A 143,254-nucleotide genomic window follows, 5' to 3' on the forward strand; every position below is an offset into this window, starting at 1 on the left:
GTGTATCAGCAGCCTGATGGCAACGTCAGACTTTCAGATACCCCAAAATTGCTGCTGTGCCTTTGGCCAGACCCCAAAAACTTGGGGCAAAGTTTACCAAGAAAGTAAACGGCCAAAAGTTAGGTATGTGGGAAACACACCCACAAATCACCTCCGGCTCAGCTATATAATTGGAGGCATGGCCTCTCTGGTTCCTGATAGAACTGCTTAATGGCCATGATCCCAGAGTCTCAGAAACAAATCTCGGAACCCAAAGGCTTTTGGCAGAAATGCGTCCCGTTCCTGCAGTAGGTTACTGGCGCTGGGCCACTCCAGGTGGGAATAGGTTTCGTGCCTTGGCCTGTTCCCCCTGGCAGCCTGGTGACCACCATTCTCCAGAAGCCACTGGACAGTCAGGTTTGGGCCTGCAGTGACAAGACACACGGGGCCTCACCACATGGGGGTGGAGGCGACTCTTTCTCCCCATCCCAACGAGACCCCGAGTCACCGCCTACAAATGGCCTCTCTGGCTCCTGATCAAGCTGATTAATAGCCATGATGCCGGAGACTCAGAAACAAATCTTGAAACCCAGCGGCTTTTGGCAGAAATGCATCTGGACTGCATACAAGGTGGCTGCCGGCTCAGAGCTTATTGGAAAGCCAGGTATGAGCCGGCGGTGATGGGGCAACTACAGTCTCATGGGAAGGGCGGCGGTACCGGCTCATCCTTAACGACCTACTGAGGCCACGAGTTGCTCCCCACAAGCAGCTCTCTGGCACGGCCATGGCTCCAAAGGCAAAGGACTTAATCCAGAGCCCGGAAGCTTGCGGCAGAAAAATGAATGTACCATGCATTTAACTACGGCGCCATGCCTCCCCAGGAGGGAAGGGGTATTGCTCCCTTCCGCCTTTTCCCCCCTGGCAGCAAGGTGGCCGCCACCTCAGAGCGTATTGGAAAGCCAGGTATGAACTGGCGGTGAAGGGGCAACAGTCTCATGCGAAGGAGGACGATACTGGCACGTCCTTCACGCCCTACCGAGGTCATGAGTTGCCCCCAACAAGCGGCTCTCTGGCACGGCCATGGCTCCAGAGGCAAAAGGACTTAGTCCAGAGCCCAGCAGCTTGCAGAAGAAAAGTGAATGGACCATGTGTTAAACTACGGCTCCATGCCTCCCCAGGAGGGAAAGGGTGTTGCTCCTTTCCGCCTTTTTCCCCCCTGGCATCAAGATGGCCGCCGCCTCAGAGCTTATAGGAAAGCCAGGTATGAGCCGGCGGTGACAGGGAAACTGCAGTCTCATGGGAAGGGGGACGGTACTGGCACGTCCTTCATGCCCTACCCAGGTCACGAGTTACCCTCCCCCGAGCGGCTCTCCAGCACGGCCATATCACCAGACACACAGAAACCAATCTCATGTAGAGAAGAGTTAAGTAGAAATCATCTGCCTCACAGGCATTTGGAGGGGTGGGAGGGGGGGTATACTGGGGTTCTTGGTGGTGAAAAATGAGTACTGGTGAAGGGAAAGGTGTTTGATCATTGTATGAACGAGACTTAAACCTGAAAGCTTAGTAACGTTTCCCACAGTTATTCAATAAATAAATATATAAAGAAAAAATAAATTAAAAAAATTAAGGTGGAGTTCATGCCCAATTCAATCAGCTAATCAGTGGCTGAATAAATAGCAGTACTCCTACTGTTGGGATTGGGAGTTCCCTAGCCCTGGGAGGCGCGGAGAGACCAGATAGACACAATTCCTGCAGGAGTAAAAATGGGGTTTATTTAGACCAGCATGTTGGGGCTCCGCAGCATACCCCAAAAATGGGCAGTGGCTGAGAGCCCCGAACTTCTTCAAAGGGGATCTTATATAGGCCTTCACTGGCCGTTACAGCAAAGTCCGTGCATTTCATAGCCAATAGATTTGTAACAACATATACTTTCTTAACCAATCCATTTAAAAGTACCTCACTCCTTAGCCTATAGATTCAAAGATCAGCATTTACGTACATCGTACATCGATTGTCAGCACAAGCAAGGTTATAGCCGGAATCATTAAGCCTTAGGTAATCTCCCTTGACCATCCTCGTTTTGAGTTACCCAAGTCTGCAGGGTGCTTTAGTGAGACAATACACTCCAGGAAAGGGCAATTTCCCCCAACCACCCGCATCCTGAGTTATCCTTTACCCAAATCTGCAGGGTGCTTTACTGAGATAATACATTTCAGGAACACCTGAATCCTGTCACACTTGGTTTAGAAAGAAGTTATGCCCTGTTCACTTTCCAAGTCCCCTCTCCCCCAGGAGCAAAGCAGCCAAGCAGTTTTACAGAAAGCAATGTTTCAAGTTAGCTGAAGTACACAAAAATTTGATGCCCTAATATGGATTCTTTCACTACAAGGAAAAAAAAACCCATATACCCCACACTGTAAAGATCCACTCTCCTCTCTTGTTATGAATCTATAGAACAAAATGTCTAGCTTCAAAACATCCACTTAAACAATTAAGTCTTCAATCAGGTACCCCAGACTTAACCACACTGGATAAAGAGGGCCTGTGTCACACTTTTCGGGGCAGTCTTGATTTTTTTTAACTTTTTTATTGAATCACTATGAGATAGACCATTACAAAGCTGTTCATGATTGGGTTTCAGTCATACAGTGTCCCAACACCCATCCCTCCACAGTGCACATTTCCCAGCACCAGTGTCCCCAGTTCCCTCCCATCACCCCCATCCCTCACCCCCTGCCTGCCTTTCTTCTCTCCCTCCCTCTCTCTCTCTCTCTCTCTCTCTCTCTCTCTCTCTCTCTCTCTCTCTCTCTCCCTTTTTGGGCATTGTGGTTTGCAATACAGATACTGAAAAGCTATCCAAAATATCCCTTACCTACTTTTAACCCTCAGATCTTGTCCAGCATGATCATTCCCAGCTATTATTGTCCTTCTAATCTCTTCTCTGTCTTACCCACCCTTCGCTCAGCAATCTTGATTTTTAACTGAAGTTTGTTTATGCTCCACCCTGCTTCACAAAGAGTATCACATCATTCACACAAGCACATACACAAGAATCCCACTTAGATTCAGATGCAGAACCAGGGCTGGGAAAAACAAAGATCAGATAAAAGAAAACATTAATATGCAAAACCCCAGGGCCTGTGCCAGCGATTGTCTTCTATTTGTCTTAGGGCATCCGGAGTGCCCAGGTCCCAGGGAAGGGACATAAATCACATCACAAGACAAAGGAAGCAGACAACTTCCTCAGGACATGCAGACTTTGTCAAGGCACTGAAGTCTCAAAGAAATGTGTCATTTGAGGACTTAGAAGTTCACCCCAAGATGCACTGTGGACAACCATATTCACAAGGAGACACACTGTGGCTCACTTTCACTTTAACTCCAAAGCTGAGTAAATAAATATTAAGACTTGGGGCCCAGAGCTCAGTGAGTTGAGCACATGCTTTGTATGCAGGAGACTTGGGTTCAATCTCTCTGCACCACACGGTCCCCTAAGCATATCTGAGAAGCTCCCAAGCACCATGGGGTGTGGCCTCAACCCAGAAAGAAATTTTTGGGGACCAGAGCATCCACTCTAAGGATTCAGGCACAGTCTTTGTATGCAGGCAGCCTGGACTTAATCCCTGACTCTATGATTCCTGAGCACTGAGTCAGGACTGACTACCTCTCGGGCCTTCCATCAGGTCATTTTCTATCTTTCCACTTCTCACTCACTCCTGCTCCTCTTCCCTTTCCTTCTCCTCCTTAAAGCCCTGTTCCTCCCACCTCAGCTGATCTTGGGTCTTTGTCTGGCATCTCAGGTCACTTTGAGCCCCAGAGAAGTGCCCGGAGCAGAGTCACGTGCTTTCGGGCAGGGGACTTTGTTGCTTCCTGCACCAGACCCCGCCTTCCTTCACTGAGTTCATCTCAGGACATCCGGTGAGCAAACACAGGCCAGGTTCCAGCTAAGGAGAAAAGAATTGCACTGCAGCAGGCTAGGGGAGCATCTCCTATTGGTGACCTTTTGTCCAGTAAGGAGCTAAAATTGGGTCCAAGAGATAGTAGAGATGTAACGGCATTATCATTGTTTGCCTTGACCCCAGTTCAAACCCCAACGCCTCCTATGGTCCCTCAAGCCCCACCAGGAGGAATCCCTGGGCACAGAGTCAGGAGAAAGTCCTGATCACAGCAGGGTGTGGCCCACAAACCAACGCAAAAAAAAAAAAAAAAAAAAAAAAAGAAGTAAAGGAAAAGTCCAGAATGCTTCGAGTAGGTGTGATTGTGAATGGCGGTTCTGGAGCTGGGAAAGCAGCCCTCGTTGGTGTCAGAGGCCCGAGGCTTGGCCTCCTCCTGCCTTCCTCTTTGCCCATCAGCACCAGCCTGCCTCAATTAGTTGTTCCGTTCTCTAGGGGTTTAGCTCAGGCTTATAAAAATGGTCAAATGTAGAAATATCACCAGACAACACAAGTATTTATGACATTTAGTCTGAGCTGGTTTCATGTGTCAGGCAACTGTCAGTGACCTCATTTACTCTCTAGTCTAAGTCCAGCAAATGCTGCCTCCTTTTTCTCATGACAAAAGAGAGAATCTTAGGCTTAAAACCATATGGAGAAATAGTATCAGTGTTAAGGAGTTTGCCTTGCATGCCACCAGCCTGAATCTTCAATATCCCATGTGCTCCCCCACGCACTGCCAGGCAGTACCCCCCAAGCACAGAGCCAGACACAGTTCCTCAGTACTGCCAGGTGTGGTCTGCCATACTACCCACACTCTGACTTCATTAATTCATTCCAAATCACTCAGGCGGTAAGAGAGTCAAGGTTCAAGCTGAGCTTCCTACCTCCAAGCCCGTGTCCTTTCCTCTCCAGCAGTGATGCACAGCCCCGGTCTTAAGCCAACATCACAGGGAGGTGAAGGGGGATTTAAAAAAAAATGCTCAACCGCTTAGGCCCACTCCAACACAAGTCTGAAACTGTGATTCCACCTGGCATAAGCTTTAAGGATACCTTCAAGCTGCCTACATTATTCTAATATGCAGTGAAGGCTGAGAATCTCCTTATGCTTAATGTTGAATGTCACAGCTAGGAAAAGGAGCCAACTATTGCAGAGCCTAACTCATGTCTGACCAAGTTGCTACAACCACGGTCACGAACACGCACCGTTCTTTGGACACTTCTCTCCACCACACTGTACTTCCCGCTCCACTTGCCACTGAGAATCAGCAGATCCATCCTCTCCAGCTCTGCCGGGAAGCTGAGCACAAAGGCCCATGCTCCCAGGTGGCCGCGCTGTCGTCAAGGGAGCACTTGGACAGAGATGAAGAGAATTTGCAGCCTTTTGTGCAGTTCTGGGAGCCTCACGGCTTCTGCTGACCCTGGCCGGGGTGGTCCAGCAGCTCAGTTCCCAGGCATCTCGGGCAAACGTGTCTTAAAACTGGAGCAAAGGATTGAGAGCGCTTGAAGGGCTGGAGCGGGCACTTTTGCCTGAGCCAGAGAGCTGGGTCCTAAGCAGCAACACTGAATGTAGGTGGGTGTCCTCACTGGTAAGGTTGAGGTAAAAAATAAAATAGTAATATCCCATAAGACCATACATGCATTGTATACATGCATAATATATGTACATATATATGTGGGGGGGCTGGAGAGATAGTACAGTGTCTAAGGCACTTGCCTTGCACACAGCCAACCTAGGTTCAATCACTAGCACCCTATATGGTCCTCCAAACCCTTCCAGGACCAGGAATACTTCCTGTGCACAGCTGAGCACTGCCCCAAACATTGTACATCATATCACTGTATCACTGTCATCCCGTTGATTGTTGAATTACTTGAACCGGCACCAGTAATGTCTCTATTCCTCCCAGCCCTGAGATTTTAGAAGTCTCTTCTTCTTACTCATCTTTTCCCAATGATTGGAGACTCTTTCAGGGTCGGGGGAATGAGACCTGCTGTTGTTACTGTATTTGGCATATCAAATACACCACGGGGAGCTTGCCAGGCTCTGCCAATGCGGGCGGGATACTCTCGGTAGCTTGCCGGGCTCTCCGAGAAGCATATATTTATATATTTCTCTTTATGATTTGTTGCCTACTGTCTGAACCCCATCAGATATGGTGTAGTAATGTGGAAAATGGGTAGGAAGTGTCTTATAATGTGTCGCGTGGCCACTTTGCAGCTGCACAGTCCAGAAAGCAGCCCGGAGCATGGCGGTGGTTGGGTAGTGGAGGTCAGCTGCCGGGACTGGGTCCCTTGGGGTGGGGAAGGCTCTCACCCACCCCACAGCTTGGCACAGAGTCATATATATATATATATATATATATATATAGTGCTTGGCACTTAGTAAACATTTGACACATGACCATTCCTTGCTCCCTTTACTATGTTTCTGGAGCTGGGTTCATGTCTCTAAACAGCGGTATTTTACAAAATCTCAAACAAAACTTTTCTTTGGCAGGGGGTACACACCTCGCTGTACTCAAGGCTTACTCCTGACTCTGTTCAGCGATTACTCCTGACAGGCTCAGGGAACCATATGGCAGTGCCAGGGATTGAACCCAGGTCAACTGTGTACAAGGCAAGCACTCTATCTGCTATACTATTTCTCCAGCCCCTCACATAGAGCTTTTTTGTTGTTTTGTTTTGAGGCCACACCCAGTGATGCTCAGGGCTTACTCCTGAATCTGCACTCAGGAATCACTTCTGACAGTCCTTAGGGGACCATATGAAGTGCCAGGGATGGAATTCAGGTCAGCCACATGCAAGGCAAGAGCCCTACCTGCTGTGCTATATCTCTGACCCCTCAGATAGAACTTTTTAGGGCAGTAATTTCATCATAGTCACAAATAATGAAGTATTGTACAAAATGTACAAACATTTATCCGCTCCTTTCCATATTGTTTATCAACAAGCTATTTTCCGTGGTTATGGTAGGTCATCATTCAGACTTGGAAATGTGTTCTAAAATTCTCTCTCTAACTTTGTGAGCACTTAGTAAATTGCATGATTAAGGACAAACAAATGAATAGCCTCCTAATTAAGCATTTAGGCCCTTAATGCAACAACCCCATGACTGTTTTCCATGCATTAAGCACGCTGAGCAGAGCCCGTGATCCACTGTGTTCCAAGGGACGAAGGTTTGCTTCCAGGAGTAAAGTACTCTCCTCTCTCTGCAGACACACTGCTGACCAGGAGGGCGGGGCTGGGAACTCCAGAGACCTGGGCATTAAGGACAGGGTGGGTGCGTTTTTTTTTAAAACATGATGAAAGGGTTTCATTGAGGATTCAGGTAGCCCTGAAATGTTCCCATGAAAGCTGGAAGCAATTCCAGCAGCTCTGGGGATGGGGGCCAGAGGCAGAAAGAGAAAGTGGGACAAGCATTGTGAGGACCACAGAGCCTGGTCCGGAACACGGGAGCTGCGGAGACACAAGGGCTTTGAAAGGCAGCGGGCTGGGAAATGTACCCTTAGAAATGAGAGCAACCGCAAATTCAGAGTGAAGAAGAGTTTCCTTTTCCCTTTCATTCTCCCCAAAGAAGCCCACTCTGACCACTTCCTCCCCCTCACCAAGCCAGAGTAGGTGCTGTCCTGGGGGTTAAGAGCCAGTCTGCAGCCGCATAGACCCCTGCCTTGGAGAACAGCTTGAGAGGGGCAGGCTCTGAGCAGAGGGGGTCCGCAGGAGTGGACACCTGGCCTGGGGCTGCTGGCTTAGTGCACACAGGACACTCGGGGCATAGACTTAACACTTGGCAAAGCCCTCAATCACCAGAAAACAAGCCAAGGAGGACCAGAGCTATAACACAAAGGGTGGGATGTTTGCCTCATGCACAGCGGACCCAGGTTCTATCCCTGGATCTCATAAGGTCCCTTGAGCCCTCCAGGAGTGATCCCTGAGCTCAGAGCAAGAAGTAAGCCCTGAGCACCATCAGGTGGGGCAAAGGAAGGAAGGAAGGAAGGAAGGAAGGAAGGAAGGAAGGAAGGAAGGAAGGAAGGAAGACCGAAAACAAGCCAAGGAGGAGAAGGAGAATTTGGAAGAATCAGAAAGTCCCAAGAACTGGCAACAAGCTTCGTCCGTTTTTTTTTTTATCATTTTTATTATTTTATTCCTTTTATTCTCATGAACAACATGTCATTAAAAAATAAAGAAAAAAGAAAAGTTATCTTGATGCCATGGCTCTCCATGTACATTACTAATTATAATATCACAAGACTGAGGTCATAAAACAACATTAATATGTATACTTTATGTGCCCTATTACTTTAAAACACAAAGCAAGAGAGAAGGCATAGATTAACACCTATAGGATGTGGTAGAAAGATGCTCTAGTACAAACTTACATAAACTTAGAATCGTATGTTATCTTCTCTCCTTTTCTCTATAAATATTAGATGTTCACTGTGATAATATGTGTACAAAATCAGACTTTGTACACAAAATCAAAAACAAGCTTCTGTTTGGTTACGGCACTTGAGGCCAGGAAAGGAGAGGATGGGACAAGCAGAGGGGTGTGAGCAGGTCACACCCGCTTCCTGAAGACCAGCCCAGGGTGGGCAGGGGGAACAGGAGCAAGAGATGGTGCGGATCCACTCCTGCACTTATTTTCTTGTTTTTGAAGGAGACCAGCTTTGTGCTTCTCAGTACTGGGGGGTTTCTGGGGACCCAAGAATGCCCAGGAAAAAAAAACTCTAGTGTTGCTGGAGAGGCGGAGGAAAGACACTTTCACATAGGGGAATGCATTTTAAAGGGACAGAGACCAAACGAGAAGGCTCCCGGTCATCCTGCCCGGGGAGCTGCTTCACCCTCTGTGCTGTCTGCTGCTGCAGGGAGAGAGAGAGACAGCTTAGCCTAGGATGATGATTCATTAAAGGCTCAGCGCTGAGGACTCCAAGTCAGGAGAGAAAGAGACTTAGAGACCCATTCACTGAGAGGGTCTCTTTTATCCCCTAAAAGTGGGCTACAGCCTACATACATTCTTACTGGTGAAACAAGGGAGACAGAGCAAAAGGCAAACAATCAGTTCATCTTTCCCACATGGTACAGCCTTCAGATGCACAAAAGGAAAACTGTGTCAGTGTTTCCTGCCCATCTGCTGTGGTGTTCAGGTGCCACCTCCCATGCAAGCCCATCAGTCTGGTGGGCTGGTGGGTCCTTAATTCGGTTGGTGGGCCCTTAACTCCTCCCCTCTCTTCTTTAAGCTAGGGGTCAGTTTCAGTTTCCCAGTCCCCATTACATTTTCTAAGTTCTCATTACAGTTTCATAATTCTCATTACACACAGCTTCTTATTTGTCATTACACCTGTACTGACCCGTTGCTGCCTTAGTGGTTCACAGGTGGTGGTGGTGTGTGTATGTGGGCAGCAGGGGCAGGGGGTGAATCCTAGGCCTTTGGTCTGAGGCTGAAAATGTGACCCAGGCACCAACAGCCATGCCAGAGTGATCAGTCTCATCCACCAGCTTCTCCCGAGGGAAAGTGTGGCATTGGTTTTGCTGAGAGCCGTGGGAAAGCTGCCCCTCTTCGTCCTCTTTCAGGGATCTCAAATAAAGTCACCTGAGAGTCACTTCTGAATTTACATTTTCCCTTTTTTTTCTGCGGTGCTGGGGATTGAACCCACGCCTCAACATACAAACAAGACAAGTGTGCCAGCCCTGAGCCACCTTCCTGGTTCTCTCTTTTGAATTTCAAAGGAGTCAACTGTCAGTGCCCCATTGAGTAGCACTGCACGATAGCGCTATCCTCCCAGTAACGTCTCCGTTGTGAGACTTGTTGTCCATTGTGAGACTTGTTGTTCTGTGTTTGGCATATCGAATGGGTAGCTTGCCAGGCTTTGCTGTGAGGGCGAGATACTCTCGGTAGCTTGCAGGGCTCTCCAAGAGGAGTGGAGGAATCGAACACCGGTTGGCCGGGCCTGCTGGGTGCAAGACAAACGCCCTACCGCTGTGCTATAATCCACACTGTAGGCATTTGAAATACAGATTCTGTGGGGTCTTTGCTGGTTTTGCCAGTCAGGGAGAAAGCTGCAATAAATCAGGTAGCCCTGAACCACAGGGATCTGACCAGGTCCTTCAAACAGGCCAGGATGGACTTCTCTTTCCCAGGAAGAGATGCACATACTGGGGCCAGGGCCTGGGAAATTATCAGTACAAAACAAAAAAAAAAAAGTGCAAAGCCCAAGTTCACGAGCACATCTCCCACCCACAGGACTCCTTACATGGTCCATTTGCTAGTTATTCAATTAAAAGAGATTGCAAATGAAAACTCCACATTTTAAAGGGACAGCTGAAAGTCTCTGGAGCCTCAAACCGACCAAGCAAGAGTTCTCTTTTTCCTTTTAAGAATAAAAGGGGGACCTCTCTGGAAAGAAAGATGGCGGCCGCATGGGAGCCTTGTGGAGAGCAGGTCTGAGCCGGGGGTGGGGGCGTGACTGAAACGTCATGGGAAGGGGGCATTCCGGCCCGTCCTTCACGCCCTACCGAGGTCACCAGTTGCCCCCCACAAGCGGCTCTCTGGCACGGCCACGGCCCCAGAAGCACAGAAACCAATCTCTTAATTATCTGACTCTCAGTAGAAATACTTCCAGGGTTAATAAATAAAATAGCAGAAATCCAAAACCGTGCGACTAGCGGCTGCGTGACATCATTTAATTCTTGAACCCAGCTGTAGAAAGCAAATCATTTCACAATGCTTTTTCAGCATGGCTGATTGGGGGGGGGGGTGAAGTCTAAATAATAATGGTGCGACTTTTATCGAAACAATGAAGCTAGTCAAAGTAGACAGAGTGTTAACTAGAATTCATCTGCCCCACAGGCATTGGGGGTGGGGGGGTTTATTGGGGTCCTTCGTGGTGAAAAATAAGTATTGGTAAAGGGAAATGTGATTGATATTTGCATGACCGAGACCTAAACCTGAAAGCTTTGTAACTTTTTCCACAGCGATTCAATAAATAAAAACAATTAAAAAAAAAAAAGAATAAAAGGGGAGTGCTTACTTCGGCAGCACATATACTAAAATTGGGACGATACAGAGAAGATTAGCGTGGCCCCTGCACAAGGATGACACGCAAATTCGTGAAGCATTCCACATTTTGGGGAACATAAAGTAACAAAATAGGAGACTAACACCCAAGAATGGCCGAGATTAGTACCAGGAATTTTGCTCCATGGCTTGGAGGCCAGCCACACATGCTAGGGGAAAAGGGAGCTCAGATAGAGAAGGGAGCACCAAATAAAGGGTGGTCCCCTGAGCAACACCAGGAGTGATTCCTGAGTGCAGAGCCAGAAATAACCCCTGAGCATTGCCAGGTGTGACCCCCCCCCCCCCAAAAAAAAGAATAAAACGGGAAATGCCTCTTTGGTTGGACTCCACCACTTCATGACTGAGCTTTGCAGGAATGCTAAGCTGCCAACAATTTCAGGTATATGTGTGTTTTTTTCTTTTTGGCTAAAACCTCCAGGTCTTCTCAGGATGGGTGACCCCCACCAACACCTTCCCGTACTTCTGGAAGCCTCAGTAGTCACACTCATGTTCCCCCACCACTGCCACCTTGTAAGCACATCCACCAGCCCAGTTCCAGAGACTCATAAATAAATCTTTAAAGAGATTAGCTAACCACAAAAAGTTCTCATCTATCTGGTCCCACTCAGACCTCTGGGGAGAGCTCCACAGGGGCTGGAGCCAAGTTCCCACCCTGCCAAAGCCCTGGCAGCCACACTCACCCCAACCGCTGCCTCCATCCTCCAGCCAGACCGCCCAGTTAAGTATTATGGATTTTCTGGACTCAGAAGCAAAGAGTTTCCAAAGCCCCCAAGTTCCTGCATATGAACCCGTATATGTCAATAGTGGGGACCACAGAAACACACACGAGTAGGCTTCCTTGTTCTGCTCAACACCAACTTTATTGACATCAATAGGTACAACAGAAGCCCGATACCTTCCCAATTGCAGGCATGTTAACATTTAGAAAAATTTAAACATAATCATGCTACATGACTTCGTAGGGAAGTACTTCTGCCTTCACGGGTTCAAAGCTATGTTAGAAAATCTTCCTAACAAAACCACATGTCTCACAGGGAGCACATGAGTCTCAGGAGAAACTTGGGACTCTCTCAGGATTCTTGAGTTCCCAAGCTTTGTATAGAGAAGCCAAGGCAGCCCTGTGGATGCTGGATGGTCTCCCTCTTGCAGGCAGTGCTCAGTTTTTGAGAAACAGTTATAAAAGACAGATTGACCAGAGAAAACACTTAAGGACACAGTGTATGGAGCTGCAAAGTCATGGACACAGAACAGAAACCAATATCTGCTTGAGCCTTCCAAGGGGTATTCTGGGGCAGGTATGGGGACCACAACGAACTGTGTGACCTGGGGAACATCAGCATGGGGGACAGGGAGGGTAACAACATCAAGGCAGTTGAGAAGTACATGTGACTGGTCGTATTTTTTTGTTTTTGTTTTTTGAGTCACACCCAGCGATGTTTGGGAGTTAGTCCTGGTTCTGTACTTGGGAACTACTTCTAGAGGTGCTGGGGGAGACCATATGGGATGCTAGGGATCAAACCTGGGTCAGCTGCTTTCAAGGCAAACATCCTCCGCTGTCCTACTGCTCCAGCCTGTCATGTGACTGCTCCTCCCGCCCCCCCACCCCGCCCCGCTGCCCAAAGGACTCATGAGGGGTGTGAGGTGGATTTGTTTATGTGAACTTGGATCAGACACTGTCTCCTACTGAACCAAGTAAATGAGAATACGAGGGAACCACCCCATGTCCAGATTTTTCTCCTACACCTGGCCTGAAAGTTGGGTGAATAGTCAAGTCTGGGTCGGGGATTTCTCAATGACAAAACAACAAGAAGAACGACCCGGCCCAAATCATGCTCCCTATTTGGCTTCAAGGGCTGAGAACTGATGTGTGAGTCCTGTACCCAAGAACTCCTCTCCTGCTTTTCCTGAACTGGCCTGTGCCTTGAGCCCTACTCCACCCAGGACACGGTGCAGGAGCTGCAAAGAGGCTACTGCGTGGACCCTCTGCAGCCTGAGACCCGAGGTGAGGGCTGTGCCCGTGCATTTGTGTGGTGCGTGGGGGGGCTGAGGCAACCCCTCAGTACAGGCCACTCTGGGCTGCCAGGGGAAGAAGACCCTCCGGCAGCAGAGTCCCCCAGCGCTTGGCAATTCCTCGATGAACTCCAGTCTGTGAGGGGCACCCGGGTCTGTCTGTGTTTCTCATCCAACACCTGCTAGTCGACACAGTTCTTGACGAGCTTGACACTCCTGTCCATTGGTCGGATGCTAGTGGATACATTAACGGTGACTTCTTCTGTGGGTGTTCGCTTAGCGTCCCTTTTAACCTGTGGAAAGGGGGCACTGAATTACTGACAGGGCACTGAAAGGAGAGATGGTCAAAGATCTCTCAATGTACATTAATCTCCTGAGGGTAAAACAAATGGGTGCACATCCGGAGGTAGGAAGAGAGGCCGACAAGAACACACACACACACACACACACACACACACACACACACACACACAGGTGACACTGTTGAACTTCCAATAACAACCAAACACAGAGGCTGCTGGGAAGGCCTCATCAAACACTGCTGAATGAATGAATAAATGAATGAATGAATGAATGAATGGGCCCACTAAGGCCACCACTAGAGAATGGCGTGAAAAGGTTCACAGTCAGTTTGGCTCCAGCGATTAAAGCTGTGAGCTTTGGACTCAGACTTTGGTTCCAATGCTCCCAGAATTTCACTCACTGTAACTAACTGAAAAATTAGTTCTTTTCTAACCTCTCTAATCCAGACCTTTATCATCTGGAAAATGGACAATAGTAGGGGCCAAAGAGGTAGTGGAGGGGATAAAGCTTTGCATGCAACCCACCTAAGTTTGAATCCGTGACACCATATATGGTCCCCTGAAAACTAGCAGGGGTCACGCCTAGATAGAGAGCCAGTAGAAGCCCCTGAGCACCACATGGTACGGCCCACCATCCTCCCACCCCCAAATAAAGAAATAAATTAGTGCTCAGGGATCACTCTTGATGGACCTCAGGGGGTGATGTGGGGTGCTGGGAATAGAACCAAAGTCAGTCACGTGCAAAGCAAGCACCCTCCCATAGTGCGATTTCTTAAGCCCTTTTTATTTTACATTTTTATCCTGGACATACCTGGAGGATCTGGGGGCATTCAGGGCTACAGTAAGCAGTACTCAGGGGTCTGCAATGCTGGGGACTAGAGTCAGGGCAGTGCTCCATTTCCTGAGCTATCTCCCTAGCTCCCAGACCATATTCCAGGGACATCACCCCAACTATAGCTGCTGATAGCAATGCTATTTGCAAAATGACAGTGTCAGTCACAAAACCCAATTTAAATGGATAACCTTCTCACTCTCCCAAGCTGATGCCTATTAGCACCCCTGCTTCCGAGGAACAAGTCCTGGACAAGATGAGCTTCTGAATAAAAGCAAGTCAAGGGGCCAGACTAATAGTATAGTGGGTAGGGTGTTTGCCTCGTATGTGGCTGACCTGGGTTCGATCCCTGGCATCTCATACAGTCCCCAGAGCAACTCTAGGAGATATTCCTGAGTACAGAGCCAGGAGTAACCCCTGAGCATTACCAGGTGTGACCCAAAAAGCCGAAAAAAAAGGAAAAAAGAAAAGACAAGCCATGAATCTATAAGCCATCAGATCCAGAAGTTTCCACTGCATAAAAAAAAATGCATTCCCAACCAGAATGATAGAACAGCAAGCATGGTGCTTGCTTTGCATGCAATCACAACCAGCACTGTGTATGGTACCCTGAGCACCACCAGGAGTGATCCCTGAGCATAGAGCCAGGAGGAAGCCCTGAGCACCACCAGGTGTGGGCCCCTCAAAACAAAACAAAACAACATCCACCCCAAATCAAAGAAAATGCATCTGCTTTCTGACACTGCACTGTATTCCACAGAGCAAATAGAACTGGAACAGGGGTACTCTTGGGAGCATTTTACAAAGGAGAAACCTTCAAAGCTGAGGTTCATGGGGAGGTGTGTCTGCCAGGACAGGGTGGAGAATCTGGGCCTCACAACTGAGTTACACCCCAACTGAGGGGGGCAGGGCAGGACAATGGCAGACGATTTCTCTAGAAACTCTCAGACATGCATTGGGTTGGCCCTTGAGGAGATAAAGCACTTCAGAGACAGGGTCCATCATCCCCTCAGGGTGGGGGGTGGGCCTTTCAGACACCTCCTCGAGATCTTGGGGTCACACAGCTCTTCCTGTTGGGTGGAACTTTGAGCCCATCAAACTGTACCCCTCCCGCCCGCTTTCCCGAGTGATGGAGAAGAAAATGTGCCCCTCTTCAAATGACTGATGGCAGAGGAAGGAATCCTTGATCCCGGTTTAGCGATGAGTGAAGGTCCCTTTGGCACTTCTGTATGGCTCTGGTGGCTGTGTATGCACTCAGTCCTCCCCCCCACACACACACACTGCTGGGAACTGGGGATTGGGGGCACTCTTAGTTCTTATTAATGGGCAAGAATATCACCCAAGTTTGCCATGTTTCACACACCTCTTTCACTCCCACGGGTCTCACCCCCCATGAATCATCTGTCTCAGCCTTCTTTCTTTTTAAATTTTTTTACAAAGCTGTTCACGATTGGATTTCAGTCATACAGTGTTCCAGCACCCATCCCTCCACCAGTGCACATTTCCCAGCACCAGTGTCCCCAGGTTCCTTCCCATCACTCCCACCCCTCACCCCCTGCCTGCCTCTATGGCTGGTGCTTTTCTTTGATTCTCTGTCTCTCTCTCTGTCTCTCTGTCTCTGTCTCCCCCCCCCCCACTTTGGGGTATTATGGTTTGTAATATTGATACTGAAAGGTTATCCAGAATATCCCTTACCTACTTTTAACCCTCAGATTTTGTCCAGTGTGATCATTTCCTGCTATTATTACCATTCTGGTCTCTTCTCTATCTTATCTACCCTAAGCCCCCCACACACTTGTGGTTAGTTACAACCATTGACAAGTCTTTCTAACTCCTGTTTTCCCTGCCATGGATATTAGTCTTCTACTCTCTCTCTTTCTCCTCTCTTTCTCTCTCTCTCTACATATATATATATATATATATATATATATATATATATATATATCATGGTCACAGTCATGGTCCTCCCATTGTTCATCAATTTGCTTGAGCGGGCCCAGTAACGTCTCCATAATGAGACTTGTCGTTACTCTGTTTGGCATATCAAATACATCACGGGTAGCTTGCCAGGTTCTGCCGTACGGGTGAAGATACTCTTGGTAGCTTGCCGGGCTCTCCGAGAGGGGCGGAGGAATCGAACTCGGGTTGCCATGTTGGCCGCTTGTAAGGAAAACGCCCTACCGCTGTACTATCGCTCCATACACCACAAATGAATGCAGTCATTCTATATCTGTTCCTCTCCTTCTGGCTCATATAACTCAGCATGATACTCTCCATTTATAGGCAAATTTCATGACTTCATTTTTCCTAATAGCTGCATAGTATTCCATTTTGTAGATGTGCCATAGTTTCTTTATCCATTTATCTGTTCTCAGATACTCAGGTTGTTTCCAGAGTACTGGCTATGGTAAATAGTGCTGCAGTGAACATAGGAGTGCAGATGGTGTTTCTGGTGTGTGTATTTGTGCCCCAGAGTATATTCTCAGAAGTGATACTGTCTCGGTCTTCTTGATGCAGATTCTGGGAGGGAAAGTCACACCTCAGCTACTGATTCTCCAGGGAAGCTGCTCGCTCGCCTGTGAACCCTCCTGAGGCCCCCAAGCATGTTTCTCTCTGAAGGCTCTGAGTGCACCCATTGCTCAGGGAGGTCTGAACTCAAGAATAAAAGCTACAGGGGCTGGAGCCATAGTACAGTGAGGAGGGTGCTCACCTTGTGCGTGGTCAACCTGGGTTCAATCCTCAATACCGCATATGGTACCCTGAGCCCTGCCAGGAGTGATTCCTGAGTGTGGAGCCAGGAGTAACCCCTGAACACCGCCAGGTGTGGCTCCCAAATAAATACAGCTCAGCAGACTCACTCCCGCGCTGTGCTCCCCAAGTAGAAAGAAATGTTCTCTGCTTTATTTTGTCACTTCTACTCTATCTCTACCTAGTGCCGGACCCTTTTCCAGTCCCTTGCACTCATTGAAGAAAAACACAGTTCCCAAGATACCTTAGAACAGCTCCGTTTTCTGTAAATCTAGTTACCTAGTTTGTTGTAAACAGTCAAGGCAGGGCAGGGCTGGGGAGAGAGCACATTGGGCCGGAGCACTGGTCTGACACACACAAGGCTCCAGGCTTAATTCCTGACACCTCGTGGCCTCCCAAGCACCAATGGGTGTAACGCTGGGCACCCCCAACACTGTTGGGGAGGTCTGTCCCTTACCAAAAAAATCAATAAATCAGTATGCAACTTGGTAAGAAATTTAAATCATAGAAAAGGGCCCTGTAGGCAGATTTGCCAGGCAAGACTTGCTCCCCAGAGGAACTACTGCTCTCTGCTCTCTGCTCTTTGCTCCTAGTTTTGGTACTTGCCGCCCATCCTAAGCAGATCGAAGAGTCTGGCCATCTGCCTCTCTCTCCTGCCGTGCATCACTGCCTCCTCCCTCAGGGACCTGGAGATCACACAATTTCCGATCGGGATTGGATATGTATTTGCTTCCTCTTTAGTTTCTTCATCCTCAACAGTAAGTCACGAAGGTGGGACCCAGTGTGTTGTGACCGGGACAACCCCAGGATCACAGCAGTGCCAGTCACACAGGAACTACCCAATGAACGGTTGGGTGAAGGGCAACAAGGGACGACAGTGCTACATATATAGATAGATAGATAGATAGATAGATAGATATAGATATATATAGATATGTCACTATTACTGTCCTCCCGTTGTTCATGTAGTGATATAGATACTGTATATATATATATATATATCACATATATCACTGATAAATATCACAGTTATATCTATATATATCAGTGATATATATGTGATATATATATATATCACTGTATCACTGTCATCCCATTGTTCATCGATTTCCTTGAGCAGGCACCAATAATGTCCTAGCCCTGAAATTTTAGCAAGTGCCACATTGGAGGATCTTTCAGGGTCAGGGGAATGAGACCCATCATTGTTACTGGGTTTTGGCATATTGAATATGCCACAGGGAGCTTGCGAGACTCTGCCATGTGGGCAGGATACTCTTGGTAGCTTGCCGAGTTCCCCGAGAGCAAGAACTAGACTCATGGTCTCATACTTCCGGGAGCTTGGTTTTATAGTCTCTGGGTCTTTGCTGTTGATGGGATTACACAGCGCCGGGTGTGTGTGGGGGGGTGGTTGGTGGGTGTAACACCTAGCTACTGGAAGATGGGGGATCTGGGTGGAGGATGCCCAGTCCCAATCTGAGCAGGCTTGGAGATCTCAGCCCCGGGTCCCGCACACCTGGGTTCCTCTGCCGGTTCCTTCATGCGTGAGGCTCATCCAAGTGTGTGGAGAGTGTTCTTAAGCATGGCTGTGGCGGTTATATATATTATCAGTGTATCACTGTATCACTATCATTCTGTTGGTCTTCGAATTACTCAAGCAGGTGCCAGTAACATCTCTATTCCTCCCAGCCCTGAGATTTTAGCAGCCTCTTCTTACTTTCTTTTCCCAATGATTGGAGGCTCTTTCAGGGTCAGGGGAATCAGACCTATTGTCGTTACTGTATTTGGCATATCAAATACACCACGGGGAGCTTGCCAGGCTCTACCCGTGCGGGCGGGATAGTCTTGGTAGCTTGCCGGGCTCTCCAAGAGGCATAAATGGGTAGTAAGTATCTTATCATATGTCACGCAGCTTCAAAGGTGGCTGATGAGGAGATTTTCTGGTGCCGGCAGGGTGTTGCTTATGGGTGTGATCCCTGAGTCACTGGAGACTGGGGGAAGCAGGCAGAGGATCTCTAATCTGGATCCCCATTGAGTCCAGAGTCCAAGGTCACAAAGTTCCGCATTATCTGGGTTCCATGGGACTTCATTCTTGCATGAGGCTTGGCTTCAGCATACGGAAAGCGGCCTGGAGCATGGCGGTGGTTGGGTAGTGGAGGTTGGCTGCCGGGGCTGGGTCCTTTGGGGTGGGAGGGGGCTCTCACCCGCCCCACAGCCTGGTGCGGAGTCCCATAACATATATGTTATATATGTTGTACATACATAACAGGAAAAGAAATGAGTTAGAAGGCTTAATTTTCATGCATCTTATTTTTCATAACTGAAAACATTTTTATATGCGTGTATTTTTTAAATAAAAAAATCTTTTTTTCGATTTTGATGGCCAAACCTAGCTGTGCTCATGGCTTACTCCTGGCTCTGTGCTCAGAGATCACTTCCCGCAGTGCTTGGGAGACCATACCTCGTGCTGGGGATCAAACTCGGGTCGGTTGTGTGCAAGGCAAGTGCACTGTTATGTGCACCCACTGTACTATCTCTCCAACCCCAAATTAAAATTGTTCTGTATTGATGAGTGCATAGTCAAGCCCACGCTCCATGTAAACTCTTTGTTGTTCTCTTTCGGCTCTGGGAAGGAAGAGTTGCAGTTGGGCATTAGTTGCAGTCAGCCCACTGGGCACAACTGCCCATGCAACCCTGTGACCACTTCCTGTGTGCCAGCTGACCAAATCCCTGCTTCCCGCTGAAGCCTGTTGACCAGGAGGGGAACGTTGCCAAGGGCTCAAGATTGTTGCATAGAGGGTGTTTTGGCTCACAGGAACTAGACTTTTTCATTCTCTCCTCCTTTCCAGAAGACTCAAGACAGTCAGGTGTGCTGCTGCCCCCAAGATACTTCCCTCCTTTCAGTTGGTAATAACCCTTTGACTGTCCACAAATGCCATGAGGAATTCATTTGCTTCCCCCTCAGGAATTTTCGTGTCATCACTGGAGATCAGTTAAGACTTGTTTAGTCTCAGTTCTACCAGAGACCCACATGCTCGCTCCCAAAGGCGAGGTTCGACCATGAGAAACTCCCAAACCCACCTCCACACAGCCCACAGCCACAATGCACAGGCAGGGGGCTCGGCCAGGGGCTTCCCTCACAGTCCTGGGTCCCTTTGACCCTGTGCCTTAGAAGGATATCAGAACTCGCTCAGGGAAATTCCCAGGCTCCATCAGATTAGTCATCAAACGTGAAGTGGGGGCACCAAAGGGCCCCCAGGAGGGAGGGAGAGCTGAAGGCATGCCAGAGCCTTAGGCTGGTCAAGAGCACAAGGCCAATGGCTGCAGCGATAGCACAGCAGGGAGGGTGTCTGCCTTGCGCGTGGCCAACCAATTGCACGTGGTTCAATTCCCAGCATCCCATACGGTCCCCTGAGCACTGCCAGGTATGACCCAAAAAGAAAAAAAACTTAAAAAAAGAACACAAGACTAGGAGCAGAGAGAGAGGACAGCTGGCAGGGCACTTGCCTTGCACACAGCAGACCCGGATTCCATCACCAGCATCCCGTATGTTGCCCCCAAGCACCCATGAGTGATTCCTGAGTGCAGAACTGGGAGTAACCCCTAACCATGGCTGCGTGTGGCAAAAAGAAAAAGAAAAAAAACCCACAAGGTCAGAACCAGAGCAACAGTACGGTGCAGTACAGTACTGCTTGCCTTGCGTGCTGCAGACCCGGGTTCCATCCCCCCTTTGGAGCCCTGAGTCTGCCAGAAGTGATCCTGAATGGAACCAGAAGTAATCCTGAGTGTTGCCAAGTGTGGTCCCCAAACCAACAAAAAAGAACTACTGGGCTCCTGGAGGAGGTGGGGTTTCTGGACACACAATGGTTGCCAATGAAGCCAGCCCCCAGCCAAGAACTCAGTCTGCTGGGCAGCACAGCTACAGACATTTCTGGGGAAGAGGGACTGCCAGCAGGGGGGCGGGGGGGGGCAAAACAAGAGAGAGAGCTTGCCCAGCAAGCCGCTGGGCTCCAATGTGTGAAAGATTGTGGCAGCCACGTTCTTTTGCCAGGTGGTACCTATGAACTCAGGGAATGAGACTGGCTTGTAGGAGCCGTGGGCAGGAAACGAGCAGGTCTGCTGCGACTCAGCACTGGATAACGTGTGGCTGCTCCAGCAACACTAGAGCCCCTTGTGGCCCTTCACAGGGCTGTGGGCCGGGGGCCGGGGTGTGTCTGATAAACAGCAGGTGCCCCTGACTCTTAATGGCCCTTCTAATGTCTTTCTAGCCTGTTCCAAGCCTACAAACACACTGTTCGTTGGTTCAGTGTTATCTGACTGTCCTCCTCTGCCCTCTTCACATTGGCAGATACTTCCAAGAGAAGGACAGGTGTGCCCTCTCCGCTGTGGGATCCTTGGCACTCCCGCGGGCACCTCACTGGGCTCAGGGGTGTTGGATGGATGGAGCCCAAGAGCGCGGCGGGGAGCAGATGAGGAGAATGTCCTGGCCTGGCCAAGGTTGCCCGTAGGACACTAGTTTGTGACCACGTGGAAAAGCTTTGGGGGCAGGGATGGGAGGGAGAATGCATGGGAGCAGTCTCTTCCAGAAAAGGAACATTTTAAAAATAGTTCACCCTGGTGGCCCGAGACCACAACTCCAGGGGAACACTGTGAGGTGAGACCAGGTCATCCTGGTGAAGCAGAAGCAAGCTGTGGAGATGGTGCAGGAGCAAAGTCTCTTGTCTTGCATGTAGATGGTTCTGGTTTGATCCCTGGCACTGCAGATGGTCTCCCAAGCCCTCCTAGGAATGATCTCTGAGCACAGAGCCAGGAGTAAGCCCAGAGCACTGTGGGACGTAGTCCCAAAACTAAAGAAGAAAAATTAAATCTCAAATAGAAAGATGGGAGTGGAGGTACCGGGATCCCCAGGAAGGTGCCCGCTACCCTTTAAGTCATTCCCTGTCCCTAGAAATGGTCTCCTTGGGGTGATTCCTGCAGCTGGGAGTAGGGTTGCCGGAGATGGCTCTGCTGCCAGACACATCTGTTAGAGGCAAACTTTCCTGGAAAGTTGCCGCTTAGTTCAGAGAACTTTTGTCATGGTCATTGAGGGGCTCAGACTCTCTGGCGGCTGGAGACAGGTGTGGAGGTTGGGGAGGGGGTTCTCAGGATGCAGAGACCAAGAAAACACCAATGTTAACTGTGTGCGGCTTGAGAATGCGCTGGGCAGCTTCCAGATCCGGCTTTGAAAAGTTACCGCACAGCCATGGTTCTCCCAACAGTACAGCAAGCGTCGCAGGGAAGCTCATCAGGCATCATGGCGCTGCACGGGGCAGGGGTGCGAGGGGCTTACTCAGGTGTGTTGTTCCTCAATCAGGCGTGGATGATGGCGGTCATGTCTCTCTGGTCACTGGTGGGCGTGACATCACTGGCCAGGTGTGTGGAGTTATTGAGTAGGGGTGTGTGGGTACTTGGCCAGGTCTGAGGGGTTATTGAGTAGGTGTATGTGAGTCACTGGTCAGGTCCGAGAGTCAGTGGGGCAGGGTGTGTGGGTCATCGGCCAGCTGTGTGGGGTCATTGAGAAGGAGTGTGTGGGTCATCAGCCAGGTGTGCAGGTTCATCAGCCAGGTGTGCGGGTCATTGAGCAGGGGTGTGTGGGTCATCAGCCAGGTGTGCGGGGTCATTGGGCAGGGATGTGTGCTCACTGTCAGGCTCTAGACTCACTGACCAGGTGCGTGTGCTCATTGTCACATCCTGAGGGATCCCGGAGTACAGAACCAGGAACAGCCCCTGGGCATAGCCAGGTGTGGCCCCAAACCACCGCCCTCTCCGAAAAGAGCAAGAACCAGTAATATGGGTCATGGAGGTCTGGAGGGCATAAAGTCCCACCTGGCAGTGCTTAGGCTGACCCACGGCTCTGCACTCAGAGATCACTTCTGGCAGTGCTCAGGGGACGCTGCGGGGCTCCAGGATGTGAATCAAGTCAGCCTTGCCCTCCCCACTGACTATCACTCCAGCCCCTCTGATCACACCACTCTGCTTTCTCCCTGCCTGGCAGTCCTCAAAGGATGGCCGAAGGAACCCCAGCCCTGGGCTGCTTTCTATAATCTGCCCAGGCCCCATGGCCCAGAAGGCGAGCACAGTACCAGAAAGGCCGGTCTTGGAGCAAGATGGGATTCAGGGTGATACCCAGGACCACACTGCAGACCAACCAGCCAGGGCTTGCAGTGGGGCTGGGGGCAGGAGGTGGGGGGTAGGAACCTGCTGTTTTGTCTGCAGTGATTGTCCCTTGGAGCTGGCATCCCCCACGTCCGCCCTCCCTCCCTGGTGGGTTCTGTGGCTCTGCCCTACCTCTGCGGAGTGGAGGCCGGGGCCGAGGCCCTGTGGGTGCGGGCACTGCGTTCCACAGCTCATCCTCTTCTCTGAGCTGGAGATTGCCCCAGGGGCTGCAGAGCGGGGTGCGCCGGTGGAGGCCAGTCCATCTTCCAGCGCACCTGGGGGAGGGAGAGAGCGGAGGGGTGTTGCTGCAGCCTCACCCAAGAACCCCCAGAGCACGGGGGTGGGGCAAGACGGAATATAAGTCACAAAAGCTCACCAGTGGCAAAAGACCCAATTAGGAAAACTCCAAAACGCATTATACTCAAAATGACAAAATCCAAAGACAGAGACAGAGTATGGAATGCAATGGGTCAAAAAAAGAAAGTTATATGTAAAGGAAAGTCCATAATATGGACAGATAGCTACTATTTCCTCTAAGAACAGCTGTAGGGATTTAAAAAAATTAATAAAAAAAATAACGTTATGGAGTCAGAGCAATAGTCCAGCACATAGGGTGGTTGCTCTGCACACAGTCAACCCAGGTTCAGTAGATTCGAAACCCAGCACCCCAGATAGTCCCCAAGAACTGCTGGGAGCGATTATTACGTGCAGAGCCTGGAGTTAACCCTGAGTGTCACTGGGTGCTGGCCCCCCAAAAACCAAACAAAAGACAATGTTTGGGGGTCAGAGAGACAGGATGTGTAAGGTATGTGCCTTGCACCCCGCCAACCCAGGTTCTATCCCCAATACCACCTACAGCCCTCCGAGTATTGCCAGCAATGATCTCTGAGCAGAGCTTGATGTGCCCCAAAAACAAAAAAAAAATTGTTTAAGTGACCCCAAAACTTTTTTTGTAACCTGCGACTTTCACTGAATGATCCATCACTGGCACGTTCCCAGACGATGTCCTGTTTGTGCATCACTCAGGACCTGGCGCTGCACGGACACTGGAGGATGTCACCATCTATTCACCTGATCCCCTGGAACTGGATATTTGTTTTCACCTTTTTTCATAGTAAGTGTCATTGTCATGCAACTCCTTGGGATTCGGGTCTTGTTCTTAATTGCTTCCTTAGGAAAACATCCTTGAAGTGAGACTACTTCTCACATCTAAATATCGAGAAGTGGGTTTAAGGGTTCTACAGAGTTTTCCTTACATAATTCCACTGCCAAGACATTCCACCAAGCCTATGTCCCTCTCATAACAAATACCAAGACACAATAGAATTAATGTGCTTGAATAGTCTCACTTGAGGAGCATGTTAAGTCAGAGGGACGAGGACAAATACCAGCTGTTCTCACAAGCCTGTGAGATACAGAAAGACTAAGCAAGGAAAAGGAAGACATTACATGGTGGCAAACACTTGGACCTGGGTTACAGAAATGAGAAATTCATGGAAGGAGGAAATGCGGGGACAGGTGAGAGTATAAGGACATTGATCAAGAGCCGTGGTCATTTAGATGGAATAGAGGTTAGGTAACTCTATGTACATCAAAACTATCAGAGTCAGGGGCTGGAGCAATAGCACAGCTGGTAGGGCGTTTGCCTTGCATGCGGAAGACCCAAGTTCGATTCCCAGCACCCGATATGGTCCCCCGAGCACTGCCAGGAGTAATTACTGAGTACATAGCCAGGAGTGCATTTCCAGGTGTGACACAAAAAGGAAAAAAAAACTATCAGAGTCAAACCTGCTTGTTGCTCCAGCATCCCAGGTCAGTCTTGTTTCTGGCTGATACCACTGGGCCTATTCTGAAACTAAAGGCAGAGCCACCCTTCCCCACCCCCCCAAACTGGGTGGATTCCAATAGCTTCCACACCCAATCCACGCCATATTAAGGGCCCACGCCACAGGTCCTGCCTCCACAGCAACCAGCTTCTGCTTGCTGCTCTGGCATCCCAGGATGAGCAGAAAAGACAAAGAAATCTTCAGTTTACTCCCTCAGCATCTTCTGGGGGTGAATTACAAAGACTCACCTGCCAGTACATCAAGAACACTAGAAAACTGATTGGGAGGAGCATGTAGAAACCCACCAAGTGCAATGAGTGAAAACAATATCACCGAAGACATCAGCAACACCAGAAAAACCTCGCCGTCTTTAGTGACACTGTGATGAGGGTGTTTAATGAGCCCACAGAAACAATAGCACAGGCCGTCAGCAAAGCACAAGACAGTATGAGAGCAAAAATGGGGGGAAAGCCCCCATTACAGTCAGAAATAAATAACAAAGCAGGTAATATTTTTTTAAGCCAATAGAAGCTCTGAACAGCAGAATAACAGAAGCTGAGCCAAAGACTGAGAAGTTCCAGGATGAGAAGGAGAAAACTGCTAACAAACAGCAGAAGGTGGGAAGTAGTCTGAAGAGAAATAAATAGCACACCAGAGGACTATGGGATGAGTTCAAGAGGAGCATTATAAGAATCATCAGGGTCCCTGACTAACAGGAAGGCAAATGTGATGATAAAACAATAGTTACAGAAATCATCTATAAGAACTTCCCAGAGTGGAGGATTACAGGCACCAAGATTCAAGGACATCAAAGGGAAAATGGACCCAATTAGGAAAACTCCAAAATACACTATACTCAAAGTGACAAAATTCGAGGAGAAAGAATATTGAATGCAGCAGATCAAAAAGAGAAAGTTATAAGCAAAGAAAAGCCGATAAGATGTACAGGGCATCTATCAAATGAAACTTTACAAGTCAGAAGAATATGGAAGGATATAGCACAAAAACTCAACAACATTAACACCTCACCAAGAATACTCTGTCCAATCAAATTATCATTCAGACTTTAAGGAATTATACAGAGCTTCATGGGCAGGAAACTGCTTAAGGAATTAATCGCCTTGAAACTATTTTTGCAAGAGTTAAAAGAGCTCCTTTGAAGGACAGGAGAAACTTCCCAACATGTGGCACCGAGTATGGCATTCACTAATGGTGCATGTGGTTGTCCTCTACTAGGTTAAAAAGGTTAAAAACATATAGCAGTTAATCATCACAAATTGATTTTTATTTTATTTTCTGATAATTCTATTTGCCATTTGTTTTAGCTGACCAAGTAATATGAAATATATTTGTTATATTCCTGCCAAGGGGCAGGCTGGAGGGGAGGAAGGGAACCTGGGGATATTGGAGGGAAAGGGACATTGGTGGTGGAATATTATATGACTGAAACAACTATTACAAACAATTTTGTAAATCACAGTTTCTCAAGAAACATTCTGGAAAAAAAAAGAGAAAATAAAAGCGACAAAAAAGGAAGAAAGAAACCCTTAAGAGTCAACAGTAGCGCAAGCATGTGATCCAAACTATAATAGATGAATTTTTTTAATGTGTTTGCTAGAAGAGGGAGCCAACTTTGGGTCATTGGTAGAGGGATGCTGACCCTGGTGGTGTATTTGGAGCTGAAATCTGACTGACACCATACAACAAATATAACAATAAAACTAATCAGGATTGCCTGACACCCTGCCAGCAAGAGTTTTATAAACTAAAAATATGAATAAAGACACAAATAAAATAGTCAGTAGCAACTGGAGGTCATGGTGAAGAGGTGATAGATACAGTGTATCTGATTTGAAAATGAAAAGGTGCTGGTGAGGTGGGGACAGGAAGTGGCAGGGGCTTGATGGGAAGAGCCACGGGAAGTGGGGGCGGCCAGGCAGGCAGAATTCCTGGGCTTCTCCATCAATCCAGGCCAGTGAGTGATGATGGAGCAGTCTCTGAGGAGGGGATATTGTGATATAAGAAAAAAAATAACGTATTTACCTCTATCCCTAGTTCTAACCACAGAGCTCCTCCACATTTGCCTGTCCATGAGAAATGGGGTAATATTTTATCTATGAATTTATTTATGTATGGCTCTGCACTCAGGGATCACTCCTGGCAAGCTCTGGGACCATACATGGAGCCAGGGATCCATCCTGAGAGGGGGTATATGCAAGGCAAAGCGCCCCAACACACTGCACCATCTCTTTGGCCTAGGAGTGATCTTTTGTTCTAAGGAGGCAGCTGGTGATGGGCCATAGGGAACATCAGGATGGGATCAGTCAACAGAGAAACCCACCTCTGATGGGGACGTGGAAGGAGGAAGGGGTGGAGGTTGAACTGATGCTTAAGTATGCCTACAAGATGCCTCCATAAAGACCCTGTCTTGTCCTGTCCCAACCATTCTTTTTTATTTGTTTATTTAGTAGGGTTTTTTGTTTAATTTTTATGGTGCCAGGAATCAAATGTAGGATCTCACAAACGTGTGACATGTGCTCTGCCACTGAGTCACATTCCCAGTCCTAGTTATCATTACTCTGAATCATTTATTCTCAAATTGCTGTGATATCAACCTACAGTATAAAAAGCAATTAATATCATAATCCAGTGCACATAAATGGAACAATTTAATTGATTACAATAATGCTCATATAATTTTTTTCACTTTTTGTTTAATTTTTGGTCACACTGCCTTAAAATGAGTTCACAACCTCTAATCATTAGAATCCAAAGTTTGAAAAAACACTTGTCTAAGCTACTTCTATATTTTTAACTAAAACCCCTCCATTCTTACAAGTTACCGAGCCTGCAAAGTGAGGGACAGGAACCCCTATTAATAGCTGCTTGGTCAGAAGTTCAGGGAGGCAAAATGGAACTTGCAACAGGACTCTGAAGGGGTAGGGGGTGGGGATGGGGGCCAGGGAGAGTCTGTGCTAAGTTTGGGTGGTTAGGGTTCAAATGGAACTTAACTGTAGGACGACACCTAAGTGGTGTCTGGAGACAAGGAGAACACTTTGCCTGTGGTATCAGAAGAGTTGGAGCGATAGCACAGCGGGTAGGGCGTTCGCCTTACACGCGGCCAACATGGCCGACCCAAGTTCGATTCCTCCGCCCCTCTCGGAGAGCCCGGCAAGCTACCGAGAGTATTCGATATGCCAGACACAGTAACAACAAAGTCTCCAATGGAGACGTTACTGGGCCCGCTCGAGCAAATCGACGATCAACGAGAGGGCCTTTACCTTTACCTTTTATCAGAAGAGTTGTGAGTAGAAATGGCAAAAGGAAGGGCTTGGCTCAGAGAGAAGGGCAATGATCGTGGGGTTCCTGACGCCTGAGAGGAGAAAATTCCCACTGGGCTTCTGAAAACAATGCCAAGAGTTAGGCCAGTTTTAGTTTCCTGTCTTCCAAGTATGAATCCAAAAAGGAGGAGGAGGAGGAGGAGGAGGAGGAGGAGGAGGAGGAGAAGGAGGAGGAGGAGGAGGAGGAGGAAGGGAGGAGGAGGAGAAGGAGGAGGAGGAAGGGGAGGAGGAGGAGAAGGAGGAGGAGGAGGAGAAGGAGGAGGAGTAAGAGTAGTTGTTGTTCTAACAGGAAACATCAGGTATAAGAAATTTTGCAAAAACAAATATAAACAAATATTGGGGGAAAGTCAGCACCCTCCACAAGCAAGTACTCTGTAAGAGAGCTGGACATAGAGAGCTAGACACAGAGTTTATGTGGGGGTGCAGTGAAGGATTTTAAATATGATTTATCTGCTCAGAGACATGGGGGAAGAGTACAAGAACAAAAAGGGACCAAGAGTTAAATTAGAGACATTTGAAGTAATAACTGCAAGGTATTGAAATGAATTGTAAAAGGTCAAGTGGAGGAACTGAAAAGCAGGAGACTAGAGACATTTAGATACAGATGAAAAGAAATTTAGTGAACTGAAAAGCCAGCAGAGGAATTCTGGAAGGAAGCACCAGGGGCAAAGGGAACCGTGACAAACATTAGGGAATAGGGAATAGAAATGACAACAGTGATCCATCAGGACCTCCATGAAGGAGGAGTCAAGAAAAATGAGGGCAAGTCACAATCATAGATATTAAAAGTATTTCTCAGAACTGAAGAAAGATGTCAAGCCTCAGATTGAAATTGTACTCCCAAACATGTGTTTAAGTCAAAGGAAAAAACCCTAACCTAGGGAGATCTTAGAGAAATGTCAGCACATGCCTGATGACCAGAGTAGCTCCAAAAGCAGAAAAATCTCAAGGATGAGATCAATAGTCAGACCTTTCACCAGCAGCTGATGGATTGCTGACAAGACCTTCAAGTTCTTGAAGAATACAAGATCTTCCAGTTCTCAAAGAATATGCACATTTTTAAGTAAATTACAACAGATGGTCTTGTTTACCTCTATAAATCTTTCTTCTGTTACCCTAATTTCTTTTTTGTTATCTGTGCCAATTAAAATGTCAAAATAAAGTATGCTGAGATTTCACTGATATTTCTTGATTTACCAGTTTTTCTTCAACCAGATTTATCACCTCTTGATTTATAGTCTTGGTTAAGTGTGTGTGTGTGTGTGTGTCTGTGTGTGTCTGTGTGTGTGTTCATTTGCTGATCTTTCCTTTGTCAGGTTTGCCTGGGTTTGCTTTTAATCAAACTTGAGGAAAACAAACAAAATCCTTTCCTGGAGTGCTAAGACAGGCGTTGCCACAAGCAGTTATCAGAAGCTTGGAGCATGTGCTAAGAGAGGCGCTGGGTGGCTGAGAAGCAGAGCTGATGAGGCTACAATCGCAAGACAGCTCAGTGGGTAGTGCTGGGAAGCTGAGGCCAGATCCCAGATGTACTGAGGAATGCACTTCTTCAGCTGGGCAGCTTCCAACTCCTTGTACCCCCTCTTCCGTTCCCCCTCCCTTACTGAGCTGTAATCTGCCCCATTTCGCTTCCTCTCTCCCTCCTAGCACAGAAAGACCACCCAGGTCCCACTACCCTCCACCAAAAGGCAGTCGACACACCGTCTCCTACACATGTCTGAGCATGCTGGTAAACACTGACAAGCACAAAGGAGAAATGATTTCAGCTCATCACCCAGAGACCTCTCCTGGAGGTGCGCGTCCTTCTGGAAGTGTCCAGGCCAGCCCAGGTCCACGTCCCAAGCCCCACCCGGCCCCCAGCTGCAAGGCACTGTGGTCACTCTAGGCTATTGGCCCCTACCTGCTTCTCCTGAGGCTTGCCCTGGTCTGAAAGGCTCAGCTTTATGGATTAAGGGCAGTCCATAGTTAATGATGAATGAGAGAGAGAGAGAGAGAGAGAGAGAGAGAGAGAAGAAAATCACCGCTGAGAGGAATAAACTCTTCCTTCGTAAGCCTGAAGCTATACCAAGCTGAAACCACACCTCTGCCCAGCTCTTGCCCTCCTCTCTCTTTCTGCATCCCCCTCTCCCTCCCGCATCTGATCCTCCTGCAGGTATGCATCTAGGAATCACTGGCACCAAACACCACCTCTGGCTCTGCTTCTAGAAAACTGAGCGCCAAACAATGTATAGACACACCTCTCAAGCTCTGATCCTCTCATGGCACATCCGTGCTACTCTCACCCAGCCCCAGTCCGACACTGACCCAAATGACCATTCTGGTGGGTTACATTTCTTGCCCACTGGATTCTAGTTGGGCTTGCCAATGGGTGCTACTGGCTACAGCAGGCTGATGAGCTGGCTGAGCACCAGGATCCATTCCCCTAGTTCCCTCCGTTCAAGGGTGCCAGGGGTACCCCCCAATATGCTCCCCACCCTCTCAGAAAAAGAAAACCAGGCAAAGCCTGAGAGGGCTTTACTCAGGGGGCTCCTGGTGGCTACGGGGCGGTCGTTCAGCAGATGCCAGTGACTGGGAAGGGGCATATTGCATGAGAGCAGCTGCCAGCAGGAGAAACAGACGCCAGAGGCTTAAAAAGGAGAGAGAAGATACATAAATGAATTTGGAGTGCCCATGAGTCCTTCTGGGGTAGCATGAGGGTTGAATAATAAAGGCTCTCTGTCAAAGAACCCCGATTCCCTCCATGTTGCTTGTCTGACCAACCCCTGGGCCCCAGAGACAGCTCACAGCCCTGCCCACGCTCTAGGAGATATAAGACTCAGAACTCATGGTCGTTCTTCGGAAACTCACGTTTCATGGGCACCATTAATTTTATCTCCTGACCTCACTGGACACCAACGATTCTGGATAGGGGGAGTGGGGCTGCAATGAAGGCACTGGAGGAGGGAAGTGGACACTGGTGCAAGGATTGGTGCACTGGAACTGAAACTCAATTATGAACAACTTTGTAATTCATGAAATTATTTTTTTTAAAAATGAAGTTCACACCAAGAAACCCGGAGCCTCGTTCATGGCACCATGCCACCCTTGCCTGGAGGTAGGAGAGTGACCGTAATTTCACAGGAAAGTGAGTAACAATTGAATCCAGGTTCTGTATGTTTCCAGAGCTGGTGGTGTTGGCGAGTGTTCCCACTTCTTTCCAAAAACGCTTCCAGAAGGAGGATCCTAGGATGCACAGAGGCTCTACCTGTGGTATCTGTTCAGAGGCAGGTCCTGCCATCCACATTCCAGAGCATGAGACTCAGAGGGGCCCAGGACCCCAGACACACTTCAGCAAGTTCTCCCCGCCCTGCCTGAGGCCAGGAATCTGCATCCTTCCTCTCCAACAGACTCCTGGCGGGGATGGACACCGACAGGCTAGAAGGGTGGTCTGTAAAACACCCACTGGGAGCTCTTTCCACAGCCAACCCCAGAACATGTGTGTGCCCCAGGGTATGACTTCTTATTTACTGAATCACCATGAGGTACACAGTTACAAAGTTGTTCATGATCAGTTTCAGTCATACAGTGTTCTAACACCCGTCCCTTCACCAGTGTACATTTCCACCACCAGTATCCCCAGTTTCCCTTCTGCCAACTTCCCCCAATCTGCCTCTATGGAAGGCACATTTTCTCTCTCTCTCTCTCTCTCTCTCTCTCTCTCTCTCTCTCTCTCTCCCCCCCCCCCCGTTTCGGGGCATTATGGTTTGTAATATTGAAAACTTATCATGTACATCCTTTACCTACTTTCTGCATTCAGTTCTCGACCATAATGATCATTTCCAACTATCATTGTTACAGTGGTCCCTTCTTTATTTTAACTGCACTCACACTACCTCCTCAACCTTAGTGCCAAGCTTCCAACAGCGGACCAGTCCTCCTGGCCCTTGTTTCTACTGTCCTCGGGCATTAGTCTCATACAACGCTTTGGTTTTTTTATATCCCACAAATGAGTGCGATCATTCTATGTCTTTCCCTCTGACTCATTTCACTCAACACGATACTCTCCATGTCCATTCATGTATAAGCAAATCCCGTGACTTCATTTTAGGGTATGACTTCGTTGGTGGACGTCCTTCACAAAATTTTCATTCCCTCCGAAAGACAAGCCAAAATGCTGCCTTTGCCAAAAGACACGGCCCAGCAGTGACCAACGCTTGCTGAGGAATTGCGGCCTGTGGCTTCTTGCCAATGTGTCTTGCTATTTTGGAAAGAGAGCTGGCAGTGGGCAGGGAATGGGGGTACTGCAGGGGGCAGAGCCTCGGCAATAAAAATGGTAGCTGGAAGCCACGGGGACAGTACACCGAGGGGAAGCTCTGCCTGAACCCACGCATCTGGCTTCCCTGGAAGAAGACGGTCGCAAAGTCTCTTCAAAGTCACCAGAACTACTGGCAAGTCCTTCCCTGGGGTGGCCGAGAACCAAAAACTACGACAGCAGCATCCCCATGAGAGAGACTCTCTGAGAGTTCCACCAGATGAAACACTCTCTGGGCTCTGGGCCGGAACACATGGCTGATGATCATTTTGTCAGAGCAGAGGTATGAATTAAATAGACTGCAATGACTCGGCCACTCACAGAGAATCTGCCCCCTCATTTTCAGAAAGAACCAGGGTGGAAAGGTGTCTACCATTTTTTCTACCTGATAAATAATTTTTGAGCATAGACAGCATGCAAGTGGCTTCTATGTGACTTTTGTGTGGTTATATAAGAAACCCCTTTAAAAATAGCGGGGACACCAGTGAGGCAAGCACACATCAAAAAATAAAACCACCAGTGCTGGTGTGGATATGGAGGAAAGGGAACCCTCACTCTCTGCTGGTGGGACTGTCAGCTGGTTCAACAGTTTTGGAAAACAATACAGACACTTTTCTCCAGAAACTAATAATTGAGTTTCTATATGACCCAAAAATCCCACGACTTAACATATACTTCAAAGGGCCCATAAAACGCTATTCTGAAAAGATATTTTTTTCCTATGTTTGTTGAATCATAAGATCTGGGAACAACCCAACTGCCCAAGAACAGAAGAGCAGACAAAGAAACAACGGTATGCATATACACTAGGATACTACTTGGATAAAAGGGAAGACAAAATCATGCAATTTGCTACCATCTGGCTGACTCTGTAGACCATCATGCTGAGTGAAGCCTCTCAGGAGAGGGACAGATGCAAAATGATCTCACATATGTGGGATATGAAGAAACACAGTAAGGAAATGTCAAAGGCAACGGGCCCTGAGTGCTGGGGAAGGGGCAGGAGTGGGCAGGTGGTGGTGGACACAGAGGTGATGATGAAGGGAAGCAGATACTGTGGCAGAGGATCGGGTTGGAACACTGCATCCATGGAAGAAACCCTATCATTAATAGTGTTGGAAAACCATGGTATCTCAAATTAAAACATTTTTAAGTTTTTCTTTTAATGATGAGGAATTCTTCACCAAAAAAAAAAAATGGCAAGGGGGGCTGGAGCAATAGCACAGCGGGTAGGGCATTTGCCTTGCACGTGGCCGACCCGGGTTCGAATCTTCAAATTCCATCATTCCATATGGTCCCCTGAACACCACCAGGAGTAATTCCTGAGTGCAGAGCCAGGAGTAACCCCTGAGCATTGCGGGGTGTGACCCAAAAAGAAAAGAAAAAATGGCAAGGAACCCTTATATTTAATGAGAATTATTTTATTTTTATAAAGTTGTTCACAATGTTTGATTATATTTAGTATTTGAACACCAATCCCACCACCATTACACCTTTCCTCCACCACCATATTTTCATCCTGAGCCCCATACCCTGCTCCCAAAGCCAAACCAAAATAATTTATTTTGTATTGTTTGTTATGAATAATCTACTAAAAATGAGACAAAAAAGGTTTCTTAAAGTGTGCAAAGATTGTTGTATTTCACCCAGGATCCATTAAGTCCTTCTATAAGATACTAGTAACATGTTGTTAAAGGTTGAGTTTTTGTGCTTATAGCTACATCTATATAAATATATTTCCCCCTAAGATTCGTTGTCTTCTACTTGAATCCCCATCAAATGTAATGTGATACTCTTGATATATTAGTGGTGTAAAGTATGAGATATCCAGGTCCAGAAATAGATTCACTCATGGGTGAGGCTCGGCCCGAGTGTGTGGAGAGCAGCCATGAGCAGGGCAGTGGTTGAGTTCTGGAGGTTTTCAGCTGCCGGGGCTGGGTCCTTTAGGGAGGGGAGGGGCCTCACCTGCCCCTCTCTTCGTTGCTCCAAATTAAGCAGCCTGGAGCAGGGTCCAGCGGCATGGCTATGGCGTATCATTTTATGCTCTCTTCCAAGAGATTTATATTGGCCGTTAATGAGATTATATGGCACTAGCAGCAGTTTTGTGGGTGTGACTGCCAAGCTACCGGAAAAAAGGGGAAGATGGGGGGAGGTCGCCCATTCAGAAGGGAAATGATCTTGGACAAAGATGCCAAGGCAATAAGCAAGGAAAGTCTGAGACTTTTTTAAACAAGCGTAGCAGGACAAGGGGTATCTACGTGGAAAAGGAGGAAGCTGGGCTCGAACCTCCCAGTATATATAAAAAAAACTCAATATAAGTGAAAGATGTAGATGTCAGAGGGAAAATGAAAGGAAAACACAGGCACTATCTTCAGTCTTTCAATTAGCAACATTTTCTTTAAAAGATCCCGAGGGAACAAGTGACAATAACAACAACAAGCAAGCAAAATGGGTAGATAGGAAATTATCAACATACAGAACATCCATTCTCCTAAGAACATGAAGGAAGAAAGGAAAAAGACAATTCTTGGGGGCTGGAGCAATAGCACAGCAGGTAAGGCGTTTGCCTTGCACACGGCCGACCCGGGTTGGATTCCCAGCATCCCATATGGTCCCCCAAGCACCGCCAGGAGTGATTCCTGCATGCAGAGCCAAGAGTAACCCCTGAGCATCGGCTGGGTGTGACCCAAAAAGAAAAAAAAAGACAATTTTTAGAATGAAAGAATAATTTTGCAAAATTAAATTGATAAGGAACCCCTACTCTTAAAGAATATTTTTATTTTTTTGCAGTGAAGCAAGATGTTCTTATTGAACAAAACTTGTTTAGAAAGATGTGAGGGAAGAGAAAGAGAGAAAATGTGTTCAAGAGGGAACACAGGCTTCTCCAGAGTGGAAAAAGCTACCAAAAACACAGAGACAAGCCAGTGAGACGCATGTTCAAGGGAGAACATGAGCTTCAAATCTCTCAAATAACTTTTTTTTTTTTTTTACTTTTTGGGTCACACCGGCGATGCTCAGGGGTCAGTCCTGGCTCTGCATTCAGGAATCACTCCTGGCGATGCTCAGGGGACCGGCTGGGATTCCAGGGATGGAACTCAGGTGGGCCGTGTGCAAGACAAATGCCCTGCTGCTGTACTATCACTCTGACCCTTTAAATAACTCTTAAAACTCAATAATAACAATAATAATTTAACAAGAGAAATAATCCAGATAAACACGGACAAAGAATCAAAGTAGACAGTTCTCAAAAAAAAAAAACCCACAAATGACCAGTAAGTCCATGGAAAGATGTTTAATATCATTTTCCATCAAGAAAAGAAAAGAAAATTACAAGGAGATACCACTTCAGACACACAGAGAAAGGGAAAAATGAAAAACACAGAGAACAGGGCCTCGGCTGCAGGAGGCACAGAAGGCAGAGCCTCCTGTGTGCTGGGTCAGACCCCTTGCCGGCGCCCCCAAGCTCTCCTGGTGAGAGCCTGGGATGGAGATACCCCACTCTGAAGGGCGCAGCCCCCAAAGAGATGAAACCCTTTGTCTACTCAAAGACGCCAACACGCAGGATCCTAAGGCCCTTGCTCATCACACCCATCAGCTGACAGAGAGATGAGCCAAGTGCTGCACATCCGCACAGCACCATATGCCACCAGCAAAATAAAGTGCCGAAACAGGCTGACATCCAGAGAACCCTGAAAGCAAGATGTGGGCTTTCTTTCAAAGCCCGGTACTGAAGAACATGGGTCGTCTGTTTCCATTTAGACGCAATGTCCAGAGACAACTCCAGGAACAGAAGACAAGATTAGTGGTTGCCTAGTGCTGAGGCTACTGGGGGTAAATGAGAATGACTGTTCAGGGGTCGAAGAGGCAGTACAGTAGTTAGGGAGCTTGCCTTGCACGTGGCAACCCAGGTTTGATCTCTGGCATCCCATACGGGCTTCCAAGTAGCACCAGGAATGATTCCTGAGTGCAGAGCAGGAGTATCCTCTGAGCATCATAAGGTGTGCCCCCCTCCCCACATAAAACAAACTAGCAGAAAGAATGACTGTAACAGGAATGGATTCCTGGGGGCCGGAGAGATAGTACAGCAGGTAGGGCATTTGCCTTGCACGTGGCCCACCCGGTTCGATCCCCAGCATTCTATATGGTCCCTTGAACACTGTCAGGGGTAATTCCTGAGTGCAGAGCCAGGAGTAATCCCTGAACATCACCACATATGACCCCTCAAAACAGAAACAAAACAAAACTTCTTTTATAGTGATTGCTTTAGTTTTTTAGGTTTGGGGACACACCGCTCAAAGGACAAAAATGCAAAGACTTTTTTTGCAAGGACCGATATCTGGGACCCCAGCTCTGCCTCGGGCCATGCAGTCCTGCAGAGGAGGGTTTCCCTCCTCTACCAGCCTCTGTCCAAGATTTCCCAGTGGAGGAAACTGACGTTGAAGAGGCTCCGTTCCCTGCCTGAGGACCTATCGCTGGAGTCCCAGCCAGGCTTCTGCATGCTCCAAAATCTTAGCTTCCACATGCATTTTGTTTACTTCTATCATCACACACACACACACACACACACACACACACACACACACACACACACACAGTGAATCACAGTCTCCCTCTCCAGATCCAGGCAATCAGGAGGCCGTGCAGTGTCGGCTAAATAAAGGAAAATCATTTACTTGCTTTAGAGCTAACTCATAAGGCAAGTGCCTTACCCCCTCCTGGGCAGAACATCTTGAGGATGTTTTGGGATCCAAGTAATCTGCTGACAGGATCAAGCAAGTCACATTTTAGTCCAGGCTTTTACCCCCTTTCCCACTCAGGACCAGTTTTCACCTGAAAAATGCATCCCGGGCCAGCTCTGCCAGCAACCCAGGTCAGCTGTGCCAGAAACACCTCGTACTCAAGATGCATTTGAGTTTGAATTAATTGTTTGGTTGCTGAGAGCTTGGAGTCATTTTACTGTCACCAAACGTTTCTCACCGCCTGCTTCCCCCGTCCCACCTCCCCTGCCATTCGACTACTCAAATCCTTCTGAGACCATGACCCACAGTTTAGGAAATGACTAAGAGAGGCAGGGAGAACAGTATTTCTTTTATTTTCTTTTTCAACATTTGTTTTTGGGGTGATTTTTGGTGTATTTGTTTTTGGAGTCATACCCAGTGATGTTCAGGGTTTATTCCTGGCTCTGTATTCAGGAATCACTCCTGGTGGTGCTCAGGGCACTATACAGGATGCCAGGGATCTAACTGGGGTCAACTGCATGCAAGCAAATGTCCTCCCCGCTGTACTATCGCTCTGTGCTTGGAGGTCACTCCTGGCAGTGCTCAGGGGACCATGCAGTGATGCAGTGCCAGGATCAAATAACCTGCTGTCTGCAAAGCATGTGATCAAAAGGGGGGGGGGAAGAGAGAGAGAGAGAGAGAGAGAGAGAGAGAGAGAGAGAGAGAGAGAGAGAGAGATGCCTCCATAGAAGCAAGCTGGGGCAGGGTGGGGGCAAGTGGGTGGAGAGGGTGACAGGAGGGAAACTGGGGATGTTGGTGGTAGAAAACATAGACTGGTGAAGGGACGGGCGTTGGAACATTGTATGACTGAAATCCAATCAAAAAAATTTGTAACTGTGTATTTCACTGTGCTTCAATACCAAAAAAAAAAAAAAAAAAAAAAAAGCATGTGGTCAGCCTGTTGAGCTGTTTCTCCAGATCCTTGAATGTGTTTTTGATTTTGGTTTTGGGTGGAAGCCATACCTGACTGTGCTCAGGGCTGACTCCTGGCTCTGCACTCAGGGATCACTCCTGGGGGTGCTCAGGAATCAGAGAGGTGCTGGGGATCAAACAAGACGGGACACGTGCAAGGCGAGTGTCTTACCCGCCGTGCTCTCTGGAGGGTATTTCTGCAGTAACCTGGACTCACAACATTGGAAACCACACTCAGAAGAGCAGAAAACCTCACCACTTCAGAACAATGACTTTTTCCCCCCAGTAGACAAGTGCAGTTGAACAGTTTAGGGGAAAAAAGGAGAGAAAGACACATAGAAAATTCATTCAAGTAATTATTTGTAACCACAATATAGACAGAATGGTTGTCAGTAACTGTTTCAAAAAGACACAGCCAAATAGGTCCTTGGTAATAGCCCTGATCCTTTCTGCAACTGCCATCTAAGGCAGGAGCACTTTGAGATGCCCAGGAAGACCACCCCCCATGGGGCTGGGGGGGTTCTTGTTTCTGACATGCAACTGAAGGACTCTTAAATTCCGAACTTCTGTCTCTGCAGCTTTCCCTGGGTATCATGGGAATCAGGCTGAGACGTGGGGGGGTTGTGTGTGTGTGTGTGTGTGTGTGTGTGTGTGTGTGTATGTGTGTGTTTCTGAGAAGTCAAGTTCATGCTCCCCACCCCCTTTCAACAAGTCCCTGCAAGGTTCTGGGAGTAGGCGCAGTTGGCTGCTCTCAGGCAGATATTGATGGAAGGAGGCGGCCTTTCCCACAGAAGCATTTGGACACATCATCCGTAAAGTCAATAAGCTACATGCACGACCTTGTCTTACCCCAGAGGCATGGACCTCTCGCTCCCCCTTCACCCTCCCTCCCTCACTCCCTCCCTCACTCCTTCCTTCCTTCCCCTCCCTCCCTCCTTCCTTCCTTTCTCTCCTTCCTTCCTTCCTTCCATCCTTCCTTCCTTCCTTCCTTTTCTTTTCCTTTCTTTCTTTTTCTCTCTCCTTCCTTCATGTCTTCTTTATTTCCCTCCCTCCTTCCTTTTTTTGTTTTTGGGTCACACTCCGCAGTGCTTGGAGGCTACTCCTGACTAAGTTTGGGAGTAGCTCACAGCCAGGCTCAGGAGACCATGCAATGCCAGAGACTGAACCCAAGTTTTCAGCGAGCAAAGAAAGTGTACTAGTCCTTTAAGCTCTCTCCAGATTCTATCTCAAACAGTTCAGACAGTACAAAGCCTGGGGGGGGGGGGGGGGCGGGGGGAATAAAAGTCCCCTAAAATTATCCTTCAAGTCAATTTTGCAAAAGTGTTACAAAACTAATTTTTCTTGGGGCTGGAGAGATAGCACAGCAGGTAGGGAGTTTGCCTTGCATGCGGCCGACCTGGGTTCGATTCCCAGCATCCCATATGGTCCCCTGAGCACCGCCAGGAGTAACTCCTGAGTGCAGAGCCAGGAGTAACCCCTGAGCATCGCCAGGTGTGACCCAAACAGAAAAAAAAACCTAATTTTTCTTTAACTTCCCATTCAAGAGTCTGGGTTGGGGCTAGGGCAGAATTCAGGGGCAAAGTACCCACCTTGCACAGGTGAGGGCAAGAGTCCAAGCCCAGTGCTGCCCACATGTGCCAAACACAACACTGGCAGCTCTGCTTTGTGCCAAAAGAGTGTGTGATCACTGCAGCATCACAGCCCCCACAGAAGCATGAAGCCCCCAGCCAGCAGCGCAGCCAAGCGAGCCCTGCCCCTGCTGCTGTAACAACACATCCAGAAGGGGGTGAAGGAAAGATCTGGAAGGACCTCAGGGAGGGCCCAGCCAGGTGGGCAGCCCCAAGGCAAACCTGAGTTGAGTGGGACAGTGCACAGCACTGGGACTGGTTATCCAGACACCACTAGCAACCCACAGATTTGTTGCTTCTGCCCAGAAAACCTAGCACATGGGGGTTTAGACATCACGGAGGACACAGGCAGTCTGTCCCCTCTCTTGTTCTGAGTGTTTCTCTCTCACACACATGGCGCCACAGTCGGCGACTTTGCTCTCTCTGATCCCCAACTTCTTTCCTGTAAATCTGTCGCCACAGGATTTGGGGCATTCACATGAGCCAGGCATGTCCCCAGGCTGTAGGCAGCTTTTCACCCCAAGGGAGCGAGCTCCACACAGAAACCCTGCCACAGATGAATGCGGGGGCTGCACAGGGCAGACCCAGAAGGCCAGGAGTGGGCAGGAGCTATAGTACAAAGGGGAGGGTGCTTGCCTGGCACGCAGACAAACTGGTTCAGTCCGCAGCATCCCATACGGTCCCTCAAGCCCACCAGGAGTGATCCCTGAGTACAGAGCCAGAGTAAGCCCTGAGTACCGTCGGGCATGACCCCCAAAGCAGAACAAGCAGAATGTCAGCTGATACAGGGAAGCAGCCTTCAACACTCACATCACTGGGAGGCCATCCGGACCCTTTGCCGGCTCTTGCAGAGGAGCAAAGGCAGCACCATTCATAAGCCACAGCCATGCTTTAGGTCCCTAAGACAAACCCCAACTCAGCCATCGATAACCCAGAATTACGAGTGTGGAAATGTGGAAATGTGGAAAGACCAAGCGGAGAATGGGCTGAGAATGCACCGGAAGGAGAATTGGCCCAGCTCTGATCCATGAATGAAAGGCAAGAGGGGCTGGGATCTGGGGTCTCGACTCCAACATTGGGGATGCGTGGGGGCAACGATCAAGATGGAGTCAGGAGGACGAGGAGAGGGAGCGACTCAGGAGACAGATCCAGCGACAGTCTAATGCTTCCCCTAGTCATCCCACAAGGCACATGGGACACTCTGTCCCAGGGGGATCTGCCCCCCACATCCATCCTGACATCTTGCCAGGCACATATGCTCCTCCCCCAGGCATCTCTGCCCCTTCCAGTGGGCACTGAAGTCCTGCTCAGTTACCACCACCACCACTTCCTGAAGACTCAGAAGGCGAGGCAGCTTGGCTGGGCCGGCAGGAGAGCACAGCAGAGCAGGCAAGGTGCTTCGCCCTGCACACAACTAACCACAGCACCACCAGGGGTCAGCCCCAAGCACAGCCAGGCGGGACCCCCAACCCCAAAGAGCGACGGTAAAACCCCACAGGAGAGAGCACGAGGCTGCAGTGACCTCACAGCCCCGGATGAGCCAAGAGCTACGGGCCCCGTGACCCCGATTTCCAGCCTCCAGAGTGGGGTGGACTCAAGGCCCGTTTTGGTAGAGGCCACTGCAGCCTAGGGAGGAGCAAGTCGGCCCCAGCAGTAGGGAGCCGAGGCAGAGGCAAACCCCTCCAGGGAAAAGGCCCTTCTGAGAGGGAGGATATGTGTGTCACAAACACGCCCAGCTGCAGCCCCTGTGCCAACGGCTGCCTAGGCGGTTCACAGAGTCGTTCCCTGGGGTCGCTGAAGATGGGGGCGAGGTACGCTGAGCCCCTCTGAAGCATCAGTGTCTTGCTTCTAGGAGGGAACGGAGCTCATGTGGGCGGAGGATCTTGGGTGGTGATTTTTCTAATCAACTGTGAGTTGCAACCTCAGGGTCCGCCCGGGACTAGCACGGTAAAAACCAGCAGGGAAAACAATACATGAGAAGGCTAAAAAAAGGGGGGGGAAGGGATGGGGGGCATGGGGCAGGGTGGGGGGGGCGGGGAACATGGGAAGAATTTCATACCTTCCCTCCTTGGCATAACTCGGAGGTACAGGGCACCACGAGAGAAAGGGCCAGAGATGGGAGTGGAGCCCGGGGGGAAGTGAGGGTCTGAGGGCCAAAGGGAGCACAAGAGAAGCCGATCTAGATGGAATAAGGTGATCCAACAGCTAAAACCCCTTTGGGGCTGCAGCTTAAACCTGGCATCAAATGCCTTCCCCCCCCCCCCGAACCCCTGGGAGCAAATCGTGAGCACCCACCCAGCTGGCATTTGTCCTTGAGCACTTCCAGGTGTGCAAGACCAAAACAAACACATTATTTTTAGCAAACAGAATTGTGGTTTTGCAGGAGAGCCAGCAGATAGAGGAGCCCGCAGGGGAGAAGCCGATGAGTGAAAATGGGAGGGTGGGGGGAAGAGCAGGGCCTGGAGCCTGAGAGGTGATGCAAGGACAGGAAGCTCATGGTCCCTGTCACCACAACCCCCCTCACTCACCCCAGCTATTCAAGGCTCAGCACCCAGGGCTAGGTCATGGGGGTGGGGAGAGGGGGAGGAATTGGGGGATGTGCCACTCTGTTCTCTGCCCCAGATGGTTCACCCCAGCTGGCACCCCAGGGCCTGCTGCCCCCGGGCTCTCTAGCGTGAATCACCCCATCTGCTGACGGCTCTCCTCTATTTTAAGGTGCGAGCCTTGGGTTCTGGGGTGACTTCTTGGTATACCCCCCTCCCCCCACACACATACACACTGCTGGTGCCCACAGAGGAAGCAAATGGGGGGACAGAGGGCAGCAGGTCCAACCCACCAACCTAGTCCTACCCTCCAGGCACCAAGGGCACCCCTGGCCGTTATCCAGAGGGTTTTGAGGTGGTAGAGGATCAAGGGCCATGCCGGGTGGTGCTCAGAACTTCCCTTCTGGCTCCCTGATCGGGGCTCACTTCTGCTGGGGCTCAGGGGATGGTATGTGCTCTGGGGATAGAACAGATTGGCTGCATGCAAGGCAAGCACTTAACCCCTGTACTTTCTCTCCATCTCTTCTTTGTTTTTTGTTTGTTTGTTTGTTTTTGTTTTTTGAGGTTTTTTGGGGGGGGTCATACCTGGTGATGCTCAGGGGTTACTCCTTGCTCTGCACTCAGGAATCACTCCAGGTGGTGCTTAGGAAACCATACGGGATGCTGAGATTCAAACCTGGGTGGGCCATGTGCAAGGCAAATGCCCTACCCGCCTGTACTATGCCTGTACTATGCTCCAGCCCCTGATATTTTTTGTTTCTTTTTTATTAATTTAGGGGCCATACCCAGTGGCTTATTCTTGCCTCTGTGCTCAGGGATCGCTCCTGGCAGGCTCAGTGGAACAATATGGGGTGCCAGCGTTCGAGCCCGGGGTCAGCTGCGTGCATGGCAAACGTCCTACCCACTGGATTATCTCTCAACCCTGCTTCTTTGATAGTTTTTAAACGATGATGCCTGACCTAGAACATAAGCAGGAAGCCAGGGTTGTCACTGTCGTAAGCCTAGAAGAGTGTGGGGTGCCCAGAACAGTGTGCTGAAGGAACACCTGTCAAATGTAGCAATGTTTTCTCCTATGGATGGCGATAATTCACAACAGGCCCTTCTCATGCCTGGCAGCAAAATGAGAACTAAGATACTCCAGACCAGCACACACATTCACGTGATTTAGCTTTACCTTTCTTGGGCCAGAGAGAGAATACAGTGTGGAGGGAGCCAAGTGGCCAACTCTGGTTTGATCCCCAACACCCCTTAGGGCCCCCAAGCACCACAGGGGTGATCCCTGAGCACAGAGTGAGGAGTAAGCCCTGAGCACCACCAGCTGTGGCCCCCAAACCCAACCACCACCCCCTCCTAAAGCCGCATTTTTTCCATTCAGTGTTCCTACTGACCCATACGTTGTACAAGTATGATATTGCAGGCTCAGGGCAGGGTTTGAGAGTTAGGTTGATGGGGTGTTAGCTTGGCCCCCCCAGCTGTGATCTGAGCTAAACCTCCAACCTTCTACCTCTCAGTCACAGAATGGGAATAAACAGGGAGAGGATGACACAGACGCCAGACCCCGGGATACGCATCAAGGTGGGGCAGCTCAGTGCGTGGACAGATGCTCACCCTGAGGCCCCCTTGCTGTGACCCAGCACAGCCTTCTCCAGCCAGACCCTGTCTGGAAAACCCTCTCGGAGCCAGCGTGCTCTCCATTCCAGCTGCATTGACCACAGCAGGGCCACACCACACGGATGTACCCCATGAGCAGTTTCCTGGCATCCATACGCCTGCGCTGCTCTCGGGGCCTTTTGCGGTGCCAGGAATGGAACCCAGGTCAGCAGCATGCAAGGTGAGCGCCCTGCCCGCTGTGCTATCTCTTGAGGTCATTTCTATTTTAAATCATGGCCTTTCAGATTTCTTCACAACTCCATCCTAATGGATATAGGAAACAGCATTTTCATTGGGTTGTGTGGCCTTTCATTTTGCCAAATAAACCTTGAAAGAAATCCAAACTCCTTAATCTGAGAGGGGAAGGCACTTGTCTTGTGAAGCAATACCCTCCCGATTCTAGCCCCATTAGCGCTTATGATCCCCGAGCACCACCAAGGGTCCAGGAATAGTATTGTTGGTCTGGGTATGGCCCGAACCTCGTCCTCCCTTCAAAAAAGAAACCCAAAGTACTAGATGTGTCACTGCATTAAGAAAGTTACAGGGGGCTGGAGCGATAGTACAATGGGTAAGGCGTTTGCCTTACACATGGCTGACCTGGGTTCAATTCCCGGCATCCCAACCACCGCCAGTAGTAATTTTTGAGTGCAGAGACAGGAGTAACCCGTGAGCATCGCTGGGTGTGACTCAAAAAGGAAAAAAAAAATCATGTTTTTTGCTGCCCATATATATCACAACCTGCATGTGTACTTGCAGACTCTTTATATTTCTCGACATTATTTTATTTTTTAAAAGAAAAAGAAAAGAGCATTACTGGTCCAGAGAGAGAGTACAGCAGATAAGGGACTTACTTGCCTTGTACCTGGCCAGCCTGGGCTGGATTCCTAGCATCCCGCAGGGTCCCCACACAGAACCTTGCCATGAGTGACCCCTGAGTGTAGAGCCAGGAGTAAGCCCTGAGCACCACCAAGTCAGGACCGCAAAACAAAATAAAACAAAAGCTACAGGAATAAAGAACTGCCTTAAAGTGAACAAAGCTTTCTGTTCACTCAGCAACCATCAAGCATTTCCTATGTAGCGGGTGCTGTGCTCAGGCTGGGAACAGCACAGGGAACCTGGGTAAGAGACTTGACTCTGGCCCTTGCCGTGCCAACGCTGCCATGACACAGAAAGGCTTCGGCACCCGTTCTATTTCGCACTTGCTGAGGACCCATCCGAAATTGGAAACTGCCTCTGCTCTGTCCACCACACTTGGGATCTGAGACCCAGGGGGCACTGTGGCCTCTCAGCAAACTCAGTGTCTTAGGCATTACCTCTCGGTTCATTGGATACACTCACGTAAAACTCACTGCTTTCCAAAGAAGAGGAGGAAATTCACTAAAATCAGGACAGAATTGTATTGAATCAGTAACAGTCTTCTGCCTACTGTGGGGGTGGTTCACTTTTCTCAATTACTGAACACTGAAAGTCTGGGACATTAGACTAGATACTAAAATCTTCCTTCCTTCCTTCCTTCCTTCCTTCCTTCCTTCCTTCCTTCCTTCCTTCCTTTTATGGCATAAATAAGGGCTGGATGCACCTAACCCAGGTTCAATTCCCAGCATCCCATATGATCCCCTAAGCATGGCCAGGAGTAATTCCTGAGTGCAAAGCCAGGAGTAACCCCTGAGCATCACAAGATGTGGCCCCCAAACAAAACAAAACTAAAAACTGTGGCATACATCTTATTCTTCTAATATTTTATTCATATACTGTAATTTACAATACTATCAGTGGCAATAATAATGCATTTTTATTATTTTGGGGCCACACCCAGTGGTTCACAGGGCTCACTCCCAGCTCCGAGCTCTGTGCACTTCAGGAACCAGGGATGCCAGGGATCAAACCCAGATCATTGCATGCAAAGCAGCATAGTACTACTCTCTGACCCCGAATGCTAAAATTTCTCAAAACTATATAACAACCCTTGAATTCAAAACTATGCTAGAACAGTTACTAAAATTGACTTAACATTTTCCTGATAAAGGCACCAACATTTCTTTGGTGGACTTGATTTCTTAAAGATAGGCCCTGGGTACCTAATCTAGCAATGCTCTTTCCCCTAACAGGGTCTTTGAATTTCCTTTTGCTCCATAATCTTTTCTCCTGAGTTATCGTGGTTTATAATGGTGTTGATATTATTGCTTAATGCCTTCAGTGCTACAGTGCCATTCCAACCAGTGTGTCACTATTTTCCCAAGGGAGCTTCATGATAGAAAATCTAGTCTTTCTAACTCACAGAAGAGACATGTCTTCATTTACAACATGGTTATAATACCCACAAATGCGGGGTCCATATTTTAATATCAACTTTTGAGTAGATGCTCCAGGAGGGATGATATGAGAACATTGAATCCACCCCACTCCCGCCTGCCTCCCAGAATCCAGATGTTATGCAGGAATAATCCACCATTCCCGGGCTCATGGGTGTATCTGTCCATCAGAGGAATCTCCCACTCGCTAATACCAGTGATTAATTTGGTCATGAAGTCCAGAGCAAATCTTTTGGGAGAGGAGCAGGGTTCTGGGAAAACATTTCCTTGACCTTCTTGGAACCCTCAAAGGAGGTAGTCTCTCTTCAACCCAGGGGAATTATTAGAGATGGTCACTCTCTTCTTCTGAGCATTGCTGGAGATGGTCATCTTTTTCCGCTGGACATTGCTGGAGACAGCCATCTTCTTCTGGTGGGCATTACTGGGGATGACCGTCTTCTTCCGCTGGGCATTACTGGCGATGGCTATCTTCTTCCGTTGGGCGTTACTGGGGATGGCCATTTTCTTCCGCTGGGTATTTTGGGCATGGCCATCTTCCTCCCCTGGCTGTTGAAGAGATGACCATTTTCTTCCACAGGTACTGCTGGAGATGGTGCCCTTCTTTCTTTGGGTTTTTCTGGAAATGGACAGCTTCTTCCTCTGGGTACTGCTGGGGATGGTTATCTTCTCACCCAGGGTATTGTTGGAGATGATCAGCTTCTTCCTTGGGGTTTTGCTGGGAGTGGCCATCTTCTCCCCCTGGATACAGCTGGGAGTGGCCATCTTTTCCTCCTGGGAATTTCTCGGGATGGCCATCTTCTCCTCCTGGGAGTTTCTAGAGTTGGCCATCTTCTCTTCCTGAATATTCCTGGGGCTGGCCATCTTCCCGCCCTGCGCATTTCCAGAAATGTCCATCTTCTCCCCCAGGGTATCCTTGGGAATGGCCATCTTCTTCCTTTTGGGTTTGTCCGAAATGGTCACCTTCTTCTGATGTTTTTTGGGGGGTATGGCCACCTTACCCCCAGGATTTTCTTGACCTTCTTCCCCGAGTGTTGTCAGAGAGGCCATTATCACCTGGGTGTTGTGGTGAATGACCATCTTCTTTCTCTGGGTTTTGTTGGGAGTGGACACTTTCTTCCTATGAATACTGTTAGGGATGGCCAATTGCCCTCCTGGTGTATCACGGAAGGCTGCTGTCTTCCTCTGCGTTTTTTGGGGAATGGCCCCTTTCTCTTCTGGGTGCAGTGGGAGATAGCCATCTTCTTTCCCAGGGTAATGCTGACTATATTTCTCCCGCAGTAATAACAGGGAGGCCATCGCCTCCTGGATATCTTGAGGGATATTCACCTTCCTCCTCTGGGTATTGATGGGGATGGTCATCTTCTCCTCATCTGTATCAGCTTTGGGGACAGCCATCTTTTCCTCCTGGGTATTGAGGGTGGCCACCTTCTTCTTGTCAGTATCTTTGGGGCTGACCATCTTCTCTCCCTGGATATTATTGGGAGTGACCACCTTGTCCTCATCAGGATCTCTGGGGATGGCCAGCTTCTCCCCCTGAGTATCATCTTTGGAAATGACCAACTTCTTCCTCTGGGTATTGGGGGTGGTCGTCTTCTCCCCATCAGTATTTCTGGTGATGGCCATCTTCTTCCTGTGGGCACTGGGGGTGGCCATCTTCTTCCTCTGAGTATTGCTCAGAATAGTCATGAAGCAAGGGACGGTGAGCTTACTGTCAGGCTGAGGACTTGGCTCTTGGCTGAGAGTGGCTGGGTAGAACATAACTAAATCAGTCTCCCAACTCCAGCCCTGGGTGACATGAGATTACAAATTGCCTTACCTTTTAACCAGTTTGAGCTGGGGTTTCTGTTACTGGCAGTTGAGAGCTTCCTAACAGAAATCCTCCCAAGTTCAACCTGACCCAGCCTTCTAGAACACCCTGCTAAGGGGCGGGGGTGGGGCTGAGAATCATCTGCCTGGTATGCCAACAAAGACTTTTTTTTCTTCTTAGAATTATAGTTTCTAAACAAAGACAGGGTACCACTGAGCTCTTTTTCCATCGTTCTCCATGTTAGTGCTGAGAAAAGACATTTTCATTTTCCACTACATTGGAAACTTGACAGCCGGCACCAGCACCTTGACAGCCCCCTCTATAGAGTACACATTTGTTTTTTTAATTATATATGTCTGTATATATATATATTTTACAAATATGTTCATGATTGGGCTGGATCTATAGCACAGCAGGTAGAGGGTTTACCTTACACGCGGCCGACAAGGCTGACCCGAGTTTGATTCCTCCACCCCTCTCGGAGAACCCAGCAAGCTACCAAGAGTATCTTGCCTGCATGGCAAAGCCTGGCAAGCTCCCTGTGACGTATTTGATATGCCAAACACAGTAATGAGTCTCACAATGTTACTGGGCCCACTCGAGCAAATCGATGAGCAATGGGAGGACAGTGCTACAGTGACAGACAAGGCTTCATGATTGGATTTCAGTCACATAGTGTTCCAACACCCACCCCTCCACCAGTGCACATTTCCCAGCACCAGTGTCCCCAGGGTCCCTTCCATCAACCCCAACCCCACCCACTGCCTGCCTCTATGGCAGGCACTTCTCTTCTCTCTCTCTCCATCCTTTTGGGCACAGTGGTTTGCAATATTGATACTGAAAGGTTATCCAGAATATCCCTTACCTACTTTTAACCCTCAGATCTTGTCCAGTGTGATTATTCCCAGCTATTATTGTCATACTGGTCTCTTCCCTATCTTACCTACCCTCGGCCCCACACATACTTGTGGTTAAATCCAACCATTGACCAGTCCTCCTAACCCCTGTTTTCCCCGGCCATGGATATTATTCTTCTACTATAAATACTTTTATATACCACAAATGAATGCAGTCATTCTGTATCTGTCCCTTTCTTTCTGACTCATTTTACTCAGCAAAATACTCTCTATGTCCATCCATTTATAGGAAAATTTCATGACTTCATTTTTCCTGACAGCTGCATAATATTTCATTGTGTAGATATGTGCCATGGTTTCTTTATGCATTCATCTGTTCTCGGGCACGCAGGTCTCAGACCACTACCTAACACCATGCACAAAAGTCAGATCAAAATGGATTAAAGATCTCAACATTAGACCAGAATCCATAAGGTAGTTGAAGAAAAGGTTGGCAAAACCCTCCACAACATTTTAAGCTAAAGGTATCTTCAAAGATGAACCACCACTAACCAAGCAAGCGGAAGCAAAGATAAACAAATGAGACTACCTTAAACTAAGAAGCTTCTGCACATCAAAAGAAACAGTGACCAGGATACAAAGACAGCCTACAGAATGGGAAAGGATATTCACCCAATACCCTCTGATAAGGGGTTAATATCAAGGAATACAAGGCACTGGTTGAAATCTACAAGAAGAAAACATCCAATCCCATCAGAAATGGGGTGATGAAATGAACAGAAACTTTCTCAAAGAAGAAATTCGAATGGCCAAAAGGCACATGAAAAGATTCTCTTCATCACTAATAATCAGGGAGATGCAGATCAAAACAATAATGAGATATCTCACACCACAGAGACTGACACACATCTGAAAAAATAAAAGCAACTGGTATTGGCGTGGATGTGGGAACAAAGGGCATCGGTGGGAATGCCGACTGGTCCAGCCTTTTTGGAAAATAATATGGACGTTCTCAAAAAACTAGAAATTGAGCTCCCATTTGACCCAACAATACCACCTTTGGAAATATACTCTGGGGACCCAAAAACACAGCAGAAACACCATCTGTACTGCAGCACTCTTCACCATAGCCAGAATCTACAGTACACATTTAAACACATAAGAATGTTCTTGTTTGTTTGCCCAGTGGTGCTCAGGGGTTGCTCATGGCTCTGCACTCAGGAATTATTCCTAGCGATGCTCAGGGGAACCTATGGGGTGTTGGGATCAATCCTGAGTCAGCTGGATGCAAGGCAAGTGCCCTCTCTGCTGTGCTATGGCTCCATCCCCCATAAGAACATATTGGCAGGGGCTCTTGTCCCTTATGAAGGACCCCCAGACACTGCCTTTGATGAGAGAACACAATATTATCTATGGGGGGAAGCAGGGTTAAGAGAAGGGCAAACCATTAAAGCCTCTGCCCTGGGCGCCCACAGTTTCCAAAGGTGCAGGTGACCTCAAAGTCCTCAGCTGAGTCTGGCTATGGGCGAGGCTTTCCCTCCCCGCAGGCTGCGCATGGGGATGACCCGGAACTATCAGACTCCCGAGGGAGAGGAAGCGCCTCTGCGTGTTGCTTGTGCCCAGACACTCTACCCCGAGGTGAAGACCAGCATGAGAAAGAGGATTCCAGGGCAAGGAAAGGAGCCCACAATCAGAGCACCGACCTCACACGTGTGAGGCCCTGGGTTCAGGCTCTGGCCCACAAACAAATACATCAGGGTAAAGGGCAGCAAGAAGTGCCAGCATGCCCTTTGGCTGGGGCGAAGGAAGGTCTGGGGATGGCGGAGTGGTGGGGAGGCATGGGGGAGGGAGGGGAGTGGCCTGCGTTTGCGAGCTCTTTGGACCCCAAGAGTTGGGCCTCGCTCATTTGCTCAGTGAGGCCACTGAGGTGTCAGTCACTCGTGAGTGCACCTTCTGTTTGTTTCCCAGGGGCTTCCCACGACAGTCACAGCACAAGAACAGATGTTCTTCTGCCACAAGAAGTTAAAGGAATTTCAAAGTTGGGGCAACTCTTCATCAAACGAAGGCAGGCTGGGTTTGGGGGAAGCATGACAAATGACCTCACCTTTATTCTCACATGGTTCTGTGCGTGCAAAGAAGGCTGAATGTCCCCTACCAAAGGACCTCCCTTTTCTGTGTCCCTCCGTGTACCCACCTCTCAGTAGGCAAGAAGTTGGGAAATTCCTGGGACTTTCCCCAGAAAGGGAGCCAGAGGGAGCAGCTTTAACCCACACCTGCCAGGGGTTATCCCTAACTCTACGCTCAGGAGTGACCCCTGGCACTACCAGAGGGACCATATGTGATGCCAAGGATTTGGACCAAGGTCAGTCAGTGCCCTAACTACTGTGCTATCTCTTTGGCCCCCATTTGTATGGTTTTGACAGACACAGTTTCTGCTTCACCACATCACTGCCACCCATGCCAAAGCTGTGTCATTCTCGGGAAGCCCATCGCCACATCTCAGCCCCTCTACCTGTTTCTGGGACAAGAAGTGGCTTTTCCCCTCGCCCTCTGCAATCCCAGTAGCCTCCACACCAGGCCTCCACCACCTCATTGGATCCGGCTCTACACGTCTGACTCTCTGCCTGCCACCCCCATTCTCCAGGACGCCATCCACTCCTCGCTCCCATAATTCCCCTTGTGGCACTGCAGAGCTGTTCATGCTCTACTCGGCAACTGGACTGCTCAGCACATCACACATCACGCTGCACACGCTTATACCTCCTGGGGCTGGTGGAGACAGGCAGGAGGGTGAAGAGATTCTCAGAGAATCCCTCAGGGACTTCCAGAGGGACTGGCTCCAGAGGGTCACCCTCCACACTGCAGGAGCACAGCCCACCAGGAGGATGTGACAGGAAGTCCACCAAAACCGTTTCTATCATATTTTCTAATGTAAAACCAAGAGGCCTTTTTAGAATAAAACACACTTTTGTGCTTTTACTTGTCTACTTAGATTTTCCTCTTCTTTCTCTTACTAAGTTGCAGATTTACTTACAATATGAAAGATGTGTCTACTTCATGCGAATTTTAAATGTATAAGTGTAGAATAGTTCAGTTAGTTTTAAATATATATATTCCTGCAAAAAGAAAGATACATACAGTTTTTTTTGTTTGGGTTTTGTTTTGATTTGGAGGCCACGCCCAATGGTGCTCAAGGATCACCCGGAGCAGGGCTCTGGGGTGTATATGGGGTGGCAGGGACTGAACCCAGCTCAGATGCATGTAAAGCAAGCACCCTGCCCATTGCATTCTCTCTCTCCAACCCTGAAGAGTTAAAACAAGACGGGTTTGGCTGGATTTTATTAGAGGGCGACACCTGACTGTGCTCAGCATTCACTCCTGCTCTGAACTCAGGCACTCCCGGTGAGGCTCAGGGACTGTATGGGGTACTGGGGATTGAACCTGGTCAAATTCAAGCAGAGTAAACATCTTCCCCATCCCCTCCCTGCATTTTTTTTTTTTTGCATTTTGGGTCACACCTCGCGATGCTCAGGGGTTACTCCTGGCTCTGCACTCAGGAATCACTCCTGACGGTGCTCAGGGGACCATATGGGATGCTGGGAATCGAACCCAGGTTGGTTGCATGCAAGGCAAACGCCCTACCTGCTGTGCTATCGCTACAGCCTCCCCATTCTTAAAAAAAAATTATTTTCATCAACTTATCATTGATTTAGAGTTCTGTGGAATTTCAGAAATTTAGCTGGAATCATCTCTGTGTATAGGAACCGCCACCTACACAATAAAAAACTAAAGATGAGAGAACTTCATATGTGGGATACCAAGAAACACAGAAAGGAAACAACAAATGGCCAAAACTTGCCACAGGTGGAGGGGTGGGGGCAACAGTTATATAGAGAAGGGACCAGTAAGACAATGATAGCTGGAAATGACACCTCTGAACAAGAACTGAGTGCTGAGAGTAGGTAAAGGAACAAGCATGATAACCTTTCAGTGTCTGAATTACAAACCGTCATACCCAGAGGGAAGAGAGAGAGTGGATCAGAGAGAGAAAGAGGAAAGTGCCTGTCATAGAGGCAGGCGGTGGGGGGAGGGGTACTGAGAGGTGGTGGTGGGAAATGTGCACTGGAGAAGGAATGGGATGTCGGAACACCAGATGACTGAAACTCGATCACAAACAATTTTGTAACTGTGTTTAGCTTGTAGGGCATTTGCCTTACACACGGCCAATTGGGTTCGATCCCCAGCATCCCATATGGTCCCCCAAACACTGCCAGGAGTAATTCATAAGTGTAGAGCCAGGAATAATCACTGAGCATCTCCAGGTGTGACTCAAAAAGCCGAATAATAATAATAATAAATATTTTTTTCTTTTTGGGTCACACCCAGCGAGGCACAGGGGTCAGTCCTGGCTCTGCACTCAGGAATTACACCTAGCAGTGCTCAGGGGACCATATGGGATGCTGGGATTCGAACCGGGGTCGGCTGCGTGCAAGGCCCTACCCACTGTGCTATCGCTCCAGCCCCAATAATAAAAAAAAATTTTAATGGTCAAAGACCATTACTAAGGGGCTTATAACCCTACAGGGGAACTCAGCCAGTCATTAGAAACAACCCAGGGGCTGAAGGTGCGAGAGATCGAGATGAGGAGGGTGAGCAGAGACACACAGTAGAGCGTGCTCGGCCTTCAGAAACAGGCAGCAGAGCACAGAGAGATGGAGAAGACAGACACAAAGGGGTCGCACTGATGGGTGGGATTCAGAGAAACAAAACAAGGGGTAAAATTGCCCCCAAAACCCTGAGACACTGAGGGCAGAACTGGGGGCACCATGGGGGCCTTTGGGATGTATTGGCACTCTGGTGGTAAGGACGGGTAGTGATGCTGTATCCCTAAAGTGAATAACATTTAAACTCCTTAGATCAATGTGACCTTGATAAAAAAATTAATAATTACTAAGGGGCTGGAGAGATATTGCAGTGGATAAGGTGCTTTCTTTGCATGCAACCAACCTGGGTTCGATCCCTAGCATCTCATATAGTCCTCTGAGCACCTCCAGGTATGACTCCTGAGTGCAGAGCCAGGAATAACCTCTAAGCATCACCAGGTGTGTCCTTCCCCCCAAAAGAAATTAATTATTTGAGAATATGGGACTGGGGGCAGAGCAATTAATAATGTGTAGGGCATTTGCCTTGCACATGGAAGATCTAGGTTTAGTTCCCGGCATCCCATATGGCTCCCTGAGTACTGCCAGAGTGGTTTCTGAGTGCAGAGCCAGGAGTAACCCCAGGAGTAACGCCAGGTGTCACCCAAACCACCACCCCCTGAAAAAGAAAAGAAAATATAGTAGGTCCGATACTTCTATTTGCCTTAAATGCACCAACCTAACAGTTCAATCTGTGTTACCACATATGTTTCCTGAGCATAGGGGAAGGAGGAGAGAGGGAGGAAGGGAGGGAGGGAGGGAGGGAGGGAGGGAGGGAGGGAGGGAGGGAGGGAAGGAGGGAGGGAGGGAGGAAGGACGGGAGGAAGGGAGGGAAGGAGGGAGGGAGGGAAGGAAGGAAGGAAGGAAGGAAGGAAGGAAGGAAGGAAGGAAGGAAGGAAGGAAGGGAGGGAGGGAAGGAGGGAGGGAAGGAAGGAAGGAGGGAGGGAGGGAGGGAAGAAGAAAAGGAGGGAGGGAAGGAGGGAGGGAGGGAGGAAGGACGGAAGGAAGGGAGGGAAGGAGGGAGGGAGGGAAGGAAGGAAGGAAGGAAGGAAGGAAGGAAGGAAGGAAGGAAGGAAGAGAGGGAGGGAGGGAGGGAGGGAGGGAGGGAAGGAGGGAGGGAGGGAGGGAGGGAGGGAGGAAGGGAGGGAAGGAGGGAGGGAAGGAAGGAGGGAGGGAGGGAAGAAGAAAGGGAGGGGGGAGGGAGGGGGGAAGGACAGAAGGAAGGGAGGGAAGAGGGAGGGAGGGAAGGAAGGAAGGAAGGAAGGAAGGAAGGAAGGAAGGAAGGAGGGAGGGAGGGAGGGAGGGAAGGAGGGAGGGAGGGAGGGAGGGAGGGAGGGAGGGATGGAGGAAAGGAGGGAGGAAGGGAGGGAGGAAGGACGGAAGGAAGGGAGGGAAGGAGGGAGGGAGCGAAGGAAGGAAGGAGGGAGGGAGGGAGGGAGGGAGAGAGGGAGGGAGGGAGGGAGGGAGGGAGGGAGGGAGGGAGGGAATGAAATAGATTACCATAGTGATAATGCATCTATAAAAGAAGGCCATTCCTTTCTGGGTATCCTAAGAAGGGAGAATCCTTGGAACAGGAAGGAGCTGTAGGCAAGTCTATCAGGATGTCTCACAGGGACGGGTCTAGAACCTTCTCTAGACCTGCAGAGCTCCTCAGAGGTCTAGCCCTCTGCCTCCCCTCTCAGGACAACTTGGCCAGTTCCCTGCATCCCTTGGGCACCTTCCCAGGGGAGCTAAAGGCGGCCCCCACTCTGCCAATTTCCCTGTCTCCCCTCTACCAATTTCCAGGCATCAAAGACCAAAGTCCTGCCTCTGTGCCAGTGTCCAACGAGTGACACAGAGCCAAGGAAGTGTCCTATCTCTGTGCCAGACCCTCCACTCTTGTTGCAGGAGGTGAGGCGGACTGGTCTAAACCTCCTGGGACGATGCTGAGTTCAGTTCCTGCATCTGAAGTGCCCGAGGCATGGACACGTCCCAGAGACACCCAGCCCCACTGTCTCCATGTTCTGACTGTGTTCCTAGAATCAGCCCAGCCACGCTCTTCCCAGGATTGGCTCAAATTAGTTTCACTGCATCTCACTCCCTGCTCGAGTTGGGCTCAGAACATTCTGCACACAACTTACTGTCTTCCCAGAACCGGCTCTCACTCTCATCTGCACATGGCACCTCCCAGAATTAACCTATTGATTGAGGGCAGAAACTTCCTGTCTCAGCGACAGAGACACGCCATCAGAGACTCCCCCAGATGGTGCTAAGTGGGTCTCTCTCTTCGGAGGCCTCCGCTGTGTCAGCTGACTAGCCCACTCGCTATTAATAAACTGACTTTGCTTTCCCCCAAACCCTCTCGCTCTCCTGATCAATTCTCTTACCAGCCCGTGACTCAGACCCAGCAGGGTCTGGGAAGACCTTCCCAGTGGCATCATGATGAATCAAAGTAGGCGAGTCCAAGCGTTCCACCCGCGAGGTGGATTTCAATCAGGATACTAACACATACACCCTAATGTCGGGGACCCCAAAATCAGTGGAATGCATGCAACATCAAACTCCTCTTTTTGCCTTGTCCTTTTCCACTTAGGAACCCCACTTTGCAGGGAACCTTCTGCCGTCCTGCCTTGGTGAAAGCAACCATCACAGCCATTGACATCTGGCAGGCAGAAGCACTTGAGAGAAATTTGAAATGTTTTGTTTTTTGGAGAAATTGGGTTGAGAAGCAGGGTGGACTAGCTGTACAAGGTACAGTGCTTATGGCTGTCACATTAAGGCATGATTAAATCGAGGTGAAGGGGGACTAGTCACAAAGGGCTGAGCTAAGAGGGGTCTCGGCCAGCTCATAGACCCCCTCTCTGCTTAGGCTCCTCCCACCAGACAGGTAGCTGCTCTATGTACATGACCTCACACCAGCCCCACTGAACATCCTCATCCAAGAATCAGGTTTTGGTGACACAAGAGCACATGGGGATATCAGACACTGATGATTTCAGTGAAGGTTTGAATGCCAGTCGTGCATACAGAGAATCTAAAGGCTTCATGATTCTGCCAGCCCATGGCCACGAGCTCCCACAGCAGGAACCAGGCAGAGTGCTCAGCTGGCCTCTGGGGGGTCAGGAGGAGGAGGCTAGCAACTCTTGGTGGGACTGGCAGAAAATATGAGATAACGGAGCAGGAGACAAGAGAGCAAAGTTCACCAGCAGATAATCCTCAAAGGGTTCCCGTAGCCCTGAGAATGGGGAGGGAGGTGGCTAGACAGAGGGAATTGTGACTCAGAGGAGAGAAAATCTGGGCGACTCTGGAAAGAGATGCCGTGGCTGGGACAGCAGGAAGTGCAGGAGTAGTGTGGAGAAGATGAGGAGGAAGTCATGGAAGAGTGGAAGAGCAGAGGGGAATGAGGGTGGGGATCTGGAATATTCTAGCTGGGAAGGGATTGAGCTGAGGCCCTTCTGTCATCCTTGGACAGATGACATTCAGAGCCCCTCCCCAGCTCTATAGTTTAACCAAAAATGAAACTATTTTTGGTTGTTTTTTTCCAACAGACCTGAATCCAATCTTTTCGGTTGCTTCAAGAGGAACTGCACGCTGCGTGCGTGCGTGCGTGTGCGTGCGTGCGTGTGTACGAGTACGTGCATGCGTGCGTGCGTGCGTGTGTGTGTGTGTGTGTGTGTGTGTGTGTGTGTATCTCCGGGGAAGGGACCGAGAGACAGTTCAGAGGACAAAGCCATTGCCTTGCCAATGTCAGACACAAGTTCTTTCCCACTGCTCTGGAGCTTCTTTGGGCAATTCTGCACCCATGCCTGGCACTGCTGCTTACCCGATTCCCAACGCCTCGTGGCACCTCCAGACTCAAAAGAGGCAGCGTTGTGAGAGCCCTGTGAGTCCTGCAGAAACCCTCCGTGAGTATTCAGTGTGCATAAGCACACCCCTAAATAAAACGTGGGCGCACCACAACCAAACACGGGGAACGATTTCTCAACAACAGAGGGAAGGGAAGGAGTGGGGATGAAAATCAAGAATAATTGATATAAACAGGAAAAGTGGCTGCTAGGCTTCCTGTTCACATCACTGGGGGCCACCAGCTGCCCCTGAGGAGGCTGGGTCTGAATTCATAGTGGGGCCCTGGTGTATGTGTGGGGAGGTGTGTGTGTCGGGGGGAGGGGTCAGACAGAGGGATCAGGGAGAAATAATGAATAAAGGGTCCTGGCTAACCCTCAGCAGGGGCTGAACTCCGGTTTGGCGGCTTGCTAGGACGGTTCTCAGAATCAAGAGGACCAGTGTCGATCATGAGGACGCCCCATGAATCCAGCCCCTTTTCTATCTGGAGACCCCATGTGACCTGCCGGAATGACCCCTCTCCTGAAATGATTCTGCCCATCTATGAGTCCTGTCCATTTTGGGGTGATATGCTGGCAGTGGGGGGTGAGTCCTACTTGGTGGCATGGCTGACTTGAGGCTGACGATGCACTGAGGTGAACAGAGTCCCTCAGTTGTCACCTGTGCAGAAAGCCAGCGTGGTAAGGAGTGACAGGTTGCTGAGGAAACTGATAACAGCAGAAAGGACAGAAGAGGGACACTTCCAGCCATCCCACAATAAGTCTCACACCTATGCACAGGTTTGCAAGCACACATAAACACACACAAACGTATACACACACACTCACTCACCACATAACTCCCAGTCATCAAGGCGACCATGCCCTGAGGCAGCGTTGTGCCTTTTTCCCGTTCTGTATTGAAACCAAATTTCCCTGGAGTACAGCTTGGCCTTTGGGTCTTCTGAGAGAACCATGCTTCCTCGGGAAAAGCGGCAGACCAACACATGTCCGTTCCCCTTTTGGTGCTTGGTGTTTGGGGGTGTTCCATAAGGGGGCTACTCCGAGGCATGCTGGGGGAGGCCAGGGTACTGACGGGAAGCTCCCACCTCAGGCCTCCAGGCCTCGCCTGTACTCTGCAGGCTCCCCCCGAAGCCTTCTCTCCTGTCTTCATTCCCATCTCCGGAATTCAGGCAACACATCATTTCGAAACTTGCCCAAAGCACCAGCCACACAGCATCATCGTGAGGATTGCCACTGGGAGTCAGAAATTACAGAGCAGGACAGGCTGGAGCCTTGCTTCGCTCCTCACGTGAGAATTACAAGGTTCGGAGCAAGAGAAATGACCAGGTTCATGGGGACCAGGAGCCAACTTTGGTTCCAAAAGACAGAGGGGCTCTTCTGAAGATGAGTGAATGCTCCACTGGGCAGGGGGTGGGGTGACTGATTGGAGAGGATTGATCCTTTCCTTCCTCCTTACAATCTACTGTGTGCTTGAAATCAACCTCATTTCCTATTTCCGATTTCATTCATTCAAAACCCCCACAGGGATGGAGGATGAGAACACAGAGAGCCATAGAGAAGCATTCAGGACCACTACCACCTCATCCTGGGGGGTGGGGGGGTTAGATGCTTTTTCCTTTGAACACCTGGAAGGAAGATTCAGGTCCTGCTAAGGACGGGGCTGGTCTGTTCTTCTCTCCTGTCTACAACTCTTGGTGTCTGCACCCCAAATTCTCATGGGTGACTGGGCCCAAAACTTTCTCTGCCCCTTCTCTCCCCTGGATTTCAGCTACAAGGGAGCTCACCCCACCCTCAACACCCACACACACCCACACACACACACACACACACACCCCAACACATAGAATCTGCCAGGACTCAGCAGGAGACTGTTTTCCCCCAGGAAACAGCAGCGCCCAAGTAAGCCTGAGTGTCCAAGTATATTGATGGGGAGGCGTTTTTTTTTTGCACAGGGAATCCTGTGCTCAGAGGCCAGAGTTGGGGGGTGGGGGTGGGGAGGGGAATCCTGCCCAGCAGGGAGCAAGCCAGGCTTCACCCGCCTGCTGGGTCAGACACCGGTTGGGAATTGGAGTGGGGGGCCGCGGGGAACTCCAGGGTAGCGCGGTGACCCGGCCTGGTACCCAAGGGGTGGGCTGGAGGGGGGCTGCGGGCCAAGTGCCCTGACCTCCCACCCCTGCAAACAAGTCAGGGTGCCCCAGTTTCGGTGACTCGCCCAGTCTTAGGGGATGTGTCCGCGACCCTCGGCGCTGGCCCCCGCCCCGACACTCACCCGCGTGCAGGCCGCCCGCGTCGGGGCCGGGGTCGGGCGCGGCGGCGCTGGGCAGCGCGTCCGAGTCGGTGTAGGTGAGCCAGGTGGACTCGGTCTCCCGGGTCCAGCTCTCGTAGTAGCGGGGCTCGATGGCATCGGCGCGGCTGCCCCCGCAGCCCATCGTCCCTCCCGCCCGGTCGCCCGGCTCAGTCCGCCGCGGCCCCGCGCCCCTCCCGCGCCCCTCCCGCGCCCCGCGCCCCGCGCCCCGCCCGGAGCGCAGCTAGGCGGCCCCCGAGCGCGGGCCGGGTGGTACGCCCCGGTCCTGCGCAGCCACCAGGCCACCCCCACCGCCATTCAGGGTTTTTCCTCCCATCGCGCATCCCCACATCCTCCGTCCTGCCCTCTCCCCCTTCTCTCTCTCTCTCTCTCTCTCTCTCTCTCTCTCTCTCTCTCTCTCTCTCTCTCTCTCTCTCTCTCTCTCCATCCTCCCTCCCTGCCCGCTCCTCCGCCTCCTCCTCCCTCCTCCGTCTCTCCTTCTACCCGCTTTCCCGGGGCTAGGCCAGGGGCCCCAGCCGGCTCTCCAGCCATCTCAGAGACCGGGGGCAGTCAGTCGGCGCCCCTGTCTGACTTGGGCAGTCGTGGGGGCACGGGGTGGGGTTCTGAGACTTGGGCTACCCTCAGACCCTTTCTCCCCGGTCTGTGATTTCAGGATTCTCTGACCTTTATTGTCTGCCCCTCCTCTCTGGAAGGGGCTGGGGGCTGGGGAGGCAGGGGGTATGACAAACCCACCGGGGGCTTTAGTGTCTTTGGGGGTCCATCTACTACCCAGCCCGTTGGTTTTTTCCTTTTTCTGGCATCCTCAGCCCTGTCTGAAGCTCAAATCTGGGGTCCCAGTTGACCCTTTGCACAGAAACCTGAACAAAGCCATCTGAGAAGGAAATCGGTCAGGGCTGGGAAAGGGGCGGGCAGAACGCCCAGGGGTGGGGGTGTCCAGTCTGCCAGAACACGGTGCTGAATACGCAGTTCTCTTCCATTCACTGTGTACTGAATACTTTGCTTGGGGCCACACTTGGCAGTGCTCAGGGCTCTGTGCTCAAGAGTCTCTTTTGGCGTTGCTAGGGGAACCGTATGGGGTACCAGGGACTGAACTCGGGTCAACCGTGAGCAAGGCAAAGCAGCTACCCTCTATACATCTCTCTCTAGTCCCTGTACTGAGTACTCCTGTTGGTAAAAACACTGCCTGTAGAAATAATGTTTAAATGATACACTGTAACAATCTCCTGTATACAGGTTGTCTTATCCTGTTGAATGTCTACCCCAGACAGATTTCCCCTGCTTTCCAAAAATGGACTCATCCTCTCACGTTCAAAACCCTTCTCAAAGACGAAAAGGGAGAGAGCAAAGAAGCATTTGCTGCTACCCACTTACATGGGAAATTTTGTAAGGGTTCCCAGATACCCCAAAATAACCGAGTCATTCCAACTGAGTCATAAAACCCCCAAATCCCACTCGAAGAACAGAAGCAGAGGAGTGCTCGTGGGGGAGTCGCTCCTGGGGTGCAGAGGGGCTGCTCCTGCTGCTAGGGGTACCCCCTGCCCACTGCTGAATAACTATAAACCCCACGCCCTGAATGCCATCATTCCTTTTCACCTTTTGTTGTAAAGGAGAAGATCCTCTCCTGTTCTCTTTCAGGTAGCGAAAGCAGGTACTAAGGAATTTGGGAAAGCGAAGGTTCCCTGTTCAGATTATTCATTGAACCCCACAGAAATGCTGGCCTTTGTCTAGCACATTTAATTTGCAGCCTCTGGTAGAAAGGCTGAATCCAGGGCAATGCCAGCCAAGAGCAGGCCCTCAATAAATGTCCCTTGAAGAATAATAAAGTACCTTTTTGTGATCATTCAGTTCACTTGAATGATTATGATTCTCACTACAGAAGATCCAGTTGACAAAGAAGCTGTTAGAAGTCCCCAGGTCTGCGGCTAAACACAATCCTTCAGCAAGGGAGCTCAGAAACCCAGCCCGGGGCCCAGCCCACCTGCCCTGCCACTGGCTGCCCCATAGAAGGGCCCAGCACTCCTTACCCTGGTGTCAGCTCTAAGGGGTGACTGTTTGGCAGAACCCTGGAAGCCAGCATTCCCCAGCCAACTGGAACTTGGCTGCCTTGTGCCGCTGGCCCCTCAGGCCCCTGAATATGTTGGTTGTAGAAAAATCTGCTGTCTGGGATTTTTAAAAAAAAATTCTCAGCATTGCAAGCAGGTAGAGGAACATAGGTGATAATCTCTCAGTACCTGCATTGTAAACCATAATGCCCAGAGGGGGCTGGAGTGATAGCACAGCAGGTAGGGCATTTGCCTTGCAAGCGGGCAACATGGCTGACCCGAGTTCGATTCCTCCGCCCCTCTCAGAGAGCCTGGCAAGCTACCGAGAGTATCTCACCCGCATGGCAAAGCCTGGCAAGCACCCAGTGACGTATTCGATATGCCAAAACACAGTAATACTTGTCACAATGGAGACATTACTGGGCCCGCTTGAGCAAATCGATGAACAATGGGAGGACAGTGACAGTGAATGCCCAGAAGGAGCGAGAGAGCGAGAGAGTGAGCAGGAGAGAGAGAGAGAGAGAGAGAGAGAGAGAGAGAGAGAGAGAGAGAGGAGAGAGGCGAGATGGGGTGGGGTGGAGGCAAGTGAGTGGGGAGGGTGACAGGAGGGAAATCTGAAGTATTAGTGTTGGGAAACAGACTGGTGAAGGGAAGGGTATTGGAACATTGCATGACTGAAACCCAATCATGAACAACTTTGTAACCTTGTATCTCATGGTGATTCAATTAAAAAAAATTTTTAAATTTCTCAGCCTCTCTGCTTTCTGCTCTCTTCATAAGCAGCTACTTAGTGGGGTCAGTGCCAGAAGAACAGTCCAGACAGGAAGCAAGCCTGCATTTGGTGAGGTGCCAGGGTGTTCTAGAATATAGAGAAGGCCTGGAGCCCAAGCCCCTGGAGAAGAGGAAGGGAAGGTGGGCTGGAGAGCCAGTGTGGAAAGTGTGTGTGTGTGTGTGGGGGGGGGGGGGGGTGGTGAAGGCAGCAGCTGCCCAGGTGTGGGCAGGGTTATGGATAGGCTCTCCAGTCCCTGGGAAGCCCTCCAGTGACCCATCCCTGGCTCTGCCTGAGAGAGAGATCTGGGGTAGTGCTCAAAGGCCTGAGGGGGCAGGAGGATTTAAGGAACTGCACTGCAGCCAGGCCCTGTACTGGGCTATTTTATTCAGGGCACCCTGGGGGTGGGGGGGGGGCTGAGACCCCTCCCCACCCCAAGGGACCCAGCCCCGGCATTCTAGAAACTCCAGAACTCAACGGCCGCTCTCCACACGCTAGGGCTGAGCCTCACCCACGAGTGACTCTATTCCTGGTAAACTCATACCTCACACCACCCATACTGCAAGAGTACTGCACCATGTTTGATGGGGTTTAAAGTAGGAGGCAACCAATCTTAGAGGGAAATATTTATTTTTTACAGATATATATATATATATATATATATACAAGCACACAAGTCTCAACCTTTAACATGTTAGTGGTCTCTTATCACTGTTTCACTGTATCACTGTCATCCTGTTGTTCATCGATTTGCTCGAGTGGGCACCAGTAACATCTCCATTTATCCGTGTCGCATGCTAGTGTAGCCCAGTGACATATTGTGGGCTCTTCCAGGGTGAGGGGAATGAGGACCATCACTGTTACTGTTTTTGGCATATCCATTACACCACAAGTAGCTTGCCAGGCTCTGCAGTGTGTGATCTCTTATAGAAGGGCTTAATGGTCCCTGGGTGAAATACAACAATCTTCACATTCTTTCCTCTAAGGAAACTTTTCTGTGACATTTTCAGCAGTTTTGCATAACAAACAATACAAAATAAATTATTTCCGTTCTGCTTTGGGGCAGGGGTTGGGATTCAGAATGGAAACATTCAAAATATGGTGTTGGGAAGGTTTAAGGGTGGTGGGATTGGTGTTCAAATATTAAATGTAATCAAATACGGTGAACTATTTTATAAAATAAAAGATTAAAAATTAAAAAATAAAAAGAAGTTTTAAAAAGAGATTGATTTTTTTTTAAAATATGCCTCAACTGCAAACTTACAATGTCAACTGCAAACTTACAATGTCAAGGCATCCATTGTGGAAAACATAATTGTACAGAAGAATTAAAGTAATTAACTATGCCTTTTGTCAACAACTGGGCATACTGAACAGTTGGTTCTTTAAACATCTATTTTTTTCTTTCTCCTTTTTTTTTTCTTTTTGGGTCACACCTGGCAGTGCACAGAGGCTACTCCTGGCCTTGCACTCAGGAATTACTCTTGGTGGTGCTCAGGGAACAATATGGGATGCTGGGAATCGAACCTGGGTCGGCCGCACACAGAGCAAATGCCTTACCCACTGAGCTATCGCTCCAGTCCCTAAACAAGTTATCTTAAAGAAGCCTGTCACTGTCACTGTCCTCCGGTTGTTCATCGATTTGCTCGAGCGGGCCCAGTAACGTCTCCATTGGAGACTTTGTTGTTACTGTGTCTGGCATATCGAATACTCTCGGTAGCTTTCTGGGCTCTCCGAGGGGGCGGAGGAATCGAACTCGGGTGGGCCATGTTGGCTGCGTGCAAGGCAAACGCCCTACTGCTGAGCTATCGTAGGGGAGAAAAATCTGTATACAAATAATACAATTTTGTCAATTATTATTTTTAATAAAAAAGGAACTGGGCTTCCTCCCTCTGGAAAGAAAGATGGCGGCCACATGGGAGCCTTGTGGAGAGCAGGTATGAGCCGGGGGTGTGGGGGCGACTAAAACCTCATGGGAAGGGGGGCGTTCCGGTCCGCCCTTCACGCCCTACCGAGGCCACCAGTTGCCCCCCACGAGCGGCTCTCCAGCACGGCCACGACTCCAGAACACAGAAACCAATCTCTTAATTATCTGACTCTCAGTAGAAATACTTCCAGGGTTAATTAGTAAAATAGCGGAAATCCAAAACCAACATTTAATTCTTGAACCCAGCTGTAGAAAGCGAATCACTTCACAATGCTTTTTCAGCATGTCTGATTGGGGGGGGAGGGTAAACTCTAAATAATAGTGGTGCATCTTTTATTGAAACAATGAATCTAATCAAAGCAGATAGAGTGTTAACTAGAATTCATCTGCCTCGCAGGCACTGGGAGGGGTGAGGGGTGGGGTTTTATTGGGGTTCTTCAGGGTAAAAAATAAGTATTGGTAAAGGGAAATGTGTTTGATATTTGCATGACTGAGACCTAAACCTGAAAGCTTTGTAACTTTTCCCACAGTGATTCAATAAATAAATAAAGATTAAAAAAAAAGGAACTGGGCTGCAGAGAGGGACTCTGGGGATCCATAGTATGGTGGAAGCATCCAGAAAGGGTGGGCAAATGAGGAACACTGTTTGGGTTGAATTTGAGATGCTGCCTCTTCACCCATGATGCTTTTTAACCCCCTGGGAGAGCTCTGCGGGTTGAGAACAGGCAGCCCCTATTAGAGACAAAAGGGTCTGAAGCTGAGGGAAGAGATTCTGGGAGGCAGAAGAGCGACCGTGTGTTCCTCTGCAGGAGCCCTGAGGTGCAAGCTCAGGGCGCGGGATGGAACGTCCTCGCCTCTGACCACAGCCTCCAATGTTGAGGAAACACTTTCTGGGACTCCTCTGGGTTCCCAGTGAGAGCCAGAGGGCACAGACCCTGCAAGACCATTGAGATTCTTTCCCTGAAGGAAACTACGTCCTTGTTTGCTCTTCATGTGATCAGGTAACCTGCGCAACACCTACTGTTCCAGGGCCAGGCCCTCTTCCTCATCTGCCTGTGCAGAGCTGCTAACTTCCTACTCAGAGCAAATCCCAGGCAAGGGGGGCGGGGAGGGGAAACACAGGTTTATTTTCCTAACTATTATTCTCATTTTACCAAGAGAAAAATGACACAGAAGCAATGTTATATACATATATATGTGGTAAAGGTAAAGGCCCTCCCGTTGATCGTCGATTTGCTCGAGCGGGCCCAGTAACGTCTCCATTGGAGACTTTGTTGTTACTGTGTTTGGCATATCGAATACTCTCGGTAGCTTGCCGGGCTCTCCGAGAGTGATATTCACACCAAATTTAATGCTATCACTACAGAATATTAACATCCCCCCCCCCCTTGGGATGAGATGTATGAGGTTTTCTATCTTTTCTCTCTCACCTTCCCCCACTTTGGACCACAACTGGTATTGTGCAGGGTTCACTCCTCGCTCTCTACTCAGGGCTGACTTCTGGCTCTGTGCTCAGGGAATCACTCCTGATGGGGTCAGGAGCCTGAATGGGATGCTGGGGGTTGAGCCTGCGGTGGCTGCATGCAAGACAAGTGCCCCCCCTCCCCACTGTGCTATCACTCTGGGCCCCAGTCTCCTAGTCTCTACACAACTCAAGCACACAATCAATGTGATTCTGGGGCGCTGTCCCAGATCTGCCAGGTCTTCCTGCTGATTAACAGAACTGTGACCACCTGGGGAGAGGGGGAGGGGAAGCTTGGCATGGGTTAGATCCCCCCTACACACACACACACACACACACACACACACACACACACGCACGCACGCACGCACACGCACTTGCGAGGAACAGAACGGCCTTCCGTTTTAGGACTGGCCTTGGTGGCCCTAACTGGAGAGTTCTGAGGGAGAGTGGAGAGCAAGGGTGCTGGACAGTCTCTCCTCTGCTGCTCTGAGAGCTGGGTGCAAAGGAGGTGCCCAGAGCTGTCTGCTGGTCTTCAGGCCAGACAAAAGTAATTGCCTCATCCTCAATGTAAACCAGGCCTTCCTGAGGTCAGTCAACGGCGGGCAGCGAGAAGGAGCAGTGGACAGGCAGCTCTTCCTGGAAATTACCCAGGAAAAGGCCTGGTTTCTGGGGAGCTGGACATGGAGGAACCTGGGCGGGATGTGCTGAAAAGTCGATCTGGGCTGATCTGACTGGGCTGCTGTGGGGGAGGGGGAATTCTTAAACCCAGGACATAGAATGTTGTTGGTAATTGTAGACATAAAATTGTAGACATAAAATTGTAGACATAAAATGTGGTGGGCAATTGCAGACGTAGAATGTTACTGGCAATTGTTTCTCTCCAACAAGTCCTTGTTGTGTTCCAGCCCTGGCATGAGGGGAACCTGGTTGCCTGGGGTCATCTATAAAACAAAAATTACTTGTGAACTCAGAACCTGCTTTGCTGGAGAGGTAGGGGAAGATGCCCCAGAAACTGACACAGCCTTCCCATGTAGCAAGACTTTTCCATAGAGGCTGTTTGGGTCCTGTTGCAGGTTCAAGGCAGATGGAAGCATGACAGCAGTGTCAGGGTCCCAGATGTGTCCTGGACCTGGGAAGCTGGCCACCTGCTGCAAGATTTACAGCGGCGAAGAAGCAGAAGTTTAATGAGGATACAGGCAGGAATGGGAGGTGGGGGGCTCCAGAGAGCCTCAAAGCTGACTAGGGCTTTGAGGGTCTCTTCACCACAGCGCCACACTGCCCGGGACCAATGGCGCTGTTTTACTCTCAGTTGCCAAGCTGAGGTAGGGAACCCTGAGATCTCCGGGTGGAATTTTTGAGAGAAGCGTCTGATGCCTCATTGGTTGGCCGTGTGGCTCTGGGCAGACTTTGCTAGTTCAAACCTTGGGAAGCAACAGCAAACTCAGTAGCCCAGGGGCTTTGACAGTTGTCCTCACTGTCTTCCGCACTAGGATTGTTGACTCTTTCCCTGCCAGGGCCTGGGAAGAATTGAAAATAATCTCATGACTGTCTTCAGCATCACCTGTAGATTTGAAGGAGCGATGGAGCTATTAAGGGGAGTCACTGTCTCCTAACAGTGAACAAGGGGAAACTGAGGAACCCTCTTTCAATTTTCATCATTGAAAATGTTTTATTTATTTATTTATTTATTTATTTATTTTTGGGTCACACCCGGCGATGCACTAGGATGATTCCTGGCTCATGCACTCAGGAATCACTCCTGGCAGTGCTCGGAAAAAAAATTAAATTAAAAGAAATAAATAGGAGGCTGGAGTGATAGCACAGCGAGTAGGGCGTTTGCCTTGCACTCGGCCAACCCCGGGTTTGATTCCCAGCATTCCATATGGCCCCCTGAGCACTGCCAGGATTGATTCCTGAGTGCAGAGCCAGGAGTAACTCCTGTGCAATGTCCGGGTGTGACCCAAAAAAAGCAAAAAAAAAAAAGAAAGAAAGAAAATGTTTGATTTGGGCTGGGGAGCTAGCAGCAAGGGCTCGAGTGTTTTCCTTTCAAATGTGAGGCCCCAAATTCTATTTCTAGTATTTCATGGTCCCCCCAAGCACCCCTATGTGTGTCTCTAGGGTGCCCGGCCAAGCCAACGCACGGAACCCATCAGGCCTGTCTGACCCAGTGTTACCTGAGGTGTTCCCATGAACACTGCTTGGGAGCCTCCCTGCCTCAAAAAAAGTTTTATTAGGAAAGGGAGACAGTTAAAACAATAGTCACATGCCTGGTATATGTGAGGACTTGAATTCAATCCCTGCCACAAGTATCGTGGTGTGGCTCTGGGGTCCCCCAGCAGCACTGGGACATGGCTCCATAAAGGACCTTTGGTTCTCGTAGCTGTTGCCTGGGGACTCCTGGGACAGTGTTGCTCTGCCCTCAGGCTGCCCTTCCGGTTCTCTCTCATCTCCCCAGAGCCCCGACATCCCTGAGCTGGAGAGCCAGGAGATAAGCGGGCATCCCCAGGCTCCCAGAGATGGACCCCTTTCTCTGTCTCTGCAGCTCCACCTCTGTGTGGAGCAGAGCTCCTGCGCAGAACCAGCCTCTGCACAGATGCATCTGCGCCCACAGGGCTAGCAAAGAAACCTTCAGGGGTGCTGGTGTGTCCGTCCAGTCCAGGGCGGCCTTCTGGATCGACAACGAGCCGGACAGAACTTTCGTGCACACTGCACACACGCAAGCGTCCCGCCAAGACAGTGTCTCCCCCACCTGCGATGGCTTGAAGGGGCCAGTCCCCTGGCGGATCCTGGAGAAAACCACTTGTCATTCTTGTTTCTCTGTCTGATCTGTTTATTTAGGTGCTGGGGATGGAGACCGGCGCCTCCTCTCTGGGAGCTATGTGCTCTACCACGGACCCCAGTAAGCGTTTGGGGGTTTGGAGGTTTGGTTGGGGACTGGGGCCACATTCAGCAGTGCTCAGGAATACCTCCCCGGGGCTCTTGTGATCAGACCAGCCCCCTCCTGCAAAGCATGGGCATGTGCTCCTTCCAGCCCCCTGTGCTGCTGTCTCCCCATCCCCCAGGAAGCTTCGAGAATTTGTTTTAATCCTCAGAGAAATGGCAGGATGAAGGTAGTATTGATTAAACGCCCCATTCATGAGGTCAGAGAGACAGCATGGGCCACTGTCTGTCCGCAGGATAGACGGAGACTGTACAAATGAAGAAAGGCCATTTAGCAAAGCACCAGAGGTGACCATTCCCAAAGCTCACTGTCCCGGTTTCCTGGGCCAGGGGCAGGGGGTGTGCGGGAGGGCTGGGTCATGCCTGGCGGTGCTCAGGGCTTACTCTTGGCTCTGTGCTCAGGGATCACTTCTGGTGGGGCTTAGGGAACCCTATGTGGTGCAAAGGGCTCAAACCCGGGTTGGTTGCATTTGTGAGGCTAGTGCCTCCCTGCTCTACTATCTCACTGGCTCTTTGTACATTTTTTTGAGTAGTACTCATAGCTTACTCCTAGTTCTGTGCTCAGGGATCAGGGAAACTTGTTGAGGCCCATATGAGGCTCAGGGGACGGAACCTGGATTGGCTGCATGCAAGGCAAGTGCCTTCCCCATTGTCCTAGCAGACAGCATGCAAGAGAGAGAGGGAAGAAGGAAGGGAGGAGGGGAGGGAAGAAGGAAGGAAGAAGAGAGGGAGAGAGAGAGAAGAGAGAGGGAGCGAGAGAAGAGAGGGAAGAGAGAGAAGAAGACAGAGAGAGAGAAGGAGACAGGGAGGGAGAGAGGGAAAGAGGGAGGAAGAGAGGGGGGAGAGGAGAGAGAGTGGGAGGGGGGAGAGATGGAGAGAGAGGGAGGGAGAAGGGGAGGGGGAGAGAGGGAGAAGGGAAGAGAGGAAGAGAGGGATAGCGAGGGAGAGGGAAAGAGGGGGATGTGAGAGAGAGGTAAAGGGGAGAGGGAAGGAGGCGGGAGGGAGAGGGGAGAGGGAGGGGCAGGAGGGAGGGGAGGGAGGGAGGGAGAGGGGAGGAAAGGGGGAGGGGAGGGAGAGAAAGAAGGGGGAGAGGTTCCCCTGCCTCCTGCAAACACCAGTCAGGTGCTTCTCCTCACCCTGCTCCTGCTCTGAGCCAGGCTGGGCCGCAGCAAACCCTGACAGGCGCTGCTCCCAGATGCATCAGCGGGAGGAGCTGCCGTGACTTTCTGTTTTAAAAGAAATGTAATATTTGGGGATTTTTTTCTATTTCCCCTCTTGTGGGGAAGGGAGCCCCTAATATTCCCATCAAGCTGGCACGTGGGGCCCCCACCCTTGGGCGCCTGTGAAAGCAGTATGAGTCACAGCAGGCCCCCACTCGCTCTGCCAGCTCAGCCTTCCCCTGGGAGAGCTCGGGTGAGGGCGCTTCGGAGCCAGCCCTGTACGTGCTCTCAGAGGCGGCAGCGCTGGGGGGCATGGGGGGGCATGGATGACCCCCCTGCGGCCTTCTGCCTTCTGCAGTCCAAGCTGTGTGGAGGGGAAAGGCACCATGTTTGGATAACACGGAAACAAACACTCTTCACTGCAGCCCGCTTTGTGTCCGCAGTTGCCCCCTGGCCACCCTCCTCTCCCCCAGGGCCCCTGGAGCCGTCTGTGGCCAACCTCCCCCACTGCCACACCGCTTGGCTCCTTGCTGGCGCTTGGTGCTCTCTGTGATGTGCAGACCCCCCTGTAGTCCAGCAGCGCCTGCGTGGGGAGCTGGGCATGGGTCCTGCAGCCAGCTGGAGCCACAGTGTCCAGGCTCAGGGCATGGACTCACCCCCATCCCCGGCCTTGGGTTGTTTCCGGGGAGCAGAATGGGGAAGGGCCCTGCTGGGAACCATCTCTCTCTGTGGGAGCACTGGGGAAGCTGCTTTGTGAAGAACATCCAGACGCCCACGGGTGGGGGATGGGAGTCCTCCAGGGAGCCCCACTGCAGAGCAGGGGCCAACCTGGGCTCGGTCCCTGGCAATTGGCGGGGGGGGGGGGGGGGGGGGGTGCTCAGGGCATTGCTGGGCAGCCCTGGAGGCCCGAGCCAAATCCCAAAACTTCAGTAGAGGCTTCTGGAAGCTGCCCCTTCCGACAGCGACAGCACTTTCTCCCCAAAGTGCTAGAAACTTCTGCTTGCGGCTGAACTGGGTGAGTTTCCTGCCAGTGCTCTCAGGGGGCACTTCTTTGAAGGGACCAATCCCCTAGGCCTCAGGACTCCCAGGGCTCCTACAATCTGGGTCTGCACATCGGCCCTTCAGTACCCCTGGGTGAGTGGGCCATAAAGCAGGGCCTTGGAAACACAGGCCCCCAATTCCCTGGAGTGGGAGGCGGGCTCGGTGGGCACTGTGGGCGGGGGAGGTGGTTGTGACACTCTCACTGTTCAAAGTCACTCCCACCCTCGGCCTGAGTCACACAAGCTGCACTGCTTCGGCATCAGAAAGCAAAGTGCATACGTACGCACACGCCTGCACTCATACATACACACTTGCACACACGCACGTACACATGCATGCATAAATACACACATATACTCACAGTTGCATATACACACTCATAACCACACACACATACACACATGCATACACAGATACACACATATACTCACCCAGTCACACATACACACTCACACACTCATACAATCACACATACCTGCTTACATCCACACACACACACACACACGACCAATCACACAGATACACTCACACAGACCCATATTCACTTACATATTCACCCAGACACACATGCATACACTCGCACTAACATGCACTCACACTTTTACACACACACTCACAAATACCCCCACCTAGTCACACTCTAAAACACACATTCAGGGGCTGGAGCGATAGCACGGCGGGGAGGGCGTTTGTCTTGCACGCGACCGACCCGGGTTCAATTCCCAGCATCCCATAGGGTCCCCCGAGCACCGCCAGGAGTAATTCCTGAGTGCAGAGCCAGGAGTAACCCCTGAGCATCGCCAGGTATGACCCAAAAAGCAATAAATAAATAAATAAATGAAACACACATTCACACGCTCACATGCACACGCACTCACAAACAGCTGCCGGCATCTGTTCCATGATGGACAGTGGAGGCCCGCCCCGGGCACACATTTGCTTACTGGGGAGTGGTGGATGGCACACATCTGTTCAGATGCCCACAGCTGGCCGGAGTCAGTTCAGGGGTTGGCGGACGCCCCAGCTGGCGCACATCTGTCTAGAGGCAGGTGGTGGATACCCCAGGTGGCGCACATCTGTCCAGGGGCAGGTGGTGGATGTCCCAGCTGGCACACATCTGTTCATTGGCGGGCAGTGGCTGCTCAGAGCTGGCGCACACCTGTTCAGTCAGGGGTGGCAGATGCTACCAAACAAGTTGCCTGAGAATGGTCAGGAGGTGGCCCTGGGCCTCCAGAGCACCTCTTGGGAGATACCGGCCCCCACCTTAAATAAACGAGTAAAGTTTAAGAAACAATAGCACGTTAGCGCTCTTCCCCTTCTCCCACTGTGCTGGACACAGAGTGACAGAGGCCACATCACACACCGGCTGTGGCGCCATCTTGTCCCCAAGAGGGCCCAGAGGGGTGTCGGCGGCCATGGAGCCACCCAACCTCTTCAGCTTTCTTTCTCAGGACACACCGGCAGGGCTAAGAGTCCTGAAGTTCAGTCCTGCTGCTGAAATTTTTTATGGACCCCAGAAGAGTGCGGAGGTTCTCGGCCCTCAAGGATGCGGTCACGGCCACCCTCTCACCTGCTGGGCCTTCACGCTCTGACACCCCCACCCCTTTCCTCACTCCTGTCCATCCACAGCAGGTTCTTGTTTTGACCCAGAGGAACCGGGAGAGACTGCTTAGCCCTATTCCAGGAACAAAGACTGCAAGAAAACAGTCTGCATGGTTCTGAGATCTGAAAGCAAGTGACTGATGCTGGGATCCTTTCGGCCCAAATGGCTCCACATGGCCCCTGAGTGGGGTGTTCCGGGTAGGGGGAGTCTGTGGGTTCAGACCCAAAATCCCTTTGTCCTCTCTGTGGGCCGAGCCCCACAGACTGGACCCAGCCTGGATGGCTCTCCTTGTCCCTAAACCAGCCCTCAGACATCTAGAAGCTTCTTCCGTGTGGTCAGAAAGGGGGGTGGCCAGGGGTAGCCCTGATATCCAGGGAGCTTTGCCAGGGGCTGTGCAGGGAGAGGGCCAGGAGTGTGTGTGAGCGAGAGTACATGTGAGTCTTTCTGTGTGTGAACGCACCTGCCACTCCTGGCTGAACAGATGTGTGCCATCTCTGAGCAGTCACTGCTGCCAATGAGCAGATGTGCATCAGCCGTGGACATCCACCATCTGCCCCTGGATGGACGTGTGCCACCACCCACCATTGACCAGATGTGCGCCTTTCACCTCTCCCCCAGTAAACAGATGTGTGCCCGCTGCGAACGTCCACTGTCTGTCATAGAGCAGCTGTGTGAAGCTGTGCCCGTTGACTTGCCCACAGGGGCTCCCTTTCTGACTTGCCTTTTCAAGTCCTGGAATATGCGGATCTTGTGGAGGAGAGGACAGAGGGTGCCCTCCGGGGCTGCCCAGGTGATGGGGGAGAGGCCTGGGCAGGAAAAACTGGAACATCTGCTTAGGGACAAGCCTGGAGACTAGTGTGTGCATGAGTGTGTGTGTGTGAGTGTGAGAGTGTGTGAGTGAGTGTGTGTGTGTGTGTATGTGTGTATGTGTGTGTGTGTGTGTGTGTGTGTGTTCGGGGGAGGGTATCTAGGGGGGAGAGGTGACCTGATTCCATTTTGATCTCAGTCAGGCCATCAGAATGATCACTCGTGCAAGACCATGACAAGAAGTGTCCGTTCAGAAATGTGGGTTTCCCCCCACAAGTTTTTCTCCTGCTATAGTTCCAAGCAGAGTAAGTCAGCACAGAGAGGAGCCAGGACCAGAAATGGGATGGGGCTCTCAAAGGCAGGCTGCCGACAGTTCCTCAAGGGAAGATGGGGCCGACCTGGGGCTTGCTTTTCTATTTCATACTTACTAGTGTTTCAAAGGGCCCAGCAGCAGGGGCTCTGTGCGAAACGGGACTGAGTAACGCGATTCTCCACATTTTTTTTTGCTTTTTGGGTCACACCCAGTGACACTTAGGGGTTACGCCCGGCTCTGCACTCAGGAATTACTCCTGGTGGTGCTCGGGGGAACAATATGGGATGCTGGGAATCAAACCCGGGTCGGCTATGTACAAGGTAAATGCCCTATCCGCTGTGCTATTGCTCCAGCCCTGACATTTCCTTTTCAATTAAGAGGAAATAGCTTACACTCTGCCAGGGAAAGCCAGGATAATTAAACCCACTAAATAAGAATGCATGAGGTGCGTGAAAACAGAGCGAATGGAACACAAAACAGCCATCACGGACCCCAGCAACGGCTCAAAGCCAGAGCAGGCCTGAAGCCCTGCAGGAAACCCCGAGTACCACCCCCCACACAGAGAACTACATGCTTCTCCACAGAGTGTGTGTAACCCAAGGAAATGAGAAAGAAACAAAATCAAAAAATTATTTTTAAAAATTATAACAATAGGCCAGTGAAATGGTACAACAGCCAAGGCATGGAAACAACCCAAATGCCCAACGACAGATGAATGGATGGAAACGGTGTGTAGAGAGGCCACCGCCACACAACATCAGGTGGGGCTTTTGCCTTGCACACTGCGGACCCAGGTTCCATCTCCGGCACCCCTGAGCACTGCTAGGAGTGATTCCTGAGTGCAGAGCCCAGAGGAGCTCCTGAGCACCATTGTGTGTGTCCCTAAAACAAAACCAAAAGAAGCTGTGGCATATATACACAATGGAATACCCTGCATCTCTAAGAAAGAACACAACCATGCAATATGTATCAACATGAATGGAACTAGAGGATGTCATGCTTAGTGAAGGCAGAAGAAGAGGAACATACAAAATGATCTCTCAGATGTGGGCTTTATGCAGCAAGAAAATAAAAGCCCAAAAGCAACATAATGGGAGAACTGACCCACACAATTGAGTTGAGGAGGAGGTCGTTGGGGCAGGGATGGAGCACACTGGTGATGGTCGTGGTGTTGGAATTATGTGCATTTAAAAATTAAATTAAAATTTTAATTAAAAACCTGTTAAAAAGGATCTAAAATGCCACATAAGATTTTGACCAAACGTAATTAAGAAGTCAAGAACGGAAGCGAGGGACGGGGCTTGGACACACACAAAATAATAAAAAAAAAAATGGTTCCATAAAAGAGTCTAAGAAATGTTACTGTGGATTTCCAGTCTGTCTATTTTCTGAACCACAGGGCTGGGGGAGCCAGGGTGGGACTGGGGGAGCCGGGGTCAGACTGGGGGAACCGGGGCTGGGCTGGGGTGCAGGGGTGGGGTGGGAGAGCCTGGGGCCGGGCTGGGCACATGCAGGAGCTGTAGGCTGAGGCTTTTCCAGGCAGAAGGAAGCACAGCTGTGGCTGGCTGGAAAGATAAGAGCCTTCCAAAGCACTTATTCTAGAAATTCCGATGGCGAGGGCAAGCAGCCAGTTGAGATCTGGAAAGCTCTGGCTATGGAAAATTTGACACTTTCTAAAACCAAGTACCTAATGACATGGGCCCCTTCCAGAACGAATACTGACGCTTCGCACGCCACCAGTTCAGGCATTCCAGCCTCCTATCTCCGAGGCTGCAGTACTTCCCCTGCATCTCGGGGGGCTGAGTCACACAGATGCCTCATGTGACTCTGGGAGCAGAGGCTGGAGAGAGGCGGGCACAGCAACGGCTGAGAGGGTCGGTCACGATGCCCTTCCCTGGGCTGCTGGCCTCGCATCTCTCAGTAAAGACTCGAGGGATTAGAAGCAGAAAGGCAAATTTCTCCTTGAGAAATGTGAAAGGGAGAAATACAGGGGTGTTTCAACAGATGATAACCTCACTGAGAAACTTTGGGTCCTGTTACATCTCATCAGAAGTCAAATTCAGTCACCTGATGTGGCCCTCAGACCGTCGGGAGTCTCACAACCCTTGAAATTCCAGCCCCAAGCATCGCCAAACTGATTTCAGCTGCAAGTCACAAGGAAAGAAGAGGAGCCAGCATCAGAGGACTTACAGCAAGGCCTCTAGCTCCTTTAACACATCATTAAGTCACACCAAGTACATTCCTTATACTCCTCTTTCACAGGTTGTGGATTGGACAGGGCCAGGACTCTGTATTTTGAATTAACAATTCTTTACTTTTACCCTTTCCTTGGAATTCACAGGTGCCTCAGTTCCTGAAGAAGGTAGGAATGATTTTTAACATGAGCACCTTCTCATTTCTCTCTAGGACATCCATTTGTACTGGAAATTCTCTCCTGTCTCTTTCTTTACCCCTAGGCATGGAGACCAAACCCCGATGCTCAAAGCCTCTGATATCTTTAAAAAAGTATTTTCTCTCAAACATAAGCTAGGTTTCACATCTATGACTCCCGGTGAACCTGATTAGAGAATGGCCGTACAAGTCAACAGAGCACAAAGTTCTAGTGCTCCCTGTCTGATCCAGTGCTTCCTGAAATTTATTGGACTCAATACCTACTCCCCTGGGATTCACTGCTGCAACCACTACTGCTGCTGTTACAGGAACAACCCTTCAGTTTTGACCCAGACACTTATTTCTTCAGAGAGGGACTAAATGATTCCCATCACTGGTGACTCTTATCACCCCTGGACAGTGTAGGACAATTGGACGCTTTACTACAAGCACTGCTCTGGGTCCAGGGTCGGAATGAAATCTTAGTACAACTAATAAGAATGTATTGTGATTTGGAATTGTTCCTCTATATCAAATGTTAAGTGTTTTTGTAAAAGTAAAAAAGGGAAATGTAGGATAACATTGGTTGTCCTTTCTGCCTTGCCGCAGGGAGCTTAGGTTTACTGGGAAAAGACCATCACAGTGCTCCCGTTCCTCTGTGTTAACTTGTAACCTCTTCCTCTGTGCTCTGTTGACTTGTAAAGAACTTGTAATATTGTTTTTCTCTTCTCCTTAAGTCCTTTCCATAATTAATTCAGAGCAATGTCCTTTTTGTATAGAAACAAGAAAACAGTTAATGCTATGCTTTTGTAACTTGGGAGTTAATTGACTCTAAATGATATTTTCCTCCTGGACATCTGTTCTCTCAACTTAAGCCTCAGTTGCCCTTACTTCCTAGAACCCCAAAACCAGGGTTCCAACTAGGGACTGGATGGACCCAGGGTAAGCTGTGAGCTATGTGCTATGGCATCGGAACAGGCCTGGCGAAAGCACCATAATGCTTAACTCTAAGTTAAGAGCATGGTTATGGACAAATTCTGTCATGATACAAAAAGTAATAACTAGATTTGGACCCTGCTAGGGTTAGGAATGCTGCTAGGGTTAGGAATGATTAATCCAGCCTGAGCACTACAGTCTGAGTCTGTAGTGAGATGTTCCCAAGAGAGCCACCCTACAAGCTCAATGTATCTCTTACTGTGTCCATACAAAATAACGAATATTAGCACTGCACTGTAGCACACTCATCCTGTTGTTCATCAATTTGCTCAAGCGGGCACCAGTAACATCTCCATTGAGAGACTTGTTGTTACTGTTTTTGGCATAATGAATATGCCACGGGAAGCTTGCCAGGCTCGGCTGTGCAGGCGAGATACTCCTGGTAGCTTGTTGGGCTCTCCGAGAGGGACGAGAGGGACGGAGGAATTGAACCCTCTTGCTTACAAGGCAAACACCCTACCCACTGTGCTACCTTCCAGCCCAACTAATATTAAGAAGTAGAATTAAGATGTTAATTAAGGCATTGGACTAAGGAAAGGAGAAAAACACCTCAAGTGGTATTTTGCCTGTGAGCAAAGAAAGGGCTTTCTTATGTTGATTTTGCTGCTTTGGGGTGTGGTGTGGTGGTGTCTACCCCCAATGTGGGGAGAGGGAGAGAGGAGAGAGGGGGGAGAGAGAGAGAGAGAGAGAGAGAGAGAGAGAGAGAGAGAGAGAGAGAGAGAGAGAGAGAGAGAGAGACCAGGGCCGCAAGATTGAGCACAGAGAGACTAGCAAGGAGAACAGAGGGGAGAGAATGTAGGGGAATGCAGGAGCGGGCACATGGAGAGAGCCCAGGCTGCGAAATGGAGTGCAGAGAGATGAGCAGGAGAAACAGGAGGAGACAGGAATGAGCAGCAGTGTGAAACTAGAATGGGAGCTCAGAGATGCTGGAATAGGAGACAATGGAATAAGTGGAAACTGATCATCAACCAGCTTGGCCCTCACTTCCTCCTTCATCTGCCGACGGCCTGGGCCACCCCAAGTGGGCAAGTGGCCCAAGCCCACCAAACACAGGTGGTGAGAGGGAGAGCCACCGGGGCTTTCCCTAGCCTCCCTTGAGATTATACAACTGGGGATAACAAGAAAGAATCTAGAGCACAATCCCCTCCTCAGATAACCCAGAGGATGCTGAATTGTCCCAGTCCACAGCTACTGGAATGGGCGGCCACATATGCAGTCACAAGACACCTCCAAATCGCACCGTACTGACTGCCCAGGAGGAGCACAGCAAATTATGTGGGGAAGTTGAACAGAAGCCCACCAAGCTCAGTGAGCAAAACCAACAACACAGAAGGCTCAACTAGCACCAATCAGCTCGATGAATCTTTGGACAATGACTTTTAAGAACACTGTTAAGATATATATTGTAGCAAACACTATAAAATAAATTATTTTGTGTCTGTTACAGAAGAGAGAAGGGGAGTCATGCTGGCAGAGGGGCTAATGTTGGAGCACTGATTATCTGAAAAAAAAAAATGTATTATTAACAACTTTGTAAATTACCATGCTTAAAGTTTCAAACATAACGAATGAAAAGAAAAATGTGAAAACCCAAGCTCCCGGTTGCTGATATCAAGTTGCCAGATGTGCACCCAGAATGGTTCTGAATGCCCATCATGCTGAAGACCAGGTCCTCAGTCAGGACATCCTTGGCATGCAGACGCTGCCTTGGCAGTTGCAAAAGAAAACAGTAATCCAGTCTGCTTATTATTTCACTCTGCCTGCATCTCCAGGGGCATTTTGAAGGGAACCTTAGGTTTGCCAAATACTCTTGTTGGGGGAGGGATCCCCCAAACAGTGCTCAGGAGCCCTGGGGGGGCCTGTGCTGGCTATTCTAGGCCAACCTGACTGGCAGGATAACATGAGAACCTGAGAATGCAGCAGGATGGGGCCAGGGATTCCCCGAGCCACCTCAGTGGAACTGAGAGGCCCCCAGATGGCAGCTGGCAGTGCCATGAGGTGCCGGGGGAGTCAAACCCAGCTGTGTGCAAGGCACATGCCTTAATGGTACAGTCTCTCCAGAGCAAAGTATGCTTCCAAGAATTACAGGGAGGGGGTGGGGCGGAGAGATAGTAGAGCAGGTAGGGCACCCCCCTTGCATGTAGCTGACCTGGGTTCGAACCCTGGCACCCAAAGCCCCTACAAGTCTGCTAGAGTGAACATTGAGCACAGAGCCAGGATCAAGTCCTGAGCACAGCTGGGTGTGATCTGAAACCCAAATAAGTGGTGGTACAAATAGTATTTTTAAGGGGAGGGGTAGAGTATGGCGGGTAGGGAGCTTGCCCTGCATCTCATATGGTCCCCCAACACGACCGGGAGTGATTCCTGAGTGCAGAGCAGTAGCTGCGTGCGGCCCAATGCCCCCCCCCCCCCCACCAAGCAAACAAAAACAGAGTAACAGGTGAGGCAGGGATCTGACTCAGCATCTTCCCCTGGAGGAGGCCCCAGCCCCTGATGAGATGATGAGCAACTGAGCAATCAGGAGCTCCAAGCCCTGGTGACCACGGTGCCACGAGGAATGGGCCACAGAGCATGCGAGGCACGGCTGGCTGCACTCACACAGCGGAGGACGCTGGCAGGATGCTGGCAGACCAGTTCACGCCTCCAGTGCGTTCCCTGTAAGAACTAAGCTCTTCTTCAGTGCGCCGCCTGGCTGACCAAGGAGACTCACCCCCGCCAAGTCCTCCCCTAGGGCTTTCCCAGACAAGGGTCCTGTCTGGCCCAGCGCTCGCTCTCTCTCTCTCTCTCTCTCTCTCTCTCTCTCTCTCTCTCTCTGACAATATGACCCTTCTCACGCTTCCGGGTGGCTAGAACAGGCCAGGCACTGATGGGTAAGCCCGGGCTGGCCAGAGTCCTTCCCGCCCTGACTTGCCCTTGGCCGTACCCAGTGGTCAGCAAATGCCGCCTGCAGGGGAGGTAGGGGGCTGGAGAACGAGAAACTGCCCAAGGAACTTGGGGGCTCAGGTTCTCGGTAAGTGGAATTCGAATAGACCCCTGTACGTAAGTCCTTTTGCCTACGCCACTGCAGGGACAGATACTAAAGCCACAGAAGTTTCTGTCTTTCCAGAGCGCTGAGAATGAGTGCTGGCTGCTGCTGGGACCACTAGCCCCTGAGCCATAGGGGCTGTCACGTCTGCATCACTTATTTTGGAAATGGAGTGGGCCACAGTAGCATCTTTTTATGAAGCCGACCTCATTCTAGATCCCGAGCACTGCATATGGTCCCCCAGCAGAGAGCTGAGAATAATCCCTGGGTGTGGCTCAAACCACCTCCTTCACCCCACAACAAAAAAGAGAGGAGGAACCTGAGAGATAAAGAGGGCTTCCAAAGAAGAGCAGTATGGAAAGGGTCAAATTTTAAGGCACAAACACCCAACCTTCCCTACCCCTCAAAGAAAATTCAAATGAATTTGTGAAAAGTACGTTGATAGGACATAAGCACTGTCACGGTCCTCCCATTGTTCATGGATTTGCTCTAGCAGGCCCAGTAACATCTCCATTGTGACAACTGTTACTGTGTTTGGCATATCGAATACGCAACAGGTAGCTCGCTGGGCTCTCCAAGAGGGGTGGAGGAATCGAACTCGGAACGGTCATGTTGGCCGCTTGCAAGGCAAACGCCCTACCCGCTGTGCTATTGCTCCAGCCCAGAACATAAGCAGAGAACTGAATTTGTAGATCTGAGATCATCTCTGTTAGAGAAATAAATCACATCTTATAAAACTCATCTATTCTGTTTGATTGGAGGTGGTGGGGGGAGGTGCTGGCTCATACCCCAGCAGCACTCAGGGGCTACATGCTGAGCCAGGAGCAAACCCAGGGTTGGAAATTGGGTTGCAGGAATGGAAAGCCAGTCCTAGCCTTGACCAGGCTTTCTGGGCCCTTTCGGGAAAATTTTGCAAGACGAGCAATGAAGTAAAAAGATTTTATTTGGAGGTTTTGATAAGGGGAAGGAGGGACAGAGAAAGAGCACCCCAGTACACATCTTAAGAGGGAGGATTTGGGTGACACGCATGCTGGCCACCACATGTGCTTGACCATGTGAGCACAGCGGCACAAACTGGGCAGCATGTGCACATTTCCTTTGTTCCAGTTGGCTTTTATAGTTTTTCCCAGATGCCCCATGTGGGGGCTTTCTAGCTAGGTAAGAGCCCGTTGCTAGGGTGGTTGCCAAGTGGGTAGAGTTGGGAATGTTGATGGTCTTTGAAATTCCTTTTTTTTTTTTCTGCTGTGCTGGAGCTTCTCTCCAAGGGGGGTGAGGGGTCGGGTCCAGCCTTCTCTGGGTCTCTCTCCATACCAGGTGAAGTCTGATCCAGCTTCAGTCCTGGAGCTCACACCTGGGGCTACTGGTTTTATTACTTCCAATTGCCGTGGGGGCCTTTCCCACTCTTCCTGCCTGCATCACTTAGCAGTGCCAGGAGCTTCCAGGGTTACCTACAGAGCTGGGGAAGGGGGGAATTTGGTGCCAGAGGTGGCAGGGGCTACTGACCACCTTCCAGCTAGCTCCCAGGGGTCCTGGATTTGCCTCCTAAACAGGTGCTACTGATGGAAATTACTTACAAGTTACGTTAAAATGGAGAAGGCAAAAAGTCAAAAGGGAGAAGTGGACAGAGGGGAGAGGTGGGAGGAGAGAGGAGAGGAGGGGAGGGAGAGGAGGGGAGGGGAGGGGAGGGGAGGAGACTCAGCGTTAGAAAGGCTGGTCAGCAAGGCCATTAACTGGGTTGCTGGCAGGGAAGTCTGTTCCGGGCTCTAGAAGGGCGAGCGCGCATGCACGCGCGCGCACACACACACACACACACACACACACACACGCACAGAGCGGTTGACCCCTCACAAGACCCCTCTTTTACCCAACTAGAGGGATCAGCTCCCCCCACCCCCCCACAGGCATTCCTAGCACAGCCCAGGTCTAATCCCCTCCCCCACCCCTGGGGCTGGGGTACTTTGCCTCCAGGAAGCCAGTAGGCTGAAGCGCAGGGTGGGGCTGCGGGCCACACAAAGGGGCTTTATTCCCCCAGAGGGAGGGCGCTGGGCGGGCTGCCGCCACATTCCTCAGGCAGGAGCTGGGGTGAAGCAAAGGTGAGTGGAGCTGGGGAGGGTGAGACACAGGAGGGGCACCGGCAGCTGCAGAGAGGCGGCTGCAGCCCCTCCGGCCCGGGCGTGGTGCCCCTGGCCCCCTCCCCCCAGCCCACAGAGGGTGTGAGTCATGTGATGCAGGGATGGAGGGCACACACACACACACACACACACACACACACACACACACACACAGAGCACACAAATACACAGACACATACACACATTCACAAAGACATAGATACACACAAACACAAACACACATGCACATACACTCACAAATACATAAAGACACACATACTCAGACAGTCACAAATACACACACAAATACATGCGCTCTCACACACACACACCCCTCACAATTTCTGAGAATTTATACTAATAAACACTTGCAACAAAATATCCTGGATCATTCCTCCAGAGCATTGGAGTGTTTTAAATCGCTCATGCGCCTGCGCGCGCGCGCAGGTTTGTGTGTGTGTGTGTGTGTGTGTGTGTGTGTGTGTGTGTGTGTGTGTGGTATAGGCATGTAGTTTGCATCTTCAATGGTGTGTGCAGGTACCCACAGCTCTCAGTGGAACCGAGAGCCCTCTAGTGGTACAGCGGGGCTGGGGCCTTCCCACCTGTGCCCGGCCACTGGCTCCCTCTTCCCCTGACCCTTCTGAAGGTGTACGCTGAGGGGTAGGTTCTGGTGGGCCAAACCTTCCTGCTATGGGCTAGGAGGGTAGGAGAGTGGTGCTGGCACAAAACCTAGGTTCCCACACACGCCAGCACCCCCAGCTGCCTCCTCTAAGCCAGAACTACAGCCATGTGTTCTAAGCCAGAACTACAGCCACGTGTTTATCTAAAGCCGGGGAGAAAAGGCCTCAGTAAGTTTTCCATGACTCCATCTGAATAAACTTCGATATTAGAACCCTTTTAAGGATGTTTCACCTAGAACACTGGTTCTGGACTCATCTGGCCTACCTCCTCTCCTTTTACAGTGAAAGGTGCCACTGCACTCTGGGAAACCAAGGCTGGAACACAGAAGTGCACGCACCCAGGACTGTCTCACCCATGTCCGCAGAAGACAATACCCACTGCTTCCCCGGGCCTGCGGAGGTGCTCCTTGGGTGTTCTCAATAGGGGAACAGACAGGTCTGGTTACTCTGATGTCTCAAAAGCAACTGAAAGGTGGCTGGGAACACAGAAAACAACCTCATGACTTGGTCAGCATCTTGCATTCCCAACACTGGGAGACAAGCCCCTTTTGAAGAGAGCGCAGGGAAGCGTTGACACTGCCAGGAGACTGGGTACAGAGAGCACGTGGGAGCTGTTGGGGGAGGTGGGTATTGCCCGGGTCTGGGGGCCATGCGGGATGCAGGAGGGGCGGCTTCAGCAGGAGCCCCCTGGGTTACATGTGTGAGACCGGCATGCAGGGCGCGGCCTGCCAGGTTCTCTCCCACGGGGCCCAGCCTGATGCACTGGGAGGCGACGGGCAGCTGAGCACCCGAGCTGCCAGCATTTTCAAGAAAGCAGAAAACTTCTCGCCCCAGTGCCTGGGTGTGTGTCCACAAGCTAGCAAGGTGCTTCCAGTGGCCCTCGGTCTGCAGCAAGGCATGGGGACCGTTTCGCGAGCGCCCTCTACAGCCGCAGCCCAGCATGGCCCTGGGGAACAAAGATCTGACCCCAACTAGCTCTGGAGAACAAGAGAGGGGGATCCAATTGGATGCTCTGTCCCAGTCCCGACGTGGATCTGAACAAATCCTCAGGGTAATGTGCACTTTGTCCAAAGCATGGAATAGCCCGACCCCGCTTTGCAGCTCCTGAGGCTCCGTCGGAGACCATGTGAGAAAGACGCAAGAACCAGAATGATGGGGTGCCCGAAGCACAGGCTCGTTTCCCTTGCCCAGAGCAAAATCACAGAAGAAAACCAGCATCCCAAGCCCATCCAGAACTCCCGACAGGTAACGTGGCAGCGGGCATCCAGGTTTAGTCACACTGACCCCAGGGCCGGGCCACTAAGGCTTGCGGCGGACAAGAAGGGTGCGGGCAGGGGGCGCTGTGGCAGTTTAGAGGAGCAAAATTCGAATGTGCCGAACCCATTGGGCAGAGGTGCCCCGGCCCCATCCCAGAGGGGTCAGATCAGCACTAGGGCTGGCGCACGGACGACAGAGACAAAAGCAAGAGGGCAAATGCGAGAGGGGCAGCGGGATGCTGGCATCTTCCAAAATTAACCTGGGCCAGAGAGACTGGAAGGGTAAGGGTTTGGCTTGCAAGTCCCAGCAGGCGTGATCATTGAGCACAGAGCAGGAGTAAGCCCTGAGCACTGCCAGGTGTGTCCCCCAAACCAAAAAGTCAAAAATAAATAAATGCCTTTGGGTATGGCTGTACGCAGTGAAGACAGAGGCTGGCCAGGGGACACTCACAAACTTCTTTAGAAGAACTAGGGGGTGGGGAGAGGGTCTGGGGGACAGCGGGGGCTCATGTTTTACTTTACACAGCCTGCATTTGTTAATAAGGAATTTGAAATGAGAAGGATTTGGGACAGCTCATCGGTGCCCTGCAAAGAAAATGCAAACCCTTCTCTCTCCCCTTAAGCACAAGCCAGACAGTGCTCTGGAGGAGGCAGGGGAGTGAATCCCAAAAATCTCCCTCGGGGCTGGGGAGATACAGGGGCAAGCGATGTTGCATCCCCCCAACACACACACACACACACACACACACACACACACACACACACACTGGCCCGTGTAAAATCTCAGCACATGCTCTGACTCCTACATGGCCATGGGCCCCAGCATCTTGGTGCTAAAACCAGAAACCATCTGGTCCAGTTGGCCCAGCAGCACCAAGAGAAGCCCCCAGGCCTCTGAGCACTGCGTGGGGAGCACCTCCTAAAAAAAAAAACAACTAGACCAAGTCCTTCATTTCATAGATTCTTTTAGACCAGACTCTACTTTCAGAAGATGTAAATGACCTAAATGTCAGGAGGTAGATTTATCATTACAGCTCTCACAGAGTGTGTGTGTGTGCACAAGGACTAACCAGGGCCTCAGGCATGCTTTAGTAAATGCTCGAGTTCTGCGCCACATCGACAGTCCCTATATTCTAGATCTTAAAAAGTATGCTTGGAGGGGAACTGAGTTATTTTGCAAGACTTTTTCCCAGAATCAGCCCAACATCCTCACATCTTCGAGGGAATCAAACGTCTAAGGTCGGAGGCCAGAGGTATCCAACTGACATGGCATGACCAGCCCCCAGTTCATGGCCCCTGCTCGGAAAGGCATGTAGCCTGGTCCAGTCACACACAGGCTGATACACACAGCCCTGCCTTGGTCTACACCTGCATGCCTTTCAAGGTACACACACACAACACACCTTTGCACAGGTAACTTTATTTGCTCCTGTGGATGGCAACAGTGCTCAGAGGTTGTAATTTGAAATATTCAGCAATCACATAACCTGAATATTGTCACATTTCTTTACATCACGATTCAGGAACTATTAAAACAGTGAGCTCTACTAAGTACAGCGAACCCAATGGCATAAACACTTACACCAGGCCCTTGTAAACAAGGCTCTTTTGTGCACGATAGTAACACAGAATTAATGCAAACCACAAAATGGATGGGGGAAAGACCTCTTTAAATAAACTATTCTGTTTATAAATAAACTCTGATTTTTTTTTCTTTTTAGGACACATTTACAGACCAATAGAAACAAGATGTGTACTCTTCTTGGAAAACAGGAACTGTAGAGCCACGGACGGCGGTGGGGGACTCACCGAGGAAAGGGGGTGAGAAGCAAGCGGAGGGGTAAGAGTTAGGGGCTGTCCTGCCAGTGACACCGACCAACACAAGGCGGGCCCGGCCAGCCGGGGAGCTTGACTTTCACTTGAATTCCAGCAAGTTGCAATCAATCTTGTAGTACACATAGGGGTAGTACTCCTGCTGGCTCAGGTTTAAGCCCGGAATGTCCATAGGGGCCTATGGAAAGATCAAGTGTCAGGTAAGTACTCAGGGGAATGAAGATAAGAGAAAACAGAGTACCACATCTACCTGTTTTATTTTTTGAAAGCAGTGAGATGGGGGGATGGTGGAGGGGTGGGGGTAGTTTGGGTCAGGTCACACTTGGCTGTGCTGAGGTCAGAAGTCACACCGAGCGGCAGAGTTCATCAGACTGATACCAGCCCCAGCTCTGCGCTTCTGGCCTCTGTCAATTTCATCTACAGCTATTATCATTCCCATTTTGCAAGTGAGGGAACAACCCCGGGTTCACTGGTCTTGGGAAGTGGCTAAGTAGGTCAAACCAGGTTCAGGGGCCGGAGACGTGACGCCAGAGCAGAGGGCCAGCCCTGCCTGGAGGCCCTGGACTCAACCAGCACGTCCGAAGTATTAAATGAAGTCAGGTTCCAGGTTCTCTGGCTCCAAAGCCGACATGCATCATAATCCTACCGTCCTTTTTATCATGTACATAAACTATAAAATTTTATTTTAAAACCCAGGCCCATAGTACTGAGTTTATGGGCTCTAAGACAAAGGAAACATTGAATAAAAATAAGGATGGTTTTAAACTATCACTTATTACAGAAGCATGCAATGAGAATTTATTGGTAGGAAATTATGAATCAAATAGTAAGACTTCATATTTTATCAACAATATTGTGAACATAGAGAAAGTTGTTGCCTACATTTTTTTTCATCAAAAATCCTAATTATTTATGAGTTCTAACTAATGTAGGTATGTGATACAACCAATTGAGATTAAGGAAAACACAAATCAGAAATATCTGAAAACAACAATATATAATGGGGCCAGGGGCTGCAGTGATGGCACAGAGGTAAAGGCACTTGCCTTGAATACGGCTGACCCAGGTTTGATCCCCAGCACTTGTGCAGGGTTTCCCAAGTCCTGCCAGGAATAATCTCTGAGCACAGAGCGAGGAGCAAGCCTTCAGCAAAGTCTAATGTAACCCCCAAACAAAAAAAAACAAAAACAAAAGAAAATTAAAGGGAAAGGGAGCTGGAGCGATAGTGCAGTGGGGAAGGCATTTGCTGTGCACACAGCTGACCCGGGTTCGATCCCCCAGCATCCCACATGGTACCCAACACCGCCAGGAGTGAGCCCTGAGTGCAGACCCAGAGTAACCCAAGCACTGTGCCAGGTGTGGCCAAAAAATAAATAAATAAATGAAATAAAAATAAATGAAGAGACAAATATTATAATAGGGGCAAAAGGCCAAGAGGAAGTACAGGAGCTAAAGCAAGGAGCCTTGCGCGCAGCAAACCAATTCAATTCCCAGCATTGCTCAGGGTCCCCCGAGCCCCACAAGGAGTGATCCCTGAGCACAGAGCCAGGAGTAAGTCCCCAGCACCCCTGTGTGTGACCCAAAAACAAACGAAAAATCCCTTTGTTTATAAAGGGGTTGCAGGGCTTGCCTGGCATCACAGGGCCTGTCTGACCCCAGGGCTGCAGGGCCTCCACAGCACCAGCCCCCCCCGCCACACACGTATATGTATACATACATACACATATATATACATATATATATATACACACACACACACACACACACATATGTACATAAAATCCCCCTTGAACTTGGAACAGCAGCAGCATCAAAATGCACCCATGTTACTTAGATCAGCCGTTAAGATTCGATCTGAACACCATTTTAGAAAAAGGTTCCTTCCAAAGGCCCACCTAGGGACTCCATTCCTTCCACCAAATAAAGTTAAACCACTAATTTTCTTCCCCTCTGCAATTTATAGCTTTGCTAAACAACAGCAGAGCTGGTTTGTTTCTGCATTTCTGCAGCTGTAAAGAGCTGATCCACATCTATAGCAAGATAATGACCAGCTCTGGGAAATAACCAAGTGGCAAGAGCCTCACTCTGAAGCACGAGGTGAAGCAGGTGAAACATCTGCCACTGCACCCACAGGGAAGGCCCGAGCAGCCCCCCGAACGCTCACTGTCCCTTTCTCCATCTTCCTCAGAGACCGTTTCCCCGGGTCCTTACGTCAATAATAGCCGCGGCGCTGCTGTCCAGGTGCTTGTACAGTTCGTACAACACTTCTCTTAGCTTCTTCATTGTCTTCTTGTTGGGGTGAAGGAGCATTGCTTGGAAGTTCACTGGCAGGCCATACCTGGAAAGGACACAGACACAGTGACCCCCGAGTCTCTGTATGAAACAGGTATTCTCGGACTATTCTCCAATCACAACGGGAAGGAACAGGATACTTTGATTTCAAATTTCTGCATGTTCAAGTCAAGCAACAATTTATTGAGCCCCTTCCCTGGCCCTCACGGAGCATCAGAAATCCTTTCTCTAGAACGAGAAGCAGGGCTGGACAGCATGGGCATGGGCCTGGGGCCTCACCCCAGCACCGCACGGTCCCCTGAGCACTCTGGAGTGACCGCCCCCCCCACCGCCGCTGCCCAAACATGGAGTCCCCAAGCACCACTGTGGCCCCAGGAACCAAAAGAAATTAAATGAGAGTCAACTGTCGACAGGGAATAACCCTTAATCGCTCTTCAATTTTTATAAGCTATGAATAAACATCACAAGGAAAGTAATAGCACGGAAATGGAATAGTTTCATGACAACAAGCAAACATGAGATTACCTACTTCTATTTTAAAACTAGTAGCAGGGCTGAACAGCCCCATTCTAAACTGTTCTAAGAGAAATAACACGTCCAGAGGATTGCAAAATGACTGAGCTTTAAGCCTAACCAAACAACAGAACAGTCCCAGTAAGTCATTAACAGACCGCAACAAGACGTAAGATGAAGGAAGGGTCTTTTGATTTCTGTTTCGCTTTTGTTTGGGGCCACACCCTGCGCTGTTCGGACGCAGATGCCATGCGGGCTGCAGCCCGTGGAGCTCTCTTAGCCCGGAGAGATCTTTAAACAAACAGCTCAGTCTATCATCCACTGTGAACATGAGTGACTATGGCGAGAAAATACACCGAGGAACGCCCCTGAACATCCTCCTCCTGTGTTACGGGACAAGACTAAAAATACATACAGAGCGGGACAGGGAACAGACCCCCCGCCCCGACCCCAGATGCTGGTTCCTCCAGACTGGCCCCGCCCTGAGCCGGAAGCCTCCTATGCAGCTGCTCCCAAGGGCCTCCCTCCCAGTCCCCTGACTCAGCCCCTTTACCTTAACACTGACTCCACAAACACCCTGAGGGCCTTGACGTGAATCCACGCGATGAACGCCTCGCTGAAGTTGACTTTCAGCCACCGCACGAGAGGCCCCTGTGATGAAGAGGGACGGGAGGAAACACATCACCACATGCTGGGGCTCAGAAACGGGAATCGGAAATCACATGAAGACTTTTAAAGCAATAAGAATGCACAGGTGAATCAAGTCCCACTGAAAGTCACTTGTTTGTCTTGGGATCACACCCAGCAGTGCAAGGGCTCCTTTCTGGCTCCGTGCTGGAGTGGGGGGAAGTGGGGGGGGGGGGGGGGGGGGCGGGAGCGGTGTTAGGGACCATATGGGATGCCAGGTAGCGAGGTTGGGTGAGCCAGAGTGCAAGGCAAATACTCGGTCTGCTGCACCATGGCTCCAAATTTACAGTGTTTCATCGACTCTCATCATTCTGGATTCTTTCATTTGCCACTACTAAGGATTGCTGGAAATATGAACGGGGCTCAAACCAAGTATTTCCCCTGCAACCTCTTACAGGCATTTAAAATGTACTGAAACTGGGCCACACAGAGAAATCGTACCTATTTTAATGAAAGCAGTATCACTATTCTATTAATATTGTTTCTTAGGGAAGCACTGAACTATTACAGGACTTTGCCCAAACACTCCCTTTACACTCCATCTCTGGGGGAAGGAGTTTAAAAAAATTTTTTTAATGATCAATTTGTCTGGGTCCAAGAGACAGCTCAATGAGTTGAGTGCAGGCTTTTGCAGGCCGGGCTCAATACTCAGCCCCCACCGACACCTGTGCTCCCGGCTAGCACCACAGGAAGTGACCTGCAAGCACAGAGCAGGAACAGCCCCCAAGCACCTTGGGGAGTAGCCCAAGGCCACACACACCAGACATCAATGGCCCAGAGAGAAAATTTCATCCTAATGTATCTTCAGAGAAAACTCATTCCGATTAAAACAAAAAATAACTAAAACCAGGGCTGGGAAAACGGCTGCTAGGGCACAGGGATGGTCCCCAAGCACTGCCAGGAGTAATTCCTGAGTGCAGAGCCCGGAGGAACCCCTGAGCATCTCCAGGTGCGACCCAAACAAAACACAGAAACCAAACAAAGCCAGAGCACGAGCTTCGGTGTGTGGGAGTTTGGGGTTTATCCCCAGCACACTTGGTGCCCCCCAGCACTGCTGGGTGTCGCCCCCAAAACCAAATCATGCCTTTTCAAAGCCAAAGGAGAAGCTGTGCCAATGTGAAGATCCCGAGGGAAACACCCTGTCCCACACAGCGGCCACACTTACAAACTGCTTCTTCTTATCAGTGGAGAGTCTGGTCATTTCTTCCTTATCCGCTTTCATCTCTTCTTCATTGTACTGGAAGTCACGAACAATGAACCTGAATCGGAGGGGGAAAGGCACCATGGTCCGTAGGCCAGGCCGGCAGGGAGGGCCAAGCTGAGGGACCCCAGAAGGCTGGCCCCTTACTTGTTTTCTCTGGCTTTGTGTCGGAAGTCATCTACCGCCTTCCTGAACAGTGTCACATTACAGAGGTAGCTGTCCTGGTCTTCAGAGAGAACACTGGGGGAGACAGAGGCAGGGAGAGTTTCGTGTTTGCAGCTTTCATAGGAGTGGAGGGCAGACCCTGGGTCTGGGGGTGGGGGGGGTGTGGGAGGAGCGAGGGGGCTCTTCCCTTTCCGGCAGACCCACCAACGGGCTCTGGCTCTGCACTGTCTCTTGCAGTGACAACACCAGCTGGCACTTCCATAGGGTCCCCTAAACATGGGAGTGATCCCTGAATGCAGAGCCAGGAGTAAGCCCTGGGCACAGTGAGGTGTGCCGCCACCCCCCCCCCCCCCTTAAATTGAAAACAATAAAATTTTGCATACTAGCACCCGGGAAAGAGCGCACAGATGGTTCCTTAACCCAGGAGTAAAACTACGGGAGCCCCGGGACAGAGGCCGTCCCAAGCACACGTACTTGCTCGACCTAGGAACGACCATTTCCGACAGCGTTTCGTATTGCTTTATCCAGTCGTTGTGGTTTAACCTGCAGGAAGGACACTATAAGCACAGGAACAGAGAAACCAGGGGACCCAGATGCAGGCAGCTGTTGCAAGTCCATGTCCAATGCCGGGAGCAGAGCAGAGAACACAGCTCACTGCCGGCAAGAACCTCCCACAAGACTCCTCAAACTCAAGCTTGGAAAGGAGGTTAAACAAAATCAGAGATTCTCCACAATGTCATACAGGAGGGACGCCTAGATCACCCTTGACCACAGAGAATAGGGAGGAGAAGGACAGAGAAGGAAAGGAATTAAGGGCGCTAAGTAAGATGAGAAAGTTGGGGCCTCGGCTATGCCAGTGACGGAGGCATAATCCAGTGACAGAGCTGTAACCCAAAGCACAAACTCAACACCAACCACGTGAGATCCAAACTCTACCCACCGAACCTGTCAAGGGCAGGAGGGCACTTGGGAACCCTGGGGCTGAGAGGGTGGGATTGGTGCCAGAAAATTTTATGTCTAAAACTCAACTATGAATAATCTTGCAAATCACAGCTTTTTTTTTATGCTTTTTGGGTCACACCCAGCGATGCTCAGGGGTTACTCCTGGCTCTGCACTCAGGAATCACTCTTGGTGGTGCTCGGGGAACCATATAGGATGCTGGGAATGGAACCCAGGTCAGCCGCATGCAAGGCAAATGCCCTACCCGCTGTGCTACTGTCCCAGCCCCAAATCACAGTTCTTTAAAGTAAATTTTTTAAAAATTATTTTTTTAAATTCAGGAGATTATTTGCTCGAGCGGGCGAGAGACTCTCGGTAGCTTACTGGGCTCTGCAAGAAGGGCGGAGGAATCGAACTTGGGCCGTCCTGGCCATTTGTGGGCAAGGCAAACGCCCTACCACTGTGCTATCGCTCCAGTCCCCACTCGAGCAAATCGATGAACAATGGGAGGACAGTTTGTTTGACAGATTATAAATTACAGTCAAACCTACAGGTAGACAAGCATCATTCTTCTTTTTTTTTTGGAAAAAAAAAAAAACAGGGGTATGGTGCCGCCAGCAAATCAACCTGTACCTGTGGGGCGGGTGTATCAGCAGCCTGATGGCTCCTTCAGATTTCCAGATACCCAGAAATTGCTGCTGTGCTTTTGGTCAGACCCCAACAACTTGGTGCCAAGTTTACCAAAGATTAAACAGCCAATACATGTATGTACATGGTATGTACATGGGAGACATACCTACAAACCATCTCAGCTCAGCTATATAAGCGCATTTATTGGCTTATTTCAAGATTTATTCATAAATCTTGAAAGAGAGATAAAAAGACACAGTTAGGGCTGGTAGTGTGGGGGCTAGGCAGGAACCGGACACTGAGATCTCCAGGCCCACTTGGGATCGGGAATAGGCCTCCTCCCCCCAGGTCCCCAGTTTTCCAGTAGCCTGGCCATCACACCCACAAACTGCCCCCCGCGCCATGCAATCTCATCAACAGCCAAGACCCAGAGACTATAAACTAAAGTTCCCGGAAGAGAACACCACAGAATGTGCTGACCCAACTGCCGCCATGCTCAAGGCCACTCTCCACACCCTCAGATGACCTCTCCCAAGAGTGGACGAGCCTCACCCAAGTTGGGATGAAACTCACTGGGGAGTGGACCGGCCAGAAAACCCAGAAATGCAGGAACCTGTGACTGAGATCTCCAAGCCCACTTGGATGGGGACTGGGCCTCCTCCCCCCAGGCCCCAGTTTTCCAAAAGCTTGGTAGTCACACACACAAACTGCCCCTAGCGCCATGTAATCTTACCAACAGCCAAGACCCAGAGACTATAAACTAAAGCTCCCGGAGAAGAACGACACAGAATTTCCTAGACATTATATTCTATCTATAACAAGCAATACAAAACAAATCATCTAACATTACCTTTTTGGCAGATTTGAGTGGTGGTAGGACTATTGAAATATCGAATGTAACCAAAATAGAGAGAGTATGGGGGAAATTGTCTGCCACACAAGCAGGGGAAGAACTGGAACGGGGGCTGAAGGGGGAATACTAGGAATTTTGGTGGTGGAAAATGTGCACTGGTGAAGGGATGGGTGTTCGATGATTGTATGACCGAAGCTCAAACATGAAAGCTTTGTAACTGTATCTCATGGTGCAAAAAATTTTTTAAAAATGAAAAAAATGCTTAAAATTTTTAAAAACTTAAAATTTAAAAAAAAAAAGATTTTTTTAATTTAAAAAAAAATTAGAGGTGTAAAAATCACTCATTTCTCTGTTGGCTGCCAGGCAGGTAAGGCAGCCGGGGACAGCCCAGGCCCACCGAGGCCTGAAGAGACCAAGGGCACGTGTGAGGCTGTGTGACTACAGCTACCCTCTCTCACCAATACTAGGAACTTGCTTTTTTGGAAAAAAAAAAAAATCCACAGACTGTATTTTAAGAAAATTTAGCACTACTTAGTTTGTTTTTCTTTCTTTAAATAAGACAGCCAGGCTAAACTGCTAAGCGTGGTATGGCATCTCAGCTGACAATGATATCTCTGTTACCAGGTTATAATTAAATTCAACTGTTGTCCGACAGACAAGTATGAAAGTCAGTTTACGGAATGAAGGATGAGGAGCTATTCCCTCTCTACCTGGGCTTTACAGAAAACATCAAATTAGAAGATTAGATACTGACATCTGTCTTGCAGCTTAACAAGCAAAAAACCTCTAGAAGAAGAAGACGACTTACTTGGGAACTACAACCAGTAACGTGATGAGATACTCAGAATCCAGCACAAAGTCATCCTTTTTCACGATTTCGGCTAGACTTCTAGTGAGCAAACTTCCCCTGAGGAAGAAGAAAAAAATACCGAATCATTTAATAGTCTCCATAAAAATCATGTGTTTCCATAACACAAATAAACAGATGGCAATTCACTGTATCCGCATGGCCCACATCTCGAGAAATTAGTCTCGGCTAGTATTTAAAACTTTCTAAGGCTTCGGAAAATTCTGTCCCACCTCTGCGACCAGAGGCAGGTCAGCAGAGAGAGATCCATGTGGGCCTCCAAGCCCCTGTAATTACAGGAACTTGGCTCTTCTCCCAATTACACAAACTGTATCTTAATGAGAAACCTGTTATCCACTGAAGCTTGTGTCCTCCAAGTGATGAAATTGTGTCATCTAAGCACACCCCTTGGGTTCCCTCCCTCCTCACGGGGTATCATTTACTGCCAGGCAATTTGGTGGGTTAACCTAATCATCAGTTCTTCCACATCAGTCCCCAGGCCTTCGAAGACCCATCTTTTCAGAATGAAATGAATGTTTGCTGCCCTGTTTGTCCCACCCAGAGTGCCCGAACGACTTTTCCTCTGGGGCATGACTGCACAACCTCAACAGTAAAGCATGAAAAACAACACCTGTAGTAGTCTTGCCACAGGGGCAACCAAAATGTGTGTCCCCGTTTTTAGAAAACCTCATGGAAAAAAAATCCAAACTTGGGAAAAAAGACGAAGACTAAAAAGCCCAGAAGTCCTTCAAGCAGCTGTTAGTTAATATGCAATTAAACTATGGTTTAATTTAACACTTAATTTTAGACAACTCTTTAATGAAGTGTCCCATAAAGGGATAAAGCAGCTCTGATATGCAGGTACTACTCACAAGTATAATTTTCAAAACAGGAAAAATAAACCCCCCAAGCAACTGTTTCGACTAGCCTAACAAGAAAACTTTTATCTACTAAGTGAAAAATCACCCATTTAAGAACCGGAATATGGTGGTGGAAAATGGGCACTGGTGAAGGTACGGGTGTTTCATTGTATGACTGAGACTTAGACCCAAAAGCTTTGTAACTGCTCTCACAGTGATTCAATAAATAAAATTATAAAAAATGAAAAAAAAAAGTATGATGGAGTTCATGCACAATTCAATCAGCTAATCAGTGGCTGAATAAACAGCAGTACTCCTACAAAAAAAAAAAAAAAAAAAGAACCGGAACAAACTGTCACGGACTAAGCCCCAACCTGTCACGCAGGGTATGGCGACGCACCCCCCTCAGTTCTGAATATCCAGAGACTGAATATGCTTACGCATTCTTCCGTTCCAAATTCTGAAGGTTCCCTTTCAGGTTGTTATAGGCGGACGCTCGCGACTTCAGGTCATTGTCAATTTGTGTTACTCCCTTAAGAAAAAGAAAGAAAAGAAGAGGCAGAGTTCTTTTCAATGTGTCTCTAAGCCAGGTAAAACAGCTTTAACACATACTGAAGGGGGAGAGGGGACTGCGGGGGCAGGATGGGGAACCCCACAGGGAAGTCTGAGAACTGAAACCCGCTCATGGCATGCTGGGCCTTCAAAATGCCGCCCAACGCTGCCGGCCCTTGTGTATCTGCCTCATTCTAGTCTAGTTTCTGGCGAGGCGCTGACAGTTTCTCTCAAGCCTGAGCACCCGGGAACAGGATGTAGGCCCCTGGACAGAGTGGGTTCCTGAAGAGGGGTGTCCTGCCCAACAGGAACACAAACCTTCCCCGCCCCCCGCCCTCCCCCCCGGGAAGAGGATCAATATTGAAAGCCAGAAGTAGCCAGAGAACGAGCAGGTTGAATGTTTACAGCAGTTCTGAGACACAGCGGGTGGCCATCATGATTGGCTGAAGGACTCCCACCCGGCCCAGATTCCAGGTTCCTGCTGGATAGTGCCTGGGTAGATGGTAACTACAGAAATCAACAGTCTGTCCTAACTCAGACAAACGCTTCTGTAACTACTTCAGTCCACCGTGCTCATGAGAAAACCACGCTGCATGGACTGTTGTGCTTCTCAGGTCTTCGACTCTTAAAGGGTCCCTCCTGTCTGTCAGCCACCTGGGCAGCAGGTTCTGTTCCAATACTGATGAGGATTCAAAACCCTGCTGACTTGAGATGAACCCACCGACCACAGTAAGTGAGGAACTTACTATACTTAAGGTGTACTGTCAAAACCTAAAAATTGGTTTTATTTAAATATATATTTTAAAAAACACTCAAAATCAATGCATTCTACTTTTGTCACCGGGGTCAGAGGGGGCTGGACCATACCCAGCTATGCTCAGGGCCTGCTTTGGGCTGTCGCCGGGAGTGGCCCCTGCATGCTAAGGACCAAATATGCCATTCTGGTGCTCTTTCTCTAGCCCCCAGGTCATTTTTTAAAAAATCTTACCTTGGCAATTATTTCAGAAATATTTTTCAGAGACTGCTTGATTGGATATTTAGCCATGTCCCACTGGAACCTTGTTATGTATGTAACCAGGTCAACTGAAATAAGCAGATGAATGAATTAGTAAAGAGAAACAACAGACTTTTACTGTTTACTACATTAACAATGATATTAGTACTGTGGCACTGTCCTCCCGCTGTTCATTGATTTGCTCGAGCGGGCACCAGTAACGTCTCACAACAAATTGTGAGACTTGTTGTTACTGTTTTTGGCAAATCGAATACATCACGGGGAGCTTGCCAGGTTTTGCAGTATGGGTGGGATACTCTCGGTAGCTTGCCGGGCTCTCAGAGAGAGGCAGAGGAATCGAACCCAGGTCGGCTGCGTGCAAGACAAATGCCCTACCCGCTGTGCTATCGCTCCAGCCCAACATTAATATTCACTGTCATTGTCCTCCCATTGTTCATCAATTTGCTCGAGCGGGCCCAGTAACGTCTCCATCGTGAGACTTGTTGTTACTGTGTTTGGCATATCGAATACGTCACGGGGAGCTTGCCAGGCTTTGCCATGCGGGCGAGATACTCTCGGTAGCTTTTCAGACTCTCCAAGAGGGGCGAATGAATCGAGCCCAGGTCAGCCGGGTCAGCCGAGTGCAAGGCAAACGCCCTACCCGCTGTGCTATCGCTCCAGCCCACGATATTAAGTAACATGGGTTAAGTAAGTAAGTAAAGGCCCTCCCGTTGATCGTCGATTTGCTCGAGCGGGCCCAGTAACGTCTCCATTGGAGACTTTGTTGTTATGGGTTAATCAAAACTTTATTGCACATCTCTTCTTTTCACAAGGTTATGTATGAAATTGACTATGCAATTTGGGCAGAACGTCCCATGCATAGCTGCACTACGCTTCAGCTGAAGGAGAAAGACACAAAGATGAAGAAGCTACTTGAAAGTGCCTCAGTAAGAAAAGCATCTTCTTTCTCTACTGCTTACCTCAGCAGAGAGCACCGGGCCTGTCCATTAAACACCCAGTGGCGTTGCTGGGCTGTTTCCTACGCTTCAACTGTCTTCCAGTCCCGACCCTTCCTCTTCCCAGTGAAAAGAATGGAAATGGCCAGAGCCAAGGATCCGGCAACTACTTGCCCGGAAGTCTAGTCACAGTACCTTTCTCTCCTTCACTGCTGCCTATAGGCAGCCAGAGAGCCAAGAGCAGACGCAGCATTTCCAGAAGCGATTTCTGAGGCATTGCCCTTCGGGGCCATAGAAGGCCCCTGGAATCCTGTGGTCTGCTCCCTAAGATGTTTCCTGCAGGCTTCCCCTGCCACCTCTTCCCCTCCAAAGATGTTACAAATATCCCAACAGCCCTTGGCAGAAAAACAGTTTCCCACCTCTGCCTCAGGCCGTCACCCACCCACTCTCCTAACAGACACCTGAGTTCCTTGAATCCAGTGTCAATCAGTAGAGGCGCTCTGAAGAACAAGCGGCCGGGACACACAATTAAACAGGGAGCGGCCAGGGCAGGGATCCACTACTAGGGAGAAGAGCGACTGGCTTGTCAAGAGTGGTTTGTTTTTTGCACTGACCAAACACTGCTGCTCTGGTACATGTGCGCATGCATGATGCCTGTGTGTGTACGCATGTGTGAACACATGGCTGAAGGGATATGTGTATGTGCGTGTGCGTGCACATGCATTTGTGTGCATGTGTGGTTGCATGGCCTGCAGGGCTGTGTGTGTGCGTGCATGTGTGCACACGCATGCATGTGTGGTTGCGTGGCCTTCAGGGCTATGTATATGTGTGTGTGCCCATGCATGTATATGTGGTTGCATGGCCTGCAAGGCTGTGTATATGTGTGCATGCGCGTGCAAGTGTGGCTGCGTGGCCTGCAGGGCTGTGTATGTGTATGTGTGTGTGCACGCATGCATGTGTGGTTGCGTGGCCTGCAGGGCTATGTATATGTGTACACGCACATGCACGTGTGGTTGTGTGGTCTGCAAGGCTCTGTGTGTGTATGTGTGTGCACATGTGCATGTGTGACTGCGTGGCCTGAAGGGTTATGTATCTGTGTGTGCGCACGTGCATGTGTAGCTGCGTGACCTGCAGGGCTGTGTATGTGTATGTGTGCACGCGCATGCATGTCTGGCCGCGTGGCCTGCGGGGGCGTGGAAGCCACCAGCTCCTCTGGACCCTCCTCCAAGCAGGAGGGCTGCATGCAAATGTCTCTGCTGAAGGCACTTCCCCAGGGGACCCTGCTGTCCTGGGCCCCCCTGTGCAACCCTTTACAATTAAGACCCCCTCAAACCTGACCCAAACCCCATCTTCGTGAACTGACCTGTTCTGCCTTAGCTCATGAACCCCAAAGCACTGCACCCACGAACCATGAAAAATGACCATGGCCCAGGTCTTGCCTCAGCCTGGCTGCTCTCCCCTCATCTTCCTGAGGGCCCACGCCCACCACAAGGAGGGGACTCACAGTTGTGAGCCCCCTCAGGGCCCTAGAGTGACGGACCGGTCACCTGCCCAGCCTGGAGTCCCGGGACGACGTGGTGGGCCCACACAGTCCACCTACAGAGAAGCTCACTTCATTCCTAGTGTGAGAACATCAAGACTGGCCTGCTGAAGAGATACGAGGCTGAAGAGACAATTCCTTAGCCAACTCTGGATGCAAGCACAAAGTCTGCTTTGTGAGGGGTTTTGCTTTTGGGGGTGACACCCAGAGGTGCTCAGGGTCCCTTCTGGCAGTGCCAAGAATCAAACCTGGATCAGCCATGTGCAAGGCAAGCACCCTCTCGCTCCACAATTCCCCCAACCTCAGCAGTGCCCAGAGGATTACCCCACTCTGTGCTCCCCAGTGGTGGTAGGGGAGCCATGTGGTACCCAGGAAGGACCCCACTCAGTCCCTGCGTGATTGTGCCCCGAGGTCACCCTCTCTTTACAGAGTCACCCAGGTGTAAGGGGGAGGGGGCACCAGACTCAGGATCCAGCCCGTGCGTCAGTTCTAAGGGTGAGGACACGAGGAGAGACAAAGAGCCACAAGCGCAGACAGGACTCCAGGGGACTGGCGACAACCGTCTCTGTGAGGCAGCACCCACGGCACTGTGTCAGGGGGCAGCATGGGGCTGACATCCCCAAGCTCAGGGGCCGCTGTTCTACCTTCACACCTTTCTGCCCCCAACACCCCGGTCTACGGTGTCTCAGAGCTTCTCTGGCACCGACGCATCCACTCACCTCCATTGGCCAGCAGGTTCTCCTGCACTCTGTCCTTGCTGTCCTCCAACACGTCTGCCATGTACTGAGCCACTTTCTTAACCACCCTGGGGGGTGAGAGCAGAGAAGAGAAAGGAAGTCAATCACTTCTCAAGAAAAAGCCTTGAACTCCCCGCTACCCATGCCTGACCGTGTGCCCTTCTGCATCTAGCTGTGATTTTCGACCATGTCCCCATCACAGAGAGCTGGATGTGACAGAATAAATGGGCCCCACCTTCTACACGGAGACGAAGGACTTGTGCTTGGTCTGTTCACGAAGGGTGAAGAGACCAAGATTCTGTTTCGTGCAACATCCGGACGAGTAACCACAGAGTTTTAAGGAAGTTGCATGCAATGTTTATGAGCCTGGAAAGCACAGAGGGGTCACTAGTGAGAAGTAAACAATCTGCAGAGAGCAGTGTTCTCTATGCAGACCACTGCCAGGCCCGGACTCCAAGGAGAGAAGGGAGAGGCAGGGAGCTCCACCGAGGAGCCGAGCAACCCCAGACCGACCCTGCGTCCACTCAGCACCACAGGGGTCAAAGGCCACAGGGGACAGAACATGAAGATAAGGAAGAATGAGGTCACCCACCATTTCTTTTCATTAGTCATTTCCAAGGCACCCTGCTAAGCAAATCCCAGGCCAGACCCACAGAGGCACCTAGCTATTACCTCGCCGCTCCCATCATTCTGTGCACAGGCACCAAGGTGTGACAAGACACAAACCCAGAGCCAGGCCAGGCGGAGCTGGGACCAGAAACAATGCCTGGGCCGTGGGGCGCAGGACTCAGGCCTGCCCTCGGCCTGGGCAGCACACAAGCTCAGCGCCCTGCCACTAGGGCACGGTAGTCATCCCAGAGCGCCACGCCTCACTACTAGGCCACCGGATGCAAATGCCACCGAGGCATGAAGGAGAAAGGGATGGCTTCTTGCTGCGGCAGTCAGGGATGCTTCCCAGCCTGATGCAGGGAGGTGAAAGCAAAGATGGGAAGATGAAGCCGCAGTGTAGGGTTTTGCCAAGGGTGCCATATATACATGAAGATCCAGGGGAGCGGGGAAGGAGCAGGGCGCCAGAAGCCAGGGGCAGGAGGACTCTGGGGCCAGAGGCTGGCCCAGCAGACTGAGAGACTCATGCCACACAATCCAGAAACAGTGTAGGGGCTGCCGGGGCCAGTCTCAGGGAGAGAGCAGCAGGCTCCGAGCGGCCAGCAGGTATACCTCGGGGTTCATGCAGTCACGTGTCTCCCAAATTGGCCCACTATTCCCAAGAGGACAAACCATTCCTCCCAGGTAGCTCAGTAAGCTCCCTTGAAACAGGCCATCTGTGATGGACTCATGTGCGTGGGTGTTTACCATAGAAAGAGTAGAATCACCCGGTATCGAATTTATAAACTGAGGGGCCGGAGTGCAAGTACAGCAGGTGGGACACTTGCCCGGCAAGCAGCCAACCTGGGTTCGATCCCTGCATTCCATATTGTCCCCAGAACCCTACCAGGAGTGAACCCTGAATGCAGAGTCAGGAGCACCGCGGGGTGTGGCCCCCAAACAGCAACCTAATATAAACTTAAGGACTGCAAAAGCCAGAGCTTCAGTCTCTCCATGCATCACTCGACAGCGACAACGAGGGCACATGGTCACCCTAAAAATGCCCTGATGATGGATATGTGGGGGAAAAAAAGTAAGGACTATGCTGCAATTCTTGCTGAAAATGAAAACTATGGGATACACGGTCAGACTTCCATAGAACATGAGTTATTAAGGCCCCATCTACCAAAGTCTAAGGACTACATGGTTGTCCTATCGCTCGCAGAAAATGGGAGGGAACGTGGACAAGAGTGCAGAAAAGAATGCTTGGCGAACGGCACAGGAAGCTGTGAATTCTACAGACCATACGAAGTACACCTACCCTAAACACATTCCAGATTTCTTCCCTTAAAACTGTGGAGAGGCTGGGGAGACAGTAGAGCGGGCAGGGCTTGCCTTTCACATGGCTGATCCAGGCTTAATTCCCCCAAGCTCTATGGTCCCCACACCTACCACAAATGACCCCCGAGCACAGAGCCAGGAGTAAGCTTAAGCACAGCCAAATGAGGCCTCCTAACCAAAACAAACAGAAAAAAATGTGACCAGATGGGTATCTTGAAATTATGTGGATGAGAAGCCATGAACAGAATTGTAAACCACAGAATCCCATCAATTTATTTTTTTTTTTAATGTGAGCAAATCTTAGGCCGAAGAGAGGGCATAACAGGGCCTTATATGTGACCAGCCAGATTCAGCCCTTGAAGCCACACAGGATCCCCAGAATATGACCAGGAGTGATCCATGAGCAAAGAGGCAGGAGTAACCCCTGAGCACTGCCAAGAACGGGCCAAACCACATCCTCCCACCTCCCTGCAAATGTGAGCAGCTCTTACTTAAACTATACCCAGGATATCACACTGATGGTCTATAGACAGGCAAACAAAGCCACTGAAGACTGGAAAACCAGTCCAGAGGCCGGGAGATGGCATAGAGGGCTGCAGCCTATGCTGGCACGCAGAGGACACTTTCAGACACTGGCGCTTCACTCAAATGGCTCTCGGCATACTTAATCCCTGCCTGACCCCAGCCCCGGGATCGGCCCTGGAGGAGAAGCTTCCAGGTTAGTGACTGTCTTCACAGAAACTGCCTCTGTCCCCGTGGCTGCCATGACTGTACTGTACGGAGGGAGCACAGCTGAGCACCGGCTGAGCACACACAAGCACCGCCTGAGCACTACTGAGCACTGCCAAGCACCGGCTGGGCACAGATGAGCACCACCTGAGCACTACTGAGCACTGCTGAGCACCAGCTAAGCACATACGAGCACTACCCGAGCATTGCTGAGCACCGGCTGAGCACATACGAGCACCACCTGAGCACTGCTGAGCACCACCTAAGTACTGCCCCCAGAAGCCTGAGCTTGGAACACACGGGAGGGCACTGAGTCCGCCCTCACACGCACAGAAAACCAAACTCAAAGAGCCAAAGAGAAAAGCCCGACTGCTCAGCAGACAGGCCTGGCCTCGGTCAGCCGATCATTTCTTAGACACAAGGAACAGAACAGAGACATATTGGACCTTGTCAAAACCAAATGGCTTCCATCCCCCCAAGGATGTGAACAGAATCCACAAGAGGGCAGAAAACAGGTGCAGGTCACCTCTGATGAGGGTCACAAATCCAGAGTGTGTGAAGAATTCTTCCTGCTCGGTAATGAAAGAAGTCAATGTGAAAATGGGCAAAGCACCCAAACTGGCCTTTCTCCAGTGAGGAGACATACAAGCCAACAATCACACTGAAAGATGCTCAAGGTATCATGAGTCAGAAAAGAGCAAGCACACAGGAACGGAACAGTTCCGTGACTACAGCGGACAGACCCCGAGCTGACAAGCATGGCGAGAAGTCAGAAGGTCCACATGAGCAGCGGGGGCAGCCACTCTGGGGAACCAGCTGGAAAGACCTCAGAGGGCTCAGACACACACTTGGCCCAGAGGTCCTGCTCCTGGGTCCACGCCAGAGAGAAAGGACAGCACAGGAATACACAGGGCCCTGGGCACAGACTCATATTCGAGTCAGAGCAGACACCCAGATATTCACTGGTGAGGAGTAGGAGACAAAACGTGGCATGGACCCCTGGAGTAAGACTTGGTCACAACGAGAATGAAATTTCATTTCATTCTTTTTTCCAAAAGCCATTAAGCAAAAAAAAGGGGGCGGCTGGGGGCAGGGGGAAGCAGCCACATGCATCCCCTGAGAGAAAATGCCCAGAAGAGGCAAATGTATACTGACAGGAGGCCTGTGGGAAGTGGGGACAGGACGCAAAGGCAAATGACAGTAGGATGTTTAGGGCAAAGGACAGTGACTGAAGCAGACCAAACCCGTCCCAGCCAGCACAGCTCCCCATACCCTGATGGTCCCCACCCTGGGCTCAGAAACAAGCGAGCCAGTGTGAAAATTCCATCTTAGATTAAAAAGAGAATCACTATTTTCACACGTCAAATGGGCACTTTTTACGTAAGCCAGCTGTCTCAGTGAAAGATCCAGAGGAAAAGGACCTTGTTCCCTCCAACCCTTCCAAGCAGCAGCAGGCACATGCCGGGTGGCTGGGGCAGCTGCCAGCGCTGGTCTTTGCGGTGAGTACATTACCCTTCTACGAATGCGTCCAGCTTAGCCAGTTCATCCGACAAGCCAACCAAGACGTCCAGGGTGCCCACCTGGAAGGCAAAGAGCGCATCTCACTAGTCACCCATGGTTAACAAGGGGACATGGGGTCGGGAGCCGGAAGACTCCACGTCTTGTATGTTTCACTTCAGAACAGGCACTGTGGTAACAAAGCATCTGTTTTGTTATAGACATGGAAAAGCTGTTTATATGTATAACATAATCCTCTAGGTCAGGGCACAGCCACCACGGAAGACAAACAGTTCCACAATGGCAGACTGTGCCCCCCCCGGGTACCACCCTATGCCATGCCTCTAGAGAGGTGCCGGGCACAGAGATGGTACAGGGTAAGGCTGACACCGGTTCATCCCTAGCACCGCCTCTGGTCCCCTAAGCACCACCAGGAATGACCCTGGAGCACAGAGCCACGAGTAAGCCCTGAGCACTACCTGGAGAGGCCCCAAAGTAAAAATTAATTTTATGTTTTCGTTTGTTTGCTTTTTGGGTCACACCCGGCGGTGCACAGGGGTTACTCCTAATTCTGTACGCAGGAATTACTCCTGGCGGTGCTCAGGGGACGATATGGGATGCTGGGAATCGAACCTGGGTCAGCCCCATGCAAGGCAAATGCCCTACCTGCTGTGCTATCGCTCCAGCCCCTCAAAAATAATTTTAAAGTAACCAATCTTAGTAATGATAAAGGAGGGGCCCGTGGCTCTGCACCAGAGGGGCCGGGGCTGCATTCAGCTGCAAAACTGCCGTGTGGAAGGGCAAGTGTTCTGGCCCGGGAGGCGTGCAGAGGGCTGGGGCACAGGCCTGAGTGCATGGGGCCCCAGGCTCGGTCTCCAGCACCGCAGGATCCCCCAAGCACCAACAGGAGCAAAGCCCTGTGCCAAGCCAGAAGAGGGCCCCAAGCACTTCCTGGTAGAGCCAAAGAACAAAACCAAACAAGCATATGTTCTAGAAAAAACCGTCCACTCTCTGTACCATTACAAGGAATTCCCCAGGTATGTTCGTGGCATTAGTCACCCTAAGTCCTTAGGTACATAGGGGCCTCTCTGGTAACATCTGGTCAGGCAGTGCGGCCTGATGGGTTGGGACTCATGCCCTGCAGTATGAGGGAAGGGGGCACCAGGGCCACAGCTGGAGGTTCTGGGGAGCGGGGGGGGGGCTTGTGGGGCATGAGACTGACTCGGGGCTCTGCACACACCAGCACAGGGATACATCTTGAATGGGCGTCTACAACGGCCCCACTTTGTCAATCGCGAAATTGTAACATCTTTTCTTAAGTTAGCCACCCAGGTGCTGGCAGTCGGTTCCACGTTGAGGCCACCAGGATACTGATATTTAATAAATACTCAGCAAATAACTAGATCAAATATCTAGGCTAAATCTGCCAAGTAGGATTAAGGAGGTGTTGTGGCAAAATCTTGACAGTGCCATCGCCACACGGTGTGCCCACAGAAATACTGATTCACCGTGACATGATGGCAGGCTACAAGGATTTCCCTCTTCTGAAGATCCACCTTGGGAAAGCAACATACCAAATGCTTTTCATCTCATTTGCAACTACAAATCAGAAAAAAGCACAAAGAGGAGCGTCAAAAAGAAGTGTTTCTTTGGGGTACAGGGGTTCAGACGCATGTGCTGCATGTGGCCCACGTGATTCCATCCTGGTCTCCCCAGCACCACCAGGAGGAAGCACTAACGGGTGTAGCCCCCAAACCAAAACAAAACAAAGGTATCCTCCTATGGCCGGGGTGACTTCTAAAACATTTCCTCATTAGCTAAAATCTGAAGGGTGATGAAAACTAGCAAGGCTTTTTATTATGCCAACGGTGAGGAAAGAGAATGACTTCCTCCAAAAGAAGCAAAGGATCTTGTTGCACCCAAACTCTGTTCCCCTTCATGGCTCTTCTACAGGCTTCACGACACACTGCACACATGCCTCTCCCCCAAACATACACACACACACACACAACACAGGGCACATGTTATACACAAACACGTACTCACACACACACATGCACATGTGCCCCATAATGCACACCCTACTCCATACGTGCATGCAGCACAACACAGGGTGCTCCACACACATCATACATGCACACGTGCACGCACTCCACATATGCTACACACACACACTCAGTCCACAATGCACGCTCCATTTCACAAGCTCGGCAACTAAACACACTCGGTAGCTCCACTTGCTACTGAGTACAGCGCTACCTTTAGGTCAGGAATGTTGAACTTGGAAGTGACCGCCAGGTTATTGTTCTTCGTGGTTGCCGCGTGCAGTTTCTCCCAGGTCTGCTGACATGTCTTCTCCCCCGGGGCTGAGATGAGCCAAAATTCCGTCATGTTTGTAACCAGGGATTTTTTCTAAAATCAAGAGAGGCTCTGTAAAGGAAACCAGGACAACAGAAGACATACACCATCAGTCACAGAGTGACACCAAGTCCCTGTCTCAAAACAAATGCAGTGGCTGGAGAGATAAGGAACTTGCTTCCATGAGGCCGACCTGGGTTCAACCTCGAGCACCCTATCTGGTCTCTGAGCACCGCCAGGAGTGATCCCTGGGCACAGCTGGTGTGGTCCCAAGACAAACCAAAGGAAAGAAACAAACCACAATCCAACACTGGGTATGATCCACAGCAAAATACACGAATTTACCTGGAAATAAATTCACATAATTGATGAAAAGCAATTTATCTATTCTCAGAAAGAGGAAGGATAAAAACCGAATCTATGGAGCTCTCCCTTTAAGTTAAAAGACCTGCTCGAAGGGGAGTTGTTCAAGCAAGGCCACCCAGATTATCTCAAACTTTAAAAACCATAAAACCAAAACGGGAGGGGACAGAGAGAACAGCGGGTAAGGTCTGGCGCCACTGCCCTGGCTCCAGCCCCCGAAGGCGGGATCCCCCAGGCACTTCCCAGGTGTTGGAATCACTGAACACGTTAACGCAGGTGCCGGGATTGGTGTTAACTGAGCCACACTCCAACAAGAGCCACCGGGGGTACACACCGCCATGTGTCATACCTCGAAGGTGTCACTACACAGCATGATGAATGAGGATCAACAGCCATCACTGCCACTCCCTGCTGCGGCCCGCAGGACGCAGAGCTGTGGGCTGATGCAGCAATGGCAATGAGGGGCTGCGGGAACCAACAAGGTTTGGGGCAGGAGCGATAGAGCAGTGGGTAGGGAGCTCGCCTGGCACACAGCCAGCTGGGGTTCAATCCCCGGCATTCCATATGGTCCCGGGTGCGTGATTTCCTGAGTGCAGAGCCAGGAGTAATACCTGAGCCTGAGCTTTGCCGGGTGTGACCCAAAATTCAGACACACAAACAAGATTTTGGTTTTTTGTTCCAAAAGGCTTCACTTGTTTTGTGTGTGTGTGTGTGTGTGTGTGTGTGTGTGTTTCTGCCAGGGGGCAAGGCCACACTCAGTGGTCCTCAGGGCTGACTCGTGACTCTGTGCTCAGGGATCACTTCTGGCGGGGCTTGGGGGACCAACTTATGCGTTTCTGGGGATCAAACTAGGGTCAAGGACTGGAACAGGCTCGGCCACATGTGATTTAAGTGCCCCCAGCCCTGGACAACCTCCCCAGCCCTAGAGAAATCCTGCTGGATGCCGTGGGTCTCCCTCCTCTCCCTGGCACTTGTGGCCCCCTCGCTTCCCTTCTCCCCGCATCGGGGTGAGCTCCGTCTCCGCCGCCTCATCCTGCACTCACCAAATCTAGCTTTTTCAGTCCAGACACCCTTCACAGAGAGACTTGGAACCTAAAATGCTCGGCTGAGCAGAGGCCCCTTCACTTCAGGAAACCTCCTGTAATAACCCCGGTTTCCGGTCACTTCGGGAAAACTGAGCTTTTCGGGGCAGCAGGCGCCATGCACAACCCTGTGCCAGTGCGTCCGACAAAACTGTTTTGTATGATCTTCCGTGCCCCAAATGAGGTGACAGGAATCAAAGTCGCTTTTCCAGATAAACTGCAGCTACTTAAAGACGGTACAAAGAGGAGCTGCTACAGTAGATGTCACTATTTACCACCGAGTCCTCTTCCTCCCAGGGGCTCCTCACCCACAGACGCCTGCTCGCCTGTTCCCGGCAGGGGCCACTGAAGTAGCACTGGATCGTTCTCAACAGAACCAGATTTCAGAAAGGACCAGGGAGGATCCTGGCCCCCAGCGGGGTCCTCGCACCCTCTCGAGTGCCAGTTTGGAGGGGAAGAAGGGCACTTTCTAGGTGTGACCCCATGCCATGTGTGCATGACAAACAGGGCTACTTAATCCTCCGAGGGCCCTTCCAAAGCAGGTGCGAACAATCAAACGTACTAATTCACCCAAGGTCACATGGCTGCCAGGCGGTGCACATTTCACTGACTGTAGAGTCAAAGTCTTTCTACTGTGCCAGAGGAGGAGACGGCACTCAGAGGCCAGAGCACAAGTCTGGTGTCTCTGGAGACATAGAAGGGGAAAAGGCGCGTGCCTTGAATGCAGTTGACCTGACTCAGACACTAGAGACCACCAGGAGGGACCCCTGAGCAGAGCAAGCCCTGAGTATTGCTGAGTGTGCCTCCCCCCAGACAAAATAAATAAGAGCACACTAACTGAACACGGGGGTTCCCCAGGACTCTGATCGAGAGCTAAGTCCCTCTCTGCTGGGGCTAATGCCTCAACGAGGCCACACCAGGGCCCATCCCAGCCCAGCTCTTCTGCCGGGCTCTGGGACTGCCCAGGAGACAGCCACTTGGACTCCAAAGCATCTCAGAGCCAGAATTTTGTTTTTTTAATTTTTATTAAAGAGCCTTAATCAATTTTCTCAAGCAGGCCCAGTAACATCTCCATTGGAGACTCTGTTGTTACTGTGTTTGGCATATCGAATACGTCACGGGGAGCTTGCCAGGCTCTGCCGTGCGGGCGAGATACTCTCGGTAGCTTGCCGGGCTCTCCGAGAGGGGCGGAGGAATCGAACTCGGGTCGGCCATGTTGGCTGCGTGCAAGGCAAACGCCCTACCGCTGTGCTATGATTGTGTGTGACTGTAAGTTATTGTATGTGTTCCAGGCATACAATAATTCAACACCAATCCCTCCACTAGCGTCAACTTCCCTCCACCAGTGCTCCAGATCCAATCCCCTCCCCACCCCAGCCCCCACCCCGTCCCCGCCTGTCGCCTTGACAAGCACATCACAAAGTTCCAGTGGTTCCCATGTGTCAGAGGCAACACTTCTAACCAACCGGCTCGTTTTTCTCTCTAAACTGCCTCCAACTTCAGTGTCCGCCGAGTGACTTGGCTCTGCAGCACCAGACACACAGTCCAGATGGCCGCCAATGCTGGCCACCTCCAATCTACCCATCGTCCAAACGCACCTCACAGGCACTAGCTCTGTGCACGACTCCCAGGCAGACGGGAAGGGTTATGAGAGGGGAAAGCAAGGCACGAAAAGCACTTCATTTGTGATGCTGTACATCACAACACATATCCAGTGCCATGTCAAAGAACATGTATCACATACCAATTAATGTGTGTCACATACCAATTAATGCACATCACATGCCAATTAATGCATACCACATACCAATTAATGTGCAACACAGACCAATTAATGCATATCGCAGACCAATTAACGTGCAGCACAGACCAATTAATACACAACTCGCACTCACACACCTTCTACTGACAGTGTTTCTCTGCGGGGCGGTTTTTAGCTGATGTCCATCCCACAGATACATTGCCCATGAGGGTCAGCAGAAAACACACAGTTTCTGCTCACAAGTGTGTTCTCGGAAGTTCGTGCAGATCGCACTATAGACTCTCAAAAGGCATTTGCTGGATATTCCTGAATAACTCTGAGGGCTCAAAGTAGAGGCTGGAGCAACAGTACAACGGGCAGGATGCTTGCCTTGCATGTGTCAGACCCAGGTTCCATCCCAGGCACCCCATCTGGTCTCCCGAACCCTGCCAGAAGGGATCCCTGAGCCCGGGGTAAACCATGAGCACTGCTGAGTGAAGGGAGGAGGGAGGGAGAAAGAGAAAGAAAAAAGGAAGGAGGAAAGAAAGAAAGAAGGGAGGGAAGGTGGAGAGAAGGAACGGAGGGTAGGGGGAGGAAGAAAGGAAGAAAAGGAGAAAGGGAAGGAGGGAGGGAGAGAGGGAGAGAGGGAAGGTAGGTTCAAGTTCCTCGGCCTGAAATTGGTCAGCTTTCTTTGCTAACCCGCATTAAAAGAGAGAGGGAGAGGGAGAGAGAGAGAGAGAGAGAGAGAGAGAGAGAGAGAGAGAGAGAGAGCTCTTCTAAAATGGTATTTACGTACAATAAGCTGTACTAATCTCTATAGTTGCTTGATTCATTTTTGATTCACACAGTATATACGGAGGTAACTACCTCCAAAACCAGGATGAAACACCTCTTGCAGTCCCCTGGGGTCTCCCTGCCCCCCCCCCCCCCAGCTGACTGTTCCTGCCAATGCTGGGCAGCTGATCTGGGTGGCGGACGGGCCCTGCCGGCACGAGAACCGCGCTGAGGAGGCGCAGGCTGAGCTCTCCCGCGCATCTGGCCTTTTCTGCCCAGCATGACTAAGACATTCATCCAAGTGGCGTTTTTAGGAGCTCGTTCTGTTTCGGTGCTTAGCATCCCATTTTATAAATACATCCAGGCTGCCTGTTCGCTCACCCATCCACGGATGTTTCAGAGGCGACAGGCCTAGGGAGCCATTAGGAGCAAAGGGACGGGGCCGGGTGACAGTACAGCGGGCAGGGCGCTGGCCTGGACTCGGCCAACCTTGGTTTGATCCCTGAGCCAGGAGGCAGGAATAAGGCCGAGCCGAGTGTGGTGTGGCCCCACACAGAAACAAAAGAAGGGAAGTGCTGGACTGAGGAGAGGCCTTGGCACGAGGCATGGTTCCCTGAGTACCATCAGGAGTAACTCCTGGGTGCAGACTAGAAGCAACCCCGGCAGCTGCTTTTCTTTCCTCTCCGGGGGCCGGAGAGCACTCTACAGGCCGAGCACGGCTCTGTCCCAGGCCCACCCAGCCCTCACTCGAGCGCTACTCTCCAGCTGAAAAGCTCCAGGTCTACTGTATAAAAAAGTTAAAATCTTACAAGTCTGTTGTGCTCACTTTCCTGGTAGATTCAGAGCCAGGCTGTGGACGGCTGGATTTCGCTGCGCCCCTTGCAGGGTGTGGCACTCTGCTCCACAAGTTCAGCAGGACCCATCCACGGGCTGCTTCTGAGCTTGCCCAGGGCAGGCGTGAATGTAGCCTGGCTGGCACTGGCTGATTTGGGGGTGCTCACTGAAGGCCCGGATGTAAACAGGCCTTTAGATCCCTCCCGGGGCCAGAGAAATAGTACAGCAGATAGGGTGCTTGCCTTGCATGCGGCCGACCTGGGTGTGACCTCTGGCACCCAATATGGTCCCCTGAGTACCACAAGGAGTGATGCCTGAGTGCAGAGCCAGGAGTAACCCCTAAGCATTGCCAGGAGTGCCCCCACACACACCAAAAAAATCCCTCCCTGGACCAGAGACTGAGGCCAACGTAGGGCCCATTCCTGGCACCACATATGGTCCACTCTGAACCCCCAAACCCTCCAAGGGCTGATCCCTGAGCACAGAGCCAGGAGTAAGCTCTGGGGACCACTGGGTCCATCTGGCCACAGAACCTGGCAAATGTTCAGTTTAAAGCTTCCAAATGATGGAATATTATTCGGCCATAAAAAAAAAAAACAATGAAGTCATGAAATGTGCTGCTACATGGGGGACCTGGAGAGTTATCACGCTGAGTGAAGTTAGTCAGAAGGAGAGAGATCGACAAAGAATGATTTCCTTCGTATGCGGATGTAAAGAAACAGAATGGTGGAACAACAAACACCCGAAGGCAGGGAAGCAAGGAACTGGAGCACTGGTCTTCGGTGGGAGACGCCACTGAAGGGGCTGGGGGGCAGGGCAGGGAGGGGGCAGTCTCTGTGCTGGAGGGAAGCTGTCGACCGGAGAGAGGAGGCGGTGCTGAAAGGTGGACATATGTTACATACGGACCCCTACCAGCAGCACCACGGTAAGCCACGTGCATATGTATTTTTTAAATGCTCCTCTGGTAAAAGCAGGTGGGAAGCAAACGGGGGGGGGGGCCACTGGTGGAAGGAAGTGGACATGACACTGGGGAAGGGACCGGTGTTGGAACACTGTACGCCTGAAAACTGGAGTGAGTGATTTCGTAATTTCACGAGGACGAAATACAGTGAAATTAAAAAGTAAAAAGTAAAGCTCCCAACTCACTCTCGGCTGGCCTGACATCCATTCTGGCGGGCTTTCCGTTCTGCTGTCGTCCTCTCTGCCACCTCACCCATAGCCCCAGCCAGCTGGGTTTTATCTGACCTCCCCTCCCCTGGCGTCGCCCCCCACCACCACCCTTGGCTCAACAAAACCAGCCTGCTCAGACAGCCTCCCGCGTGCACCTCCCCAAAAGGAATGATATCAAAAACAGGAATAATAGGGCAAGAGAGACAGGACAGCAGGTAGGGCGCTTGCCTTCCATGTGACTGACCCAGTTCAATCCCCTGTACCCTATATGGTTGCCCATGTATCGCCCGGAGTAATTCCTGACTGCAGAGCCAGGAGTAACCCCTGAGCAGCGCTGGGTGTGACCCAAACCCCCCCAAGAAACAAAAAAAATAAAAAAGGGCCAGGACAGAATAAGCAGTTAAGACAAAGGCCTAACATGCACCCAATGCACATCTCATTTCCGGCACCACAGGGACCCTGAGAGGCGCTGGGCACCTCTAGCTCCAGCCCTCCCAGGAGGGTCCCCATACCCTGTCACTAAAACAACAATAATAATAAAGGGGCTGGGGAGACCACCAGAGTCTGGAGCACATGCTTCACGTGCAGGAGACCCCAGCTGGAGCCCCAGGTACTGCCTGGTCCCCTGAGCTCCACAAGGAGCAACCCCCAAGCACCCACCCTGAAGTATGCTCTGAATAGCACCAGGCACGGTCCCACCCCTCCGCCCCCTCCAAGAAAGGGGCAATTTCTGGAAGGCCAAGTATGAAGACTTTATCAAAAGTCAAAGATGTGCACGTCCTTTAGTTCAGCTATTCCAACTAATAAATGAAAGAAAACTATGCACAGGTATAAACATGAAGTTGCTGTTGTTGTGGGTTTTTTCTTTTTTTTTTTGCTTTTTTGGGTCACACCCGGTGATGCACAGGGGTTACTCCTGGCTCTGCACTCAGGAGCTACTCCTGGCGGTGCTCAGGGGACCACACAGGATGCTGGGAATTGAACCCGGGTAGGCCGCGGGCAAGGCAAACGCCCTACCCACTGTGCTATCTCTCCAGCCCCTGCTGTTGTTGTTGTTTTTAACCGGCTAAGATTATCTCTCGGGAAAACAGTATAAATGCAATTTTCATGTTTTATATTCCCTGCTTCCTAATTTGTAAGTCGGCACATGTAAGCGCCAAAACCCAAACCAAACCAAACTCACTCTTTCTTTAAGGTCAGCTCCTCGGGCCTGAAGGGCCAGGGAAAGGCGTGGGAAGGAAGACCCAAGGACAGGGACAAGAGGGGAGCACAGGGCCAACGGGAAGCAGGAGAGTCCGTGAGAGGAACCCAACCACCAGCGTAAGCGTTGGTACCCGGGAGCCCACCCTGGCTGGGCCCGGGGGCCTCCTACAGCCCTCAAGCCACCCCAATGGCCAGGGGGCTCCTGAAACAGGCGCCTCCGCGACTGCACTGCGAACAGCAGCGGATATGGCACGGATATGGCACGAGACGCCTGAGCGCACTCTCACCATGACCAAGAAACCTCACGGTATCTCTGCGGCCCAGAGTAAGGGGGTGGGGCTGGGGAGGGCCGAGCCCCAGCCTGGAATCAGCCTTCGCCCCGGCCCCCAGAAGGATTTCTGCTGATGAAATTTAGAAACCTTAGCGAATCACATCACTTTGAAATAGACTTTCTACGGAAGCGGAAAAGTAAAGGTGGGGGGAGTTAGCAAAAACCAACATGCGCGGCAAAATCAAGCACAGAACGAAACACAGTCCAGGTAAACCCTGGCTTCCTTGAGAAACACACTTTCATTCCATATATGACAGACAGAAGATGAAGTTTGTAAATGTCCCGAGTACAGAGAGCGCGTAACGTGGCCATGGAAAGTCCTGACTCACTCCAGAGCGCCCTGAAAGCCTCTTTAGCGCCAAACAACTGCTCCACACAGCAGAACGCTGAACAACCCAGAAAACACCGGCTCTAGTCCTGCTTCTTTTTTTGGAAGTAAAAACCAAACCTGCGCTCTCCTCTCTCCTCCCTCCCAATTGCGTCACTCCAGCTGCCCTGCCCTGAGGCCCTGGGCCCCCTCCCCTGGGGCTCTCTGCTGGGAAGCAGTCAACTGCTCCCATCCAGTTCCAGCCACCTCAAACTCCCTGTAACCAAACAACACTCCCAGCCAAGGCTGACAGGACCTGCTCAGTACTAGGGTCTGACTAAACGGGAAGGGCGGGGAGCTGGGTGGGCACGATGCAGATGAGGGGGGGAGGTGCTAGGCCGTGAAGGGGAGTAGGGGGGGAGGGAAGAGGCAGATATAGAGGAGGCACAAGACAAACCACATTTTCAAACACTATTTGGTCTGCCTGCAAAGAACATCCTGCTTACAAACAGAGCAATTTACAAGAAAGGAGGACAGAAAGGAGAACCAGGGGTAGGAGAGAGCACAGAGGGGTTAAGGCACTTGCCAAGGAAAATAAGCTCCCTGATACACATACTGTTCCCCCAGCACTGCCAGGAGAGACACCCCCCACCCCACCGAGCACAGAGCCTCGGGTAATCCCTGAGCACTCCAACATTACCCCGCTCCCCATCACCAACCCACCCACAATTCAATTAGAAAATAAAATCAGGGCGACCGCTTCCTTGTCACTATTGTCACGATCCTGCTGGACCAGGCCTAGGGGCTGAAAGGAGGTTACGGTGTCAGGCACGAGACTGATCAGTAACAGGACAGTGAACCACAGTGCCTACAAGGGGGAAAAAACAAAAAAGGCTGGGGGACACTGGCAACCCTGGTGGAGGCAAGCACACGCTGGTCAAGGGACAGGTGCTGGAAGGCTGTACGCCTGTCAACTCAATCATGAAGAGCTTTGGAAATCGCTCTCTGACAGTGACTCAGTTAGAAAGATTGTAAGTAACAATACCAGTGACTGGGGGGCCCAAGAGAGAGCTCTGCACGCAGGCGCCCCACCTGTGGTCCCCAAGCACTGAGCCAGGAGTACCCCCACGCCATCACTACAGATGTGGCCCACATAACACCCTAAAAGCCCGGGAAACAGGAGCTAACACAGCCATCAGGAGAGCTGCTGGCACCTTTCCAGGGAACAAGGGTTTGAGCCCAACGCAGCCCCAGACAAAGAGAGGGCACAGCACCACTCTGACACATCACCAGCGAGCACGCTGTCTGGAAACCAGTGTAGTGGGGACGCTGAGCGCAGGCACGCGACCACCTTTCACAGGGTCACAAGCACAAGTCCTTGAAGACCCCAAGAGAACTTGGTGACGTCAGTGGTGGACAAAGCACTGATCCAGAAGGCCCCCACGCTTGGCCTAAAGCTGCCCATGCCATGCCAAGGAGAATGGAAACCACAGAAGGACATTCTGGAAGCTGAAATCCTACTCTCAGGGGCCAGGCCCTGCTCCAGGGAACAAGCACAAGAGCTGGGGTTTGATCCCCGGCACTGACTGTGCTCCTCACCCCCACAAAGAATGAACAGAAGCCTCTTAAATGGGATTGGGGGACAGGCAACTCCCTTAAGTGTCTACCAACGAAAGGAGGACTTTCACCCTGAAAGGGCGAGTTTCATGATTTCATACAGAATGAAATGCTTTCGGGAGGAGGAGGGTGGAGGGGTTCTTCCTAGGGGCTCCTCCCATAATTTGCGGCCAACGGAGTTAGCAGTTCGTTGTGAGGGCCCAAGAATGCGGAGCTGCTCTGTGCCTCCAGAGCTGGGGGCGGCTCCTGGGCCACACCCAGAGGGGCTCAGAAACTTCTAGGGCTGCACCCAGCAATGCCCAAGGGAATCATGCAGTGCCCAGGATCAAAGCAGAGGTGACTGCAAGCAAGGCAAGAGCCTGAACACCTGGACCATCTCTCTGGCCCCAGAATGAGATTTTAAACTGGTACAGTATACTTAATTTAAATGCATCTTAGCTTTTTTGAGTTTTGTTTCCAAAATATGATTTATGACTCCTCTAGAATCCTATTTAAAGATAAGTGAGCTGGGGCTGGAGCAACAGTACAGCGGGCAGAGCATTTGCCTTGCACGTGGCCGACCTGGGTTTGATTCCCAGCATCCCACATGGTCCCCTGAGCACCGCCAGTGGCAATTCCTGAGTGCACAGCCAGGAGTAACCCCTGTGCATCGCTGGGTGTGACCCAAAAAGCAAAATAATAATAATAATAATAGTAATTAAAAAAATAAAGATAAGTGAGTTTCCTGCGTGAACTAAAGATACTTAAATATGAAAGAATTTGATAGGAATGGAATAGGAACCACTTCCACCCTTTTTCTTCCTCGGCTGACTACAACTATGCCTGGAAAGCCTGACTCTCACACAGCTGTCTATCGTGAAGACTGGAAGCGCGTCTGGGGGTATGAAGGGAGCCACCCCACATACAGTGTTGAAAAATCTCTTCTACCTTGTCGAAACACTGAGTCGGTGGATGTGACTGGGAGGGCATCAGGTACAGAACCTCTGGAGAGGGTGGGGGTGGAGCCAAGGTGCAGCGCCCGCACCCATGTGGGAGGCACTGGGTTGGATCCCTTGCCTGGTCCAAACCCACCTTCCTGGACCCCAGAGACTGCCTGGCCACTGACCAGACAACTCAGCAGCTGGGCTCCTCACGGGACTTCCCTTTTCTTGGGTCTTTTGTAATAGTGATATCTGGGCTCTAGTGACTCAACCAGAGGTAGCGGGCCAGTGCCCCTGGGAGAGACACGTGGGGGTCTAGCTGAAACTCACCAAGCTCAACATCAGGGCCCAAGGCAGCTCAAAGAGCATGCCACACACATGACAATCCCCGGTTCCACCCCCGACACTGTGTGGCAGCCTCCAATGCCACGGTGAAGCAGCCCCGAGTACAGAGTTGGGAGCAGACCATGGCACCACCAGGCACAGCCCAAAAGTCAAATACAAAATACTGAAGTTAGTTTTTCCACAATTCATCAGCCTAGAAAGCTTATGATTTTGTTTACTGATAATACAATCATTCTGAAGGTATAGTAAGTGCATGGCAGATTTACACAATAATGTCACAGTGCAAGGAACTTTTCACTGGCAAAGAACCTTGTTTTAGGGACCAGAGAGGTTAAGCTGCTGCTTTGTTCCCCCTTAGCACTGCCAGGAGTGATCCTGAGAAGAGCCAGTTGTCCCAGCAACACTAGATATTGTCCCCAATTACCTCCCTCCCAAGAGAGCTTGTTTCATTATCAAGTCTGGAGTTTGAAATTTCAGACCCAAAGATCTGTTAACTCAAAATTTTCAACAGCCTTGAAGTGATGCTAATAACCATTTCTACTATGTTTTAAAAGACTGAAGAAACAGGTCTCTAACACGAATTAGATGATTATAACTAAATGGAGATAAAATTCCACAGCCCCAGGCAGAAACAGATCTATTCTGCGGGCCCCATCAAACAGGCTGAAGGGGGCTGAGAGCGAACTCAGCGGTTTACAGGCAGGAGTGCCAGGCTCCATCTCAGCACCACACAGTTCCATACACACAAGAACAGGCAGAAGAAAGAAATTAGGCAGAACACTCTTAGGGCAATGAGAGCTTCCACTGGGCAGAATCAGGTTCAAAGCCAGAGTAACTTTACACACAGGGTCTGAGGACTCTGTGAGCCTCTGAGGAAGGTTTACTTTGGAATTTCAGGCCTGCTCTTCGGCCAGAAGAATTCTTTCGCAAGCTGTGGAAAATCATCGCAGGATGAAATTTTTGGAGTCCGGCAGTATACTAGGCAACAAAAACGATCCAAAGTGTAGATTCAAAGACTAGGGCTCCGAAACTGAAAACTCACTGTTTCTCACCAGCTTTGCAAGTTCAAAGCCCAGAACCACAGAGCTCTGAGGCTGGAGTGATAGCACAACAGGTAGGGTGCTTCGCCTTGCACGTGACCGATTTGGGTTCAAACCCCAGCATCCCATGTGGTCCCCTGAGCACCACCAGGAGTCATTTCTGAGCGCAGAGACAGGACCTATATCGTCCCCCTGAGCATGACCACATGTGGCCCAACAAAGAGAACCACAAAGCTCTCAGCATCTCAAGTCTGGTCCAATTACCGGCGGGGTTTCTTTCTTTTAATTCAGGCCCTGCCTGCAAGGTTCACAGAGAAGAAAGAGACGCTCACCCAAGGGTCACTGACCGCCACCTCCCCACCCCGACCCCCAGCCACGCTCTGGGCTTCCCAACACCGCTGCCTTGTCGGGAACAGAAGAGGTTCCCAGGTGCTAAGTCGGGAATCCCTAGACATTTCAGGAACCGCAAAGGGTCTTCTACCCAGGGCGGGCTAGGCAAAGCAGGTACAGGGGGACCAGACAGCTGTAGAGAAAGACAGGGACCATGTGTCAGGCCTGGACTAATCACTCTGCGACAGGGGCGAGCAGCCCAGCAGGAGAGGGGTGCCAGGACTACCGGGGGCGGTCCACAGGTCGCACAGCAGGGAAGGCTGACAGCAACAAAGAGTCTGGAAAGCAAGCCCCATGTGTGCTGTGTGCAGCACTCCAACACAAAGCCCCACCCTGCCCCTCCACCAAGATGCTTCAGTGAAGGGCACAAACAGAATCCAATCGCTCTTTCCCTTCCTCCACTCAGCCCTTCCACAAGCCTAAACACGGGCTAGTGCATGGCCCACGCGTGCAGATGGACAGGCGGACCTCCAGCACGGCATGGTCCCCTGAGCAACACCGGGTGCAGCCCCTCCACAAACCAAAAACAAAACTTAACAAACGAAGCATTCACCTTGATTCCTTGAGGGAGAGCCAGCGGCCTGCCTTCAGCCCTTCTGTTCTCTCTACCTGCAAACAGTCGCCAGTGCTTTGGGTATCTCGGGAGATTGCAACATGGCCCCTCCAGGGCCCTCCAGGCCACACATTCTCTACTTAATTACAGCAGTGCTAGGAATTGAACCCAGGGCCGAACACACACACACACACACACACACACACACACACACGGCGTGCACCTGTCCCCTGAGCTCCATCCCCAGGCCCCCAAATCAGCTTCTCAAACTGCACCATCCTCTGTCTCTGCTGCCTCTGACCTTCAGTGGCTTCCCTGGCTTCTGTCAGGCTCAAAGGCGGTGGGGGGGGGGGGGGCGTAAGGGGAGGCTCGGGAAGCAGCAAGCGAGTCCTCCTACAACCTCCAAAGCCTTGATTCCTCCTCAGACCCCCAGGCAGCTGCAATGCTGATGTTGGAGCTCACAACCCCAAGTTTCCACTTTCCCCATCCCTAAGTGTAGGTGTCTTTCCAACCTGTTTATCCACAAGTCTCATCCTCCCCCAAATACATACACACACACACACACACACACACACACACACACACACTTACTTCTCTTTGAACCTCTTAAAAAGGCCAAGCCTCCAGCTAACCAGTGTGACTCCTTTGACTCCTTCCTCCGGGAGTGGTTACCTAGTAAAAGCTTTCAGCTTCCAGTTTCCTGCACAAGATGCATCCTGCAGGGCGGCCAACAGAGCAGTGTCCAAGTCCCATTCCACAGCCCCCACTTCCTGACACCCCCCCCAGGCCGATGGTTCTCTCTTCCAATTCCAACTCTCACACATCCCCCCGCAGCCCCATTTCCCCTCTGCTGCCGTTTTCTGTGCCCAGAAACGTTCTCCCCACTTCTCTGCACCCGTCCAAGTCCACTGGCTTGCAAAGCCCCTTCCTGGTTACCGGTCCTCCAGGAAGTAGCCCTACGGCCCCAGTCCCTCCCTGTCTGCAGCAGCTCCACCGAAGGAAAAAGCGCTTGTGCCCAAGCGCGCCCTCCTCGACTCCCCACCGCCCTGGTCATCCTTCCACGGACCCTGAGGCCCGACACCCCACCCGACACCAGGGCTCAGGGCTCAGCTCTCACTGCAATACCCAGGTTTTGTATCTGCTTTTCCCCCCTAACACACCAGAGTTTTCCTCTGAAAAGACTAAGACTAGCTCCTCTCTTGGCCCGCTGTCCCAGATGACTCAACGTGCCGCGCAGGGCTCTCCCTCTCAAGCCCCGTAGGGAGGTGGGAGGCGTGGGGGAAAGGGAGAGGGGTCCTGGCCGACCCTTGCCCCACTCTAACTTGAACCCCAAAACGCGGCTTAAGTTCTCTGGATTCTTCGACCCGCGGCCCACCAGCACCGGGCATCGCGTCTGCGGGCCGCTGGACACTGTGGACTGCCGCCCCCGTCCCCCCCAGAGAGGGCTTTTCCCCGGGCTGTGACCTCGCGCACACACAGCACCCAGGTTCCCCCGTCCCCCGGCTTCCTTTCCCGCGATCAGCGGCCGGGGGTCCTGTCACCCCCTCGCCCCCACCCAAGGTGCCCCATCCGGGACCCGCTACGTCTCTCTGACTTCTGCTTCTGCCAACTGCGAGCCCCCGAGCCAGGCCCCCTCTTCCTCGTCCTTGGAGACCGATGCTAGGCCCAAAGTCGCGACAAGGCGGCGCGGAGAAACCAGCCCCAGCCCCTGGACCCCGGACCCCGGACCGCAGCCCCCCGCCCCCGCCCCCTCCCCGGTCCCCTGCCCCCCCCCGCCGGCGGCGTCCGCAGCGCCCGCTCGCGCCGGGCCGGATGCCCCCGTGTGGGGCAGCCACGGCTCACTGACCCCGGCAGGTGCCACTCGAGGAAGCGACAGCGCTGGCAGCTCCGGAGGCGGGCGGCCCGGCAGACGTTAACGCTCAGCGCGACATCCCTGCCCGGCCCAAGCTCCGGCCTCTCACGGCTTCCTCGACCCCAGCGCCCACGGAGCGAGTCACGTGCCCCCAGCGAGTCAGCTGACCCCGGCGCGTACTGCGCCGCCGACGCGCGCCCACTGCGCAGCCGCGGCGGCGGCCTGGGGAAAGGGGCGGGGCCGGAGAGCCGCGGAATGGGGCGGGGCCCGCGGCCGGGGAAAGGGGCGGGGCCGGAGGGCCGCGGGAAGGGGCGGGGCCGGAGGGCTGGCGGGCGCCGGGAGCCGCTGTTCCGGGGTGGGGAGGGGTCTTGAGCAGTTACCCGGAACGTACCCTGTCCCTGACGCTGATTGTGTCGGAGTGTCTCTCCGCTTCTTGGGGTTTGTTTTCCTTTGGATGCCCCGGATTTCTTTTTTTTTTCGACGTGTAATTTATTTTATTCCGTTAAAACAAATGTTTACGTTTGTAGTTTCAGAAGCTCATAAAATTATTTATAAATATTTTTTTCATTTTATATGCCATTTTGATACCCCGGATTTCTGAGTCGTCCAAGTGCATTTTGCTGATGCACCTTTTCTTTGCACTCCGCTTGTGGTGGATTGCGTTCAAGTTCTACGTGCCTTTACTGCACTCCGGGAATTTGCTTATTTGTTTCGTAGGGTTAGCTACGGGAGGACATGTGGTCAAGCACGCAGTTCTGAAGGGATAAAAGGAAGAAGGGCGTTCTATGCTGCTCGGCGGGGAGAAGACTGGGAATGACTAAGCTAGGCTGGTCCTGCCCTGTGTACCATGCATGAATGTCCAGCTGCTGTAAACCTCCTAGAGACTGACCAGGATTGAAAAGAGAATGCTTGGAAAGAAGTAAGCAAGCACCTGGCATCAAAGAGAGCCCCACAGAATGCTAGGTTTTGTGATTGTTGTCATTATGACCATAGCTGGTATATAAAGATGGAAACTGAATCTCCAAAAGGCAGTAAATTACCCAGATAGTAACTGGCTATGTGCAGAGTGAAGAGGAGGAGATCTTTGAAATGACATGAAATGAAATGAAATACAAAATGCAATCTGGGGCAGGTAAGAGAGCACAAATGACTGAAGCACATACTTTGCACACAGAGGCACAGAATTCCATCCCTGACACTGCATGGTGCCCCAAGCACTGAGGATCCCAGTGAATGAAAAATAAAATAGATCCAATTTAGGGTCCAGTGAGAGGAGCAGTGGGAATGGCATTTGCCTTGCACATGCCTGACCTAGGTTCAATCTCCAGCACTCCATATGGTCCCCTCAGCACCAGAGTCAGGAGTAAGTCCTGAGTACCACAAGGGGTTTCCCACAAATTCACTGTATCACTGTATCACTGTCATCCTGCTGTTCATCAATTTCCTCGAGCAGGCACCAGTAACGTCTCCTTCGTCCTAGACCTGAAATTTTAGAAAGTGCCACATTCGAGGCTCTTTCAGGGCCAGGGGAATGAGACCCATCATTGTTACTGGTTTTTGGCATATTGAATATACCACAGGGAGTTTGCTAGACTCTGCCATGTGGGCAGGATACTTTTGGTAGCTTCCAGGTTCTCCTGAGTAAGAACTAGATAATAAGATGTCTTCCAGAAGCAGGGTTTTATAGTCTCTGGGTCTTGGCCATTGATGGGATTACACGGCGTTGGCGGGGGGGGGGGGGGGGGGGTTGGGGGGGGAGGGTGCAGTTGGTGGATGTAACGCCTACCTACTGGAAGATGGGGGATCTGGGTGGAGGAGGCCCAGTTCCAATTCAAGCAAACTTGGAGATCTATGCCCCAGGTCCCTCATGCCTGGGTTCCTTTGCTGGTTGCTTCATGTGCAAGGCTCGTCCGAACGTGTGGAGAGTGGTCTCAGAGTGGTTTCAGAGGTCTTGGCTGCTGGGGCTCTGCTTGGGGCTGGGAGGGAAACTCAACCCGTCCCCCTTCAAGGGGCCCCGGTGAGGACAGCCAGGCGCGGGGGCAGGAGGCTCTGCCATCCCCCAAATTAAACAAAAAAGATCTAGTTTAAGAAGCTTCTGCACCTCCAAAGAAACAGTGACCAAAACACAAAGACAGTCTACAGAATGGGAAAGGATATTCGCCAAATACACATCTGACAAGGGGTTGATATCCAGGATATACAAAATACTGGTTAAACTCCACAAGAAGAAAACATCCAACCCCATCCAAAAATGGGGCAATGAAATGAACAGAAACTTTCTCAAAGAAGAAATCCGAATGGCAAAAAAGCACATGAGAAAATGCTCTACATCATTAATCATCAGGGAGATGCAGATCAAAACCACAATGAGATACCATCTCACACCTCAGAGACTGGCCCACATTCAAAAGAACAAAAGCAACCGATGCTGGCACGGATGTGGCGAGAAAGGGACACTCCTTCACTGTTGGTGGGAATGTCGACTGGTTCAGCCCTTCTGGAAAACAGTATGGACAATTCTCAAAAAATTAGAAATTGAGCTCCCATTTGACCCAGCAATACCACTCCTGGGAATATATCCCAGAGAGGCAAAAATGTATAGTCGAAGTGACATCTGCACTTGTTTGTTCATTGCAGCACTCTTTACAATAGCCAGAAACTGGAAGAAACCTGAATGCCCAAGAACAGATGACTGGTTAAAGAAACTTTGGTACATCTACACAATGGAGTACTATGTAGCTCTTAGAAAAGATGAAGTCATGAAATTTACATACAAGTGGTACAACATGGAAAGTATCATGCTAAGCGAAATGAGTCAGAAAGAGAGGGATAGACATAGAAAGATTGCATTCATCTGGGGGATATAAAGTAACAAAATATGAGATTAATACCCAAGAATAGCTGAGATCAGCACCAGGAGGATTACTCCATAGCTTAGTGGCCAGTCGGGCATTCTAGAGGAAAGGGCAGCTCAGATAGAGAAGGGAACACCAAATAAAGGGTGTTTGGAGGATCCTCCCAGGAGGGGAGATGCATGTCGAAAGTAGACTATGGACTGAACATGTTTGCCACTCAATGCCTCTTTTGCAGACCACAACACCCAAAAGGAGAGAGAGAACACAGGGGATTGCCCTGCCACAGAGGCGGGGGGGATGGGGGGATGGGGGTGGGGGGGATATTATCCATGGTGGTGGAAAATGGGCACTGGTGAAGGGATGGGTATCTGATCATTGTATAATCAAACCCAAGCACAAAAAATTGTAAATCTACAACTGTACCTCATGGTGTTTCACTAATAAAAAAAATTTTTAAAAAAAGATCTAGTTTGTGACACGACCAAATAACATGGCAGAAAAGAAATTCCCAGCTCCCATACTGCTTTTTTTGCGGGGCGGGGGTGGGTGGTCACCCCTCAGTGTATTTGTGCTCAGAACCTGGCCTGGAGGTGCTGGGGAAGGAACCTCTGTAAAGCAGGTGTTGAGCCTGTTGAGCCATCTCTCTGAACCGTCTCTATATTATTTATTAGTTTTATAATCCTGAAAAGAACAAATTTCTATGTTCAATTATATCAATATTAGCACCTCATAAGACTGAGATGTTTGATGAAAGTGAACATTCTTTGAAAATTTCTACACAATTTTCATTATGCTTATTATATGCATTCTCCAAATGGGCTTTACAAATATCAGATCCAAAATGGTGTATTGATAACAGTGCATTCATCAAATGTGTGTGGGGAGGAGTGTTTTCGGGGGGCCACACCCAGAGATACTCAGGGGTCGCTCACGGTGGTACTCTAGGAAGCATACAATGTCAGGGATTGAACCCTGGGCTTATACTGCAAAGCCTGCTGAGTTATCACTCCTGTCCCAATGATGCATTCACTACAGAATAAAATACACATGTGCAAATGCACATGCGTGCGTGTGCGCACACACACACACACACGCATATACACACATGCAAAGGAAGAAACCAGAGAGCAGAAGTGGAAGGCAAATTAAGAAAGGAAGATAATAGGGCTGGAGAGATAGTACTAGGGAGTTTGCCTTGCATGCAACAACCTGGGTTCGATTCCCAGCATCCCATATGGTCCCCAGAGCACCACCAGGAGTAATTCCTGAGTGCATGAGCCAGGAGTAACCCCTGTGCATCACCGGGTGTGACCCAAAAATTAAAAAAAAGAAAAGAAAGGAAGGAAGGAAGGAAGGAAGGAAGGAAGGAAGGAAGGAAGATAAGGATTGCAGAAACAGTACAGCCAGGAAGGTGCTTGCTTTGCACATGACTTACCAGAGTTCCATCCCTGGCACCACATATGGTCCCCTGAACCCTACCAGGAGTGATCCCTAAGGACAGAACCAAAAGTCAGCCATAACCATTGCTGTATGCAGTAAAGAAAGAAAAAAAGAGAGAGGAAGAAAGAAAGAAAGAAAGAAAGAAAGAAAGAAAGAAAGAAGGAAGGGAGGGAGGGAGGGAAAGAAGGAAGAAGGGAAGGGAGGGAGGGAGGGAGATGAAGAGGGAAGGAAGAACATAAATTATACTGGTAGCATAAAAACAAGTCTGAGTGAACCTGTAAGCTGAACTTTAAACTATTTCTTCACTTTAGACAGTTAAATAAGAATAACAAATTAAGTATTTCCTTCAGTGAATTAGAAAAGTTCAAGCAATAGAGAAATAAAGAAGTATCCTGCACCTATAAACACTTAAAAATTCCTGGTGAGGGTCCAGGAGATAGTATAGCATCTGGATTCGATTCCCAACACTGCATGGTTCCCTGAGCATTACCAGGTGCAGCGTCCCACAGCACACTGAGATTCTTCCGCTGAACTGATAATCCCATTGGCTGAGAATTGACAGTGGAGCCCCCCAATCTCCTGAGCACTACTTGGGAATATCCCCCCCAAAAAAATCCCAGGTAGGAGTGGAATTGGCATGGGCAGGATAAATGTGAGCAGATAGTTTCCATTTGTTATTAAAGAGCAACTTGATTAAAATCCAGGTGCTTGTGTACTAAAAGCAAACAAGTGCTTTAAACTCTGAGCCCCATTCAATAGTTGAGACAACAGTCACCTTTTCCCCTCAGAATACTTAAGCCCAGAGGAAAAGGCTAGTGCAGTCCATTCTTTTTGTATATATGGTTCTCTGATAAGAACTATAAAATGCTGCTTTGTGGATCCTAGCAACTACTTTACAAATATTAAGAGTTAAATTGCTGGTTCTTTGATTTGGTGAGTCATTAAAGGAGAACTATTTGAACCACACCTTGTTAGATATTCTCCCCAATGCCCAAGAGCGTGTACTGGCAGCCTCCTAGAGTCCCTGTTTAAATGCATGTGACTAGACAGGAAGCTGGCTCAGAGGGCAGGAGGGAATGCCATGCATGTGCATGCCGGAGCCCTGGTAAATCCCCAGCGCCAAGTGGGCCTCCAAGCACTGGCAGGAGTAAGCCCTGAGTGACCCCCAAACAAAGTGAAAAAGCATATAATAGAGGTCATTAGGAAACACTGGATTCTGGGGGTGCATTTAAAGAGACCTGGACTAGAAACAGCTGCCGCCCTTCCTCCGAGCCTTGCAGGACCTTAACAAGAAGATTCAGCTAGCAGTTCAGGTCTACTGATACGTTCATTTTTTCCATCAAGTATTTGCTGTAACCTACTGTGTCCAATGCAACGCTAAGAATTTTTCCCATTATGTTTACTGATTCTAATCAGTTATAGTTAAAGGGTATTCTCATCAAAGCAAGGGATTAAACAATCCCCAATAGAAGTAGATATGGACAATAAAACCATGACCTGCAGGTGCTAGGGAGTAGGGGGAAGGGGCTTTATGAAAATGGGAGAGGGATCTTGATACTGGTGGCGGACATGATGTAGCAATTCTCAAGAATAAAACCATGGGGCTGGAGAAATAGTGTAACAGGCAGCGACCTTGTCTTGTGTGTGGTCGACTTGGGTTTGATCCTGGCTTCCCATATAGTTCCCTGAGCACCAGGATTAATTCCTGAGTGCAGTGCCAGGAGTAACCCGCAAGCATCACTGGGTGTGGCCTCAAATCAAGAAGGAGAAGGAGAAGAAAGAGAAGGAGATGGAGTAGAAAGAGAGGAGAAGGAAACCCAGTTTTGTTCAGGAACTCATCTGCTAGAGACTAGTATTCCAGAATAAACTGGGCATGTCCCTCAGCAGTGAGTGGCCAGACATTTGCACGTGACCTACTTCTGGCCAATAAGGCTCAAGGGGAAGTAAGTTGCCAGGATTCTGCGCTGCTGTTTCTCAGTCCTAGCGATCCTAGAGAGCTGCTGCTGGAAAGATGCTGCAAAGTGGGGGTGGAGAATAGGGACTCTCTCTCTCTCTCTCTCTCTCTCTCTCTCTCTCTCTCTCTCTCTCTCTCTCTCCTCTCCTCTCCTCTCCTCTCCTCTCCTCTCCTCTCCCCCCCCCCAACTCAGCACACTTCCTTCTATTGCAACAGATGACGATTGGGTTCGTGATCCTTGTGGATGATGAGTAAGATTAGCACAGTGAGCACCCAAGGTCTGTCTCTGTGTCCCAGCTTTTTATTTTACAGCTCATGTAGCCGCACTAACAGCAACTCCATGCTCAAGACAACATTCACATCACATCACCCTGGAAGACCCTCTCTCTCCTTCAGCAGAAAACGTGGTGGGAACTGCTGAAAATGCCCAAAGTGCCAAAAGCAGCTGAAACAACTAGTGGCTAGTGGTGACCCAAAGCAGCAATAGAAACGGCAGTGGGAGAGAGAGCAGTCATGGAGTTGCAGCCCCTGGAAGACCAGAATCCCTTGTTTATACTGATTGTCCCTCCCCCGCCTTGCTCTCCCATTGGGTGCCCTTTATGTAAATACATTGTGCAACAACAGATCAGAGAGCAGAAGGGACTAACAGAAGCTTGGGTTATCTGGCCCTTTCCTCCTATTTTCTCCGAAAGCTACCAGCAAAAGTCTGTGTTTCTGACTTGCAGCCAGAGCACCTGAACTGAGGCTATGTAACTGTCAACTCAAGATGATACGGAGAATCAGGTTGATGCTCCAAAAGCCTGGAGGTCAGATTTGCATGTGGGAGCCCCAGGTCTAATCCTCATGACGTAGTTTCTTGAGAAGCACTAGGTGTGCCCCCTCAAAAAAAAGTAGGTTGCCAATGATGTGAAAAACAAAATGATATTCAGAGATGTTACAACTTACCATGACTGAGATTGACTTGAGGGCTCCGAATAAAAATAACAATGCAGAGGCTGGAACCATAGTACATAGTAAAAATGGGTAGGGCATTTGCCTTGCACATGGCCAACTGGTGTCCCATATGGTTCCCCAAGCACCACCAGGAATAATTCCTGAGTGCAGAGCCAGGGAGCCCCTGAGCATTGCCAGGTATGACCCCCAAAAGCCAAAATAAAAAAACCCAGTGCAGGGCCTTGTATCTTTAGTCCGCTGAGCGATATCCAGAAGTAGGAAGTCAGGATAAAGTGAGTGAACCACACACATGCTGAGTGACTACCACTGCTGCCTTCCCTTTTGATCACCCCACAGTCCCTTACTTAACTGTCTCCTCTCTTGCCTGACCTCCCACTGGCTGACCATGCGACTTTTCTTCTCACACACCAGATTTGCTGTCTTTGTCCTTCAATAACGCCTCTTTCCAGGGAAAGGATTCTTGTCGGTCTCTTCCATTCAGCTTCATCTTACTCTACTCCCTCACCCCGTATTTGCAGTGGGCTTAGAGGAATCTTTCGCCTTCTTGTTTCGCTCTCTTCAGACTGTGTTTCAAGTCTGACCTACAAACTTGTATCCAAAAGCCATCTTCTTCTGCTGAAAATGCTGCTGTATTCCTTTAGGAGCAAGAGTGTGAGATCATCCTGGATGTCTCCTTTCCTTCATTTGCCCCTGCAGCTCACCTCTTCCTTTCCAGTTTTCACAGGCACTCGCCCTGTTCAGGCTCTGCCTTCATGTCCGTGTAGCTGGAATCCCAGGTCATTCCTCTGTCCTTCCTGCCTACAGTTTCTCCCTAATTAGAACCTACAGTGAGTTCCCGCTGCCTTTCAATTTGTGTCTAGCTTCCTTGACTTAATAAGGCACCAACATTAGACCAAAATTATCACTTTCAGCATGGTTCCAAATACACCAAAATGAAAAAAAAGGGAGGAGGGCTGGAGCGATAGCCCAGCAGGTAGGGCATTTGCCTTGCATGCGGCCGACCCGGGTTCGAGTCCCAGCATCCCATATGATCCCCTGAGCATCGCCAGGAGTGATTCCTGAGTGCAGAGCCAGGAGTAACCCCTGAGCATCACAAGGTGTGACCCAAAAAGGAAAGAAAAAAAAAAGCCAAATACACCGAAATGCAAATGCTTATTTGCCACATGTCCCTTACAGTTTCCTTCTTTTTGCCCGGGGTTTTTAGAGACTACTCTTGGCCTCCTCCCATTTCCAGCTGTCAAAATGACTTGTTTTTGCAGTTCCAGGGATGGAACACCGGGCCTCACTATTGGACCACTGTCCAGCTCTCAGCTACCAAAATGGGAGCCAAGTCCACAAGTCTAGCACATCCTGGGTTTAAACAAGCTATTTAAACAAGCGACTCCACGGCAGCCACCATGATAGCCCATTCTGGTCAAATATGGATAACCTGCACTAACTGAAAGGGTCCAGGAGCTGACACCCATCTATAAAGGTCAGAACCAGAACCCAGATCCTGGGGTGTGTAGAGGGCACCCCATAAAAATGGGCTAAATTGGTGCCAATTACACCATGGGGTGCCACTGTGAGATTTTACTCATTAGCCAATGTCAGGAGCACTGAGGAAGTGGTTAAATGCAAGTTTGTTAGTTTGTTATTTGGGAGGTGAAATTGGGCTACACCCAACAGTGCTCAGAAGCTGCTCCTGCCTCAGTAGCGACCCCTGGTGGTGTTCTGGGGACTATATGTACGTGGTGCTTGGGGTTTGAACCAGAGTCGCTTGCATCCAAGGCGAGCACTGAAATCCCTGCCTATTTTTTTTTCTGTTCCTAAAAGGGAAAGCTGGGTTTGGAAAAGGAGAGAGCTCATTCTGGTTCCTCTCAACAGCCCTGAGCAATTTTCTGAGTCTCTACAAATATAAAATTTCATGGATTATCAAGTGACTGGCTTGTTCCTTACATGTCTACCATATAACGTCTCACTTCCTGGTCCTGGGCACCCAAATGCACAACTCAGACAGCTTCAGCAAGCGTTCTTTCCAATACGGTGAGGGAGATGAGGCGATTGTTGGCACCACATAGGGTCTCCTGAGCCCCGCCAGGAGTGATCCCTGAGCACAGAGTAAGCCCTGAGCATCACCAGCTGTGGACCCCCAAAACCAAACAAGCAAAAACCTAAACCCGAAACAGAACAATATTATCAGAGCTGAGACTCACACAGAGACAGAAGGAGAAGGTCCTTTCTGCATTCCGTTTTCGATCCCTTGCAAGCAAAGAGCAGTCTTGCTTCTCTCTGAGCTTCCCCTTGCAAGGCTCAAACCCAAAGGTAACTCAAGAGACAGCTCCCACACAGGAATGTTAAATACAGGGATGGCTTCTTGCTAAAACCCTGGTATTCCTTCCTGACATTCCAGAGCTGGGAGATTAGCAGCTGAATCTCTCTTAGGAACCTGCTGTGCATTGATCCTCAGAACCCTCCAATTACACTAAGTTTACACTAAGGAACCATGACACTAAGGTTACGACACTGTGATTGATGTATTCAGTATTGGCCAATAAGGAAATATTATGTTCTTCTATAAAAACCAAAATGGGGAAGTGTAGTTTGAAATCAGAACTATTTAAAATCCTTATCTGGTCAAAAGGAAAATTAAAAAACCCAAGCTGAGACTTCTAAAATGATGACCCCGCCCATTCAGGCAGAATGAGGGATTTTACAGTGGCATTAACCAGGGTATGTGTGGGATGGGGTGTGAACTTCACCTGCCTGGTCCAGGTTATCATCGATACTACAGGAACTATGTATTCAACTACATGATTAGCACGTGGCAAACATGTAGAGGGCAGCGATTTTCCCCAGAAAGTTGCAGCTTTTCTTCTATCCCAATGTTCTTTTTTTTGGGGGGGGGGTTACACCGCGATGCACAGAGGTTACTACTGGCTCTGCACTCAGGAATTAAATTACTCCTGGTGGTGCAGGGGGACCATATGGGATGCTGGGAATCAAACCTGGGTTGGTGGCGTGCAAGGCAAACGCCCTAACCGCTGCGCTATTGCTCCTGCCCCCAGTGTTCTTTTACGGCAACATCCTCTCCTTACCTTTTATAGATTCTCCTTCATACCTTTTTATCTCGAAAACACCCGTGGTGGCTTGTTAAAAAAGCAGATTTTTGGAACCAGAGCGACAGTATAGCAGGTAAGGCTGTGCTGCATGCGGCCTTGCATGCGGCCAACCCAGATTCTATCTGCAGAACCACATATGGTCCCCAGGCCCCGTCAGGATATACCCTAAGCACAGAACCAGCCAAGAATAAGCTCTGAGCACAGCTGGGTGTGGTTCCCCCCAAAAAAAACCCAAATTAAAAATGAATAAAAATAAGATAAAACTCCAAGATTTGGGGATTGGAGAGATAGTACAGGGGTTATGGTACTTGCCCTGCATGTGGTCTGTTTGATCAGGTCCCCCAAGCTCTGTAGGTGCAGCCCTCATGGGCCCTGAGCACAGAGCATCTCAAGCTGCATTTGAATCACAAGTGAGGCCCTCCAGAACATACTGAGCATCACTTGGGAGAACCCACCCCAAAGAAAATACAGTTTGCTACACTCAGCCTGAGGCCTGGGACTCTGTATTGGGAAGTGAATCCCACTGGAAGTGCTCAAGTATTACTCCTCGTTCTGTGCTCAGAGATTACTCCCAGTGGTGCTCAAGGGTTGATCATACATCTGGTGCCAGGGTTGGTCTCATTCAAGGCGAGTACCTTAATCCCTGTACTATCCCTGTACTATTTCTCCAGAACCATCAATGTGGGTGTTTTCTTTTTTTTTTTAATTGGCTCTGTTTGGTGCCAATGCTCAGGGCACCATACAGTGTCAGGGAACAAGCAGGGTTGTCTGCATGCAAAATAAGCACCTTAACCCTCTACCTTCTGTATTTTTGAGGGGACTTTCCAAGAAACACTGAGGAGAATCATGGGACCCTCGCTGAGATGCTATGTGGGCCTAACAATTCACTGCTGATGCTGAGATCACTAAAGCCACAGCCAGCCAGGGTAGGGGGTCACGTTATGCCAGGGATCAAGTTTGGAGCCTGGATTGTGCCACCTGAATTCTTTCCCTGACCCCTCAAATTGTTTTAAGATATATGAGGCCAGAGTGACAGTACAGTGGGGAAGGTGCTTTCCTTAAATATAGCCTTACAAACCCAAGTTCAACCCCAAGTATACCCACCCCCGAGTCTGCTAGGAGTGATCCCTGAGTGCAGAGCCAGGAGTAAGCCCTGCGTATCTCCAGTCAAAAAAAAAAAAAAGAAGAAGAAGAACAAGCAAAATGATGTGAACCATAAAGCAATGTTCTTGCTTAATGTGTCAGAGAACAAAAGCTAGAAGCAGATCTAGCCATTTTCTTCTAAACATGATGACTGTGTGTGATTTTTAAAATAACAGCAATGTAATATCACATGAAAATATAAATCTCTGTTAGTGTGCAAGTTTGTTGGTTACTTTCATGAAGAACAATTCAGCTGAAGGATAGTGATCTTAACTTTCCCCACCTTAGTTCACAAACTCCCCGAATTCGAGGTCCTTGGTCTCGAATCCAGGTTAATAAGTCTGTTGTGCTGGAGGCCAGAGTGATAACACAGCAGGTCAGGTGCTTGCCTTGCATGTAGCCAACCTGGGTTTAATCCCTCACATCCCCATATGGTCTCCCAAGCACCGTCAGGAATAATTCCTGAGTGCAGAGCCAGGAGAAATCCCAGAGCACAACTGAGTGTGGCCCCTAAACAAAACAAGGCACTGTAGCACTGTCTTCCTGTTGTTCATCGATTTGCTCGAGCAGGCACCAGTAACGTCTCCATTGTGAGACTTTTTGTTACTGTGTTTGGCATATCGAATACGCCATGGGGAGCTTGCCAGTATCTCTGCAGGCAAGATACTCTCGGTAGCTTGCCGGGTTCTCCGAAAGGGACAGAAGAATTGAACCCAGGTCGGTCGCGTGCAAGGCAAATGCCCTACCCGCTGTGCTACTGCTCCAGCCCAAACAAAACAAAACAATTAAAAAAATAATAAGTCTAGCTGTGTTGGGAAAATCCTGGCTCTAAAGCCAACTGTCCAATGCAAGTGGCTTAAATTCTCCATCTCAGGTGGGACCTTCCTCATGTCCACCTGAGGTGCGTACTCTCAGCTTTATCCCCTCTGAGGAAGCCCGTATTTTTTCTTTGATGTTGCACCTACCTCCCCACTTCCTGTTTCTCTAAATAAAACTATTGTGCTGAGAGACAGAGAAATGAATCCTGGAAGACAGCAGTTCACCGGAGATCTCTTTGGATCCCATACGGAGCCAATCCCAACAGGGCACCTCAGATAGAGCGGGTGTGCCCTCTCTGCCCACTTCAGATGAAGCCCCAGTGGCCACAAGCTTTCAGAAGCAAAACCCAGGTACAAAGGGTTTGGGGACTAAGACTCCAGGCCACATGGTGGCAGCGGAGCCGACTGGCCCTTCCCGTCTCCCCTGCCCACGTTTGGGGTCCTGGCTGTCGTGTCCACAATCTGCCTCCGGGCACCATCTCATCACATCAACAGCCTTGATCCAGGGACTCCCAGATGAATCTCAAAATGGATTAGCTCCCTACGGAGATGTCTCTGGACACCAGCCATTTACAATTTTAGAATTCCAGAAGCAACCTCTCATGATACTCACAATAAGCAAGAGAAAAATAAATTATCTAGCATCTGCCCCTGGCAGGCAGGCTTGAACGGTGGTGGGAAAATTTGAAATAATGGCAGTGGGAAAGTGTAATGATGGTGGAATTTGTGTTAAAAGACTGAATGTAATCAATTCATGTGAACAACCTTATGAAAACAAAAATTTAAAAAAAAACGATTGTGCCATTAAAATAATCAAAGGAAATCTAGTTATAATGGGCAATGTGGGTCAAGTGGTAAGACGCCCGTGTGAAATGTGTGAGAGCCTGGATTGATCACTGGCATCACAAATAATAATAATCAGGATAATGATGATGATGATGATAATGATGTAAATCTCTGTAATCAAATGACTGGATTAGGCGTGCGCCCCTGTCCCCCAACCCCTCCCACCCACAGTCCTGCAGCTGCCCAGGACAGGCGCTGCCCACACAGACAGGCTGTGCTCCGGATTCTCAGCTATAAATCTTTGATAGTCACCACTAAATTCCCCATTGCTTGGTAAATGATTGCTAATCTTTATTGCTGTGCTTAGGGCTTACTCCTAGCTCTACACTCAGGGATCGCTCCTGGCGATGCTTGAGGGACCCCATGCGGTGCCAGGGATGGCGTCAGCTGCGTGCAAGGCAATTGTCATCTCTCTGTACTACCTCTCCAGTCTGTGATTACCAATCTTTTTTTTTTTTTTTTTTTTTTTTATTTTTTTTTATTTATTTATTTATTTATTGTATCACTGTGGGAAAGGCTACAAAGCTTTCAGGTTTATGTCTCAGTCATGCAAACATCAAACACATTTCCCTTTACCAACACTCACCTTTTCCCATGAAGAACCCCAATAAAACCCCACCCCCCACCCCTCCCCGTCCCTGTGAGGCAGATGAACTCTAGTTAACACTCTATCCGCTTTGATTAGATTGTTTCAATAAAAGATTCACCACTATTATTTAGAGTTTCCCCCCCCCCCCCCAAATCAGACATGCTGAAAAAGCATTGTGAAGTGATTTGCTTTCTACAGCTGGGTTCAAGAATTAAATGTTGGTTTTGGATTTCTGCTATTTTACCTATTGACCCTGGAAGTATTTCTACTGAAAGTCAGATAGTTAAGAAATTGGTTTCTGTGTTCTGGAGTCGTGGCCGTGCTGGAGAGCCGCTCGTGGGGGGCAACTGGTGGCCTCGGTAGGGCGTGAAGGGCGGAGCGAAACGCCCCCCTTCCCATGAGGTTTTAGTCGCCCCCACACTCCCGGCTCATACCTGCTGTCCACAAGGCTCCCATGTGGCTGCCATCTTTCTTTCCAGAGAGGAGAGGGCGAATGGGGCAACACCCTTTCCCCTCCGGCAGACTTGATGGGCTGGATCAATGCATAGTCCGTTCACTTTTCTGCTCCAAGCTGCTGGGTTCTGCATTAAGTCCTTGTGCTTCTGGGGCCATGGCCGTGCTGGAGAGCCGCTCGTGGGGGGCGACTTGTGACCTCGGTAGGGCGTGAAGGACGGACCGGAACGCCCCCCGACCCATGAGGTTTTAGTCGCCCCCACTCCCCCGGCTCATACCTGCTGTCCACAAGGCTCCCATGTGGCCGCCATCTTTCTTTCCAGAGAGGAGAGGGCGAATGGGGCAACACCCTTTCCCCTCCGGCAGACTTGATAGCCTGGATCAATGCATAGTCTGTTCACTTTTCTGCTCCAAGCTGCTGGGTTCTGCATTAAGTCCTTGTGCTTCTGGGGCCGTGGCTGTGCTGGAGAGCCGCTTTGGGGGCAACTGGTGACCTCGGTAGGGCGTGAAGGACGGACCGGAACGCCCCCCTTCCCATGAGGTTTTAGTCGCCCCCACACCCCCGGCTCATACCTGCTGTCCACAAGGCTCCCATGTGGCCGCCATCTTTCTTTCCAGAGGGAGGAGGGCGGAAGGGAGCAACACCCTTTCCCCTCTGGGCAGAAATGATTGCCTGGATTAACGCATAGTCCTTTCACTTTTCTGCTCCAAGCTGCTGGGTTCTGCATTAAGCCCTTGTGCTTCTGGGGCTGTGGCCGTGCTGGAGAGCCGCTCGTGGGGGGCAACTGGTGACCTCGGTAGGGCGTGAAGGACGGACCGGAACGCCCCCCTTCCCATGAGGTTTTAGTCGCCCCCACACCCCCGGCTCATACCTGCTGTCCACAAGGCTCCCATGCGGCCGCCATCCTTCTTTCCAGAGAAGAGAGGGCGAATGGGGCAACACCCTTTCCCCTCCGGCAGACTTGATGGCCTGGATTAACGCATAGTCCTTTCACTTTTCTGCTCTAAGCTGCTGGGTTCTGCATTAAGTCCTTGTGTTTCTGGGGCTGTGGCCGTGCTCCAAACTTAACTCTGACTTTCAGGGAGAAAGATTGGGTGGTTTACTTCTCATTGATCACTTTGTATATAGAGAGATGCCGCGCGGCCGCGTAAGCGGCCGCGCGGTTTTGAGAAAAAGTCCTCGTTCCCGCATACTCGAGCTGTGTTTGTAGAGGCTTCTGGTCACCAGGGTTCCATCTGGGGGAGGCGAGATGCGGCGCCTACTCCATCTGGAACTTGCGGGTGAACTCGGCTCTTTTTGGAACCTGTTTTTTCTTTTTTCTTTTCCTCCGGGATCCCGCACCCTCCATGTGTTCTTTCTCTTATGCTTAAGGCTTCAAAGATGGCGCTGGGGGGCGGGCTGTGGGCGTGACTTCCGGAATCAGAGGTTACCTGGGAGGTGTAGTCCGGCAGATTTGAGAAAAAGTCCTCGTTCCCGCATACTCGAGCTGTGTTTGTAGAGGCTTCTGGTCACCAGGGTTCCATCTGGGGGAGGCGAGATGCGGCGCCTACTCCATCTGGAACTTGCGGGTGAACTCGGCTCTTTTTGGAACCTGTTTTTTCTTTTTTCTTTTCCTCCGGGATCCGTGATTACCAATCTTTTGTACATTTCTCTTCCAGTATTTCTACTTCTTTATACCTATTCCGCCTGAGCTCCCTGGCCATGCCACCCTCTGTTGGAATCTTTAGCTCAAGGGACCCTAAGGCATTTGTGGACCAGGTGGTCCTCTTCCTCTCCTTCCCTCCCCCGCCCCCACACAACATGTGTTCGAGAAAAGGTGCTTGGGTTTTGGTTTGGATTCCCAGGAAGCAGATTCTGAGACAAGGAAAATGAGGTATTAGGGGATATTCCTAGGGAAAATCATGAGGAGAATAAGGAAGTGGGGTCAGGAGAGAAGAGAGGATGGAGTAAGGAGGTGAGGCAGACCCAGGTGACAGGGGAAAGGAGATCCCCAGTGACAGAGCTGTCCCTTCAGAGGAAAGGGACTCCCTACCTGCCTGTCACTGATAAGGCTGCTCCGGGGGTTTGGGAGGGGGAATAATCAGCAGGGATCGCTGACTCATCAGCAGCATGCATGGTGAGGAGCGTGGCCACAGAGGCATGGCTGGTAGAGGAGCTCTCGCTGACAGCATCTAGCAGCAAAGCTAAGCTCACGAGAACAGAGAGCGCAGTCCCGGGTACAAGGCATAGCTCTGGTTGAGTTGCCTTTCAGGTCCACAGGGATACAGACAGATTTCTGTCCAAGGGGATGTGACATGAGGAGAGATATGTCCAGTCTCATATCCAAAGGCCTGAGCTTCGCTCCCATCACATTTGTCAAAGCTCCATGACCTTGGAATGTCATTGAGCAATCTCCCTCGCACCCCCACCCCAGGTCCTCCCTTGGCTCCTGTAGCAAGACTAGAGGCATGTCTGCAGATGCGAAGAGCAACGCTTGAGGGTTGGCTAAAAGTTTGTTAGTATTTCGGTCCTATTGGAATTCAGGTCATGGCTAAGCTCCCTGCTCCCTCCCTGCTGGGTCGCTAACAGGAAGACTTCCTCTCATTTTCCACGCTTCTGTTCTTCTCCAAGGGGTGCTTGCTTCTGTCGGTATGATTCAGCCCTGCAGAGGGAACCCATGACAGTCATGTGAGATGTGTTTCATTTTGTGCAGTTTAACTGCATATTAGTAACAGGATTGACCAGATGGCTCTTCTTTTCCAGTGATCCTGGAAAGAAAAACTCATTCAAGGTGTTTTTTTTTTTAAATCCCCCTAGAAGATTTATAAGTGATGGTTTCCTTGTGATATTCATGTAATAATGAAATTGCACAAATGTGAATGAGCGATGCCTATTTTCAACACAGGTTGAGATTTCTGTGGTTTGACTGGGACTCTCATTTCATGATAGTTAACAATCATTTGGCAGCTGGCCTGACCCTTTGTCAACACTGTTATTCAAAGCAGAATTGGGTGCAAAGAATCTGATGCCCAGAGATGTGGCAGATACTGAGAAGTGGAACTAGACCTACTCCAATTCTAGAAAGAACAGGTGGCCAGCTCTGGGGGATGTGGTCAGTCAACAGCTGCTCCAGCTGCCCAAATTGAGGTCATGTCCTTCCCAGGTAGCCTAACCCCAATGCCTGAGGACAAACAGAATATCAAGGTGCGGTCATAGGGGCCTGACCAGAAACCTCCAGTAATCAATACAAACTCCAGATTCTCCTAGTGGGTCACCCAAGACTCTGTTGGTTGGGTGAACATTGTAGTTCTTCCTCAATGCAATTCTGCTTCTGTTGATATTCTTTTGGGGCAGGTTTGAGTCACATATTGTGGTGCTTGGAGCTTCCCTGGGCTCTGTCCTCAGGGATAACTCCCCACATTTCTGGGGGGTGGGGGAGGATCATGTGACTGAATCAGAGGGCTGACCACATGCAGAGGTAAGTGCCTTAAGAACTCCATACTATATCTCCAGTCTCATGCTCACACTCCTTCTATGGGGGTCCATCTCTATTACACATCTTGTGCCCCAGATTCCCATCTGGCTGTGGGACTGGTGCTGGGAAGTAGGAATAAGGTGGAGAGACAGCATCAGGGTGGCTGTGAGGACCCCCTCATGATGACAAGTCCTCACACATTGAGCAGAGGTGGCCAGTCCAGCCACTGAGCTGTCTGCAGGGCTGATATGGGCATGCGTGCCAGGAGGCTCCACTGAAGTGCACCTGCAGTGCCAGGTCGTGATGTCATAGGTCATCAAGACTTGGCAGGAAAAGGTGGAGGACGTTAGTAAGAATAATGGGAGTGATAAGGGTCCCCGTACCCTACAGAGGGATAGAGTGCCGCTGGGATATGGGGGAGCCTACAACCCCATATAAAGGCAGAGGTCCCTTGAATCTCTAGGGAGGTTCCTGCCTGAACCTGCCTGAATCCCTGCCTGAACAGAACAGAAATGGTTTTGGACTTGTTTTGGGTTTGGGTTCTGTTTCGGGACCACAGCTAGCATTGCTTAGGGCTGACTCCTGGCTCTGCACTGGAGGATCATTCCTGGGGGTGCTGAGGAACCAGTATGTGCTGCTGGGGATCAAACCCAGGCTGGCCATGTGCAAGGCAAGAGCTCTACCCATTGCACGATTGCTCCAGCCCCCAACGATTTATGATTTTTTTCACCCAAGAAGCTAAAGTTCAAAAGAAAAGAAATACTAAGGTGAGTCATTGCCAAGGTCAAGGTTTAAAACAAACAAACAAACAAACAAACAAACAAAAACACCTTCCATCTTAGCAGCCGGAACAGAGACATATTCTCAAAAATGCAACTGCCTCCGGCGTTGGTGTTTCTAAGTCACAGGACCTGCTGGGAAGGGCACGAAGGCCGTTGATGGAACAGCCTCGGTGACACGGGTGAAGGCTGTTGCTTCCCCCCGTCATCCTTCCCTCTCGCCTGGCACAAACTCTACCGAGGTAACTCTGCACAAACACTGCCACTTGCCCCCCAAGCAGTCTTAAAGAGCAAGAGAAACAGAGCTTATAATTGTTCTGTGGCTTAAAAAATTAAAAATAAAGGGCTACTACCACTTATAAACAAACAGGGAAATAAGGTGAGAATAAAAATGTCTTGTCACTGCACCATTAGGTACACTGAGATGAAAGTGGCTAATCTCCCTGGAGACAGGCAGTGTGCATGTCCCTGAAGAAGCATCTAACTAGCCCTGTTGCTTTCCTTACTATTAGGCGGGGCAGAGACCCCCAGCCATGCATGGTGGGGCACTCCTCCTCATAACTCTGGTGCCTGAGACTATGGTGCTCACAGTGCTCACCCGAGGTCTTGCCTCCTGACCACAGTGCTTCTACGCATTCTTAGTTGCAGTGCTGGCTGGGGGTTTCATTCCTTTATTGGAGGGGCCATACCTGGCGGTACTCAGGGCTTGTTCCTGGCTCTGTGCTCAGGAGACTGTGTGGGGTGCCAAGAATTGAAGCCAGGTGAGCCGCATGCAAAGCAATTGCTATACCTGCTCTATTACGGCTCTAGCCCGGAATTTAATTTTTGAGAATGGTTCCCCTTTCTCTTTTTCTGTGGTTCTCATGATCTAGAGTCTCACCCAAGCCTCACTGTGAGTTCTCGGTTAGCTAGTTGCAGAGCTTGCTGGGGGCATTAGTCCCTTGGTTGTGGTGTTGGTGCTCTGCAATACACACACACACACACACACACACACACACACACACACTCACACATACACACCTGCATGTGGTGGAGCCAGACATAGCTGGCCGTGCTGGGGCTTACAGACAGCAGAGCTGCCAGGACCTTGAGAGGCGCATGTGGTGATACTGGGATCGAACTCACAACCTTCTACACACCAGGCAGATGCTCTATACAACTGAACCATCCCCAGATGGCAGTTGCTGAGAATTGAAAATCAGCCGGGAAGCCACGCACAGGGATCTCCACTACCCGCAAAGCCATGTCACAGCCCCTTTTCTACCCTCTGCTCCGATGGGCTGGCCCTGAGCTCTGTGAGAGGTGAGAAGGCTCAATGCTTCATCTTTTCTGGTCTGAGCCTCCTCGGGCAATCAGAGCTTCCCGGCCTCTCCCTTTGCTCATCAGCTGCCGAAACACACACCTCTGTGGGAGCAGTGGCCTCCGTTGGCTCCAGTGCTGACTCACTCAGACTCATCATGCAGAATTTCACGGAACAGATGCATTTCTTGTTATTCCCCACCTACCACGCCTTCCCCTCCCCCACTCCTAGCCAGCATGCTTCTGAATTGGAGTCTGAGATCATCCCTGCAGGAAGAGCTTGCCACCCAAAGAACCAAGAGCCCAAAGAAATATTAAGCCCCAAGGTTTTCCCATGGAATCACAAGGACTTTTTTTCTTTCTTTCTTTTTTTTTAACATTTATTAGTGAGACACCATGAGGAACAGTTGTAGACTTACAAATGTTTGTGCTTGGGTTTCAATTATACAGTCATCAAATACCCATCCCTCCACCAGTGCCCATTTCCCACCACTACGGATCCCAGTATCCCTCCCACCCCCCATGCCCCCCATCCCACTCTGCCTCTGTGGCAGGGCATTCCCTTTTGTTCTCTCTCTCCTTTTGGGTGTTGTGGTTTGCAAAAGAGGCATTGAGTGGCAATCATGTTCGGTCTATAGTCTACTCTCAGCATGCTTCTCCCATCATGGGAGGATCCACCCAACACCCTTTATTTGGTGCTCCCTTCTCTATCTGAGCTCCCCTTTCCCCTAGCATGTGCGGCTGGCCTCCAAGCTATGGAGCAAAATTCCTGATTGTAATCTCGGCCATTCTTGGGTGTTAGTCTCCTATTTCGTTACTTTATGTTCCCCAGATGAATGCAATCTTTCTATGTCTGTCTTTCTGACTCATTTCTCTTAGCATGATACTTTCCATATAGTACCACTTGTATGTAAATTTCATGACTTCGACGAGGACTTATTTTTCGAGGGCTTTGAGACTCTAACTTTGACCAAAAGGAGCACGGAGATCAAGGAGACGTTTCTGCAGCTGAAAACAAAGATCCGGCCTATTTTGTCAAAGGGACGTTGGAGAAGGAGCAACAGGCTCTTGGACGAGTGTGTGGTTCGTGGCTGATGCCCCACATGCAGTTCTGCTCTCGGGAAAACAACCCTTCCCACAGGTTCAATGCAAAAGCAGCTCTCTGGGCATTTTGCTTCATGCAGCTTCTGACTCAGTGTATCTGGGATGTGATGACGGCCACTCGGAACCGGCTCCCAGGTGCTGCCAGCTCAGCCCGAGCTAGATCCACACTGGACGCAGCAAGGCCGTTCCTCCTGGGCCAAAAGGCTCATTCCTTCTTTTTCTTGTGCCCCGCCTGTCCATGCCTTTTGTTTTGTCCCTTGTCCCTCCCCTGAGTCCCCCTTCCTATTTAGAGTCCACGACGGGCAGGTGTGGGGGGCCAAGACCCCTTTCTGCTCTCAGGTCCCCCTGCTAATCCCTGACTGCTCTTTCAATGACCAAGGACCACACACACACATCCTTGGTTGTTCTGCTGGCTCACCTGGGTTTGCACACTTACAGCTGTGGCATTTGCACATGTGGCCACATGAGACAGGTGCTTTCAGCCACTGAGCCATCACCAAGGCTTTTGTTTTTGTTTCGGTGGTTTTGTTGGGGGGTGGGGGTAGGAGGAAGGATCATTCTAGTGCTCAGAGGCTATTCCTGGCTCTGTGCTCAGGAATGACCCCTAGTGGTGCACAGGGACCCTTTTCGGTGCTGGGGATTAACCAGGGAAGCGTGGGAGCCCCAATGGCGATTCTCAGCCAACTGGACCAGCAGTTTGAAGCCAAGGCCCACAGATAAAGGGTGGCCTGGACTCTGCAGTGCCAAGAACTCCCAGGGTCACACTGCTGGTGTTGGGGCCACACGGTGCAAGGAGTTGAATCCTGGTTGAGTGTGTGCAAGATATGCACCCTTACTGCTGTGCTCTCTCTTTGGCCCCAGAATATAATTTTATTTGTGTAGCACTGTAGCACTGTCCTCCCGTTGTTCATCAATTTGCTTGAGCGGGCACCAGTAATGTCTCCATTGTAAGACTTGTTGTTACTGTGTTTGGCATTTCAAATACGTTCACGGGTCGCTTGCCAGGTTTTGCCGTGCCGGCAGGATACTTTTGGTAGCTTGCCGGGCTCTCCAAGAGGGATGGAGGCATCAAATCCAGGTCAGCCGAGTGCAAGGCAAACACCCTACCCGCTGTGCTATCGCTCCAGCCATAATAAGTTAGAGCATTCAAGAAAATCTCAAATGCCAGCCAATTTCTTTCAACTATCATCTGAGAATTCTAACATATCCTTAAAATGAAGAAACTGATAGCATAAATAGTGTCTGTGACAGCAGAACTACCACAAGTGTTTGAAAAAGATCAAGTGTAATGTAGTTTATTTGTGTATTTACTTTTATTTTGGGCTGGAATGATAGCACAGTGGGTAGGGTGTTTGCCTTGCAGGTGACTGACCTGGTCAACCTGGGTTTGATTCCTCCGCCCCTCTCGGAGAGCCCAGCAAGCTACCGAGCGTATCTTGCCCACACGGCAAAGCCTGGCAAGCTACCCAGGACGTATTCGTTA

The 143,254-nt window shown here is 50.3% G+C and overlaps 2 protein-coding genes and 1 non-coding gene across 3 annotated transcripts; 1 reads left to right on the forward strand and 2 right to left on the reverse strand.

Moving 5' to 3' along the window:
* The first annotated feature begins 10,934 nt into the window (after positions 1-10,934).
* LOC130022868 (U6 spliceosomal RNA) lies at positions 10,935-11,041 on the forward strand. The gene has a single exon (XR_008792327.1). It is a non-coding gene; the product is annotated as a U6 spliceosomal RNA (small nuclear RNA).
* Positions 11,042-12,793: 1,752 nt separating this feature from the next.
* BAALC (BAALC binder of MAP3K1 and KLF4) lies at positions 12,794-60,070 on the reverse strand. Its single transcript, XM_056110355.1, has 3 exons — positions 59,809-60,070; positions 23,206-23,348; positions 12,794-13,292 (listed from the first exon to the last, which is right to left on the reverse strand). Exons 1-3 carry the CDS (start codon positions 59,966-59,968, stop codon positions 13,182-13,184), a joined length of 414 nt encoding a protein of 137 aa, XP_055966330.1. The 5' UTR covers positions 59,969-60,070; the 3' UTR covers positions 12,794-13,181.
* A 25,681-nt stretch (positions 60,071-85,751) lies between these two features.
* Positions 85,752-121,150, reverse strand: ATP6V1C1 (ATPase H+ transporting V1 subunit C1). Its single transcript, XM_056137132.1, has 13 exons — positions 120,976-121,150; positions 106,361-106,531; positions 104,117-104,184; positions 99,932-100,017; positions 96,711-96,805; positions 95,611-95,702; positions 94,272-94,370; positions 91,515-91,583; positions 91,023-91,115; positions 90,840-90,933; positions 89,541-89,638; positions 88,394-88,520; positions 85,752-86,360 (listed from the first exon to the last, which is right to left on the reverse strand). Exons 2-13 carry the CDS (start codon positions 106,490-106,492, stop codon positions 86,265-86,267), a joined length of 1,149 nt encoding a protein of 382 aa, XP_055993107.1. The 5' UTR covers positions 106,493-106,531; positions 120,976-121,150; the 3' UTR covers positions 85,752-86,264.
* Between the last annotated feature and the right edge of the window lie 22,104 nt (positions 121,151-143,254).

The sequence above is a fragment of the Sorex fumeus genome, unplaced genomic scaffold (assembly GCF_029834395.1).
Source record: "Sorex fumeus unplaced genomic scaffold, SorFum_2.1 ptg000002l, whole genome shotgun sequence".
Lineage (NCBI taxonomy): Eukaryota > Metazoa > Chordata > Mammalia > Eulipotyphla > Soricidae > Sorex > Sorex fumeus.

Bases quoted from the DNA above. Each gene is read 5' to 3' on its own strand.
- BAALC (XM_056110355.1), bottom strand. From the start codon at position 59,968: ATGGGCTGCGGGGGCAGCCGCGCCGATGCCATCGAGCCCCGCTACTAC. The intron at 23,349-59,808 runs GTGAGTGTCGGG...TCCCTCCCCCAG, and splicing joins CGCGGGCGGCCTGCACGCGG to GTGCGCTGGAAGATGGACTG. The intron at 13,293-23,205 runs GTAGGGCAGAGC...CCCTTTCCACAG, and splicing joins CCGGCCTCCACTCCGCAGAG to GTTAAAAGGGACGCTAAGCG.
- ATP6V1C1 (XM_056137132.1), bottom strand. From the start codon at position 106,492: ATGACGGAATTTTGGCTCATCTCAGCCCCGGGGGAGAAGACATGTCAG. The intron at 96,806-99,931 runs GTGAGTGGATGC...TGCTTATTTCAG, and splicing joins GAACCTGCTGGCCAATGGAG to TTGACCTGGTTACATACATA. The intron at 95,703-96,710 runs GTAAGATTTTTT...CTTTTTCTTAAG, and splicing joins TTTCTGAAATAATTGCCAAG to GGAGTAACACAAATTGACAA.